Source organism: Cinclus cinclus, chromosome 22 (assembly GCF_963662255.1).
Source record: "Cinclus cinclus chromosome 22, bCinCin1.1, whole genome shotgun sequence".
Lineage (NCBI taxonomy): Eukaryota > Metazoa > Chordata > Aves > Passeriformes > Cinclidae > Cinclus > Cinclus cinclus.
Window position 1 is genome coordinate 1245478 of NC_085067.1, and position 138103 is coordinate 1383580.

General features: G+C 50.0%; 6 protein-coding genes across 15 annotated transcripts in view; 4 read left to right on the forward strand and 2 right to left on the reverse strand.

The window, feature by feature from the left end:
- Positions 1-5952: 5952 nt before the first annotated feature.
- On the forward strand, positions 5953-21068 carry HEATR6 (HEAT repeat containing 6). Its single transcript, XM_062507110.1, has 20 exons — positions 5953-6066; positions 6617-6724; positions 7094-7234; positions 8329-8444; positions 8837-8951; positions 9165-9266; positions 9669-9806; positions 10664-10947; positions 11240-11417; positions 11696-11902; positions 12518-12617; positions 12809-13170; positions 14008-14130; positions 14641-14727; positions 15485-15619; positions 16662-16784; positions 17754-17878; positions 18935-19031; positions 19409-19613; positions 20053-21068. Exons 1-20 carry the CDS (start codon positions 5968-5970, stop codon positions 20601-20603), a joined length of 3396 nt encoding a protein of 1131 aa, XP_062363094.1. The 5' UTR covers positions 5953-5967; the 3' UTR covers positions 20604-21068.
- Positions 21069-30728: 9660 nt separating this feature from the next.
- HNF1B (HNF1 homeobox B) lies at positions 30729-50312 on the forward strand. 2 transcript variants are annotated; one of them, XM_062506991.1, is made up of 9 exons: positions 30729-31066; positions 35351-35550; positions 36805-37069; positions 37465-37706; positions 44242-44402; positions 47030-47162; positions 47261-47452; positions 47812-47930; positions 50292-50312. In XM_062506991.1, the coding sequence occupies exons 1-9, from the start codon at positions 30729-30731 to the stop codon at positions 50310-50312; spliced, it is 1671 nt and encodes a 556-aa protein (XP_062362975.1). The 2 variants fall into 2 exon arrangements, with proteins under 2 accessions (XP_062362975.1, XP_062362976.1); XM_062506992.1 differs by having other exon boundaries at positions 36883-37069.
- An 8343-nt stretch (positions 50313-58655) lies between these two features.
- DDX52 (DExD-box helicase 52) lies at positions 58656-64081 on the forward strand. Its single transcript, XM_062507157.1, has 15 exons — positions 58656-58742; positions 58885-59101; positions 59408-59538; positions 59741-59926; positions 60170-60313; positions 61087-61198; positions 61446-61518; positions 61594-61797; positions 62175-62265; positions 62452-62574; positions 62800-62950; positions 63209-63284; positions 63440-63511; positions 63630-63722; positions 63994-64081. Exons 1-15 carry the CDS (start codon positions 58656-58658, stop codon positions 64079-64081), a joined length of 1848 nt encoding a protein of 615 aa, XP_062363141.1.
- Positions 64082-66132: 2051 nt separating this feature from the next.
- SYNRG (synergin gamma) lies at positions 66133-100004 on the forward strand. 8 transcript variants are annotated; one of them, XM_062507027.1, is made up of 24 exons: positions 66133-66203; positions 69649-69689; positions 69804-69806; positions 71023-71141; positions 72204-72334; positions 72631-72736; positions 72999-73110; positions 74251-74541; positions 75245-75472; positions 76905-76982; positions 77694-77890; positions 78576-78842; positions 79596-79723; positions 81675-81793; positions 81988-82050; positions 83473-84417; positions 91620-92222; positions 92579-92742; positions 93432-93485; positions 94249-94345; positions 94660-94877; positions 97421-97531; positions 98071-98106; positions 99034-100004. In XM_062507027.1, exons 1-24 carry the CDS (start codon positions 66133-66135, stop codon positions 99163-99165), a joined length of 4314 nt encoding a protein of 1437 aa, XP_062363011.1. In that variant the 3' UTR covers positions 99166-100004. The 8 variants fall into 8 exon arrangements, with proteins under 8 accessions (XP_062363011.1, XP_062363012.1, XP_062363015.1 ...); XM_062507028.1 differs by lacking the exon at positions 74251-74541 and having other exon boundaries at positions 94660-94808; XM_062507031.1 differs by lacking the exons at positions 74251-74541; positions 75245-75472.
- A 3293-nt stretch (positions 100005-103297) lies between these two features.
- Positions 103298-115217, reverse strand: DUSP14 (dual specificity phosphatase 14). 2 transcript variants are annotated; one of them, XM_062507152.1, is made up of 3 exons: positions 115137-115217; positions 106978-107283; positions 103298-105597 (listed from the first exon to the last, which is right to left on the reverse strand). In XM_062507152.1, the coding sequence occupies exon 3, from the start codon at positions 105477-105479 to the stop codon at positions 104883-104885; it is 597 nt and encodes a 198-aa protein (XP_062363136.1). In that variant the 5' UTR covers positions 105480-105597; positions 106978-107283; positions 115137-115217; the 3' UTR covers positions 103298-104882. The 2 variants fall into 2 exon arrangements, with proteins under 2 accessions (XP_062363136.1, XP_062363137.1); XM_062507153.1 differs by having other exon boundaries at positions 106978-107074; positions 115137-115200.
- A 4147-nt stretch (positions 115218-119364) lies between these two features.
- TADA2A (transcriptional adaptor 2A) overlaps positions 119365-138103 on the reverse strand; it is a 20540-nt gene continuing 1801 nt past the window's right edge. The window contains exons 4-15 of the mRNA XM_062506838.1: positions 138080-138103; positions 137276-137433; positions 135853-135941; positions 134844-134916; positions 129608-129671; positions 128206-128249; positions 127589-127699; positions 126212-126283; positions 125484-125616; positions 124634-124677; positions 122405-122478; positions 119365-121101 (exon numbers count right to left, since the gene is read on the reverse strand). The exon at positions 138080-138103 is cut by the window's right edge and continues 68 nt beyond it. Coding sequence (XP_062362822.1) covers positions 120916-121101; positions 122405-122478; positions 124634-124677; positions 125484-125616; positions 126212-126283; positions 127589-127699; positions 128206-128249; positions 129608-129671; positions 134844-134916; positions 135853-135941; positions 137276-137433; positions 138080-138103 — 1072 coding nt within the window. The 3' untranslated portion in view covers positions 119365-120915. The remainder of the gene's footprint in view (positions 121102-122404; positions 122479-124633; positions 124678-125483; positions 125617-126211; positions 126284-127588; positions 127700-128205; positions 128250-129607; positions 129672-134843; positions 134917-135852; positions 135942-137275; positions 137434-138079) is intronic.

The window sequence follows — 138103 nt, forward strand, 5'->3', positions numbered from 1 at the left end:
CGCCATCCTCTGGTGCAGCCGCCGCTGTCCTTCCCTGCCAGATGCCGTGGCATCTTTCCATGTCCTTTGTTCCCTCCCTTGCTCACGCCTCTCCCATGATTTATGGCGGTTGCAGAGCAGCCTGGCTGCAGCTCAGCTGCTTGTCCAGACCCCTGGGCTCTCTTGCCCTTGCTCCCTGCCTGGGGCAGGGAGCTCTTGGGGAGTGCTCTGACCCCCCTGCATTCGGGCCCCCTTGCATTTAACCATGTTCGTGGCCTTTTCTTTCACCTCCTTCCAGCCTGGGTGTGAATGAAGTGCTTTCAGGGGGAGGAGGTTGTTGGGAGCCCAGCTCTGGCTGTGCATTGGTAGCAGCCCATTAAAGCATCCCAGGAATTCGCCTCGGCGGCCCTGTGCAGGGTGAGCCAGTGAAAGAAGCCCTTTGTTCCTGCAGCCCAGTCCCACACACTCTCCGAGGGCTGGAATCTGCAGAGCTGGATGTGTGCTCCCACTGCCTGCCACGCTGCTCTCAGGTCCTTGGGAAGAAGTTTTCCCACGTCTTTCCCTGGCCAGGGTGAGCAGGGCACTGGAGAAAGATTTCCCCGGGGTTCACTGGCAGGTGGAGCCAGCCGTGAATGACTCCATCCTTAGCCCCATGCTGCCTGAGCTGAGTCAGAGGGATGGAAATCCCTTCTCACAGGACTCCCTCTCCCCGCGGGGTTTGATTACAGGTTTGGGGTGTGATTTCTGCTGCCTGCCCAGCTGCTGGGGCCACTCTGGTGGGGAAGGCCGGGGGCTGACACGGAGCCAGGCTGGGCCTCGCCGCAGCCTGCACACAGCCAGGCTGGCACCTGGCCCAGAACACGGCTCTGGAAAAAAATAAATGCCTTTGTTGTTGTTGAGGAAAGCCCAGAATGCTCTGACAAGGACACAACCTTTTCCTCAAGCTGGGTTTCAAAGCCCTGCTTTCTCAGAGGGTTCAATGTGACCTGGCCAAAAGCATCTGCTCCTCTGTGGGTCAGCCTGGCTAGAGGAAATCCTGACCCACGTTGCAAGGGCTCCCTCTGAAACCACAGCTTGCAGGGGGACTGAGGGATGGCACCCATGCAGCCCCTTCCAAAAGGGTGGTGGGGAGCCCCTGGAGCTTTCCTGTGCTCTTCTGTAGCAGAAGAAAAGCTTTGGGTGACTCAGCAAGGGGGTGCCAGACCAGGGCTTGGACATTGCCTCTGTCCTCAGCAAGACTGACACATGCAGTTCAGGCAGAGCCTGGACCGTGGTACTTAAATATTTTATAGAAAATCATTAAGCAATTAAATCTGGTGGATCTCACATAGTAGAAAAAGCAGCTTGAAGCCTGTGCAGTAAACAGGGCAATGCTTCCTGCTTGTTTGGGATGTCTTCTTGGAGTCTTAACTGCAATCCTTGCTTCAAAATAACTATAATTATCTCTTAATTGCCATTATTGTTTAACATTTTTAACATTTGCAAGTGCAAACTGTTACAGTTTTCCGTGCAGATACAATCAGTAGCCAGGGCTCACAATGAAAGCAATTAAAATCCTGTGATTATCACAAGGCTGCGTGTCTCTACACCAGCTTCAATCTGCATCACTTGCCAAGATGTAGGCTAGAAACTCAGACAATTTTAGCATTTATTTAGTAACCCAGCAAAGCTACTACCTCTTTGCTGCCTCCAATGATTTGCATCTACGGCACTTTTTGGAAGGACAGGAGCAGGGAGGGGAGGGGAAAGAAAGCAGTTTCTAGAATACATCCCAGGAGAATATACAGCAAGAAAAATTATGCACATGAATTATGCATCTGAATTATGATTTCACTCCTATTTTTGTCCAGATTAGCTCATGTTTGGTGTGCATCCCTGGCAGGGTGCTAGCAGAGTGTGATCCAACTCCCAGCAGGTCACTCCAGCTCTGGGTCCTGTGGTAGCTGCTCCACTGGTAGCTGCTTCCCAAGGGCTCATGGAGCTTCCTGGGGATCCAGCCCCCCAGTAACGCTGGCAGCCCCTTCTCCTGCACCCCTCACAGGCTGGGCAAGTGCTTCTTCTGTGTTATTGGAATGCCTCTCTTCTGTAAACACACAATAGATGAAAACAGATTTGGGTGTGAACTAAAAAAGCAGGTCTGTGCTATTTTGCTCAGAGGGGGAGGTGTTTGGAGGCTGTGCTGCCACTAGCCAGGCTTCAGTGGTGTCCCCCAGGTCCCCAGCATCTCCTGGGGAAGGCACACATGGAAACATCTTGGCTTCTACTAGCTCTGGGGAGATAAGCCCAGGAGAGAAGAGCATGGGGAAGGCAGTAGCAGGGCTTCCAGAATCTGCAATCCCAGCACACAGTCAAGTAAAGCCAGCAATCCTTCCAGGAAAAACTGCTTTGCAATCCTCAGCCCCCTTCCCAGGAGGGCTGGTGACCCCAGGCCATGGATATTTCCATCTGTAAGGAATTTCAGTGGCTATCATTGCAGGAGGGAATTATCCTCACTGGCCAAGTCAGCAGGGCACCTGCACCCAGGTGTGGGGGCCAGGTTGGGGTGGGTGTGAGCACAGGATACCTTCCTCTGCTGGGGCCATGTGGGGAGGCTTGAGGGGCTGTGAATGCTCCCTGGCTGGGTTCTTCCCTTACCAAACTGCATGTCTCATCTCTGCTGCTGCCTTGGATTAACATCCCTGACATCCTAGCAGTTGTTTGCTTGAAAAAATGAGATTAGGAAAGTATTTCAAGTATTTGTGTCTGTTATTCAGTGGCAAACAAGGCTGGAGCCAGTGCTGTTTGTCCCATCAGCTGGCCCAAAGCTTAGGAAAGCTGCCAGGAAGGCAGTGGGGGACACCCAGCTAAGCACCAGAGGCTGAATTTGCACATACCTTTGGAGAGTGGGAAATGTGGAGCTGGTGCAGGCAGACATTGGCTGAATCCCCTTGGCACGGATGGGGTACCTGCATGTGCACCTTTGTGGGTACCCCTGGGATATCTCAGAGGATTGAGGTTTTTCTGCATTCAGGTGTTTCCCATCTGCTTTGAAACACTGCTGGTAGGAAGTGAAAAGTCAGTAAATTTGGGCAGTCACAGAAAAGAGGAGCAAAGGCAGAATTAATGGAAACAGGCATCTTAGAAAGCCTGGGCTTGAAACCCCTGAAATCATCTGCTGAGTTTTGGGCCAGTTGTGCTCCCGGAGTGATCAAGCTAAGATGACCTCTCCAGTTTGCCTTTTGGAGAAAGGACACAGCTGGTGAGGGAGAGAGGCAAGGAGGAGGCCAGGAGAGCTGCAGCAGCTCCAGGTCACCGTGTTTTCAGGCTCAGCAGGTCTCTGCCACATCCTGGAGCTCTCCTGTGGCTCCTGTTCAGTTTGACTTCCCCATGGCAGCTGTCACTATCCCTGCATTTTCAAACCACCTGCCTGAATTTCAAGGAAGTCATTCATATATTTAACAGGAATATCAATTTCCAGGAGCTCCAGGGGACCCAGAGATCAGAGCAGCTGATGCAGGGATTCTGCTGAGCTGTGCTCACCCTGCCAGAGCTGGAATTCCTCTTGGATGGGGTGTTTGCCGGGGGATTGTTTAAGCTTCCCCTGGTCCTTCTGGGGCTCAGGTGTCCTGGGGTGGGACCCCATCCCAGCTACTGGGATCAAGCCCAAGCACTCAGCCCAGGGAGGACACTTTATCCACATTATTTAAGCCAGGAGTGGCTCCTGAAATAAATAGAAAAGGAGATTCCTCTGCAGCCTAGGGAACCACCCTGTCCACATTCTTCCCTGAGGCCTTCAAAGGAGCTGAGGAATCAAATTCCCACTATTTTTCTTCGAAAACACCAATTTCAAATTGTAATTACGGCCTGCTGTCTTACTGCAGAGGGAAGACCCCAGCAGACTGCAGCTTCCTTGCTTCCCTAAGACATCAGTTTTGATGATTTATTAAGACTTACATTTTTAACAATATGATGTTGGTTAATGTTGGAAGATGTTCCTACAATTAATGAAAATTTCATAGACTGACTGGAGAAGAAAGAGACCATTTTATGTCCCCTACCAGATGGCCTAGACCAGCTGCTCACTTTTTTCTTTGAACTGTGATTCTAATGACTTCTCTGTCCTTTGAAGTCTGCTTAGAGCTGCTGAACCAGATGGATTTGCATGATAGTAGCAGTGCACGTTTAACAGTGGAGGACTTGTGCTATTTTCCCTCCTGGCCACTGCTGAATGCTTCAGTTGGGGGATTTGGAGGGGTGAGTAAACCCGGAATATTGCCAAGCACTGGCAAAATGTGTCTTGGTGTAACATCACTGGCTTCAGTGGAGTTACTCCCCAAATTCACAATGTCCTTACCCAGTTCTCAGCTGGTTTTGTTGCTTTACAACCTATGGGACACTGTCAGTCATGGATTTACTGGGGCCTCACAAAGCAGGGGCTGCTGTCAGAATGCACATTTCAGCACCATTAAAAAAAAAAAAAAGATGAAGAAAGAAAGAGTGAGCTTTAAGTATGTATCAAGAAGTTTTAAAAATAGTAAAGCCACAAAATAAAATGGTGGCAAAAGAAAAGAAAACTGAAAAAGGCCCCTGAGTGTGGGTTTGGTATGAATTTATGCAGAGTAGAGAAGTTGGGGAGGCAACACTGACATTCCTGGGTTTGAAATCTCAAATCAATAATGAAGGTGGCCACATCACTTTTTCACATTGCCTCCCAGAGCACTCACAGGATCTCAAGCAGCTGCTCTCCCTGGAGCAATGTCTGGGCTGGGCTGGCACAGAGCTCTCTAAAATCTCTCAGGACTCTGATGATCCTTGTGAGTCCCTTCCAACTCAGGATATTCTGTCATTCTATGAAGATCATCCCTGCTCAATAACAACATGCCCAGGGCTGTCTCTGCACTGTGTCTCCCTGTGCCTGCCTCAGAAGCCTTTAGGGACTTTTGAGGAACAAACAGCACAGGATAAATGGAACGATAAAGGGAAGGAGTAGAGCAATTACCCAGAACCAGCCAGCCCGGGGCACAGAAGGACACCAAGGCCATGGGCACTGGTGGCACAGAACATGCTTTTCTTCCTCAAGGTTGTCAGTGTGATAAGGAGGGTAAGCCAGAGGTAAGGCTTTGCCTGGATGTGACATGGAAGGAAAAGGCACCGTGTCCTGGCCCTGGAGCCCTGCTGTTCCTTCCCAGGTGATGTGGATCCGCTGTTGGCAGCAGTCCACGCGCAGCAAGGCAGGAACGCTTGGCTGAGCCCTGCTCCTGTGAATGTCCCCATCAACCCGGGCTCTCCAGGCTGCTCCCCCTGGATCCCATTCACAGGGAATGCCGGGAGCCCAACTGTTAATTTGATGTTCCCCATCAAGCGAGATGTTAACGCTGGTGAGATGCAGATCCCATCTGGATTAATGACCTTAAGGGGAGCAGGTTCCTGTTCACAACCGCTGGTCCCAGTGTCCCCAGTGCTGTGTGATGGCAGAATGTCCCGTGTCTGCCCTGAATTGGGACAGGGGTATGGCACAGGAGCAGCCTGTTACTGCACAGCAGCCCTGATTTTGTGTTACAGCCATCTCATCCTCCACACCACGACAGCTTCAGACTGGACACCGGGAAAATTTCTTCATGGAACACCTTGTCCACCCCGCCACAGGCGAAATCCCCATCCTTGGGGGGATTTAAAAGCCACATGAATGTGACACTTGGAGACACGGGCCAGTGATGCCTTGACAGCGCCGGGTGGTTCTCGAGGAACTTTCCCTGCTGTTCCCTGCGGCTGGACACTGGTGGCTGCTGCTGTCCCAACCTGCCACAGGCCCGGCCCGGCCCGGCCCGGCCCAGCCCAGCCCTCAGCCGGACCCACCGGGCCGCCGTAGCCGCCCCGGAAGCGCTGCGGTTGCCATGGCGGCGGGGCGGGGCACGGCCCATGGCGGCGGCGGGGCCTGTGGAGCCGGCGGAGCCGGGCCCGGCCGGGTCCGTGCGGCGCTGCCTGGCTCGGTTCGGCTCTCTGCGGGCCATGCCCGACGGCGGCCGCCGCACGGAGCTGCACCTGCTCTTCGACCAGCTCATCTCGGAGAGCTGCGGGCCCGAGCCCGCGGCCGCGCCCGGCCCGCAGGTACCGCGGGGATGGGGCTTCGCCACGGGGGTGAGGGGGCCCGGCGGCTCCGGCGATGTGTCCCTGTGGGGATGAGAAGGAGGCGGCCCGGGCCGCGGGTGTGCCCGTGTGGAGGGGTTTGTCCCGCCGATTCCACCCCACGTTCCCCCCGCACACCTTCCACGCTCCTCTGCCCACCCCCGGGCCCTGCTCCGGCTCCTTGGTGACTCTGAGCTCTGCTGCCCGGTGCGGATACGAGGGGTGACACCGACAGATGGGACTGTGCGTCTTGGCAGTTTTCGTAGTCTGATGCTGGAAAAACAGGAATTTTTAAAGCCTTAAAGCAAGCCCTTCAAAGCTGAGCACTATGGATGCTGCTCCATTAGCAACAAACAGTATTTCGTTATTACACCGGTTTGTTTTATTTCCAAAGCAGGCTTACTTTGCGCTTTGGAATTAATTGATTTTTGGATGTTGCTCTTCTGTTCCTTGATGTAACTTGGTATTTTTCTTGGGCCATTAGTATTACCTTTGTAGTCCCTAAATAATAAACTGAGGCTTTCTCTTCCAGGATGTTTGTGCTGTACTTGTCCAAGCCTGTCAGTTGGTTCCCCTTGATCAGGAACATCTTGTCAGCAAAGTCTGTCAGCTTATCCATCACTTACTCAACAGATATCAGGTAGGAAGACTTTGGCCATGTCCCTCCTGTCTCTCAATAAGCTGGTGGAACTCTGCCTTTTTCCAGGGCTGTGGAGCTAACCTTCAGGCAGACTTTCTAGGATTTTCACTGTATTACTTATTTTTGGGTAGCTGAAGCTCTGATCTGGTTCTCTCATGGTTCCTCATAAAACCACTTCTCAGTCAGAAGTGATTCACCCTAGGAAATAGTCTTGGTTTCAGGACACTTGTACAGATTTATCCATTTCTTGCCAGGTGTGTTCTCTGCTGATGTGTGATTTCAACATCCAGATCTGTGACCAGTTTCTCTGAGTTTACTGACTGCAGCAGTACAAGGTGATGTTTATCTTGACCTGTTCTGTTCCAACAGGTGATGGTTGATGAGCAGAACTTGAATTTCCTTCTCTCCTACTGCATCTCTGCTCTGAGGCAGTGCAGCTCCTGGACACATGTTGAAATTCTGCAAGCCTTAGCAGCTCTTGTTTACAATAATGGGCCTAAATGTCAGAAGGTGAGTTTATAATCAGAGAGAAGGTATCTACAAAAATATTTGCACCACTGCTGTTTCTACTTTTTTTTCCTAAGAGAAAGAATAATAAAGTTCTCAAATTGTGTTACCTTTCATGCTAAGATTAGATCCCATTTAAATAGTTGCTGTGATTTATGGGAAAGTTGACTTGCACTTGTATTTATTAATAATTATTATTCCCATGTGGAATACTCTGTACCTGCAGGCTGCAGCTGTATAGATCACCATTAAATAAGGGCACAGGCTTGGACCCTGTGCCTCATGCAGGAAGACCACGGGGAGCTTCAAATTGCACATAACTCCCCAGGCTGCACTGAGGATGTTGAAATGCATCCTGTAACCAGATCAGGGTTTCAGCTTGGTGCCATTTCAAAGCAGAGGCTCTCGGGTTTCAATCCTGTGTGAAGCTCCTCGTTGCTGCAGCTGACAAGTGTTTGAAATGCTGAATTCTTCTGCTGTCACCAGCTCCTGGCAGCTTGCAATGCAGTCTCTGCTGTTGGGCTCAGCCCAGGGTGGTGATGCTCACAGTTTGGGAGCTGCCAGCTTGTGTGGGCTTGTAGCTCGTGTAGTGGCAGCAGTTTGGTGCAGCAGTTGTTCCTAGCTTGGCTTCATGTCTGGGAAGAGAGCATAAACTGGGGACTCAGCTGAGCTGTGCTCACCTCTCTTCTTTCTTAATACAAAATAAGAGGACTTAAGGAATTTAGATTTTCATGCTGTTTATTATAAATCTATCTCTGGAATAATCTGAAATTGCAGCTGAGAATTTTTAGGGTTTGTTTTACTTGTCATTATCATGCTTTAAATTTTCGTTGGTAATAAATTCAGCTAATTTCACTAAGTCAGGTTTGCTCTTCCCATGATGGTTGTCAGTGAGTGACCTCTCCTTGTCCTTGTCTCAACTCCTGAACCTTTCCTTATATTTTCTTTCCCCTGCCCATCTGAGGAGCAGTTTTGGTGGCACCTGATGTCCAGCCAGGCTCCAGCCACCTCCCCTGATGTTTAGCTCCCAAACACAAGACCCAGGAGGCTGAGGGAGGAGCACTGACCCCTAATGACTTTTGGTGGTTTGATTTCAGTATCTCCCAGACCTTCTGGGCAAGGCTGGGCTCCTGCTGCACTTCAGTGACCCTGGCCAGCCAGATGTGGAGCTCAGGAGGGCAGCTGTGCGCAGCATGGCAAACCTGTGTCTCAGGTGTGTACAAACCTTTGGGGCAGGGGGTTTAGAAAGTGTACATCTGCCAGCACAGGTCCAGCAAGGTGTAGGTGCATGAATTTGAAATGCAGAGCTTTAGTGTTCCAAGATATCTGTGCATAAAACCATAAATTCTCAGTCTTGCAGAAATAATGTTACAGGGAATAGTTTAGGGAAGAAAATAAAAGCTGTTGTGCTGTCTGTTTTTTCTTGCAGGAGGTTTCTTTTTGTCCTCTATATGATAGAGCTGGCCCCTTTCAATCAACCACCCATCCAGCTGGGGCTCTGCTAACAGAGGGCTAACAGAAGAATTGAGTGGGACTTTGTGTAACTTTATGAACCTGTGGACAGACTGCAAAGTAACCTCGTGTCTCCTCTTGCTGTAATTTTAGTGTTCCTGGACAGCCATACCTGGATGAGTCCTACAGAAGTGTTTGTTTTCAAACTTTCCTAAGTGTTCTGCAGTCTTCAAAAACCACTGATGTGGATGACATCACTTTTTGCATGGTAAGTGTGAGTCTCATTGTCTAAAATACTCTAATTAGGAGGTTGTGCTGCAGGAATATGTGGAATTTGGAATGTTGTCAATTAAGATTTTATTTTAATAGTCTATAATTTATCATATTACTGTCCCAGTTGAGCAGAACTGTCATTGCCTAGAAAGTTACTTGAAAGATGTGAACCTGCAGTGTTTTGGGAAGGAAAATTCTTTGTTTTCAGTTACTGCAAAGTGCACTGAAAGGTATCCAGTCACTTCTCAACGGTGGAAAGATGAAACTGATGCAAACTGACCAAATTGGAGCTCTTCTGGCAGTGTTAAAGGTAAATGCTTAAATCCATCTGGAGAAAGAGGCAGACACTGGGAGGTTCCAGGTGCTGTTAAGTGGGAAACTGTAGAAAATGAACAAGAGGGAGCAGAAAAGCATGAGAGTGGGGGGAAATGGAGTGTGAGATATTAAAGAAAAATATATTGAGTTTCTCTCACAGCATCTTCACTGCACTCCCTACAGCAGAATGTGAGAGGAAGATGGGAGGCTTGGGGTTTTTTGGACCTTGAAATCCTTCTAGACATAGATGGATTTCAGTTCCATAGCCTTATACATGGGAAGGGCAAGACCTGGGGAAAGGAGCACAGCTGAAAACTGGTGAATTCACCTGAGTGAAAAACAGTAAATCTGTGCATGAGGAAGGGACAGAATGCTAACATTTGTGTTCCTGTTGCAGAAGTGCATGTTCCATGGGCTGCCAGGACTGAGCATTGAGGTGCCCACAGCCCTGTACCCTGCTCCTTTACCTCAGTATGATAAAAGGTCACCTGTCAAGCAGGAGCAGTCAGAACCAGCCACCTCTAAGCAGACAGGGGTAAGATGGGCTGCTCCTGACTCTCCAGCCTGTTTGCTGTGGTTGTGTCTTACCTGTTGTGATACTGGTGGCTCTTCATGTCCTGAGCATGTGGTACATATAATTCTTTGCTTCAGAGGTGATGATTATAAATTCTGCACTAAGTAAAATTGCTTTGGGAGCTCAGGTGACATGAACAAATTGCTCTGCAGGGCTTGGCTTTCCTCAGCTAAGCTCTGTGCAACAATTATTCATCCATAGCCAGGAATTCCTGGCCTCTAGGCACGGGATTGGTGTGTGCAAACTTGCCAAAGATAAGTCACGTTTTCTTTCCTAACACTTGCACAATTATTTGACTCTTTCTTAGGGAAGTCAAGTTCATTTAAGACTGATTTCTTGCCCCATCTGTTCTGCTTAATCCTTCTACAGGTTATTTTTTAAACTTTCAAATACTTCGGTTTACTGATTATCTGAAAGACATTAGAGAAAATAAAGTTATCTAGTCATGTTGACTTGTTTCTTTTTAGGTGCTGAAAAGAAAGGTTAGTGTTCCCTACTGTAAATCTAAAAGAACTACAGAAGTATTTTGTGTTGTTCTTTAATCACTGCTGTGTGAAATAAGATTTTTAGCTGAAAGTTTCCTTGGATATATTTTGCTTTACTAATGAAGAAGCTAAAGCTTAGTTTTTGAGGCTACTCAGTTATAAACTGTTTACTTAGGCATTACTGAAATTTTGTGACTGTTTCTGCTAATAAGCAGAACTTAAAAACCCAGATACTAAAGAGTGACTTTCTGTGTGTAGAGTATTGCAGGGACATGTAACTTCATTTATGTATTCCTTAAGTATTGACTAAGGAAAATAATTTTTTTGTCTTAGAGCCGAAGAAAGAAGTGCAAAGGGAAACAAAAGAAAGGAGAATTTGGAGAAGAAGGAAGAGAAGATTCAGGGGATGCAGGAAATGAGTCAGTGCTGGGAGCAGACATGCTGAAATTGCACTTGGGGGATGTGCAGAGCAGCCCTTGCCCTGATCCTCAGCCTCGTGTGTCGGGTGTGTGTGCTGGGAAGGATCCCCTGTCCTCACTTCCCACGGGCTGGAAACGCATCAGCAGCAGCGAGTCGGAATATTCCGACACCGAAGGTGGAATACAGAGCAAAGTGAGGTGATTGCTGTGCACATCAGCATAAAAACACAGGCTTCATAAAACACTTCCACACCATCCTTTGTTCTTAATCAAAACTGCTGAGGAAATTACTTTCCCTTTTGATTTATGAGATGATACAAGAAAATGGGAAGGCAGTAATTTGTATTGGTTTGGAAGTGAATTTGTTCTTCCTCTTCCTGTTCTTGGTCTAAAAGATTTCCCCTCACAGCCAGTCACTAATACACATGAAAGAGGTGGGGTTCATCCCTTGTCCCTGCTGTTTTCATTAATCTTTTTGTTTGTGTTTAAGGTCTTACCAAGCCAATGTTCGCCAAGGGGCTCTGGCCTGTTTCCTCTCCACTATAAAGTCAATAGAAAAGAGAGTTCTTTATGGCTACTGGTCAGCATTTGTTCCTGATGCCCCTGGTATTGGCAGCCCTCAGTCTGTGTCTCTGATGACTATTGCTCTAAAGGACCCTTCTCCAAAGGTGAGGCACTTCTGTGTACAAAAATTGTTCTGTTTTCCCCTCTTAATCTTGGGAATTGTCTTCTATGGCCTTCAGCAAGTGTTTGGCTACTGCCCAAGAAATAAATAGGAAGCACTGGCTAAGGAAACAAGGGATTGGTTCTGTATTGCTTAAAGTCACGAAAAGAAAGATAGTTGGAGTTGAATTTTCACTTTCTAGAGAGGATTTTACGTATTTTAAAATTCTCCACCGGCTCAAAGGAGATGTTAAAAGGTATCGCAAATGTTTTATCATTTCAGACACGTGCCTGTGCTCTTCAAGTCCTTTCAGCCTTCCTGGAAGGTTCTAAGCAGTTCCTCTCCGTGGCTGAAGATGCCAGTGACCACAAGAGAGCTTTTACTCCCTTCTCTGTCACCATTGCTTCCAGCATCCGGGAGCTGCACCGCTGCCTGCTGCTGGCCCTGGTGGCAGAGTCCTCCTCCCAGACTCTGACACAGATAGTCAAGGTACCTGCACTGCAAATGTGCCACATGCTCCCAGAGGGGTGACACTGCTCTCTAGATTGAGTCCTGAAGAAAGATTGCACAGAATTGCTCTTGAGGAGTGAGGTGGTGGTGGTGAGAAACAGACCTTTGTCATCTCACAAGATTTCATTGACTGAGTCATCCCCTACAGAATCATGGAATCACAGAATGGTTTGGGTTGGAAGGGACCTTAAAGATCACCTTCCACTAGACCAGGTTCCTCAGAGTTCCATCCAGAGCCTCGAGGTTTCTTTTGAACATGATTCTCTTTCTGCATTTTTTTTAGTCTTTTTGGAGCCCAATGAACCTATAAAATGATTCTGAAGATTCACAGTGACTTTAAAACTGGAATCCAAATTGACAAGTCCTTCCATAGCCTATCAAAATTCCTTGGTCTTTATGCCACCTCACAGTAGCTAAATCCTTGTTCTTAGGAACCAAGTTTGTATCCAGTGTTCCCACAGCAGATAATTGGGGTGGTCTTTTTCAGGTGCCCTCGGATAATGAGCTGCCTGAGTGACCTAAATTACAAGTGTAAAAACAAACCTGTTGGAGGCCAGGCTGACATTGTAACCAGCACCTTTCTCTGTGTTTCAGTGCCTGGCAAACTTGGTTTCCAATGCACCCTACAGCCGACTGAAGCCTGGGCTGCTTACCAGGGTGTGGAACCAGATCAAGCCCTACATCTCTCACAAAGGTTTGCATTTTCTCTCTGTTATATTGCTCCCCTACTCTGTGTTCCATAAATTCATAATTCAATAACAGTGGGTGTTATAATATGTTATAATCTGCCTTGTCTGAAAACTGCTGAGGGAGGATGCCCGACCATCAGTGAAGTTCTAATGAAGCATTTTTTGCTTTTCCTTCTCCCTCCGTTGTCTCTTGCAGATGTTAACGTTCGAGTTTCCAGCCTCACACTGTTGGGTGCAGTAGTTTCTGTCCAAGCACCTTTACCAGAGGTACAGCTGCTTCTGCAGCAGCCCAGCTCCTCAGGGCTGAGCAGCAGCGGCAGCACAACCCCTCGTCGCTCTATGTCCTGCGAGCAGTGGAGGAAAGCCCTGCCCTGGGCAGGGGAAAGCCCTCTGGACAATGCAGCAGGGTGTGGCCCTGCAGAGCCCTGCTGGCTGCTGCGCCTGTGTGTCTCCATCGTGGTCCTGCCCAGGGAGGATTCCTGCTCCGACAGCGACGCCACCTTCCCGTCCTTGTCCAGCATCTACGAGCCGTGTCCCCTGCGCCTGGAGGCCCTGCAGGTGGGAGGGGTGCACAGGGAGATTGGCCCACATCCCTCAGCTGCTTCCCTCAGTTGTTCATTCCCTTTACTCTCTGCTTTCTCAGGGAGGTTTAGGCTGAGGCTTTTGCTGCTGCAGTGGGGCTGAGCTGCTGTGACTCAAAGAGAAACGTTTTGGCCACAGCATGATTGCCCCACTGCAAACCTGCTGCAGCAAGTTCATCTGCCTGTGATTTTTTTAATCTTCAGTATTGTTTTCAGTATTACTTGGGGGTGTGTGCTGGCAGACTGTGAGTCTTCCACTCCTCCATACAAAAATGCAAATTCAAGTTTTGGTGGAAAACAGTGGGAAAAAACCCTGCAGTCAGGGAACAGGCTGCAAGGAGCTATGGAAGCACTCAAGGAGTACTGTGGATGCTGAGGCTTGGCTTTGTTTTAACTCATGTAGCCACAGCAAAGGGTAAGATTTTTCCCAAGAAGTCTCTCTCTTTTTTTGGAACAGTGAATATTTGTTAAATCCAACTTCATAGAAGGCAGCAGCAGTGTTACAGGAGGTACAGAATCTCTTGCTCTTAGTTTTTTTGGCTACAGGAGCCCTCACTTACAGTAAATAATTCATGGTCTTGGTACCTGATAGTGCTTTTGTGGCTCTTCTTTAAACAAGATAATGGAACAGCAAGGCTTTTAATCAGCTCTAGTATTGCAAAAGTTGTGCTGCAAGGTGTATCTGTTACATCAGAGTTCAGTGTATGGTGCCAGGGTTGATTTGCCTGTTAACATCATTTCAGGGTGTAGTTGGGGTATTTTGAGTAAACAGGAGGAAGAAATGCTGAATGGAATTTCTTTTGTCTGTGTTTAGGTGTTGGCTCTTCTTGTGAAAGGTTATTTCCCCATGGCTCAGGGCTATTTCCTAGAACTTGGAGAAGTAGCTTGCAGATGCATGGAAGAAATGGATCCATCCATTCAGCTTCATGGAGCCAAAGTAAGAGCAAGAGGACACATCAACATCATTTTACCAAGTCAGTTTTATCTGTCTGTGTGCTTTGCAAGTGCAGATGAGTGGTGATGAATATTCAGAACATCTGTGTGTGTGATGCAGAAGTGCAGTACCCTGACACTCAGAGAAATGCACCTTTAGCTTCCAGTCTTGAAGAATTTTGTTGCTCTGCTGAGTCACCAGGAAGCTTGGGAAGTGCAAGGACTACACTGGTCCTTCCCTGGCTGAGCATCAGCTGGTGCAGGGACTGGACTCTGTGACCCAAGATTTCCTCTTTGTGAAGTAGTTTGTTATGCTGTGCTAGCTGGAGACTTTATGTAAGAAAGGCTTTTCCTCTAATTTCAGTACTAGCAGGGACAGAACAGTCCAAACCAATACTGAATCTTTTATTTTTGTTCCCTAGGTGAGTAGATGCAGTCCTAGGTGAAGGTTCTGTAGTTCCATGGTCTTTGAGTCATGCCTGATGAAAACCTCCTTGCTTTTTGTTCTTTGTAGCTTCTGGAGGAGCTGGGCACAGGTGTCCTGCAGCAGCACAAACCTGATTCCCCCACTGCCCCTGAGCAGAGGGTGCCTGTCAGCGTGGTAGGTGTGAGATTCCACCTCACTGAGCTCTTCCCTGGATCTGCAAAGTCACTGGCACAGACACGGATTATTGCAGGGAAGCAGGAAGGAACTCAGACTGCAGCTTTATGGATGCCAGCATGGACAGTTTCTGGAGACTTCCTGCAGTAATTTGGCAGCTGTTCTTGTCTTGTTGGGTTTTATTTCTTTTACATGATGTTAACCCTGTGTCTTTGCCTCTCCTCTTCCCAACTCTTGCAGCCTGCTGTAGTTCAGAGAGCTGGAAGAACAACACTAATTTTGTGTGTGTCACTACTGCTGCATAAAACTTGTAGAATTTTGGTGAATTTGCATTTTTAAAGACCCAACCTACATTTTCTGTCTGGTCACAAGTGCAGAGAGAATGGCCAGAACCATAATGTATGTGAATTTAGAAAAATTCATTAGCTGTGTGTTGGCTCAGTTTGCAGAAGCTGAGTAATATAGGCCTGTTTAAGTTTTCCTTCTGTGAACAGAAGACAAGCTTAAAAATTCTTTGGCTCATGCTAAGTTTTAAGCCTACAAGACAGGAAATGTGTTCAGTAGCATCAGGTTCCTGTTGTTTGCTATGCATGTAAATTGTCAGGCAAATGAAAACACTCGGCTGTGTGGATTCAGGAGTGGGATTACAACTGTGTTTAATGCAGTTTAAATTTCGGGGTATGATGATCATCTTTAAGACAAGAACTTAGGCTTAATTGCTGATTTTAACAGATGAACCTGCCTGCTTCTCCTGCAGGTTGTGACCTTCTGGACAATGATGTTAAATGGCCCTTTACCTGGCACTCTGCAGAACTCCCCCCACGCCACTCTCCAGACAAGTGCCTGTGATGCCCTGTCCTCTATCTTACCAGAGGCTTTCAGCCTCCTGCAGGTAGGAGAACGCACCTCTAAATGTGCTCTTTTTACCTTTGAGGCTTTGTCCTTGTCCACCAGATTACTGTAGTGTAAAGCCTTTTAAAACTTACCAGGAGAAAGTAAAGAAACTTTCCCAATTTATTTTTTCTCATTCTGACCATTGTGACTGTTGAAGTCTGGAAAGGGCCATGTTGGGAGTAATTAGCCTGTCAGAACAATTAAAGTGTGGGTCACAGCAGCTGTTTGGCCCTGCCATGAATACCCAGCCTTGGCAATGATGCACAGGAGATGGAGAATAAGAATTTCATGGCACAAGGGAGGGCTGAGGGATTGTTATTCTGCTGATTAATTCTTTGAAGAGCCAGCTGAGCCAACAGCCAGGGCCTGATGTTGTGCACCCATTTGCATGTGTGTTTTTTTCCCCTTGCAATATGAAATATGCTTTTAAACATGAAAGCCTTGGCAGTGGATCCCCCCTGCATTGTGCAGCTCCTTCTGTGTCACTGTGCCCTTGCTGGGGAGTGCTCTGCCAGATCTCATTTGCCCAGGAATTGCTGGTCCAGCAGTATCTCTGGAATTCTCCAAGTACAGAGTGTACTTCATCCCCCTGTACTTTGATCCCATCCCCTCTCCTGTCCCTGTGGCCAAGTGGGGTCAAGTCAGTGCCCACTCTGACCTTTTGTCATGGGCTGGTGAACGGACAACCTGCCCAGGCTGAGCTCACCCTGCCTGCCTGGCCTGGTTAATGAAGGGCAGAGAGGGAAGGAAGGCAGGAGCAGCCCATCCTCTCTGTGTTAGCTCTGATGGGCCATTCCTTCTGCTTTGGATGAGAATTAATACTTTGATTTCCTTCATGGCCTTACCTGACAGCAGTGAGATCCTGTGTGCTGGAAGCATTCTGTTTCCTGGGTGGGCTCCTGAAACACTTCTCACTTGATCTAGAGCATGCTCTTGAGTGGGAGCTCCTTCAGACACAGGGTCTTTCAGAGAATTTATGTGTCTCTGTGGGACAGAGCTCTCCTCAGCCCCCCTGTTGCCACTGCTGTTCCTCTTTGCAGGGTGACCAGCAGATCCTGTGTGTCACGTTGCTGCTTGGCCTGAACCACAGCGAGAACCCCCTGGTGAAAGCTGCTGCTGCCCGTGCCCTGGGAGTCTACATCCTCTTCCCATGCCTCAGGCAGGTCAGAGCCAGCCCATTCCCTTCTTCTGAGCCATTTTATAATGAACCATAAGATGTGGAACGTGGATTTGTTTGAAGTTAATTCACTTTTATACTTTTATTTACTTAAATCCACTGATACTGTAGTGCATTTGTAGTTTTCCTTACTGGCTCCAGACCTGCTCTTGCCTTTTGTGTGAGAGCAGAATCAGTGCAGCTTTAAGGGAGGTGAAGAAGAAGTGAGAGGAAAAGGAGAGAGGTCAGGATCTTCCAGGCTCTCGGGGATGGAAGCTGGAGTGGTTAGGTTGGCACAGAGGAGGTGCAAGAGGTGAGGGGGAAGCTCCAGGATTCTATGACTGTAACAAATTTTTAATGTGAAGCCTTCAGTTTTGCTTAAAACTAAGAAATAAAGCTTATTAAAAAAAAACCAAACATTTTTTTTCTACAAATATCAGCTTGGCTGAGCTGGAAGATTAGTTTTTGCAATGTAACCTTTAAGTGAATGATTTTAATAAAAAAATATGCAGTAGCTGACTTTGGAGTTTAATTCCAAAATATTTTGAAAGAAAATCCTTTACCACAGGCACATGTAATGTGCCATAGAAGAGAAGATTAGACAGGCAGCTCAACAGGGAGTTTGGAGAAGCAATTACTTTAAGAGTGGGATTTGATGAGTATAAGGTTGGCAGTCCATGTACTTATGTTAAAATCCAAAGTAACTAAATCAGTGATGGAATTAAATAATCTATTGAAGTTTTTCAGCAACAGCTACCCAAGAGTGGTAGTGGACTTGGTCAGCATTGGATTGTTAATTAAAGGTCAGGCAGAGCTGCAGAGAGCACCATGAGCTCATTAAAAGGTGTCACCTAGAAAAGTAAATGAACAGAGCTGGTCTCTCTTTCATTTTCCCTGGAAAAAAACAGTGTGTTGCTAAGGAAATCACCTGTGTTTTGAGAACTTTGTAACTTTGCAGCAGTTTTTGCTTTGGCAGGATGTGATGTTTGTGGCAGACACAGCAAATGCCATGCTGAATTCCCTCCATGACAAGTCTCCCAACGTCCGTGCCAAAGCAGCCTGGTCCTTGGGCAACCTCACAGACACCCTGATCATCAACATGTATGTGACACACCCTTCCCTGGGTGACACCTCTGCCCTGTCCCTGTCCCCAGGTGTCACACAGACCACACTCATGGTCTGCAAGAGGACACGGCCTCAGGCTGTGCCAGGAGAGCTCCAGGTTGGACATGAGGAGGAATTTCACCATGGAGAGGGTGGTCAGACATTGGAAGGGGCTGGCAAGGGAGGTTTGGAGTCCCCATCCCTGCAGGTGTCCAAGGAATGACTGGATGTGGCACTCAGTGCTCTGGGCTGGGGACAAGGAGGGGATCAGGCACAGCTTGGACTCGATGCTCTGGATGGGCTTTTCTGACCAAAATGATTCTGTGATACTTAACACTAAAAAAAAAAAAGCTGAATTTTGGCTTGGATCCTTCTTTTTAAGCAGCCTCTGCCTGTGTGTTACACTGTTCAAGCATCCTGTATCCATCTGGGAACACTTTCCACTATCCCAGCTTGCTCCAAGCCCTATCCAGCCTGGCCTTGGACAGTTCCAGGGATGGCGCAGCCACAGCTTCTCTGGGCACTCTCACAGGGATCAGGTTTATTCTAATATCTGCTCTGAACCTACTCACTTTGAAGCCATTCCCCTTGTCCTGTCACTCTAAGGAGAGACTCTTTGAAACTTTTCAGTTTTCCATTTCTTGTGTGTTGCTTGGTGTAATTACGTGGTTCCTTTACTTTCAACACAGCGCAGAAGTAAAATTAATAAATATTTAACCCTTCCTCAAGCCAGAGACTGAGGGAAGCCCAACCTACTGTTACATTTTTAACAGGAAAATAGTTATCATATATTCCTGCTACAGAATTACCTCTGAGCAATTCCTTGCCCTCTGTTTTTTATTACAGACTTAACCATCGCTAACCAGCTTTCTTGCATTGATAGTTTGGTTTTAAATTAATAAACATAGTGGTCACATGCAGAAAGGTCTGCCTTATATATTAGCCTTCTAAAGAGTGAAGGTTATTTGTTCATGGGCTTTTATAAAGGGTGGTATCACATCTTTGGGGATGGAGCAGCTGAGCTGGGTGTTTACAGGGTGCCTCTCCTGCCAGGGAAACCATGGGACAAAGCTTCCAGGAGGAACTTTCTGATCTCCTGCTGCTGAAATTGCTGCGGTCTGCAACTGAAGCATCCAAGGACAGAGACAAGGTAAGGCTGAGGGGAAGGAGGGTGGAGTTGGTAGTTAACTCCTGCATTAAAAAAAGGAAAGGAAAAAGTTACCAGTTACTTTAAGTCTGTTTGCCCCTTTGAGGGGAGCTGCAGCTCAGATCCTCCCCTGAGGGCTGGTGTTCAGAGGTTTCCTGTGGTGTTTGAATTGCAGGGAATTTGCCTGAGCTTTTCCACAGTGTAGAGGGTTAGGGTTTGGTTTGTGGCCATTTGCAGAGAACGATCCTTCTGGTGGCATTTAGGAATACACAGTGTGATTCCAGCTGTGCTCCTTGCTGGCTCTGAGATGATTTCACAGCAGGCTTGAAATCAAACCTGCCAACAACCCAAAAACTGGAGAGGTTTTTGTGCGTTTCCAGGTCAAAAGCAACGCTGTCCGTGCCCTTGGGAACGTGCTCCATTTCCTGCAGCCCTGCCACGTGGCCAAGCCCAGGTTCAGGGAGGCCATCGAGGAGTCCCTGCAGGCCCTGATTGCCACGGTGGGCAGCGAGGCCACCATGAAGGTGCGCTGGAACGCGTGCTACGCGCTGGGGAACGTCTTCAGGAACCCTGCCCTGCCTCTGGGTGAGAGCCTGCTCCCCTGCCTGGGGCTGCCTCAGCACCTGGGGGCTGATCACATCATCTCTGGTGCCAGTGGGGTGGAGAAGAAGGGGGGAAGCCAGGAAAGCTGAGTCTTGCTGTCACAGCTTCCCAGAGCTCTTCCCAGTGGAACAGACTCAGCTCTTTGCAGTGCAGGTGTAACTGCTGTGTTCAGCTGGATCTGTCATGTAAAGAAAGAGTGTGAGGGTGGGCTTATAGCTGTGAAAAAATGCCAAAGGTCCTCTTGTAAAACTTCAGGATATTAGCTCTTCTAACTAATATTTAATTTCATAACTCCTGATTCTCTCATTTAAACAACAATAAATTCAATAAATGTCAGTCCATTAAATATTCAGGAGAAATTTATAGTTTTGCATATTTTGGCTGATTAAAAAAGGATGGGTTTTTTTGGTTTTATTTTCAGGAGAGGCTCCTTGGGCCAGGCAAGCTTTCAGTGCCCTTTCTTCTGTAGTCAAGTCCTGCAAGAACTTCAAAGTACGAATCAAGTCAGCCATGGCCCTGTCCATCCCCAGCAAGAGGGAATGCTACGGCTCCACGGAGCAGTTCTGCCAAATCTGGAGTGCCCTGGTGGTGGCTCTGCAGAGGAGCGAGGACACCGAGGACTTCCTGGAGTTCAAGTACAGCTCCAGCCTCAGGACCCAGATCTGCCGGGCTCTGCTGCACTTGCTGCAGCTGGCCAGGAGCACGGACCTGCCCCTCATCGGGGGGACCCTCAGGGAGCACGGGGGGGCCATCAAACCCTACGTCCTGCAGTACCTGAGGTCCTCGGGGGAGGAGAACGAAGCGGGAACGCACACGGACTTGGGGGAGAGGGAGAGAGGATTGCAGGGAGCCATCGACCATCTCAGTGGGATAGAGAGAGAGCTGCAGGGCAAGGCCAGGGTGAGAGTGTCCCTGTACCTGGAGGATGTCCTGACAAGCCACACCAATGCCACGGAGCTGACAGAATCTTAAAGGGAAGCCCCATTTCAGTGACCAAAACTTCCACAGGGAGCACTGGCCTGTGTTCCCTTGCACAGGACATTTGGAGGAGAAGTTTCCTCCTGCTGATATTAAATGTTTTGTTTCAGACTGTATTGATAATGCCTCTAAGACTTCATATTTATATTATTATTTTTTACTGTTGTGTTTGGTGAACTCTGCCGTTGCCCTCCCTGGGGCTGGTTTGTGCTCTTTGCTGTCACAGCGTTGCCACTTGGAAAACAACCTCCTTTCCCTCCTCTATGTGTTTTATAAAGCTGCCTGTTCCCTCAGGTTATCTCAAAGCATTTTATTCCTATTGCTGCAGGATCCAGAATCATGTTTGTAGAGTGGGGGGCTGGAAGAATTTTGTTTTTCAGAGCACTGCAAATGTTGTCACTCTTGTGTTCCTGCAATAAACCCAAATAGGCCAATATTTGAAGAATAGCTTAGAGCAAACACCCTTTGCCTGTCTGTGTCCCCAGTGTTGTACACCTGGCCTGTGCCTTCCTGCTGCCTCCACTCATCCTGTCTTCCAAAAAAATCAAAATTCCTTGTTTCCAGGTGGATGGTACTGTGCTGCCTACGCCAGAAAATTCAGAGTAGGTTCTCCAAGGCTGGAATTTTGCCTCTCCAAGCACCTCTGTGGGAGATGGAGCGATGTTCTAACAGCACACAGATTTGTTTCTGGTTCTGGAGTTGTGTCTCCTTCCATTCCTTCCTGCTGGTGTAACTTGCTCTGTGTTTGCTCTGTGCTTACTCTGCTGCTAGCCAGGGGAGCACTGAGCTCTCTGATGTTGCTGGGGACAAATCAGCACCTCCAGGAATGAGCAGGGCTCTGGGGCTCTCAAGAGTTAAGTGCCTGCTGTCCTAACCCCGGGCTGGATGTTTGAACAGAGCTCAGGGCAAGCCCTACCTGTCGTAAAACCTCAAGAGGATACAAAATTCATCTGCTTTGTTCTTCCACCCTCGCCGCTGGTTTCAGCAGGCCTCAAGGGCTGAGAGTATCCAAAACTTCCTGGAGTAAGGGAGCCTTTTTCAGGGGATGGCTGGGGCCAGGGATGACTTCTGCTGTACCAGCCCCTTGTGTGTGGTCAAGCTGGGAAACCCTGGGATGGAGAGAGAGCTGAGCCTGCTGGGCCCTGGCCTGGCTCTGCTTCAAGTGACACATTTGTACTTCAGCTTCACTTGCTCCTTTCCTTTCTGGCTGCTGCAGCTGTACCTGATCCCATCTTTGAGCTCCCACACCTGAACCAAACCTGTGTTTCTGCACTGCCTTGGGGAGAAATCTGTCCCAGAGCCACTGAAAGCACAACTTGGCCTGGATTTCTTTTCCCAAAGTTGCTGACATCTCTAGAGCTGCCTCCATCCTGTACCAGCTGGAATGCTGGTGCTGAGGCAGCTGTGGGACTTGGGAGCAGAGTGTACCTGAGCTGAGTGTGCTCTAGCAGCCCCATCCAGTGTCAGGCTGTTCTCTGAACAGAGGCATCTCTGGTTTTATGCACCCCAGGAATCAGATGGGAGCTGCTGTTATTCCCAATAGGGCATCACCCTTTGCCAACCCTCTGGGGAAAATGAGGGCACAGGGCTGGATGCAGCCTGTGTCCTCCCTGGTGGGACACGAGGTGCTGGGGGCCGGGGAGAGGCAGCACCTTCCCCACCCTGGCCAAGGTTTTATTGTACTGCCTCTTTATTGTTGTGTTTACAAGCCAGGCCCTTTATAGGTTTTCCTATGAATAGTTCCAAGGAGAAGGTAATTACCTTATCACATGCAGGATGATTTATAGCCAAGGTGGCGAGGGACATTCAAGCTCCACATCGGCTCCGTTTGAAAGACAATCCGCCCGTTCTTCCGCGGGGTCACTGGGTGGGGAAAACAAAAGGGCTTTAGTGCCCGGCCTGATCCCAGCCCGGGGATGTCTCCTGCCTGAGCGTTTCCCTGGGCTTGTCACCCACCTGCAGCCCCTGGGGACACCTGCAGTGCTGGGCTCTGCCCTGGGACACGCAGCAAGGAGCAGCCACAGCGAGTCACGCACAGCGTCCCTGGGGCTGTTAAACACCCGCTTCGCCTCGCACCGAGCTATTTTGATTGCTACTTTTATTTTTTAATTAATTTTTTTCCTTGCCTCCAGCAACTGTCTCTATGACCGGGGAGCAGAGGCAGTGATTTACGGGTCACGCACCCTGCGGCTGAGCATCTCAAGGCACCCGGGAGAGGCCCCGGTCCCCGGACCACGAGGTGGCACCACGTCCCCGCGGCGACAGCGGCGGTGCCGCTTGCTCGTGTCCCCTCGGTGGGATCCTGGTTGTCCCCTCACGGGCACGGGGGTCCCCCGACAGGACACGGGTGCCATCAGCCCGTGCACCCACCGGGGTGCCCCGCAGCCCCGATCCCCGTGGGAACAATGGAATTTTTTTCCCTCCCAGCCACGGCTTTGTCCCCAGGGATGCGGGATCCCCCGGGGTTGTGACTCCGGTGTCAGTGACACCGGCCCGTGAGCAACGGGGTGGCGAAGGCAGAGGTGACTTCCAGTGGCGGGGTCAAAGGGAAGAGACTGATCCTCAGTTCATGCCTGCTGTCTCTCCCATAAAAAATGGCCCCGTGCTATCTCTCAGGCCGTCCCTCCCCGGGACCCGCTAATTCGGTGATTTTTATCCTGTCTGTTTTCCTTTTCTCCCCTCTGCAACCTCCCGGCGCTCCCCCTCGGGCGGCTCCGGGGTCGCTGCTGATGGATGGAGCCGGCACGGAGGAGGCGAGGGAATTTGGGCACAGCCCGACCCTCGGTGGCCTGACCTGGCTGCCACATCACCCAGCTCTTCCCGGGGGCTGAAGCCTGTTACAGGAGGGATCCCAGCAGCAAGGGTGTGAGCAAGGAGGGAAGGAGTGTGGAAGAAAACCGTGGGCACCCCAGAGCTCTGGGTGCCGCAGCGCCAAGTGGGGGTGGGGACAGAGATTCTAAAGGGGCTTGGAGAGCCCCGGGGAGCAGGATTGTCCCTGGGGTCATGCTTTTCTGTGCCACTCCCGGGAAAAGGGAGCCCACGCTGCTCCGGGGGGGTCCTCTGGCTCCCTGGGAGCCCAGACTGGTATTTCAGTCTAGACGTGCTGGTATTTTTTCAGTCCGGCAGTTTTCCTTGATGGCCCAGCAGTGGAGCAGGGGCACGCTGGCACGGTGGCAGCTGCAGGGTGGGGGGCACAGCCTGGGCAGGCAACATCCCCAATCCCTGCTCCTGGAGCAGCAGGAAAAACGTTTGCACTGGAACGTGAGGGAAAACTATGTGGAACTTGAAATCTGCTCATAAACCTGGGCTTGGCGGGCTGGGGGCTTGCCACATCTTGCTCGAGCGCTGGCCCACGTGCAAAGGGCTGTGATGGGCTGGGTGATTCAACAACCACCCTGTCCCTGCTGTCCCTGCAGCACTGCTAGGGCTGGGCTGGGTAAATACTTTGGGGGACGACCAGCTCGGTGCTGCCAGAAACATCAGTCAGTCCCCTCAACGCTGCTGCTGCTGCTGCTGGGCTGATGCTTTCATCAGCTGCTTGCCCAGGCAATGCCCCTCTGCGTGCCACCCATCCCATCCCATCCCATCCCATCCCATCCCATCCCATCCCGGGGGGACAAAGGTGGCTTTCAGGGCCCTGGCTGTGCTTGGGCAGCCTCGGAGATGTGTGAAATTCGGCTTTGGCCCAGCTCCTTCCTGGAGCGGAACTGTTCTCAGCGAAACCGTCCCCACCACCCGCCCTAATGGCTTTTCTCTGTGTGCCCGCATTAATGAACACGAGGCCCAGCCTAATCGGGGGGAAGCCATGCAAGTAATTGCTTGAATTTTTAATTCGGGGTTATGATAGGGGAATCAAAGTCACACGGCAGCCGCTGAGGCCGCCCGCGGCTCCGCACCATTGACTCCCGCAATTTGCTTTTGATTTTTGCCCTCCTGGCTCCCCCCACGGCCCGGTGGGGACCCCGCTGGGGGCCGGGGCTGGACCCTGCCAGGGAGGGCACCCGGTGAAGAGAAATGTGCTTGGAATGGGGGTCTCACCTGCAACAGGGGTTGGGGTGAGCTGGGCTGGCCCCATGGGCTTCCCAGCCCATGTTGCCCAGCCTCCAACAGCATTTCCTTGTGGAGAGTTGGATTTGACATTTTTTGGAACCTTTTGAATTTCTCTGGTTCCATTGTGGCCGCTCTTGCCCTCAACCTGGGGAGCCACCAGTGGGGACCCCCTGCTCAGAGCACGCCTGGTGCCACCACCATTGTCTCATGAAGGGGCAAGTGACACAGACACCCATGCCCATGGGGTGACACATGGCATGGTGGGGCTGGCCAGGTTTTGGGTTGGGGCCTCCCTGTAGTGCAACTGGGACTCACACTGAAGCTACCCCAAATTTGGGACCCCTGTCCTCAGGGAGCTCCTCCTGCCCCAAGCATCCCCTAGGCCCTGGCACTGGCCACACTGCTTTTGTTTTCACAGAAAACAGCCCCACGTCCCTGCTGGTTCCAGCTTGCTTCCTCCACTTTGTCTTGAAAATAATAAAGAGTCAGAAGACGCACAGCAAAGCAGAATGGCATCTGTGAAATGTCCCTGTGGGGACACAGTGGCCAGCAGGGCCACCCTGCCCGGCCCCGGGATCAGGGTACAACGGGAGGAGCCACAGGGCCAGTGCCACACTGGCTATGGGGCACAGCCAGGTGTGGGACAGTCCCCGTGGGCACGGGGCAGCCTGGCTCTGCTCAGGGACCCGGCTGTGCCCCGTGACCCCGTGTTTGGGGTTTGGGCCGCTGTTGTGGTGTTCCTTGTGCCCCGATCCCATGGCCAGATAGCATTGTTTGCCCTGACACGTAAGTGACAACCTGCAAGAGCTCTGGCATGGATTCCGACTGCTCTCCTGGCCTGCCCCAGTGCCTTTTTATTGCCCAGCAGAACTTGTTTTGCTGTGGCAGCGAAGCAGAACCTGAGTGTGAGCTGGAGCTGCGGGGGGACGTGTGTGTGGCTCACGGTGGGTGCTGGGTCACGTCCGCACCCCTGCAGCCCCAAACCCCCCCTGCAGCGGGTCCCCAGCCCTTCCCTCCAGCTCAAGACCTGGGGAGCTTGAGGGAAGCCCCCAGGCTCTGAAAATGAGGGGTCTGGGGTTTTGGGAGGACCCAGAGTGGGGGGCATACTGCTGGGGAGGGAATGTGGTGGGAAGGTCACCAGTGCAGGACGCATTGTCATGGCCATGGGCAGGGGACAAGCTGAGGTGGTCCTGACCCCCAATGCCTGTCCCCCTGGCAGAATAAAGGGACACCAAGCATCCCCAGAAGGGTCCCACCTGCAGGTGAGGGGCCAGCAGGCCCCCTGTGCTCCCCCAGAAGAGCAGAGCCTCAGCACAGGACGAGAGGTGAAGACGGATTATGAAAGTGTTTCTTTGCTTTGCTTTTGAGAAAGGAGAACTTCAAAGGGGCCATTTATCACCAGACAAAGAGAGTCGCGAGTTATTTGCAAAGTGTAGGGGAGAAACATTAATTATCAGCGTGACAGACAAATGCTGCTGCTGGGTGTCCTCCTGCCCACCCTGCACCCTGTCCCAGCAGGTCCTGGCTGGCTCCTGTCCCCCACCATGTGCCAGTCCCAGCTCCAGGCTCGTCTCCTCCATCTGTGCCAGGTGCTCTCACCTGCAGAGCTCTGGGTGAAGGCACCAAGGTGATGGATGTCCCCAGGGTGATGCATGTGGTACACCCACATGGCTGGAGGGGCAGCAGGGAGGTTCCCCATTGTCCCCCCGGGGGTGACACTGCTGCCAGCCCTGCCCGAGTGCTCCTGTGGGGTGAGACCAGACGTGGTGGACACCAGATGGGGATAAATCCATGCCCTTCAACCCATTCCTGAGCCCCAGAACATCTCTTCCTGGATGATGCTCAGGTTCATGTTCGCTGTGCTTGGAGCAGGGGGCACAGAGCTGGAAGAGGAGTCATTTCCACACCAGAGCCTCTCCCTGTAGCTCAGTGACAGCTCAGACATGTCCCTTCCTGGGGACCCGAGTGGGTTGTGCAGCACAGCCCACGATGGGGGGGTCTCCAGGGTGTCAGTGGGGTCTCTGTGCTGGGGGCTGCAGGGGACAGAGACAGCAGGGCTCAGCCCAGAGATGGGACACCCTACAACAGAGCCTCTGTCCCAGAAGCTTTGCAGAGGGAGAGCCAAGGCTGTCCATGATCTGTGAGGGACAAGCAAAAAGGTAATTTGCATCCTAAACAAAAGTGCCAACAGACCTGACTTCCCTGGAGAGTGAAAGTGGCACCTCTGTGGGGTTGGAGGCTGTGAAATCTCGGGGTGGTGGGGTATGAGGGGTCCCCGTGGCCCTGCTGAGCGGGGCGGGCAGCTCTTCCTTTCATGTCTGATCCCTCCCGAAACCACAGCTTCCCTTCGCCCCGCGCGGGGATCAACCACGGGTCATATTTAATAAAGGTGGGGATGGGAGAAGGCTCCCATTACATCAAAACATTACATCACTTCGGTGTGGGAGAGGCGGAGGCAGGCAGGGAATGCAAAAATCTCAGCCCAAGTGGGGGCTGAGGAGAAAAAAAAAAAAAAAAAGCACTCTGTGAGGGGTTTTAGTGTTTTGGTGGGAACTCTTGCCCACTGCCCGCGAGGTCAGAGGCGGTGTCTGCACGCGCTCAGGCGTTAAATGAAACTCAAGGAAAAAATGAGAGGCAGATACGAAACGCTTAAAGCACGTCCGTGGCAGAAATCCCCCGGCGCTGCGCCCGCCCCGGTGGCTCGCAGGAAAAGTCCCAGCAGTGCCCTGTGGCTGCTGTGTCCCCACTCTGCCCTGGTGCCAGGGTGGGCACGAGGCCGGCCCAGGACAGGGGGGTGCCCTGGCTGCCGTGGCAGCCGTGCGGTGCCAGGAGCAAAGTCCCCCAAAGCGCCGTGAGCCGTGCCCGTGGCTGACCCCGCGCTGGCCCTGCAGGGATGGCTGCCACCGATGGCTTCGCTGCCAGGTGGGAGCTGCAGCCTGGCTCGGGGCAGAACGCTGCTGGCCCCTCTGCGGGGATGGAGGAGGATGTGGGTAAGGGGTTGCCTGGATGAGGCAGCGGCAGCGGGATTGTTATTCCCTCCTTGTGAAGGGATGCGCTGCTGGTTTGGTCCTCGGAGTCTCTGGGAGGATGGGCAGCAGGAGCTGAGGCCATTCCAGCCCTGGGAGCTGCCGGTCAGTGCGGGCTGGCTGCGAACCAGGTGGCTTCGAAGGGTTGAGGGACAGAGCAGAGCATGCTCAGATTAAACAAAACCCTCCCGGTGCAGCCGCCCTGCATTCCCAGCCGCAGTCACCTCCCTGAGAGCTCGGGCTGATGCTCCCGCCAGGCTGGGGCTGGGAAACTATGTGCTCCCAGCCCCGCGGGGCACCCACCGGCCCCCCGAGCCGTAATGACCATGCTCTTCTGCTGAGAGGAGTTAATGAGCTGTGCCGGAACGATGGGAAAAGGCCGCTTGCAGTGACATCGCTCAGAGGAGCGGGGCGTGGAAGAAGGGGGAAGAGCAATGGGGTGAGAGAGATGGACCAGAAAACGATATCCACTTCATTAGCCAGGTGGTTCCAAATGTGTGGAAACAGGACAAGGTCCAGGTCACCCACTGTGACAGAACATTATTATCATGCGATGCCATGAAGGCTGTGCAAAGACCAAGTCAAAGCTCACCAGCCCACTTGAAAGGGAAAGGGGATCTTCTCGGAACAGGAGCCAGGCTGTTCCCAGGGTGGGGGTGTCACAGCCCGTGCCGGGGGGTCTGGGCGCTCAGCCCAGCTCCTGCTGTCCCCTGGCACCTGCAGAGCCTCCCACAAACTGCCCTGGGCAGGAGGCTGTGAAGGGGCAGCCCGGGGGGCACAGTGGCTGTGAGACACGTCCCGGTGGCACCGAGTGGCTGCTCGGGGCTGGCAGAGGCCCCTCAGCTCCACGGATGGGTGGTTTGGTGTCTCTTCCATCACATGGGATCTGGAGGATTTTGGGGTGATCAGGGAGCTGCTGTGGTGTGAAGGATAAGGGCACCTGGTGGGCATGTGCCACTCACCAGCAGAGGTGGGAACACTCACCAGTCAGGCCTTTGGGTGCAGGGTCAGCAGAGATGGGGAACCCTCACCCTCACTCAGAGGATTCACACGGTGCCAGACAGGTGTGAGGGAGCTGCTGTCACCTCCCTTTGCAGCCTCAGCACCTCAGCTGGGCTGAGGGCTCCAAGCTTGGAGCCAGGATGGTTTTTTTGGGGGGATTTTTCAGTCCTCTGTTCTCCAGGTTGTGCTCAGGCTGCAGTGTGCCCATGAGAAACCCTGTGTGCCCATCGTGTGCTCACATACAGCCTCCCTCCCAGTACATGGAGAGGCTTCCTGCTCCCTTTAGGTGGCTGATCCCTAGCATCCCACTGCTGCCTGTGGCTCTGCCCTGTCCCTCAAAAGGGCAGGGGGGCTCTGAGCATGTTGTGCTGCCATCCTAACCCTGAGCTGCTCCTGTTCCAGAAGCAGGAATGGTTTTATGGACAGTTCAGTCTGTTCTGCCCGTGCAGCTCCTGACACTGCTCCTGCCAGTGGGCACAGGCTGGTCCCTTCCCTTCCCTTCCCTTCCCTTCCCTTCCCTTCCCTTCCCTTCCCTTCCCTTCCCTTCCCTTCCCTTCCCTTCCCTTCCCTTCCCTTCCCTTCCCTTCCCTTCCCTTCCCTTCCCTTCCCTTCCCTTCCCTTCCCTTCCCTTCCCTTCCCTTCCCTTCCCTTCCCTTCCCTTCCCTTCCCTTCCCTTCCCTTCCCTTCCCTTCCCTTCCCTTCCCTTCCCTTCCCTTCCCTTCCCTTCCCTTCCCTTCCCTTCCCTTCCCTCTGGAGGAACCCAAACTGCCCCAGGGTGTTTAACTGAGAGGAGATCCATGGCCAGAAGTGTCAGGGACCAGCAGCCGAGATCCTGAGGGGCTCTGGGGCTGCATTTGGGGTCTTCCATAGATGCTGGTGGCTGGCAGGATTTTCTGTGTGTTTTGAGATGGGCAGGTAAGTCTGGGTGCCCTGGAAAAGTCTGAATCTGGGCTGGGAGCACTGGGTTTAAAGCTGTTGGCCTTTGCCAGGGCTGTCATTCAGGTGCCAGCCAAGAGCAGCGGGAACTGGAAGTGCTTTGGGCAACTGGTCAGTCATGAGTGGAGATTCCAGGCCTGCCTTGCCCTGAAGGGTCCCAGGCTCGTCTGAGCCATGCTCTGGGTGTGGTGCTGCCTCTTGTCTTGCGCCTGCTTTGATTTAAGTGAATCTATTGATCTTTGGGACTTGGTACATTCACAGCAGTAGGAAAATCAGGTTTTGTTCAGATCCCAGAGCACAGCTTGGGTCTCTTCCTCTGCCCATTCCCAAACCTGTTCCCTGTTCCCTGCTCCCAGCCCGGACTGCTGCCAAGGGTCAGGGGGGGCTTCGTGTCCCCTGTGACCCCGTCCCCACAGAGTCCCCTTTGCTAACTGGGTGTCCTTCCACGTGAGCCTGTCCCCGGAGCTGCCCCACAGTGGGGGCCGCGACCCCCTGTGTTAACCCCCGTCTTGGGGGTGCTCCCCTGGACCCTCACAGCCTGTTCCCGTTCTGTGCCGGGGCTTGGGTAGCAGGACCCCACACAGGAGGACACAGCGGGGAGAAATCTCCCCTGCGAGACACGAAGGGGTTCTCAGCTTGGCCCCCTTTCAGCCCGGGCACATCACCCGGGGAACCCGAACCCACCGGGGGTCTTCGCTTGGCCCCGGGGAGGGTCTGGGGGGCACGGGCAGAGAAAGGCGTTCCCTTCCCGGGATACCACCGGCAGCGGGACCCCCGATAGGTGCCGGCTCTGGGGCGCTCGCAGCCACCGTCCCGTGCGCTCCGTCCCTCCCGGCTCTGCCCCCGCCGCTCCCCCGGGGCCTCCCGCCGGCTGCGAGGCAAAGTCCGCCCCGGCGGGCGCTAAGGGCCGGGCCGAGCCGTGCCGGGCCGGGGCGGGGGCCGGAGGAGAGGCCTTGGCGCTGATTTGCATAAGGTATAATGCCTTATGGTGGCGGTCATGGCTTGGTAGAGCGCGGCCCGCGGCCCGCAGCAGCCGCGGCCGGGGCGGAGCGGGGAGGACGGAGGTGAGCGGCGGGCGCGCCGCGGCCCCGGGAGGAGGAGGAGGATGGTGTCCCAGCTGAGCGCCCTGCAACGGGAGCTGCTGGGCGCCCTGCTCAGCTCCGGGGCCACCAAGGAAGGGTTGATCCGTGCCCTGGAGGACATGGTGCCCGCCGCCGGCTTCGGCGTCAAGCTGGAGAGCCTTCCCCTGTCTCCCGGCGGGACCCCCGACGGCAGAGCCGCCCTCCCGCCGCTGGCCAACGGGCACGGCAAGGGCAAGCTCTCGGGCGACGAGGGCTCCGAGGACGGCGACGACTTTGACACGCCGCAGATCCTCCGGGAGCTGCAGTCGCTTAACACGGAGGAGGCCGTGGAGCAGCGGGCAGAGGTGGAGAGGATGATCAGGTACCGGCACCGGGCGCACCCCGCGCCGCGCCGGGATCCGCCCGCAGGCGCGCTCGGCCCCAAGAAACCTGCCCGGGGCTCGTTCCCGGTGTGTCCCACCCGCTGAGGGGTCCCGGTGCTCCCTGCCCGGTGTGTCCCACCCGCTGAGGGGTCCCGGTGTTCCTTGCCCGGTGCTGGCGGAGCGGGCAGGGCAAAGCCGGAGCCCGTCGGGGCTGCCCGGTCTCCGGTGGCGGCGGGGCCGTGGGGGCTCGGACCGGCTGCCGGTGCCGTCCCTCCGCGCCGGCGGCTCAAACATAAACCGCACCACGTGGAGCCCGGGGCGTTATTAATTTATTTCTATAAATCATCAACAGAAAGATACACAAAGGGCCGCGATCAGGGCGATCGGGCCGGCGGGTTATTCATTGCCGGGGTTGTAAAGCGGGCCGGGAGCGGGGAAGGCGGAGGAAACCCCCGACGGCGGCGGCTCCGCTCCGGCCCATCCCGAGACGCGGCCCCGTTCCGAACCGAGCCGAGCCGAGCCGGGCCGAACGGGGCAGCCCCGGGCACGGCGGGCAGCGCTGCCCGACCCCGCTCCGGAGCTCCGGGGAAGCGGCGGCCGCGGCTCCGGTGTGAGCAGGTGGGAGCCCCGCGGGGACGGCCCGAGTGCGGTGGGGTCCGTCCGTGTGTCCCCGCCGGGCGCTGCCGTCCCGGTGCGTGTGGCGGTACCCGGAGCGCGGCCCCGGTGCTGCCGCCCGTGTGTGCCCGTGACCCTGTGCCAGCCTGCGGAGCCCGGGGACAGCCCCGACTCTGTCCCCCCGATACCCCGGGATCTCGGCAGCGACTCGCTCCAGCGCTGTCCCGGCACCAGCAGGACAGACGGTGCCTTTTGGGGACCGGGCAGTGTCACCCGTGCCTGCCCGGGCTGGGACCCTTCGGGTGCCAAAGGGGCGAGGGAGGATCCATGCGATGGGTTCCCACCCTCCTGCTTGGCACGGAGCCCTGCACCCCTGGGTGCTCCCACCCGTCCTCAGTGCCCGTGCTGGCCACATCCATCCCCGGGGGTGCTGAGCAGGCTGAGCCCCGGGATCGCTGTGCTCCCACAGGTGTTTCTGTGCAAAGTTTGCCTTGGGTGCAAACAAGAGCGGGCACATGTCCCTGAGGAGCCTTTGCAAAGAGTTGGTGTTTGCTCTAAGAGAGGCCTTTGTACTTGGAGAGGGAGCGGGTAGGGGAGCCCGGAGACACCGACTGCAGCCGTGCTTGGGGCTGAGCCCTCTCTTCTTCTGCTCCCCTGGTGTCCTGAGCCGGGGCAGGCTCGCTCTGGGGTTATTCCCACATCCCTGCTCACCCCTGCAGCTCTCCAGGCGTGCTCTGGGCTTTGCTGCCCACCCATGGCGTGGTGGGTGCCGTGGTGCCCATGAGGTGACACGGAGAGCCCAGCTCTGGGACAGACCCCATGGCTCCCTCCCTGCCCCATCCCACCTGCCAGGGCTCACCCAGACCTCCCTCGGGCAAATAATAAATCCCAGGAGCACCCAAATCCCATCCATGTGCTGGGGACTTGGGGAAAGCCACCAGCTCTGGGGACCCAGCAAAGCCACCCCAAAATGTGTGGGGAGTGCAGGCACAGCCGATTCCCTGGTGTGCAGGGAGATGCTGACCAGGACATCATTTCTGCAGGGAGCTGGGTTTATAATCCATCTGTATAAATTCTTGGCATATTTCTCAGAGGATGTGGAGTGTATTTACCTGGTTTTGAGGCTGACAAAATGGGTGAGTGAGTTGGTCTGGGAATCCCTGGGAAGAGGAACAGGCTTTGCCCCCGCCTGTGTGTGAGGCTGAATGGGAAAATGGCTTTCTTGGGCAGCATTGGCAAGCAGGCTTTGTGGGGATAATTTTGTGCAAGAAAAACACCTTTCCATGATTTTGGTGGAGAAGGATCGTGGAGCCAGGGCTATCAACTGGTTTCCCAGTATTAGAAAGCACTCCCGGGTTGGTCAGGGTTTTGTTTTTGTTTGTAAGTAAAGTCCTGCTGAAGATTGGACAGTTAATGTTTGTTTTATTTCATTTTGGTGACAGAATCAAAGAAAAAGGGCTGGTGTTGACTCAAAAAGGTTTTCCTCTCTGGCTTTTTAGGTTACCAAAAAAGAAAGGAAAAAAAAGAGGCCAAACAAACACTCAAACGTTTCATATTGGGTCAAGTCCAAACATTTTGTTTAACATGAAACAAAATGTTTGGGTTTGGTTTCAGGTTGTTTAACCCTTTTGAATACGGTCAAGTTGATTTGTAAAGGAAAAATCACTGCTCAGAAATTAAGAGCTGAATAATTGTTTTGAAAGTATAAGTATGAAACACCTTGGAAATGTCAAGGTAAAGCCTTTTTCGATATAATTAAATGGAGAGAAATTATGTTTGTTTGTTTTTGTTTTTTTTATTTTCTTTTTTTTTTGCTAATTCTCATATATTTTTCCAGCCAAAACGTTGCCAAATTTTATTTAGATTCCAAAATCTCATCTGTAGCCCCTGAGTCACTCACTTGACGTTTTCCAAGCGTGCTTTTTGATTCACTGGCTCACGGTTTCACTCTGAGAAAACACTGCCCTGGGCTCGTTTGTGAACCCAACCACTCTTAGAAATGATAATGAGCTCTTGTTTCATTAACTTGTTATTAATCAGTAATTAGTGGGATCAGTTAGGTGACAAGAACCACTTGTGACAAAGGTCTGCCCGAGCCCCTCAGCTCGGGCACGGCGGCGGCTTTGCCTGGTGCCGCTGGGAAGGACAGGACATTTTCTCCACATCCTTCTCCTTCCTTCCCACCTTCTCCTGGGAACCATCCCATGGAAAAGACCCCCCCCAAAACCAGCAGGGTTCCCGTGCCTGGAGGATGCAGGGTTGGGCACAGGCTCAGTGACTCCAGGAAGGCTCTGTGGCTCCTTCCCGGGGTGTGACAAATTCCCCTTGGCTCTGCTCCGGTACTTTTGCTGTGGATCCAACCAGCTTTGTTTTCAAGCTGCATTCAGGAAAAAAAGTAAGAAATCTACTTGTTGGACGTTTTTTTTTTTTTTCCCCCCTCCACTTGACAAGTTGAAGGATCCAAAATAAGTAATGAATTGGGAAAGCAGTCGGATGGTTGTTCCAAGAGCGGCGTTGGGGTATCGCATTATTTGAGTGCAGGACTGTGACCAGGTCTGGGCTCACACCAATTTTTCAGTGCTGAAGGTGCTCCCTTTTAGCCCAGAATAAACCCTGGGGTCCTGGGTACAGCACAGGTGTGTTGGCCTGTTCTTCTGCTGTCACACTGGGGTTCAATAGAACTAAAGGCCACGCAGAGCATTTGGATTTTCAGCTGTAATTTTATTTGTTCTAAAATAAAACTAAAAAAACCCTAATCAGCAGACCCTAAATCAGTGTCAGCTACCCCAAGGACAGTAAAGCAGTGTGATTTAGAGAAGAGTCATTTACACCTGGATCCTACAGGGGCCTTATTTAAGTGTTTAATAATAATCAGGAATGATTCAAAATTTTGGGGGGGGTTTGGTTTCGGTTTTTCATTCGTGGACTCATTGGGGTTTGTGTGCCTGGTTTGACCTTGGCTTCTCAGCCTTTTGCATATGGTCTGTGCGTGCACAGCTGTGGTAGCTGAGGGAATAGGGTCCCTTTTAAGGGGATATTGGGATTTTTAGATCATTATTCCTGTGGGAATGGAAGGAAGAAGGTAGACAGCAAGCGCGGCGGGTGGGGTTTGGTGGATGTGCAGGGGTCCCTGCCCCGGGGGACACGGGGCACAGTGCAGGTGCTGCACCCGTGAGCAGGGGCAGGAAAAGCATCCCCAGCACTTCTCTTTCTTCGTTAAGAGAGCAGGATGGGCTTCCCATGGCCATCCATGTGTGTGTCCCGCTGCGTGTGCCCATCTCCCACGGGAGAAATCGCACTGAACGGAACAGAGCAGTTCATGGATGGGCTGTGCTGCTCCATGGAGGAGCTTTGCTGGCACCAGTGAGACCTTGGTGTGTCCCATCAGGACACTGGGATCCTCTCTGCTTCTCCCTCCCTGAGGGAACAAGCCCTCTGGTTGGTGTGAGCCCCCATCCCACCAGCCCTGGGGTGGGGCAGGGCTGGTTTGGGATCCTGGGGAAAAATATATGCTTAATGATCTTGTGTTCTTCTGCAACAGTTTAATAATAATAGTAATAATAATAATAATAATAATAATAATAATAATAATAATTGAAGATTTTCATTATGGGAAGAAGCAAATGCTGGGGGCAGCAGATATTAACCCTTGCTTTCCCTGCCCACAGTGAGGACCCGTGGCGGGCAGCGAAGATGATCAAGGGGTACATGCAGCAGCACAACATCCCACAGAGGGAGGTGGTGGACGTCACCGGCCTCAACCAGTCCCACCTCTCCCAGCACCTCAACAAGGGCACCCCCATGAAGACCCAGAAGAGAGCTGCCCTGTACACGTGGTACGTCCGCAAGCAGCGGGAGATCCTCCGGCGTAAGTACCTGTGGGAATGCTGGGAATGGTGGGAATGGGAGAGGGGGTCCCTGTGTCCCTGTCCTGCCCCTGGCTGCCAGCACAGCCCCCAGACTCCAGCTGTGTAGCATCTTCCCGAAACAGTTTTCCAAGTAAAATGAATTTAAGGGGCAGGAAGACTGGGTGAGAGCCCCTCTTGGTGGCAGGGTTCCCCCTCGCTTATCCACGCTGCTGAATTTCTGGGTGTTTGTATTTGTTAGAGCTGGGAAAGCAATTAATGATGGCTCACCATTAGGTTGCCTTTCCCACCTTTGCCCCTTTTCCTTGTTATTTTTCAGGCAGCTAATTTTTTTCAACTAAGTGCAAAAAATCTAGAGAGAGAAACTTAAAACCCCCTGAATTGCTGCTGTCTGTATTAGGGTTCGGGGCAGTCTGTGCTGGTTAAAATGCAGATGATTTTGACCAAGCACACAGACTATTCCTTTGTGCCCCTCTTCCACTCTTCCCTGCCCTGGGATCTGTCCCATAGCTCTCAAAGCAGCCCTGAGTGGCACTGACACCCCTCAGGAAAGGGCTCTGCCTCCCTCTTCCAGAAGGATGCAGTATCCAGCAGACGGGAAGTGCAGAAAAGGGTTTAGCACCAAATACCATTGCTCTGAAAACACACCTTGAGACGTTAGAGCAAACAGAGTCTGCTCCAGCCTTGCCCTGCATTTCCCCCCCCCCCGTCACGGGGGGAAAAGCCATTATAAAAAGAGGGAGAATTCCCCTGCAAAAGTAGGAATAATAAAACCCTCCCATTAATCTCCCTTTACTGCCGTGGTGACAAGTGCCGGGGCTGGGGCGGCCGTCGAAGGTCACCTCTGGTGCTGCCCGCCCCGGGCACGGGCTGGCGTCCCACCACACTGGGAGGGGACTGGGAGGGGAGCTGTGGGTGAGCAGAGAGGGGCACCCTCTCAGGGGGGCTTTGCAGTCATGTCCTGCCCAGCTCCTTGCTTAGAAAAATCCTCCCAAAACAAGTGCAAGCTGGCAGGCGCCCTGCCCATGAATATGCATGGCCATCCACATGCCCTGCACATGCCTCCCCATTAAACAGGGATGGCAGCGGGCTGGCCCCTTCCCGGGATGGGTGGCAGGGAGCACTTGGCTTGCTCCAAAGCCTGCTGTGGGCTCGGGGGGCTGCGGGAGGGGACATGGGGGAGCCACCTGGGCGCGGGACAGTGACTCCGAGCGGCGGCTACAAGCCAGCTCACGTCTGCTCCTTTCTCTTTTCAGAGTTCAACCAGACAGTCCAGGGTTGTGGAAATATGACAGACAAAGGCAGTCAGGATCAGCTGCTGTTTCTCTTTCCAGAGTTCAATCAGCAGAACCAGGGGGCTGCCCAGCTCGACGACGCCTGCTCTGAAACGCCCAGCAAGAAGATGCGGCGCAATCGGTTCAAGTGGGGGCCGGCCTCCCAGCAAATCTTGTACCAAGCCTATGAGCGCCAGAAGAACCCCAGCAAGGAGGAGCGTGAGACTCTGGTGGAGGAGTGCAACAGGTAATGACTGCCCCACACAGCCTGTCTGCCTCCCCTGCCCCACAGCCTCAGCCTTCCTTCCAAAAGCCGCTGGAGACGCCGGGCTCCTGGCTCACCATCCCGGTTCCCTGCTCGTGGCACAGCTTTGCTGAGCTGCCAGGCCTCTCCTCGCCGTGTTTTCCCCCTCTGGGTGATGTTTGGGGCAGAGCGAGCTCCATGCTTGGGCAGGGATGTGATGGGAATGCCGCAAGGATGATACAGGGATGCTGCAGCGCTCCAGCAGCATCAGAGGGAGCAGGGATGGACTTTATGGCTGTAGTTGAAGAGAGCAGGTGGGCTCGCAGGAAGGGCTGATTTGTTGTGTCCCGAGGCCCCTGCTTGCCCCTTTGCTCCAACGTGTCCCCTTGCACTGGCAGGGCTGAGTGTTTGCAGCGAGGAGTGTCCCCCTCCAAGGCACACGGGCTGGGCTCCAACCTGGTGACCGAGGTCCGTGTGTACAACTGGTTCGCCAACCGGCGCAAGGAGGAAGCTTTCCGCCAGAAACTGGCCATGGATGCCTACAGCTCGGGCCAGCCCCCACACAGCATGAACCTGCTGCTGTCCCACGGCTCCCCACACCACAACCAGCCCAGCGCTTCCCCGCCCAGCAAAATGCCAGGTAAGCCCCTGCCGAGGGTGCTTAGGGGGTGGTGGCAGAGCTGGGGGTGCTGAGCTCGCTGGGTGCTCACCCTGGTCCCTGCTCAGCCTCAGGGAGGGATGGATGGTGATGGAGAGGAGCACGTGCTGTCACTGCAGTGTTACGGCCAGGCGAGCCACATGGTGAGGGCTGGATTTCTGTCGTGCTGAGGACAAATCGGTGTTTGCTTGCTTGGTTGAACTCTTGGGAGTTCCTTGCGGGCAGGGAGAGGCTGCGCCCAGCAGGGCAGGAGGAGCTGCCCCGTGCCTGCCATGTTGTGGCAATGCCAGCCCATGGGGTGTAGCCCACTGGGGAGCACTGGGGGTGTACTGGCAATGCCCGAGGGAAGGTGTGGCAGCAGGTCCTGGCCTCGCTGCAGGGCTGGGGATACCCCGGGCTGGGTGCATGACTCTGCACCATCCCCATGCCAGAGTGGAGCGAGGTGGATGAAGGAAGGTGCTGGGGGAGGGGTGCAGGCTCACCCCAACCTCCTCCTCTCCACACCACCAAAGTCCAGCCCTGCTGTGCCCTGTGAGGACTGGGCATAGCAGAGTCACTGAAAGCTGCTGGGGGACTGCAGTGGGAGATAACGCCGTGGGGATTGGGGCATTGTTGGGAGAACAATCCCCATTGTCCCTTCCCAGCCCTCTGCAGCCCCCGGCGGGTGGGACAGCAGGCTCGGTGGTGGGGGGTCAGTGCTGGGGCTGTGTCCCCACTGCCCCACATCCCCTCGGACGCTGTCCCGGCCCTGGCACAGCCCGGCTGGGGAGGCTGGAACCAGCCACCTCCTGGAAATGACCCTGCCTGGCTCGTAACACACAGCCAGCTGGTCCCAAAGGCAAATCAAAAGAAGCCCGTGTACAGAGTCCCCGCGGGAAGGACAAAGTGCCTGGGGACGCTGCCAGAGACTGGCTGGGCACCAATGCTCACCTGTCCTCCGTGGGCTACCTGGGGATGTGCGTGGGCAGCTCCCAGCCCTGGGAGGCACCGGCAGCATCTCAGGGACCGGCCAGCGGTGACCAAAATGTGACCCTGCCCCAGGAATTCCCCGCACAATGGCGGGGACAGGGAGGACGTTTGCCCTCCTGTCAGCGGCTGATTGCTTACAAGGTGCCCTACAAGCGCATTGTCAGCAGAATCAGCTGTTTTCGGTGTCTCGGCGGGTTTTACAATGCCCCACCAGCATGCAGCCCCGCATTGTCACGGCGTTGTCCCCCGTGCATGCTTAATTGACAATTAAGCCGGGGCTTTGAACGAACCCCGCTGCCTTTGATGTGCCCCCGGCCTGGCAGCGCACATGGGGCACCCCCCCGAGAGCCTTTGTTTTCTTCTATTAGGGGACAGCAATTACTGTAACCGCGGGCATTTATCTTGGGGCTGGAGGGCCGTTAAACCCCAACCTCTATTTTCCCGTCGGAGCGGTGCCAGCAGGGGCCAGCCGTGGCTATAGGGTCGGTGTCAGCCCATCCCTGGGGCTTTTGAGCAGGGCAGGAGTGATGGCTGTGGAGGAGAGTCCCTCCGGAGGGGTCAGGAGGGCTTGGCTGCGGGAATTTCTTGGCGGTCTGTGCTTGTATCCATCCTAAAGAGGAGGAGATGGGCATGGCAGGGGACGCTGTGGGGTTTTAGGGGCAGCAGGCAGGGATGGATGCTTCAGGGTGCTTGGACCAAGCTGGGTCCAAGAGGCTTCCAGCTCCCAAAAAAACACCACCGGGTCCATCGCTGCTGGAACCTCCTCCAAGAGATGTTTGGGGATGCACTCCTGGTGGGGCACGTTGAGTGCTGGCCCTGCTGCCTGGCTGACCCCATCCTGGCTGTCCATGCTGGGATTTGAACTGTCCTTGCCCCGATGTGGCGACGTCTGGGCCGCTCAATGCCTTAACAGCTTAATGACAGCACCAGGGACACTGGCCCTGCCCTACCCGGCCCCCGTGACATTCCCCCATAGGAAATGATGGGGCTGGAGCTGTGGGGCAGCTGCAAAACCTCTCCCGTGCCCGTGGACAAAGAGGGGTCGCCTCTCCTTGGGACATCAATGGGGTTTTGCAAAAGGGCAGAGTGACAGCGGGGCAGGGATGAGAGCTGTAAAAGTCAAACATCCTCCGGCCTCTTCTTGGGGACACATCTGTCAAGCCTCGAGCTGTAGTTTTTAACTATTTGGAGGTAAATACTTAAAGCCTTTCTATCTCAGAGGCTCCTCTCTGAGGCTGGACTTTTCCCTGACTCTGGGTTTTATCAGTGATCTTGGTTCCCTGTTTGATTTGAAGGTCACTCGGGGTTTTATCTCGGTGCCATGCTGTAGACTCTGGCTTATGCCATTTTTATCTTCAAGGGTCCCGAAGACAATCGGGGCATTGATGAGATTAGGGGAAGCACTGCCTGCCCCCCACGCCCACCCTGCATACAAAGGGCTGCCCGCCCTGCAGAGCCCCAGCCCCACAGCCCCAACCCCATAGCATCACCTCCAGCCTGTCCTGGGGGGCTCCACACCCATGGTGGGGTCAGGGTGTCATCCATCCATCCATCCATCCATCCATCCATCCATCCATCCATCCATCCATCCATCCATCCTTCCATCTCTTCTCTGCAAACATCAGAATAGCAGAGCAATATCAGAGCAATCACATTTATATGCATGTATGTGTGTATATACATGTATATTAAAGTGCATTACATATGCACTTATGCATTACACATTTAGATATCTCTGTAGATGGAGACAAACATAGAAATAACCCAGTGGCACCCCTGAGATTCTTCCTAAAACCCAAAGGACAATTGAAGGGCTTTAACTTTCCTTTAAAAGAAGATCCCATCAGCAAACCCTGGCTCCAGGGGTACCGTGCTTTCTACCTGGATCCTTCCTGGTGTTCCTTGGGGTGCTGGTTCTGACTGGGACCCAGTGCCAGCAGTTGTAATATTTTACTGTCGGGCACACTGTGGGGCTCGGAGGGTACAGTGCACTGTTAGGAGCTTTTCCCTGTTTTATGGGGGTAATTAGAACTTTATGACAGCAGCAAAATGGGAGGGTCTAGTCCCCATAAACGGGTTTATAATGGATATAAACTATGCACCTCTGTAACTGAGCAAGATTAACACTTTAGGGACAATTTGAGTGGCAGCCCAAAAATCAGAGCTGCCCTCAATGCTGCCTGGACCTGAATTCTGGGAGGGTGAAATTGTCCCATCAGTGACCTGGCTGTCTGTAGTGTCAGTGGGTGAAGCATCACTGAGTCCAGAATGACCCCAAAAATTGCACTTTGCTTTTCTCACCCCACTTTCACACCCTGGTCCGCACTGGTGGCTGCATCCTGAGGGGGTCAGGCAGAGCTCAGAGATGGATCCCCACCACCACCAGATCACCAGTGAATTTTTGGGGTCTCTTTTGGGGTTTGGCATTGCTGGTGATGTGCAGGACATTGGTGAAGGTCTGGGCAGAAATGCAGCCTAAGAGCTGGGGGAAAGGGCAGACACTGGAGGTTGGGATGTGCTGTGGCACGGTGGCAGCAGGGCTCCTGCTGCATGGGAAAGACAGTTAAAAGTACAATGAGAGGTTTTTTAAAAACACAGTTTAATAACATCAAACATGACTTAAAGCCAAGCAGAACCAAACTGCTTTGCTGCTGGTGCCTACCAAAGGCTGATGTGAAAATGGCACAAGGCTGTGATTAAAAAAGTGATAGACACCAATCCTTGCCCTAAACTCCCTCCACTACCCCCGTACCTCCAAAAGGCGAGTCAGGAGGATGAGTGTGGCACCCCAGAGAAGTCAGGAGGTGCTGGGGCTGTCTGTGGGTGCACAGGACCCCCTTGCCCCGGGGGCTGTCACACTGCTGTCCCCATCCATCGGCTGGAGCGGGGTTAAGGCTACAGGAGCTGGACCCTGCAGGGTCTGGGGCAGGGGAGAGCAGTAAAACATTTCACAGGCTGTGCAGCTCAGGGGCCACACAATGGCCCATCCTATAAACAGACTTATATTATGGCTGTAGCTCCAGTTTTAAAAAAAAAAGCCTTGAGGAGGGAAGGCTCCATGGCCAGAGCCATTCCCGGTGATCCCCATCCAGGCTCCTCTCCTGAGCAGCTGGGGGAAGAGACTGAGGGGGAATAAATCCCTTTGCACAAGGGCTGCTTCCAGCTGTGGAGGCACAGGAGAGCAGCAGGAGAACCCTTGTGTTGGGCTCTGATGGCTGTCTGAGCCCAGCCCATAAACTCTGGATGCTAAAGCCTCCAGCTCGCTCCAGGAGGAATCCTTCATGCCCCTGGCTGTGGGGGCTCTGTGGGGACATCCCAGAGGTTGTGCTGCCAGGAAAGGGCTGGATCCCAGGGTTCAGTGCTTGAGGGAGCTCAGAGGAAAGGCGCCCCCATCATCAGAGAGCTCTGTGTGTTCCAGCAGTGACAACAGCAGCAATGCCTTGTAGTGGTGTCCTGATATTAATGATCTGATGTGCCCAAATACAATCCAGCCCTGGGGACACATAAATAATAACACCCTTCCCATTGTGGGAATGGGGAAAACCCAATGAAGGATAGGTGCTTCCTAAAGGAAAAAAATTTCTCCCTGCCCAGCAAGAGGCTTCTGAGCAGGGTCCTTGGTGGGGCTGGAGAGTGGCACTGCTGTCACAGCCCAACCTGGCTCTCCTGGGGAGAGTTAATCTTCATCAAGACTCTTCATCAAGACACAGAGACTTCAGTGGTTTTATCTAGAGACCCAAAATCTCAGTCCCCAGCCTATCTGGGAATCTCAGCGCTGGTTATTGTTCCTCAAACAATCAAAGTCTTGTCCTTGGGGTTGCGAGGAAGAGCTTGAAAATCAGCATTTAACCTCTTGTGTGTTTTAAAGCCAACTTCACAGCTTTGGGTGGCTTGGCTCATGAGTTACCACCCTCTCAGCTAGGTAGGGCATGATTTTTGCATTTAAAACAGACTTTTTTTTGTTGTTCTTACTGAGCCCAGAAGAGCTTGAAGACGGCAGAAACTCTTGATTTCCTTTGCGAGAGGAGCCGTCTGCGCTCTCGTCTATCTCTCAGATCACACCCAGAAGAAAGGGCTTTGTTTTATCTCCCCTCCCATTGTTTCAGCAGCGCCGGGATCCCAGCCCGGAGTGAAGCACCCTCTGGCCGCAGGAGGAATGTGTGTGACAGTGCCCGGGTTGAGTAATGTTTACCCTGTTCACGGCAGGGACATCCACTCGGGCCGGCAAATATCCACCTGCCAGAGGACATTCTTTTATTATCAGGGATAAAGGGGTTTGCTGGGAAATCATCAGGAACCAGACATGGTGAGGAGATTCCTATCTGCGGGTCGTGTTTAACCAGCTGATGGGGAAAATTCGGAGGCGTTTACGGAGTGGCTGTGTTGTGGTTTTGGTGGAGGGGTGTAAGTGGGTCTGTGCTTGGGTGGATGATTTTGGAGCTGGTGGAAAGCTCCTGGACTCCAGTTGTTGTTTCTTTGCTTCTCCTTGGTTCAGGGATTAATTTTAGAGTAGTCCTTAGAGCATCCTTCACCGATCCAGCCACAGGCTGAGCCTCCCCTGTGTCAGTGGTCAGGGGTCACGGGTGGGTGATGCTCATGGTGGCTGGCAAGGTGGGCTTTGCCACCCATGGGTTTTTCCCCCAGGACAGCCATGGTTTGTCTGTCCATGTCCATCCCTTCGATCCCAGAGCAGTTCAGTAAATCTGGCTGGGAGCACAGGGCTGGACTCCTCCTAATAAATGGCTTTTCACCGTAGTTGTCACAGCAGCCCCGTAAAAGACACTTTTGTTTCCCATGGGTTTTCCTCAGTTAATAATTTGTGATCTGTAGATGCCTTTCCATGACACATGGCTGATCATATGGTTATCAGTGTGGGGTGCTTTAGCCAAATTAAATATGTTTATATAGAAGACCTGTGCTGGGGCCAGATTTCCCTGCAGAGCAGTGGAGGGCTGAGGTCTGCTCTGGGGTTTGGTGTGTGTCTGGTCCCTCTGCCTTGCTGCAGTGCCCTGCTAATCATACACTTGTGGAGAGCGTGTTGAGAGGGAATGGGATGCAGAAGGGCCTGAGAAAACAGTGGGAGCCATGGATCTGGGAGCTGGGATGGCTGCAGGGAGCAGGGAGAGGGATGAGATGGAGGCTGCACTCCACATGGTGCAGGGTCCCCAAGCCAGCGTCCAGGAATTTGCAGGATGGATGTGAACTGTGCAAATGGAAGCACGAGGGGTGCAGGTGGGTGTGGGGCTGCTGGCCCAGGTGTGCCTCCCTTTCCCCGTGGCACTGGGCAGTGTGGGATTGCAGCTCCAGCCATAAACTCCTCACTGTAATTCCAGGAGATGGGGCCAGGGACAGGCTGGGAAGCGGCGCTGGAGGAAGTGCCACACTTTTCAATGTTTGTCATTCGCAGGTGTCATTTAGGAGCTTGCACACATCTGCATCATAGTACCACACACTGTGGAAGGGCTGGGGGGTCCGAGGGGGTGGGCACAGCCCTGGCACCACCTCTGTGGTACCCGTGGGTGATGCCAACGCTGGCGGTGTTCTGCAGGGGTCCGGTACAGCCAGGCGAGCGGCGAGGCGACGTCCTCGGGGGCCATCAGCCACCACGGCAGCGGTGCCATGGTCACCACCAGCCAGGCTGTCCTGCAGCAGGTCTCCCCGGCCAGCCTGGACCCGGGCCACGGTTTGCTCTCTCCCGAAGGTAAAATGGTGAGTACACCTGGCCCATTGTGGCGGCGGCGCTGATAAGATAAGAGGGCCCAGCGGGCAGAGCAAACACGCTTTCCCCGGGGTTCACACGCGGCCCGGGCTGAACAATGGCACATTGTGGGGGACCAGGGTGCCACTGTCCCCAGCGCTCGCCTCCGAGGCGGCGCTCCCGGTGGGACACGGAGCGTTTCCCGAGATGGATCTGGCAGAGCCCGGGGGTTCATTGATCGCAGGCTGAAGGCACTGGGTGGATCACTGTTTGCTTTCCCCTGCCTGTGACACGCCATCGATAAAATACTCATTCATTACTTTTGGGAAGAGCTTTCCCTGTGAGCAGGGACCTCCTTTGTCCCAGGCATCATCCAGGGGATTGAAGCTGCTCATGCTGGCTCTGGCTCCACAGCATCTGCCTCTCCCCTTCCCCTTTGCCATGTCCTTGGGGCTCTCTGCAGGGGCTTTGCTGGGCAGAGCTGCAGCATGGCAGGAGTGAGATGGGACATCAGCGTCCCTGTGGTTCTGGACATGTCCCCGTGCTGGTGCTGCAGGGCCCGAGCACTCGGGGTGCCCCTTCCTGGTGCAAAGCCCCTGGAGGAGTGGGTGAAGGAGCAGAGCAAGGAGGGGGTACAGAGGTTCAGGCCAGGATGGGATAGGATGTGACAGCAGAGCACAGCCCGTCCCTGGAGCAGGCTGGCAGAGCTTTGCCTGCAGCTGCTGCTTTTCCGGGAGTTTTTTCCTGCTGAAATCGAAAGTCAAACATGGCACTGGGTGACGGGGCCAAGCCGGTTCCTCCTGGGTTTTCACTTCCATTTTCAGAGGGTTGTCCCTCCTGGGCCATCCCAGCAGTCTCCTGGTGAAGCTGGGTGGCCATGGAGGGGGTCTCTGTCCCCCCACTCAGCTATGGCACCGTTTCATTGTGCCTTTCCCTCTGGCAGGAGAGGGTCTCTGCGCAGCCCCTCGGGCTCTGGCACTCACCCTGCAAAGCCAAGCCAGGGGGACATTGCAGGGCGACAACCCAGCCCTTCCAGCCCACTCCGTCTGCCCCAGCACGCCCAGATTGCCTCAGGGGTGTGTTGAGCCTCATAACCCTCAGCCTGGAAGCCATAAAATGAGTCAGGGCTAAAGGCGGCAGCAGCAGCACCGCATGCCCAGGGAGGGGGATCCCCAAGGACCAGGCAATGCCAGCACCCCCTGCCAGCTCCTGAGACCAGGGCAGAGACCCCTGGAAGGGGCTGGGCATCACGGGAGGAGGAAAGGGAGCAGATTAAAGGCCCGTGGTGAAGTGCAGCAGAAGAGCACTGCTGAGTTCTCCCCAGGGCACAGACACTGCCCAGCGCCGTGGGGACCGTGCGGGACCGCGGCTCTGCCAGCTTATCTCTGATCTCCAGGCAGGGCTAGCTGGTGCTTGCAAGTGATTTAATAGAAATATGCTGTAGGCTGTGGTTTCTAGTAAGTAAACATGTGCCTTTAATGCCCCACAAGTTGCTGCCAAGGAAGTTGCTGCATCTTTCAGGAAGGAGCGTTACTGAGGCTCCAGAAATCTCTTGTGGCTCACTCTTTCATGCTCCAGTGTTTGCCTTCAGCTGTGTTAGTGCCAGAGGGTCTACCCTGAGAGTCCAGTGCCTGGAGGGTCTTTTCCAGTCATGCACAATCCAGGTGCAATGCTCTGGGGCTAAACACCCTGTGAGAGGAGCTGGGGCTGCGGGCGAGTGGCGTGTGCTTGCCGGGAGCTGTTTGACTTGTGCAGCCAAGTGTGGTGTAACCCGGCCTTGAAGGGACTTTGAAAGTGGAAAATACCGGATCAGGAAATGTGAGTCACTCCCGGGCTTTGGAATTTATTGATGGATTTGTTTCAATTGCTATCTCCAGCTCACATGTGCAAAATAAACAACGTGCTCGGAACTGGTGTCCAGAAATGTCACCTGAAGGGCTGCAGGGATGGCTCTGGGTTGGAATTGAGGTCACTCAGTGCAGAGGGCTAACGACAGGGATTAGGAGAAGGTGCATCAAATAAAGAAATCAGGCACCTACATGTCCTGGGAACCAGCTCCAGTCCTTGCAGCACATGCCAAGTGCCTTTGTCTGATCCCTAAACTTTGGCCCGAAACCCCAGGCGCTGTCTCGGGCTGTGCACACCCACCCTGTCTCACCAGTATCCTGCCAGATTGGTGACTAAGATCATCACCACGAGGCCCTTTTGATCTGCTTTCTTGTCATTTTTTCTCCCTTTCCTGAGTTGATAGGTCCCACTTTCCCCTACAAGCATGACAGTTAGAAGTTAGTGAGTGTCAAGAGCCCTGAGCTGTCCCTGTGGGCTGGAGCTTGGACTTGGGGTACAAAGCAGCAAAGGTTTGGGATGTGCCGTGTTCTGGTGCCATGCTCCAGTGGAGCTGGAAGCCAGTGCCAGCAAAGTCTTTCCCAGTGCTGTTTTGCTGTGTATTAACAGGACTCAGGGTCTGCACCCTGGGGCTGTGGGGGCTGTATGGGGTGAACCCCCCAGCGGGACTGCAGCCTGCTCCCCTCTGAGGAGGGGGCTCTGCTGATGTCCCCAGTGTCCCCATGAAGTGGAAGAGGTGCTGGGGGCACCCCGATGGTGCTCTGATGGTGCCTGCCCTCTTTGCTCCCTGCAGATCTCCGTGTCAGGGGGTGGGCTTCCCCCGGTGAGCACCCTGACCAACATCCACAGCCTGTCCCACCACAACCCACAGCAGTCCCAGAACCTCATCATGACGCCGCTCTCGGGAGTCATGGCCATCGCCCAGAGTAAGTGCACCCCGAGTTCACCTCTGTCCCCTGCCCCGCGGCGGGGAGGTGACGCTGCTCCCGCTGACATCCCTGCTCTGCTCTCTCCCTGCTGCCAGGTCTGAACACCTCGCAGGCCCAGAGTGTCCCTGTCATCAACAGCGTGGCTGGCAGCCTGGCAGCCTTGCAGCCGGTGCAGTTCTCCCAGCAGCTCCACAGCCCACACCAGCAGCCGCTGATGCAGCAGTCCCCTGGGCACATGACACAGCAGCCCTTCATGGCCACCGTGACCCAGCTGCAGAACTCACACAGTAAGGGCTGGGGAGAGCTGCAAAGGGCCCCAGAAGTTAATTCAGATGGGAAATCAGCTCGTGCTCTCCTCCTGCTCTCCCCTGCCCAAGCTGGCACCCTTGGCTGCTGTCCCTCTCTGATGGTTCCAGCCCATGGTGTGCTCAGGTGCAGGGTGGTTTGGTCCAGGTCTGGTCCAGCCACAGCCCCTCAGTCCCCATGGGTTTCTGCAGAGCTGCTGCCTGAGAATGCAGTGGCCCAGAGGGAAGCACTGGGTTCCTCCCTTGGCTTGTGTTACCTCATCCTCGTCTCCCTGCTGCCCGTTCCCATCCCTGGAGGGTTGGGGTGGCTTTTCCCTGACCTGTCCCCCTCCTTTCTGCAGTGTATGCACACAAACAGGAGCCTCCCCAGTATTCCCACACCTCCCGCTTCCCCTCGGCCATGGTGGTGACGGACACCAGCAGCATCAGCACACTCACCAACATGTCTTCCAGCAAGCAGGTAATGGTCCCACAGAGGTGGCTGAGGGGCGCACGCTGGGGGTGTGAAGGTGGAGTGGAGCTTTTCCCCTTCTGGGTATGGGGCTGGAAGTAGCAGAGACCCTGCACTGTGCTGTGTTCATATGGGAAGCTGAGGATAAGAGCCCCATTCCAGTCCCTTTCAAAACACCTGCTTGCAGGTGGTGTGATGGGGGTTTGGGTGATTTTTGTCCTGGTACCAGCCAGGCCCTGCTCATCTCTGGGGCAACTCCATGAGATTGGGAGCATCCTACTGGGGCTGAGAAGATAGAACCAAGCAGGGTCTGCTGCCTGTGCCCATGGGGATCAACCCTGGTTGGAGTCAAGTGGAGTCCAAGGCTCCCCCAGCCCATAAACCTTTATCATCTGCCCACTGCAGGTGTAAGGCTGGACTTATCCTGGTTCAAATCAGGTGTGTGAGGCTTTCCTTAGACAATAGTCCCTTTCTGAGAGCCAGCTCTGGGGACTGTGGGAAATATGTGGCCCTTATTGATCGCTAGATAAATAAGAGAGAGCCTTGAACTTGCATTCAGATAAACTTTCTTCCCGAGGTTTGACAGGGGACACGAAAAAAATGTCTGCAATGACCACAGAGTAAATACAGTGTGGGATTGCTCTGAGACCCCCCCCCAGCACTGCTGTGAGATCCTTGGCAAGAGTGAAGAAAGGGGCTGGGGCTGCCAAGGGGACACATATTTGGGGTTTGGGATGCTTGGGAAGGGGTCATGAATGCCACCCCCAGGATCCTACTGTGTGCAGGTCTCAGGGTGAGCATTCAGGCACGGCCACCCCTGTGAGCTCCATTTCCTCCGTGCAGCTTTATCGGCCCATCTGCTGCGCGCTCAGCCCGAACTGCCCCTGATTAATCGAGCTCTCCTGCCTTTGATGCTGGGCTGGCCGTGGCAGCCCCGGGACACAGGAAATGTCCCTGGCAGGGAGATAGAGCCTGGCCATCCCCTCTGCTGCCTCCGGGCCCTGCGCTCACCCTACCCTGACCAGCGCTGCCCACGGGGCTGCGGCTCCCGGGGGTTTCTGTCTCCATCACTTTAATTAAAGCAGGAGAATTAAAAGGAGAAGGTGTCACGGCTCAGGAGGGGAAAAATGGGGCCAGGACCCTTCATCTGATGTGGTTACATTACCCCCAGTACATGATAAACACCCTGCAAGCACCAGGCTCTCCAACAGCAAACCCTCCTAGCTCTCTTTTCCTACCAACCATTTGATGCCCAAGCTACAGCTGGAAAAATTTTTCCTTGAATGTGGATTTCTTTCTTGGTGGTCAGCAGTTTCATTAGCCAGACGTGAATGAAGTGTGACAAGTGCAGCACGGGGGTCCCATAAATGCTGCTCACCACCCAAATTGCTCAAATACCTGAACATTTTTGGTGATTTGGGTTTCTATCATTGCCCAGGGCTACCAGGGGCTGTGCCCTGGCTCCTCCACACTTCGTCTTGGCATAAAGCAGGCAGCCCCCACCAGACCCCAAAACCTGTTCCGTGGTGAAGGTGGCTTCTCTGGGTCCTGCTGGGGGGATGGAGCTGGAGTGAGGTCCCTGATCACCCCCAGCTCTCCCCTGGCTTGCTGTGGGTCTCTTATCAGATGTTGTTATTAGACCTGGAAGGGGCAAATACCTCCAGGTTCCTTTGACAACGCTTGAGGCCGAGCCACCATGTTTATTACGTTGGCAAACACCTGATAGCCACAGCCAGTCCCTAATGACATGTCACGGGAGGCTCCTGGCGTCTCCTTATCTCCTCCTGACCATGTTTGCTGTGTGCTCCAGCCCACAAGGTCACCCCCACCCCTGGCCCCCCGCCCACCCGGGACTGGGGGGACCCCTGGGATGGAGAGGGATGGAGAGGGATGGAGAAGGAGCTTCTGCAGTGGGGTGGATGTGGCAATGGGGCTGCTTGGCTCTGTGCCTGGAGGTGAGAGCGATGCTGGGGGACAGCGATGAGCCCCCGGCACTGCTCCCACCCCAGCTGAGCTCAGCCTCACGCCTGGCTGCTCCTGGGGTGCGTGGCACAGCCTGGACACCAACAGGACCTTTTTCAGTATTATTATTATCATTTTTGGGAGGGGGTGGTAATAGCTGGCTAAGAAAGTATTTTCCCACTGCCTCCCCCACAGGGGTGCCAGGGAGGGCTCGGGGCTGAGCAGGGCAGCACCAAGGTCATGGAGCAGTGCAGGAGGTGATGCCTCCAGATGTTTTGTGGTGCTGCCTCCTCCTCCTCCTCCCCCTCCTCCTCCTCCTCCCCCTCCTCCTCCTCCTCCTCCTCCTCCTCCTCCTCCTCCTCCTCCTCCTCCTCTTGCCTCACTGTGCTGCTCTCTCTCCCTCCCCAGTGTCCCCTGCAAGCCTGGTGATGCTCCACACCTCGCTGCTTTTGCACATAGCAACGGGATCTTATTTTCCACAACATCCCGCCGGCGAGCTGCGCTCACAGCCCGGGATTCGCCTGCCAGAGCACAGCCCAGCAGCGAGGAGCCCGACACGGAGCCGGGGCTCGAGGCTCCCGGTGCCCTCCCGAGCCTGCCAGGGACCAGCCCGGAGCCGCCGTGCCCACCTGGGACCTGCCTCTCCTTCCCTCCACGCAGTATTTCCAAGATGTGTCTTGGGGATTGTTTTCCTGAAGTGTTCGCCTTCCAAGAGGCTCTGCCCAGAGGAACGAGGCACGAGCTGTGCTGGGAGCTGGCAGAAGGGGAAGATGGATCATGTTGAAGTTATGCTCCTCCGCTCGGCGGACTGAGAGGGACCGGGGTCTGTTACTTGGTGTTGGAGGGAGGAATTGCATGTGTTGTTGAACTGAGCCAATGAAACTGTAAATATAGGTACAGTCTGCTCCATCCTCCCCCTTCCCCACTCCTATACACAGAGATTTATATAAAAAAGAAGTAAACTTTGCCCAATGGATGTAAACTACTGTAATTAAGTGCAATTCCCCCATCTGTATATATTGGTCCTGAATATCTTCTCTTTCTCCTTTTTTTTTTTTTTTTTATGGTAAAGGTCAGAGCTGAGGATGGTTTTGGTTTTGGTTTTGTATTTTTCTTTTTCTTTTAAATGAGTTAATTCCAATCCTGGGGCTGGCAAGGACCCTGGTCAGGCAGCACGGGGCTCTGCTGTGCAGGACAGGCAGACACTGTCCCCTGCACAGTGACATCCCACGTGAAGGAAGGGCACAGGGCGAGCTGAGCAGGACCTGTGTGATCCTTGTAGGGGCAACTGCGACTATGAATTAATCTCAGTGGACTTCCCTGCTTTTGGGGGCTCTGAGATGGGCTCTGGTGGGGTGGGGAAGGACTCAGCAGCCTGGTGAACACATCCAGCTGCTGGGAAGTGTCAGCAGCTTCCAGGTAAGCCTGGAGCATTTGCTGCTATGGAGTGAATGAGGCCACATGGAATTCTGAAGGGATCTTCCCCAGATGGGTTCAGAGACTGTGTCCCTTTCCCCCTCCCTCAGGGCACAGAAGGGGTTGGGTGCCCAGTTACTGCTTCAGCTCCTGCCCAGTAAGTGGCCAGTACAGATGGCTTCTTTCCACCTTCAGCAGTTGATGATGAGCCTTGTTTGCTCCACCCTGACCAGTGCTCAGAGTGTTCTCATCCTCGTGGTGCCATGGATGGATGGATGGATGGATGGAATGTGGGCTGTGGTGTGAACGCTCCAGCTGCTGTCCTGTCTCTGCATGGACAGCTCTGCAGGAAGATCTCCAGCTTGTGAATGATCCCAGCTCTGTGGTGAGGGCACATCCAGCCCCTCAGGGACCCACTGAGGACATGCACCAGAACCCTGGAGGAGTTTGGGTGCCCAAGTCCAATCTCACAAAGCCATGGATGCTGCTAAAGGCATTGTCTGCCCTCTGAGACACGAGCTCCTCTGTACCTGCTCCCCTGTGTTCCCCAGTTGTGCTGAATTTTCATTAACTCTGTGGCATGTGCCAACTGCTGAGAGGGATTTAGAGAGGTGGACAGCAGCAGAGGTGCCCATGGACAGATAACCATGCTGAGGAGAACACTGGATGCTCTCTTTGGGCAGAGAAAGGCTCTTTGACTCAGTTGTCTGGCACAGTGGGACCCTCACCCTCGCTGGAACTGACAGGAGCTGCCCTGGGGGTAATTAAGTCATCACGAATTTGGAGACCAATTTTCAGAATTACATTTAATTTAATGTATACCATAATTAAACACCGTTTTTTTCTGAGTCCTTGCTGTCGTGTGGTCTGTGAATTCCACAGTGATCATCTGTGGTGGTTTGGCAGAGGTCAGGCTGCCAGGGACACAGGCTGGTGGTACATCCCTCCTTCTGTCCCCTGCAATGATAATTTCCATTTATAGCTGCCTGGATTGCGGGCTTTCTTGTGAATCCCCAGGTATCAACCAGGAAGCTTTTGGAGGTGGGGAAAGCCCCATCCTCACTCTCCTAATGATGCCCTAATTATGCTGCCCTTAGCCCAGCACGGTTTCTCCCTCATTCCCTGCTAACTTTAGCATCTGAGTGCTAAGCAAACCAATTAGGAGGGGAGTGCCAAAGCCAAGCCCCATCCGCTCTGGATGCTGAGCCCGTGGGTCAGTGCAGCCCGAAGGGGAGGTGGCAGGGTGTGCTCTAGGGGCTGGAAAGCTTTTGAAGATCCTTGATTGTGAAGAGCTAACAGAGCTGAGTGACTCTGGGCACAGCAGTGGAAAAAGGTGGAACCTTTGTGAGGTTAATGGTAATGTGAAGTAATGTGAAGTTTCCCTGGCTGATGCAAATCCGGGTTGAATTGGCCCTGCAGAGGGAGGAATGGACAATCCAGTGGGAAGCAGGTGGGAGAAAGAGGCACTAGACCTGCTGCAGATGAGCTGCTGCTGTACCTTTTGGGCTTTGATTTTCTGCACCAGCTGTAAGAAAGGATGGAGCTTGGGTTGTGAAGAACCCTTTGGTAAATGATTCAGGGTCAGTGCTGCTCTCCAGACAGCTCTGCAGAGAAGGTAAGTGAAAACCTTGGGAAAGGAGGCTTTGAGAATTGAGCCCACCAGAGAGGGATGAAGAGCGGTGAAGGAAAAGAGGACAGAGCCAAAAAAGGGGGAAAAGGGCAGAGGATACATCCAAATGAAGACACAGATGGAACAGGTGATTTCCACAGAGCAGAGTGTGATGAAGCAGGCAGGATAAAGTCAATAATGCGAGTAGAACAAGTGATTAGTAACAGATATTTTCCCCGGAGGTGGGGTTTATGAAGCTGCTGAACAATGTGTTGTGTGCTGTCACTTCCCATCCCTGGGCAGCAGGATCTGGGAAGGGGGGTAGCAGGACAGGTTGCTAAGGGTGCTGTGGGTGCTACGCATACCTGCGTGGGGAGCAAGCTTCCTCTGATTTTGAGTTAACCTCTGGCTGAGGAATGGCACATACCACACAAAAATCTTCAGAGCAGCCTCTGCAGCAGCTGGGCTGGGGCTGGCTCTGTCCCTGGCCAGACCTCACCTTACTTGGAGAAGCCCTGGGTGGGGTGTTTGCTCCCACAGATGCCCTGGCTGCCTCATTAAATTGCTGGAAAATGCAATGTCATGTCAAATGAAGCTGCTGGAAGATACTTTTTTCCTCCTCTTGCTGTTGGGCATGTGGTGTTTGTGTGTGATGCAGTTGTTATGGGGCAAAGAAACCAGCAGAACCATGACAAAGTTCATTTATGACCAATGCAGTTTTACAGGGCCAAGTGATTATTTTACAGTTCAAAGCTGCTTGTAAGGGAATTCCTTGCACGTGAGGATCCACAGGCTGCCACGAGGCTTTAGCAGTGTCTGTTCATGTGAGCTGCAGCCTCCTTCATGGACACAGGGATGAGGCTGCATTTAATTTAAAGTGCAGGTTCGGCTACAAAGGAACAATCCCCCAAATCCCAGCACTGCCAAGGTAACAGCTGTGGTCAGGGATGCTGTGGGACACAAGGACCTTCTCTGTCCACAGAAGTATCACCCAAAGCTCTGTGTTTTCATGCTCCTTCCCCAGTCCGTGGGCTGAGGATCAGGGGAAGAGCACACTGAGATGTGCAGAGGTGGGGTGTGAAGGGCTGGGCAGGAGCATGGCCTCTCCTTCACCTCCAAGGACAGCACAGCTGTGCCTGCTGCCCTGATGGGTGAGTCCCCTGCCCTGACAGCCCCCTGCTTGTGCTGCCAGCAAAGTCACTGGGTCAAAACTAGCTGAGCTGCCTTCACTGCCCGCCCCAGATCCAGGGCTCATCAAACCCTGAGCACCAGCCCTGGGCACTGGGCTCCATCTTTCAGAGCAGGGATTTGTCACCTCCATCACTGCGGGAGGAACAGATACAGAAAAAACCCTGTCCAGGGCTGAGGTCTGGGAGGCTGGTGCCTGGGTCCCTGTGCCCAGGTGTGTGACAGCAGCCTGGTGCTGGTGCTCACCTTGCCGCCAGTGCAGTGCTGGGGCTCAGCTCCCATCCCAGTCTCTGGTGTTGGCCAGGCTGCAGCCAGCCGGGCTCCCACGGGCCAGCAGCAAACAGCTGGACTGCTGAGGAAGTCCCAGCTCACCCCTCTGATGTTCTGCTGGCCATGAAGGCATGGGATCGGCCTCTCCAGGGACACCAGAATGCCGCTGAGGGATTTGAGTGACTATAAATCGTCTCTTGGAGTGCGTGCACACGTAAGGGAGGCGCAGTTGCACAAGGGCTCAGCTCACACACTCGGGCTCTCCAGACCCGTTCTGCCAGTCCGGCCGGGTGGCCGAATCTGCCGGGAATGTCAGCAGGACAGGCAGCAGCAGCGGGGCTGGGCTGTGCCGGCGCTGGGCTGTGCCCGGGCTGGGCTCTGCAGCCCGCACAGGGGACAGGGGACAGCATTGCCATTCCCTGCGGACTGCCAGCGGGCTCAGCCGCTGCAGAATTTGAGCGGGTTGGGTCGGGCTGGCGGCGGAGGTTGAGGAGCACGCAGAGAGGAATGAGGAGTGCTCGCCTTGCGAGGCCGGGCTGTTTGCGGGCGGTGCCAGCTCCCGCTGCGGTCTGGCCGCGGGGCAGGAGCCGCAGCCGGAGCCGTCCCTGCGCCCGGCGCTGGGCGCGGATCCCATCGCCCGCTGACCTGCGGTGTCCCTGATGTCCCCGCCGCAGATTTTCACTAGTCCGTGAACGCGTTTGATGGGGGCACAGATGTGAGCCAGAAAGACCAGCAGAACAGCTCCGGAACAGTTTGCTGTCCTGAACCAACGCGCTGCACCCGAGCACTCCAAAACGCACTGAGCATCCAGAGAAAAGCTCTCTGCCCGCTCCAGTGCGTCCCCGATTGTTCCTGCAGCTCCGGGGGCTGCCCTGCCCTGCCTGGGCTCCCCGCAGCAGCCAAGGCACCACTGAATCCTGGAGGATTCTTTTCCCCCGCTGCAGCCCCAGGCAAAGGAGAGCGGAGTGTGCGGCGCAGTCCGAGCAGCCCAGGCAGAACGGGAGCGCTGGGGGAGCCACTAGCACGGGCAGGGAGAGATCTCTGAACCCCCGGACTTTATTTCTCTGACACAGAGAGAAAATATAAAAAAATTCAAATGTGCCCTAGAATTGTCCTAGTGTAGGAGTAATGCAGAACTATGGAAAACCAAAGCCTCAGGCATTTTATGCTGGCTTTTAATTCAAGGAACTTTGATTTTATTTTTCTACTCAGCAAAACGAATCCTCCTCTCTGTAATTAATATGCTTTCAAATGGATTCTTAATTACAGATAAATCACAAATCTACACACTCAACTGTTATACTTTTCAAGTAATAAAACAGATCATTTGTCTTCCTCAGATGAACAGAGCCCAACCAGCACACCATTTCCCCCTTTATGAAGAATTCATTTGCCTTAGAAAGAAAGTCTTTAAAAAAACATTGCAAGGATTTCTTGAATAGGGGATCAAAGCTCCCACACTGCTGGAAACCATTTTTCGCTAAATAAGATGTGAGTAAAGGGGAAAAAAGTAAAAGTTTTTTGGTAGTGGTTGGGATTACAACACCCTTGGGAGGAACGAGGATGTGGGGTCAAGAAGTGGTGACCAGGTTAGCAACACAGGGAACAGAAGGGGAGCACAAAGGAACAGAAAGTGGAAATGGACAGCTGAATGAGGACGCATGTTTCTTCGCTGCAAGAGAATGGATGCTACATCAATTCATACTGAGAGCTAAGGGCTGAGGGGCTGTTAATGGATCGGGGGACACAGCAGGGGTCAGAGGTCACCAGTGTGCTCAGCCGGGCTAATTGACTGTGATGTGCATATTAGTGATGATGATGAAGCAGGAGGGCAGGGTGTGGGGGGCACACCACACGTGCAGGAGTCCCACTGTCCTGTAATTCCTGCCTTACACCTGTGCAACAGATGGACACACACACACAGAAGATGTTGGCTTAGCTGGATTTGTCCAGGAGCCCACAGCCACAGCAACTCAGACCTGGCTGTGCATGTGATGGAATACGTGCACTCACCTGATTTTCTTTGCCATCTTGTGGGATTTTATTTCAACTCCATGCCCAGGGCACAGTCCAATGACCTGTCCAGTGGCATGTCTTACCTGAGCTGCTCTGCACCACCCCAGAGATCCCTGAGCCCTGGAGGGATGGGACTGGGTCAGGGTCAGAAGGGAACCTGGCTGTTCATCACTAACCTGTACCTGCTGCTGCAGGGGACTCCCTGCAAGGATGAACAGTGGAACCAGGAGCCAGTGCTCTCCCCACATCCCTGTGCATCCCGTGGGCATCCTGCCAGTGGCTTCAGGCAGAAGGGACAGTGCTTTACTCCTCTGCTAAGGCTGTATCCAGCCCCAGGTTCCTCAACTCGTGCAGCCAGGGCAGGGGGTCCAAGGAAAGACACAAGCTGGGCCATAAAGGCTTTTGCCCCCTCAAGGTAGCTGTGGCTGGGGGGTTGATACCCCCTTAGCCTGGCACAGGTGGATGTTTTCTCTTTGCTGTGGGAATGGGAGCTCCCTGTGAGAAGGCTCTGTGCTTTCCCTTGTAGGTTTGGGTCAGTGACAGGGAACAAAGCGAGGCATCCTTTGCCTTGTGGGGTTTCTCTGCTGGCACCTGAGGGAGGTCCTGCTCTGCAAGGCTTTGCTCAGAGCAGCAATAGAGTGATGAGATCCCTGGGAGCTCCAGAGGGTGGTCAGTGTTGGAACTGGCTCCGCAGGGAATGGGCACAGCCCCGAGGCTGCCAAAGCTCCAGGAGCTTTTGGACAATGCTCTCAGGCACAGGATAGGATTGTTGGGGTGTCTGTGCAGGGCCAGGGGTTGGACTGGATGATCCTTGTGGACCCCACCTCAGGATATTCCTGGTCCCTCACTCCTGGCACAGGGATTTCTGCCCTCAGAAGCAGAGCTCCTCACCCTTGACACAAAGGGATTTCTCAGCTGACCAATGGAGAGAATATTCCCTGTTTCCTCGCTCTTGAATCTGCCAGCAGCATCCCTTGGTGAGTGATGGATATTGGAGATGATTTATAGTTCTTTGTTACACAAATGCCTCCACATTCTTCCCCATCCTCTCGCAGCAACCATTAGTCACTGCTCCCAGCAGAAAGCAGGAGTCTCAGCCTGGGAATGGCACGGAGGATGCAGAGCTAAGTCTTTATTCATTGGAAATACACCACTGGGGACATAAGGGGAATTGTCACTGCTGTGGTGCTCTGCACCCAGGTCCCTGGGTCTGCTTCCACCCATTTGCTGGGGAGTTAAAAGTCTGGCAAAGAAAAAGCACTATAAATCAGGCAGAGAAGGGCAGAGGGGAGGATCAGGTTTACCCAATTTTTCATCTCAAAGTTTGTTATTAAAGTAGTGAATGTTAGCCATGGCCTATATGTCTTAGAGCTCTTGGATTTCAGCAACCTGTAGCCTTTGAGACTTTTATTACATTAAATAATTTTTGTTGTTGCTAATTGAATTTCTGTTTGTTTTCCTTCATGAACAGCCAGGAAAAATCTATTGTTTGATCTGATAGAGAGTACTAGATTTACCTGCACTATTGGATCTCACAGCTTATCATAATGAATAAATACATTAATTAAATAAATTCTGATCTTAATCTGGGCAAACTTTCTCAAATGCCCTGAGTAGCTCATCTAGTTTCCAGGTTGCTCCTGCCACGGCCTCAAGCATTTCTCATTTCTTTCTTCAGGCACACTTGTGAGGCTGGATTGTATTAGTATAAATTGAGGATTAAGCACAGTGGTTGTGCACAGGGCAGCAACAACATAGAATCACAGAACCACAGGGTTGGAAGAGATCTTCAAGGTCCTCGAGTCCAACCTATGCCCTAAAGCCTCAACTAAACCATGGCACCCAGTGCCACATCCAGTCTTTCTGTAAACACATCCAGGGATGGTGACTCCACCACCTCCCCGGGCAGACCATTTCAGTACTTGATCACTCTTCCCGCAAAAAACTTTTTCCTAATATCCAACCCATATTTCCCTTGGCGCAGCTTAAGAATATCCTCCTGTCTGCTCCCTCCCAGACTCCAGGAGTGCAGCAGAGCTGGAAGGGGCCACATGGAGCCATCCACAGCCCCACAGGGAGAGGGAATCCTCGCTCGCCAGCCTCGTGCTGTCGCGACAGCCGCTCGCACCTCGCTGCGGCCTAGGGAAGCGTGGCCGCGCCGTTGCCATGGCAGCGAGCCGCCATGGCGGTTGCCATGGTTCCCGCGCGCTCCGCCGGAAGTGATCCCCGTTTCCGGCGGCGGCGTGGGGGCTGCTGGGAGCGCTCGGAGCAGCATGGAGACCCACGAGCTGTTCCGGCGTTTGGGGGCCGGTGCCCGCTTTGACGTGCGGCGGTTCGGGCTGGATGCGCGGCGGTTCGGGGTACGGGGACACCGAGGGGATGGCTCGGGGATCGGCCCGCTCGCGGTTCAGGCTTCGGAGCGCCGTCCCCCCCACCCCGCCCGCGGCGCTGAGGAGCGGGGCCTGGCCGTAGCGTCTCAGCCTTTTCCCTGTTCTCCCACAGGTGGTTAAAGGGAACCGTGGTAGCGTCTCGCTGGAGAGCCTCGACTTCTTCGGGAATAAAGAGGGAGCCCCTCAGGGTTCTGCCGAAGAGGGCTGGGGGCTCGCAGGGGCTGAAGAGGAGGTGAAGCAGCAGGAAGATGGAGCAGGGAAGAATGATGGAAAGAGGAAAAGAACGCCAGAAAGCAGTGAAGGGAAAAGGAAAAAGAAAAAGACACGAGGTATTTGTACGCACACGTGTGTATCCCTGGCAGAATCATCAAAGAATCCCACAATGGCTTGGGTTGGAAGAGACCTTAAATTAAGCCCCTCCAGTTCTGGGTTCCTTGTTTGGCCTGCTTCAGAGCTGATCTAATAACCAGGCCAAGATTCAGTGCTGAGAGCTGGGGATGTGGTTGTCGTCCTTCTGGAGTCTTCATTAGTTTTATTGAGAATGAGAGAAAAAAGGTTCTGAGATTTTTTTTGTCTCCCAGTAATGCTTGTCTGTATTTTAATAAAGGAAATTTCAATTTTTTTGCAACTTCCAGGAGCAGTATCAATGGCAGAGCTATCCGAAAACAATGGAATTAAGTGGATGTCCTCTCTGGAAGCAAAATTTGAAGATGCAAAAGACAAAAAACCTACTGCAGAGAAGCTTGAACGCTTGAGGAGAGAAAAGGTGGGACCAGGGAATTCTGGTGCAACAACAGGTTCCTGGTGTTCTGTGGGTGTTTGATCTAAAATTGAGGTTTGTTTATGGTGGTTCCTCACCATAGGAGGAGGGTGACAGAGTGTGGAGGAACGAACCAGGAGATGAATCCACAAGTGGTGAATTTTATGGTGTAAGATTAAGAAGAAGGAGTTTGCCTTTTGCCTTGTAGATAAATCGCTTCAGGAACCAGCACAGGATCAACATTCAGGGAACAGATCTCCCTGACCCCATTGCCACCTTTGATCAGCTTCAGAAGGAGTACAAAGTCCACCCTAAAATCATGGAGAATATCCAGGCTGCAGGCTTCCATGTCCCAACACCGATCCAGATGCAGGCAATTCCTGTCATGCTGCATGTGAGTTCAGTCTTTGGGATTCCAGGGATTCTGGCAAAGTTTGAGGCCATGGCTGCATTTGTGGCAGTTTTAAAGCTGGATCTACTTCATCAAAATTGAAAGCTTGGGTTTTATAGTTTTCCTCATTTATGCTTTTCCTAAGGTATTTTGGGCCAGTCTGAAGCATTGATATTTATGGGAATGGAATTTTTACTAGGTTTTTCTTTTCCCTACTGAAATGTAAGCTCTTGTTTTTTCTTACAGGGTCGGGAACTTCTGGCTTCAGCTCCTACAGGGTCTGGAAAAACACTGGCATTTTCTATCCCTCTCTTAACACATCTGAAGCAGCCCAGGAACAAAGGATTCAGGGCTCTGATCATATCACCCACCCGAGAACTTGCCAGCCAGGTGTGTGTTGAGGGAATCTCACATTGATGGACTTCAGTGTTTTCACTCTGCATCAGTAAAATAGCAGATTAGTAATTTTTTTTTTCCTTAATTGCCCTCAGATATCAGAGAAAGCTAATTTAAATGTTTCTTTCAAGTGTTTTGACTTCTGTGAAGTAGGTACATATCTATTATCTGAGTCTAATCGAAATGATTAGATTAGAGGTTCAAGATTCTTTGATCATATTTTAAACTGCCCAGTGCTCAGGTGCTCTTAAAACCTCCTTTCCTATTTGAGTTTGTTACGAGAGGTTTATCTGTTTGTCCCAAACTTGGAATTTCAAGGAATGACTTCATAACAAAGCTGTGTTATTAAAATGAAATAAAGATGACACATTTGGGCAGTTTTTAATTCCCGTGAGAGAGGGAGCCACTTATGGTAGTGACGTGAATAATGCCTGTTAGAGAGATGCATTTTTTATGCTAAAGAAACCAGAGAGCTTTCTATGAACACTGAAATCAGGATGAGATTTGCAGCTCTAGCTTCAGGATTGGGTTGCTCAGAGAATCTGTGGCTGCCCCTGGATCCCTGGAAATGCCCAAGGCCAGGCTGGACAGGGCTTGGAGCAGCCTGGAATAGTGGAAGGTGTCCCTGCACATGGCAGGGGGAACTGGATAAGCTTCAACATCCCTTCCAAGCCAAACCATTTCATGACTCCATGATTGCCAGCAGTTTTTAGGTTAGAAATCTCGTCAGCTCAGTTTGAAAATCCAATCTCTGCTGCATTTTTCAGACCCACCGGGAGCTGGGGAAGCTGGCAGAGGGCACAGGCTTCAGAATCCACATGATCCACAAGGCAGCTGAGGCAGCCAAGAAGTTTGGGCCCAAGTCCTCCAAGAAATTTGGTAACTGTTCTAACAACTGACTGAAGTGCTGCTAAAAAATTAAAGTGTCACTGACCTTTCTCTTTGGCCTGTGTGGTTTAAAAGAGATGGTTAAAAAGTGGCAGGGAAGAAATGGGAAGTGAGCCTGACATGGACTCTGCTAAACTGTACCTCTGGCAGATTGGGTTGGAATTGATGTTTCTCGGGGCTCTGTTTGTTTGGTTTATTTTGTGGGTTTTTTGACACTTTGCTTCTTTTCTTTTAATAGATATACTGGTTACTACTCCCAACAGACTCATTTATTTGCTGAAAGAAGATCCTCCAGCAATAGACTTGAGCAGGTATGAGAGTCTGTTTTGAATGTGCTTTGCCACTAAGAAGTGGCACTCCTGAAAATCAAACCTCCCTGTTCCTAGTGTGGAATGGCTGGTGGTGGACGAGTCAGACAAGCTGTTTGAGGATGGGAAGTCAGGATTCCGGGACCAACTGGGTTCCATTTTCCTGGCATGCACCTCTCACCTGGTCAGGAGAGCCCTGTTCAGTGCTACCTTTGCCCACGACGTGGAGGAGTGGTGTAAACTCAACCTGGACAATGTTGTGCTGGTGTCTGTTGGAGCAAGGCAGGTGTTTTCTGTTTTTTTTTTTATTTCCTGGGAAATTGTTTTCTTTGCATCGTCAGCCTCCTTGGTTTTGTGGCTGTTGTTAGTCAGCACTGCAAGTTGTTTGTCTCCAGAAAAAATTGTGTAGGCACGTAGATCTTTCTTGTGTGTTTTGAATAAAGCGTTCTTTACCTTTGCCAATTACTTTATCATCAAATAAACATCAGTCTTAGGAGCATGCACTGGTGAAATAGGTTTTGTTGTGCAGTATTTCTCATCCACTAGGTATCCACTATTTTTATGGGGGTTATATATACTACATGTATTTGTTAATATATAAGTTTTTGTTAATATATGTGAAAAACACTGAAGGGTTTCTGTTGGATTTCTGGTTTCAGAAACTCTGCAGCAGAGACAGTAGAACAAGAGCTGCTGTTTGTTGGATCTGAGACAGGAAAACTAACAGCAATGAGAGAGCTTGTTAAAAAGGTATTTTGGAGGGACTGAGCACGTTCTTCTTCCTGTTCAACTGAGCTGTGTTCTGTCAGAGACTCCCAACTTTCCAGGTCAAACACTTCTCTCTGACACATGTTAAACCATTGCCCAAATCTGCTGTGTCTTAGTTTCTGTAAGGAAAAGGACTTTGGAACCTGAGATGAACTTCCTCTTTTGCAGGGTTTTGCTCCTCCAGTCCTTGTTTTTGTACAGTCTATTGAGAGAGCTAAAGAGCTTTTCCATGAGCTTGTTTATGAAGGCATCAATGTGGATGTCATCCATGCAGACAAGACTCAGCAACAGGTAGGAGGATTTTATTTCTTTTCAAGAAATGCTTTAGAAAGAAAGGTTAAAGAAAAGTGTTGGAATGTAACTCCAGGTAACAGTGGCAGAAAATTCCTGCAGGTTTTTGTCCTGAGGTTTAGTTTTATTCCTTGACATCATGACAACTTTAAGGAAATGAGTTCACCTCTTTTCTCAGATTGCTATTTGGACTGTTTCCAAATATCTTTTCTGTTCTTTCCCTAGAGAGACAAAGTAGTGCAGAGTTTCAGAGCTGGGAAGATCTGGGTGCTCATCTGCTCAGCGTTATTGGCTCGAGGGATGGATTTCAAAGGTGTGAATATGGTCATCAATTATGATTTGCCAACGAGTGCAGTGGAATACATCCACAGGATAGGTGAGGCATGGCTCACAAATCACCTCCTTTTTCCATTTCTGAGGTCTTTAATGTAGATGCTCTCATTTTTGTCAGCTCTCTGTGAACCTTATTTAGATGTTTCAGACATAGCTGTGCTTTCATTCACTGGGAAGGATGTTTGGGGATTTGCTGCTTGGTATATCCTTAGTCTGTGAACATGCATCAGGAGGCTGTGAGAAGGAATAAAGGGAGATGTCTGAAGTAAAATCTCTACTCTGCAAAATGTGTGCTTGGCAGGTCGTACTGGAAGAGCAGGACACAGAGGAAAGGCAGTCACCTTCTTTACAGAAGATGATAAACCTTTATTACGGAGGTAAAATATCTTTATTAATAATGTCTTTATTACTTGCTTTAAAAAAAAATCACCACAAAATAAAAGAGCAACAACAAACCAGCCAGTTTGTTTGGTTTGCTGTTTTCCTCTTGTCCAAGCACTGGAGTTGATCTCTTCCCTCCTGTCCTTTCCAGTATTGCCAATGTTATTCAGCGAGCAGGCTGTCCTGTGCCAGAATACATAAAACATTTGCCCAAACTGCAGAGGTATGTTCATTTGAGCAGTTAACCAGTCTTTTCATCAGTGCTTTTTAATAACTTACGGTAGTTTCTAGAACTAGAAACCCTAGTGATTTCATCTTTCTTCACTAAATGTTGTTCTCAGCAAACAAAAGAAGAAATTCATTAAGAAACCTTTGACAAGAGAATCCATTTGTACCACACCAAAATGCTTCTTGAAAAAAGGCAAAAGAAAAATGTAAGTGGGTTTTGCTGAAGAAGAGGTAAGAGATGCTGTTTATCCAGAAACAGCCCAGAAAATTTAAGTAAAGTAACAGATAACCTGTTTGGATGAACTAGCCAGTCTTAATTATTTTAGTGATGAAGTTTTAGTGTCAATATCTGTCTACTGGAGCTTGGATTAATGACAACTTATTGCCCTGTGTGGTGCCATGTGTCAGGTGACAGCAGCCTGAGTTTAAGCCATTGGTTATGTTCAGGTGTGCTGATCTCCAATGTGTTTCTTGTAGGAAAACTACAAAGGAAAATACTAAGGGGAAGAAGAAAGATAAAGAAGACAAAAAAGGCAGTAAATTACAGACTGTTTCAGAAAGCTGAATTCAGACTGGTGAGCTGGGGCTGACACCTCTGTCTGTGCTGGAACAGAAGAATGAAGATGGCAGTGATGGTGAAGGGAGAAAAACATTTCTCATGTTTCCTTAGGGGTGAGGGTGGAGGTTTACATGCTAGAAAGTCTCTACTGCAATGCCAGGAGAGAATTCCTGGGTGCTTCTTAGAGAAGCTGGAGCATGTGCTTGTGCAGTGAATGCCCTGTATTTCTGAGAACAGTTCAAAGCCACCATCAGTTTGTGTTACTTTCACAGTTTTGTATTGCTCCTTGAAAATATGGTCTGTGTTCAGATCGCCCCTAAGGCATTTTTTAGACACTTTCAGGAGATTCAGAGACAAAAAAAACCACACAATGTTTACCATCAGGTTTGATAAACATAGCTGTCAGAAACTTCCCTGGACACTTAAAAAAAGCCAAAACAAATCCTCTTGTCTGTAAAAGTAAAGCCTTGCTCTTCCTACTGTTTTTCTTCCAGAAAATTATTTTGAAATAACTAATAACTCTACATGTCCCATAATTTTGTACTGTTTTGTAATTGAGCCTGAAATCAGAATAGAAGAAGTTGTAAGATTGTAATTCAGAGACCTGTGTGTCTGTGCAGTCTTGGTGGAACAATTCTGCAGGCAAAAGAAGCCCAGCTCTGTATGTGTTCCCTGTCTTCACCTGCCCAGTGTGTTCTCAACCCTCCCTGGTTTTGTCATCAGAATTCCAGTCAGGTGGGAATGGCTTCTTTGCAACTCCAGTCTTTTAAGGAGGATTTTCTGGACAGGATTGTCTTGGTTTTTAATCTAGTTTGGATGGGGCAGCCACACCAACTTGCGTCAAGGCCTCAGCACTCTCACAGGGAAAAATTTCTTCCCAATATCTCATCTAACCCTCCCTCTGTTGGTGTGAATCCATTGCCCCTTGTCACTTCAGGCTCTTGTCCCATACCCCAGGTGAGCCTGGAGGAGGTTGGGCAGAAAGGCAGCACTTTTTATGGAAAAGCAGTGGGTGGGATGCAGGAAACTGGGGTCACTCATCTCCATGCAAGCTGTTGCTAATAACTGTGGGGTTGTGGGGCTGGGGAACCGAGGGGCTATGGGAGTGTGGTACCAAAGAATCGGGGAGTTGTGGGGCTGAGGAACCGAGGACCTGCGGGGCTTTGGGTCGGTGGAACAGAGAAATTGAGGGGCTTGTGGGTGTGTGGAATGAAGGAACTGAGGGGTTGTAGGGCTGTGCAACGGAGGAGCTGTAGGGCTTGTGCATCTGTGGGATGGAGGAACCGAGGGCTGTAGAAAGGAGGAACCGAGGGGCTTGGCTCCGTGGGCTTTGGAACGGAGGAACTGAGGGCTGTAGAATGGAGTAGCGGCATGGTCGTGGCTCTGTGGGGCTTTGGAATGGAGGAACTGAGGGGCAGTGGGTCTGTGGGGCCGTGGAATGGAGGAACCGAGGGGCAGTGGGTCTGTGGGGCCGTGGAATGGAGGAACCCAGGGGATATGGCTCTGTAGAACAGAGGAACTGAGGGGCTGTGGGGCTTTGGGACGGAGGAACCGAGGGGCAGTGGGTCTGTGGGGCCGTGGAACGGAGGAACCGAAGGCTGTGGCTCTGTGAGGCTGTAGAGCAGAGGAGCCGAGGGACAGTGGCTCTGTGGGGCTTTGGACTGGAGGAACCGAGGGACGGTTGGTCTGTGGGGCTGTGGAATGGAGGAACCGAGGGGATATGGCTCTGTGGAACGGAGGAACCGAGGGACAGTGGCTCTGTGGGGCAGTGGCTCTGTGGGACCGTGGAACGGAGAAACCGAGGAGCTGTGGGGCTTTGGGACGGAGGAACCGAGGGACAGTGGCTCTGTGGGACCGTGGAACGGAGAAACCGAGGAGCTGTGGGGCTTTGGGACGGAGGAACCGAGGGCCGCGGCTATGCGGACCTGGGGGGCCGTGGAACAGAAGAACCGAGCGCTGTAGAACGGGGGAGCGGCGGGGCCGAGGGCGGTGCCTGCCCGGGCCGGCCCCGGAAGCCGCCGCCGCTCCGCTGACAGTCTGCGGGGCCGAGCGCGAAGATGGCGCTGCGGCCCGGGCCCGGCGCGGGGGGCGCCGGCGGAACGGGCGGCGGAACGACCGGGGCCGCCAGGTCGGTGGTGACGGGGGACGGCGGGCCAGGGGCTGTGGAGAGGGAGGGGACAAGTGGGGGAGCCGTGATGGGGAATTAAAGGGACGCGGGGAGGGGCAGAGCCGGCGGGAGATGGGGGGCGATGAGGGGGCCGGGGTGGAGGCTCGGAGTGCAGGTGGGATGTGAGGGCAGAGGGGTCAGGGATCGGGTGGGGTGTGCGGGGGTTCTGACTGGGAACGGGAGTCCCAGGTTGGGTGTGTAGGGTCTCGGGTATGGTACGTGGTGTCCTGGGTGGGATGTGGGGGTCGCAGGTGAGGTACGTGGGGTCTCGGGTGGGGTTCGTGGGTTGTCAGGTGAGCTTTGTGGGGTCTTGGGTAGGGTGTGTGGGTCTCAGGTTTGGTAGCTGTGATCCTGGATGGAACATCAAGGTCCCAGGCAGGATGCGGTGGCGTCCTGGGTGGGGTGCAGGGGTCCTGGGTGGGGTGGGAGGTCCCAGGTGTGTTGTTGGGAAAGCAGCCACGGTAGCTCTACGTTTTGCTGGGATTCATTCACATTTTTGGGGGTCCAGCTGATCTCCCCCGGTGTGTCCAGGCTTCAGCAGTTGTGCCCCACTCGCCATCAGGCTGTGCAGGTGCAATCTCGGATTTTGGGGGTTCTGCCAGCCCCGCTCGGATGCCGCCGGTGTCAGCAGCAGTAAATGTTCCTGTCATTGCCGGGCAGGTCTGTCTGTGGCCTCCTGGGACCGAGCCTCCCTGGGGACTTCCCTTTTCCCCTCCTCACAAAGGGCACCTTGGCCAGAGGGAGGGCTGAGGAATCATGTCAGGAGAAAGAACCAGTATTAAAGGAGAGGTTGTGTTTCTGGAAAGGTTGGAAAACTGGATTTCACCACCTTTGAAGACTCTAGTAATGGTGTTTTTTTTTTTTTAATGTTGGCTCTTGTCTGCTATTTATCTCTTGCCCTACTTCTAGGGAGGCTGAGGAAATTTTGCATTTGACAATTAAGTTCATTGAGTTGTATTGGATATCGAAAGCCCACAGTTTTGTCAGTGTTACTGGGATGTTGTCAGTGAAATAAAGGCTCTGAAAAATAAAAGGATTTGCTAATCACCATTTCCCATTGATAGTATTTTGGTTTCTTTGAGGACAAAGTCTGGAGGTAGAGGAAAAGTTCTGTGTCTGTGTGGGTTCTTTGCCTGATTTCACTTCAATTTTTGTGCATTTCTGCCATTCAGAAATACTCTTGACAGTCTGTTGCATCGATGGAGTTGTACTGCTTGGGAATTAAGGGGTTTAAAAACCCGCTCGTAGATGGGAAAATGTTCTGTGTGGTTTGGAGCTGTTACAGTGAAGTTTTAATTCAGAAAAGGAGTTGCTTCTCCCCACGCTCCTGTGTTTTGGCTGAAGCTGTTGCTTGGCTGTTTTGGGGCTTCTTGGTGTTTTTTTTTTTAAGCTCCATATTTAAAATACTCGTTTAGTAGGAATTTACAGATTTATAGTACTGCTTTAAGAGGTCTGCTGTAGGGTGATCACTTTGCTCCCTTCTCTTTATTGCATTTGTGCAGCGTGCCCCAAGTCGTTCTCACACAGCCACCAGAACCAGCTGCTCTTACTGATTGCTCGGGGCATTTTTGCATCTCCAAAAAAGCAGCTCAGTAATAAATCCCCACTGGTGGGATGGTTTGAGGCCGTGCCAGTGTGGCTGGTGCTGGCAGTTGCACACTGAATCCTGGAGTGAATCCGTGGTGGATCTGAGCAGCACGTTCGGGGCTGTGCTGCCAGAGCTTGCTTTGCTACTTTGAGCTAGCTCCTCTTCCTGCGCCCTCTAATTAGCTGAGGCTTTTTTTTTGTTGTTGATTGTTTCTTTTTTTTTTTTTTTTTTTTTTTTTTGTCAGCAGAGACTTATAAATAAACCAGGAGCTCTGTAGAAAGGGATGAATATTTAATAGTTTGGCCTTTACTTGTTTCCTCCCAACGCTTGTTCAGTTTACATTGCGTTTGCTGGTTTGGAGAATTCTTGTTGACCAGGTTCCCTAACAAGAAGGGAAGCATGAAGCTTAGAACACTTGCTTAGGAGATCTTCAGAAATGACATTTAATATTTCATCATTCTGACTGAAGCAAGTCTGTTTGCTTTCGTGTTGACACTGTATGTCAAGGAGTGGATTCAAATGACTGAATGGACTTAAGCAGACCTTGGCTGTGGTGAAAACCAGGCCCTGCACGTGTTTGGGGCTGGGGTGTGTGAGTCTGCAGAGTTCTTTGGAGGGAGAACCCCAAATGGTGGGGATGGAGGGTGGCAAGACTAGACCTTTGGAAAGCACAGGTGTGTGATAGCTGTGGGAGGAGAAATCACACAGTGGTCAGGGCTGAAGAAGAAGCTTCAGGATGATGAAGATCCTGGTTAGAGGATGAAGTGAAGAGCAAATGGGTTGTCTTGGTGACCGTGTGACCTGCTCCCTGTACAGTGGAGAGGTGCAATTTGCTCCTGGATAAATGCATAATTTAAATTCCTTATTTTATCTTGGTGCTCATATTACACAGCTCTTTTGTATTTATAAACCAGGTTGGCTTTCAGGACTTCCTGCAGCCATTTCTGATGTCATTTTCTCCTGTACTCTGAGGCAGTTTCTTTTACATCCAGCCTTGGAATTGAACATTGAATATCTATAAGTGTGTTTCTCTTCCACAGCATTTTGATGTAATAACTGCCTGGGACACTGAGTGAGGTTCTTGTTTGGGAAATTGCTGCCTACGTGGGTTTCTGCAAGTTGCTTGCAAATGAGAATTTTAAACTAGGTCCTTTTTTGCTCTTTGGCAGCTGTTTGAGAGTGAGGGCTAGCAATTTCCATTAGGATTTTAGTTGAAATTTTAATGGTTCTTCCTCCAGGTGCACTTGACCCTTGATACGTGAATGAATGTTTTCTCCGAGGTGCCTTTTTTGTTGTTGTTGTAATTAGATAACTGAGAAAAATAGAAACTCCATTATTTTGTGATACTTAATGTTTCTAAAAGGGGCAGAAAGTGGTGGTGTTTTGTGGATAGTTTCTTTTTCTTCAGAGGTGCTGTTCCTAAGCAGCTGAGAAGTGTTCTCTGGTGCAGTTAATGGTCCTGCTGAGTCAGATACTTTCAAGAGGAGATGTTTATTCATTCTGTGCTTAGCCTACACAACAAACTGACCTGTTCCCAAGCTGTGTGGGTGCCGAAAGTCTCTTGTGGGTGATGTGGATGAGTCAAAGCTGTGTCAGGGCTGCTGGGAGGATCAGATCTGCGTTTCCAGATCTGGTGGGGGATCCTGTTGAGGGATAACATTTGGGTTCTGTGGGACCTGCAGGAGCAGGTGAAAGTGCTGCCCAGAAGGTGGGAGCCTCCTGGTGATGGTGCTGATGTGGAGGTCAAGGTGGATTTTCAGTTACGGATATTTGCACTGAAGTGACAGAATTTCACACACTCTTGTTTTCCTCCTGCAGTTTCATGTTTCCTGTCGCAGGAGGTTTGGGCCCCCCTCAAGGTACGTATCACCTTCACATTCTGAGCACAAAATTCTTTACTTTGTTGAGATAAATTAGACCTAAACAGGTCTGCAGTGATGTTCAGAGGTGTGATTATTAATTGAACTCCGTAGCTGGTGTTTTCCCTTGAATTCAGCTCTGCTCTAATGACCCTCACCTCTGTCTCAGGAAAACCTCCTGTGTGTGTTGTTGAAGCAGTGTCACCAGAATCTGGATTAAAAGTCCAGGAAGACTACATCTCCCTTTTTAACCTGAATTTGCCTTTTTGATTCTGGTGTTGAGTGTGGTATTTCACCTCTGTCTGCTTCATCTCCCAGCTGTGTATACCCATATTGTGTGGGTGTTGCAAGACCTGGTAAATATTTACAAAGCACATCAAGACCCTGGGACAAGAGTCACTACCTGTGTGGAAAGTATTAATACAATAGGAGAGCCTCAGCCTTAAATTGCTTTTGTCCTCATTCCTGATGCACTGCTGCTTTTTTAATTAGGGGAAAATATGCAGAGAACTTAACTGGGAAAATGGAGAGTTTTTTTATTAAAATCTCAGGCACTGATTCATGGATTATTCCTGCCTGTGTCATGCCCTCCTGGAGTGTTTTTGCATAATTATTTCATGGTGTGCTGGTAACAAGTGCATGTTAGTGTTTGTCTCCCAAGACAGCAAAATGTGAGACAGGAAGTTACTGAAACATAACACGCTTGCTTTATTCAGTGAATTAATACATTCCAGCTTGATTTGTCCAATTTTGTGCAAGTTTAGCTTTTACTGACAAGTATTGTTACCATTCTAACACCGTTCTACTGGGCTAATTAACCTAAAGTGTGCTAATTAACCTACAGACAAGTTATTCAGCCAGGTCAGAGTGTGAAGTTGCTTTGTGAAAGGTTGACTTTATTTCCCAAGATTTATTTTCAGAAGCTGCTGGTTTCAAGAGAAATGGGAATTACCAGCATCAGTCACCCTGATTAATTAAATCTTTTTAATTGGAAATGACCCTTCCAAAAAAATCATGTGGGAAGAAACCCACAGAGAATCTTTAGTATGGTGGGAGAATTCATCAGCTTAGTTACTGAAAAACCCTGTAACATTTTTCCCTGTAGACTGGCCAGTGTCTAAACTAAGGAAATCCTGTGGCTGCCTGCAGTGTAGCAAATTTTATTATTTTTATTTTTAAACAGTTCAGCACAACTCAGAGTTTTTTACTTTCCTTTGCTGGTTTAGTAAACAAAAAAAGAACAATTAAATGGGGGAGGCAGGGGGTTAGGGAAAGGAGAAAAAAAACAAAAAGCTTTTAACATTAACTGGGCTTGTTTAATGTTTCGTTGCAGGGATGATTCCTATGCAACAGCAAGGATTTCCAATGGTTCCTGTCATGCAAGCCAATATGCCAGGAATGATGGGAATGAATTATGGCTCTCAGATGCCTCCTGGACCCATGACCATGCAGGTGTGTGGCAGTGAAATGTGGACTGAAACTGCAGAGCCTCAGCCTGATTTGGGTTGAAAGGGACATTAAAGATCATCCAGTTCCTGCCATGGGCAAGGCCACCTTCCACTGTCCCAAGCTGCTCCAAGCTATCGCTATCATTTTTCTTTTTCCTTAAAGTAACTTTGTCTTTAGTGCTCCTGTTGCTAATTGAGGAATAAGAATTAAACATGAGCAGCTAATGTTATGTTTTCTGTCTTTAAACCTATTGTTTTCTATTTAGCACTGTATGTGCTTATGTACAGATTTGCACTTTGCTGAAATTTAATGTATTTGCGTGACTTTATAACCAAATTGCTGTGTCACAAGTTGAATTTATTGTGTTTTGCCATCTCCTTACACTCCCTTCCCTTTCCCACCTGGAATTTATTATGTTATTTTGGCAAAATTTATAGTAGGAAGATGTTTTTATGAGAGCTGGTCTAAAAATAATAAACTGCTTTTGTTCTCTTCCTACGTGTTCTGAGACCAAATGCAAAATGAATGGTAAGAAAAGTAAATTATTTTCTGGCTCCTTCCATATTAGGCAGCTTTGCATTTCTCAGCAAATGCTTCTGATCCAGTTTATTCAGGCAAGGTTCTTCTTGCCTGTTGTCATACATTGTTGATTCCCTGGATATGTCTGGGAAATACCTAGACCACATTTTCCAGCGTCTGTGGTTGGTAGGAGGGAATACAAAAGTATTATGGAATCACTTAGATTAGGAACCAGAAATCCCAAGAAAACCCACAATGAGCAGTGTAGGATGGCCGTAACCTTCCTGCTCTTGGGGCAGGATGGATTTGAAGGGCTGATTTTTGACAGTTTTCCCAAATGCTGTGAAGACTGTGATTCTTTGAGGAGAGGAAGACTGCCATCTACTGAGGGCTGCTCCTCCAACACTCCCTAACACCCAGGTTTCATAGGCTCGATTCTATAGGCACTGACGGTTGTTTGGCTTTTTCTACGGGGAGAAAAGATACAATATTTTAATTTTTATTGGGAAAGAAGTCCCCCTGGAGCTGTGTGTGTGTTTGTTGTAGGGTGGCATGGCCCTGGGGCCGATGCCAGCAGCTGGAATGCCATACATGGGACAGGCCTCGTTCCTGGGAATGCGCCCGGCCGCCCCCCAGTACAGCCCGGACATGCAGAAGCAGTTTGCAGAGGAGCAGCAGTAAGTGACACTTCACTGACTCTTGGGAAAGCCTTCTGGAAGGGGGAGATGTGCTTTCTCTGGAGCAGCATTGTTTAGGGCTGTAGAATATTGCTGCATACTCCAGTGATACTCCAATGCCTCTGAAGTTTGTAGTGTTTGTCCAGGTCTGAGAAAAAGCAGCGATGTGTGCACCAAACCATCTGAATTGGGGGCAGCAGAAATGGAGAAATCAAGCACAAACCTGCTGTGAAAAGTCTCATTAAAATTTATTTATAGATAAATAGATATATTTTTTTTAAACAATTTCCCTTCAGGAAGAGGTTTGAGCACCAGCAGAAGTTCTTAGAGGAGGAAAGAAAACGGCGTCAGTTTGAAGAGCAGAAACAAAAGCTGAGACTCCTGAGCAGTGTGAAACCCAAGGTATGGCCTGATAATGAGTGGGGTGTTCCTTTCTTCGGGCTTTTTTTAATAGCTTGTAATGGGAGAGTCTCTTTCAAAAAGCAAATCAGTGGGGAGTTTAATGAGATGCCGGATTATGGCTTGAAAAACCTCTGGAAGAGTCAGTCTTTTACACACTCTGCAGCAGCAGGCATTGTTAGTTCTTGTACTGAAGAAATGTGGGCATTGGAAGAAAACTGAGCTGTTCTGTGAATGTTTCAAAATGTTTTCTGTGCTGTTTCAGACAGGAGAAAAAAGCAGAGATGATGCTTTGGAAGCCATTAAAGGAAACTTAGATGGCTTTTCTAGAGATGCTAAAATGCACCCAACACCAGCAACACACCCAAAAAAGCCAGGTTTGTAATTTTTCTCATTTTTCAACTGAAAATAAAACTCCAGTGTTTGAAATCCTCAGCAGGGGGAACTAATTCCAGCCAGTATTTTCATGTGGTGGTACAAAATGAGTGGATTAACAGTTTTGTAAAACCAAATGTCATTCTGGCAGCTGTTTGCTTGGTCAGGGTATGGGAGTGAAATATTAGATACCAGCCTTTATTAAAAAGACTTGAATTCTATAACAGAAAGCCTCATGTGCTGTGCTAAATGTGAAACATCAAGGAAATTGAAGCATTTTCTCTTTTCTAGTCAAAGCATTAATTAATGTTTTGCAGAGTGCTTTTGAAGATGAGAAGTGCTATTTAAGTGCTGAGAATGATCAAAACCATATATAAAGACTTGAGTGGAGTGTCACAGCTGGCTGATGTGTTGTAGGGCATGGTCAAACCAAACCTCTGTGTTCTCAGTAATTACAGTGGCAACAATTGCCACTTAAGACTTCTTAAGGTCTGCAGTGCAGGTTTTTTTAGTGTCTAGACTGAAACAAAGCTTATCTAGGCGAGCTTTTTCCTACATAAAATGTGTGTCACTGCTGTGGATTCACTCCTAGGTAAGTTTGCAGTTACAGGTGGGCTCTGCCAACTTCCCTTTCTCTGCAGCTCTGCCTGTCCTTCATCAGTTCTCTTAAAATGGGTAACACTGGAAGGGATCAAACAGAAAATTGTCTGCATGAGCAGGCATTCCTTTTGTATTTTATGATATCTTGCTGAGTTTCTGTGGATAAAACATCCCTTGGAGGGAACATGTCCCCCTGACAGACCCCATTATGTCCAGTTTGAAATATTACCTCTGGATTTGTTTTGACCCTGTCTGTTTAAAACAGACAGAAATATTTTCACAGCCAGTGTTAAGAGCCATCTTTCAGTGTTTACACCCTAAAAACCTGGGAGAGGAGGTGCATGGTTGGAAGTGGCTGCTCAGTTTTACCTTGTGTTTGCTGTGCTGACAATGACACCCTTCACATCTGCCACCACACACACTCCACGCTGCTCCTTCTTGCCCATTTGCTGTGTATTCCCAGTGTTTGCCACTTTTCCCACATTCCCACCCGTGACCCTTATTCCTCACCACTTTGCCTTGTGTGTTCATTCCATTTGCAGATCATCCCACACCATCCCATTGTGCTGTATCTGTTTCCCATTCTGCTTTTCTCGATGATGAAGAATTTAGTGACTTTATGCAAGGGCCTGTTGAAACCCCCAAACTGGTGCCTCAATCCACCTCTCAGCCTTTCCATCCTGCCACTGAGGCTGGGCAGCTGCTTTCAGAGAGGGCTGTGCTCCAACCTGTCCCTCCAGCCCAGGCTCCAGTGTTATCCACCCTGCATGGTACAACTGGGCAGGTTCCTTATTTTCCTACCTCTGCATCTCCATCCAATACCCATAAAACAGGTAACTCTAAAGTATCTTCTTTTACATGTCACCCTCTGAGCTACACAGTCTTTACTTAATTTGTTGGGGTTTTTTTCAGTCTGGCTGGAAAAAATAATTTATGCAATTAAGCAGAAACCTGCTGATCCATGGGAAAAGATGATTTAAGTCCCCTTCTCCTTTCTCTTAGAACTGCCTGTAAAAGCAAGTCATGCGTGGATCCAAATACTGCTAAATATACAAATGCCTGATCTTAGGTGAATTAAATCCTGTGTTTTAGCATCATCCTAAATCTGTGTGGTAGAAAAAGACACAGTTGAGATGGTAGTGTATGAAATAATGATTATGCTGCTGTGGAGCACTTCTGTGCTCTCTCACTTGGAGGCTGAAGGAATGTTGGTGAGATGAAGAATTTTGGAGATGTAAGTAGATAACTGGGCACCTCTGCTCCTGATGCCTGGATGATTATGCAACAATAATCCTAATACAGGAAATACTTTTATGTTTTCCTCCTCTTGTTTTTTGCTTGTTGAATTTGTTGTGTTTGTGGTAAGTAAAGGGCAGAACCAGGCTCTGAAAATGTCCAGAGAGGGTTGGTCTGAGCTGGGGCTGATCATCTCTAACTCATCAGTGGTACCAAAAGTACTTTTCCTTTGAAAAGTGTGGAAATGCAGTCGGACAGTTCATAACAAAGTATAAATAATTCCTCCTGCTGTTTATTCAGGCTCTTCCTTGGAGGAGAAAGCTTTAGCTAATGGCTCAGATGAATCTGAACAAGAGCAAACCAAACTTAAAACTTCCGAAGTTGGGCACAAAGCTTCGGCTGCAAGCCAAGCCCATCCCAGTCTCACCAGCAGTGACTGGGATGTTGTAGGTGGACATGAAAGTGGTCCCAGTGCTGCTGCAGAGGTGCACAAGGCTTCAGAACAAAACAGAGCAGTTGAAGAGTGTGGTGAGCAACTGAAATGTTTGACAGAATTTCAATCTAATGAGATGCTGCTTGGTGCTTATGCTCTGTTCACTAATTCCAAGGCCAACCCTGCGTAATTTTGCTCTGAACGCCTGCTTGAATAATATGTCAGTGCCTCCTGCTCCTTGCTCAAAGTGTAACTGCCATGATTTTGCTCTGAACTTTCTCCATGTGAATTTATTGTTGCAATCACCTTTAACGTGTTTGTTTAATCAGGTTCGCTGTTTTAAAACATTCTGTCCTGTCTTGGGGAAAAAGAAGTTGTGCTGTCCAAAGATATTTTTTAAAAACTATTTATGGAAACTTACCAATAAAGATGGCCATTGGTACGGTGGGTTTTAATCTTCTAGCATTGAGGGGATAAAATCTTGCCAGGTTAAAACTCTTAGCTAGTTAATACTTGTTTCTCAAGTATTTGCTGCTCATACAGATTGTATCTAAAACTACCTGTGCTTTAGGGGTGAATATTCAAAAGATGGTGTAGAGGAAAACTTAAAATAAGGTTTTGTTCCATTTTGGATTTTGTTAAAACTGTTGACTAAGTATGGAAGGGAGGTTAAAACTGAAGAATAACGAGATCTGAGGATGTGGCAAATTTATTTTACTTGGTTGGTGAAATGGAAGGTATTGCTTGTATTAGAATGTGTTTGGAGTTGTGGGATGATTAGAAATTAGATTGTAGTCAGGAGGGAATCCATGTGGAAGATGAGGAGATGCAAGAGTGCTGGGAAAGACAATGAAGCCTGAAATGATACTGCTTTTGGTCAGAGCTCCATCCAAGATGAGAATAAAATCTGCTGAGGGAGACTGAGGGGAAGAGTCCACATAGTGGAGAAGGAAATAACCGATTTTCAGGGAGTGAAGTGTGGCAGATGATGTTGTGAAAGCCCATAGTAGTGAAGGTGGCTGTGGTGTCCCTGGAGCTGAGGGCTGGGAGCAGTGGGTACAGGTTTGTGGATGTGGGTATGATCTTGCTAAGGCTCTTTGTGGATTTCCCAGGGGAGGAGGTTCTGGGGGAACACTGTGGGGTTTATGGTTGGTATGGATTTCTTTATTCCACACGTAGCCCTAATAACAGGGAGCTGATGGGAAGATTAATTTGTTATGACAGAACTGCTGTGAAACTTGAAGACGGTGAGACTTTAGGTTCTGTACATCTGGACATTCTGAGCGGAGACACGAGAGGAGCTCCTTATTTCATTACACATGTAACTATAATCTATTACTGCCAAATCATTCTAGTTATTGTTTCATATTCCTGCAGTATCTGTTTTTCCTCTGAGCACAGTAATTCCTTTCTGAAATCTTTGCCTGAAATGCTGAATGATGCTGACCAGATGTGGTGTAGTCTCTTAAGATCATTGTACTCTGTATGCTAACACAACTGTTTTTTTACTGAATGGAATACCTTTAGGAGTTGGAGTGTTCCCTCCCCAGGACCCCATCCAGCAAATTATGCCTCCCTGGATTTACAATGACAGCTTGGTCCCAGGTAAACCAACCAGTGGGCATTTGGCCAGGTGGGCAGTGCAAGGTGTGAATGTACCTGTGCTTTGTGTGGCCACTTACTGGTCAAAGCCTTGTTCCTTCATCAGAGGAGTCCTGGATCTTTGCTTTGTTACATATTTATGGTGTCTTATCTGCATTTGAAGAAATAGGGGTTTTATTTGAGCATGTTAACAAATTCTAGATTAAATATTTATGGCAGCAGCTTATCCCAGCAGAGGATGCATTGCTGATAATGCTGCTTTCATGGGTGTTCTGGTTTTTGTCATGTTTTGCAATTAGGCAGGCTCATTTCTGAAGGCTATTTGTCTTCTATGTGTAAATAACACAGTGAATAGAAAATGAATTGCTGTAGTAAATATTGATTACACCGAGGTTTAAGTACATGAGGCTCTTAGAAAACTATCTTTTTAAATGGGTTATTGTGCAATTTCATAAAGAAACATAGTTTGAAATGCAGCACTAAGTGTATTTTATATAAAATATTTCTCTGCTTGAGTTAAACTTGTCTGTAAAGACCATCCAATAACGCATTTAGATGAAACATGATGATACAATAAAGTGCCAGAATGCTCTTGCCTTACCTTACACTGAGTGCTCCTGATTTGATATCATGTTGAGTTTGAGACAAGATAAAAAAGCAATAATATCTGAAAAGAGCAGTTGTCACTGTCTAACACTACCTCCCTCACAACAGAGCTGTATAAGAAAATCTTAGAAACCACTTTGACTCCTGCTGGAATTGACACAGCCAAGCTCTACCCCATCCTGATGTCCTCGGGACTGCCCAGAGAGACCCTGGGGCAGATCTGGGCCTTGGCCAACCGCACCACGCCCGGGAAGCTCACCAAGGAGGAGCTCTACTCTGTGCTGGCCATGATAGCAGTGACTCAGGTATGGCTCTCACCTGGCAGCCCCTGAGCAGCCTTGCCCTGGGCTGTGTCAGCAGCAGTGCCTGGGAGTGCACACCTCTGGTAAAACACTGCTCCTCTTAAGTGCAGAGGAGAAACTGCCCTTGGAACTTCAGTGGGATTATAATTTTATCAATTGCATCACTTGCATTTCAGTTATTCTTTTCTTTAGTGTCCGTTGAAGTTCTTAGATATAGTTACAAAGCACATATGTATAAATTTTTAATATCAAATGCAGCAAGTGACAGGACAAGAACATTTGGTCTCAAGCTGTGCCAGGGGAGTTTCAGCTGGAACATGAGGAAGAATTTATCCATGGAAAGGGTTATCAAGCACTGGGAGGGGCTGCCCAGGGAGGTGGTGGAGTCCTCATCCCTGGAGATGACCAAGGAATGACTGGATGTGGCACTCAGTGCTCTGGGCTGGGTGACAGGGTGGGTCAGAGGTTGGACTTGGTGGCCTTGGAGCCTTCTCCTACCTCAGTAATTCTGTATTGAATATAATTCACTTACATGGACCTTGGTGGCACGTTTGGCTGCGGGAGGTTTACTGGGAGCTGGACCAGTTGTTGGCTTCAGTACCACAAGGTGTAAACTGGAACTGAGAGCCCACCACCCCTTTGATGAACGCTGCACGTGTAACTGTGTGTTTGCTTGTTGCCTCTGCAGAGAGGGATCCCTGCCGTGAGCCCTGACGTGCTGAACCAGTTCCCAGCCGCGCCCGTCCCCACCCTGTCCGGGTTCCCGGTGCCTCTGCCCGGAGGGGTGAGCCAGCCCCCGCTGCTGCCCGCGGCTCCCCCGCCCTCCGTGGGGCTGGGCATGGGAGCATCCGTGATGGGCATGAGCATCCCCGGCCCTGCTCCTGCCCCTGCTCCAGCTGCTCCAGCTGCAGCACAACCTTCTGGAGCCTTCCTGCCTTCCTACCCACCTGGCCAGGTGAGCTCACTCCCTGCCTGCAAAATCCCTTCCCTGCACGGGAGATTCGCCTGGCACTTCCAAACTGACATGGTGACAACAGGTTTTAAGTAAACGGCAACAAACCAGAACTGAAATCCAGCCTGTGACGTCTGAAAATGTGAAGTGACACTAAGGGCATTCTTTTATTTTTTTCAGTTCTTTTCTGATAGTTTTAGAAGAGGTACAAAAATGTTTTGTATTACAAAGAAGATTTGAATTGTAGTTAGGATTTTATAACGCACATAAATTGGAATTTTAGGTTAAACTGCCCAACAGACTCTAATAGCTGGTAAAATAGGAGTTCCAGGAGCAGCTGAGAACACTGAAAAACTTCAGTTTAGAAAGGTAAATCTTGTGGGGGATAAATTTTGCTGTTTGCAGACATGGTTCATCCTTCAGAAAATATTTTTTGCCGTGCTATTAATTTTTAATTATTCCTTGATTTAAATTATTAATATTTGTCCAGTATTAAAAGATGACATGGCTATGATCAATAACATTTATTGTGAAAGGAGTAGAGTTCCTCTGTTGTTCATTCTTGCTCCCTGTAATCCTGTGTGTCTTTGAGCAGGGTGAGGTGCAGACAAAGTGGAAATGCTGATGATGCTGGTGTTGAAAGATTCTTTTCCTTCCTCTTTTCCCCTCTTAATCACACTGCTCCAAGCCTCCTTCGTGCTGTACCACGGTTTGAAGAGCCAACAGCATAGCAATTCATGTGTTGTTTTAACTCAGGTAGTAAAACCAGAAGATGATGACTTCCAGGAGTTTCAGGATGCCTCCAAGTCTGGCTCCCTGGATGACTCCTTCACTGATTTCCAGGGGGAGGCAGCCAAAGCAGCCAGTTCACAGCACCGGAGCAGGTACCAGGTCCTTGGTGTTTCTGTCATTTCTATGGCCACTGCCTAAACTGTTGATACCTGACTATAAATCTCAAATGAAACGTCATTCAGACTCCAGCAATCCTGACTTTTCCTTTGGGAGACATGATGTCATTCCTGATCAGGCAGGTTTTGTATAACAGAATAAATAAACATGTTTCCTCCCTTTGATAGGTTACAATCAACCTTTCAAGGTCTACAAAAACTACAAAATTTCAGCCTTCCTCTTTATGCACCTTGCAGGTGTCTGATAGTAGACAGACACATTTTCTGGGTAGGAGCTGGCTGTTCTTAGTGGCAAACAGAGCTCTTGAGTTCCATGTGAGCCCTGATTACCAGGTGCTTCCTCAGCAGTGACATCAAATGGGGATGCTCAACCCAATTGTTCTCTTACATTACAGCAAATGGCTTCTGTGTAAGAAATATAATTTTGCTGATGGCATAGAAGCCCAGAATGTTTTGGTTTTGAACAGACATTGAAGATCATCAGTTCCATCCCCTACCATGGGCAGAGACACCTTCCATGGGACCAAACTGCTCCAAGCCCTGTCCAGCCTGGCCTTTGGACACTCCCAGGGATGTCAGTCAATGCCACGTGGATCTAGAGATGCTGATTTTACGTATATCTCATGTTAAATGTCATTTTGCAGCTGAAGCTGATCTGTTACTGAAAGTTTTGACAGAAAACTGTTTGTAGATTGCGCAATGAGAAGTAGAGGATCATAAAAAAATATTTCAAAAAATGGTGTTTCTTTTTCACTGCAGCAGTTCTCTTTATTCAGTTGTGAAAGCATTCAGTTTTGAACAAAATGTTACAATGAGCTATAATCTAATTGCTTATGGAGCTTTATTTTAAAAAAAGCCATCTGTGGAGTACAGCTGATTAACCATTCCATTTGCCAAGATTGCATATCTAATAGCCTGCTTTGCAGGGATGGGAAATTTAATTATATTACCATAAGCTCTATTTTTTTGTTGCACTGCCTGCCTGCAAGCATCACAGCCCAGCATCAGCACATGTGTGCAAGTGCTTCGATTGTGTGTTGCTTGTAGGCTGCTGATATGGAGATTTAAATGGCTCTGGAAGGATTCTTGCTCCAGGCTGAAGAATGCAATAGAAATTCATTGAGGTTTTCAATGTGAATGACACAAACTGGAGGTAGAATGCATCATTCATATGTAAAGGATGTTGTTGTGTGGAGCTGCCAAGGTCTGATAACGGGGCTTGTGTGGAGGGCTAGCAAAGCTCTCTCCTAAATCTTCCCAGCATTTGCTAACAAGGTGTTAGGTTGTTGTGGCAGTTTTACTGGGTAAAATAGAGTATGTTTATGCAAAAAGACTTGCTTGTGTAACTGTGCACTAATCCTTATTTTGCTGACAAGATACCTGCCTGAACTCACTGATTGGCGCTGACAGAATTCTTTTCCTTCCTCTGAACAGTGATCCCACTTTATTATCTTAATTTTACATTATGTAATGAGATATCATCAGAATTAGATAAGCTGAAAGTATGGAGCTGTCAAAGTCTCTTGCAGTTTCAACTCTTTATTGTGTCTGGGGTATGTGGGGTAATTTTCAAAGGGATAAATTAGGCAGGAGTGATTCCTGAGGTGAGTCTGTGTGCTTGTTCTCTCCTGGGCTGCAAATTCCTTGGTGTAAAGTTCTGGAGTGTTTTGTTCATAGAAATTAAAATCAAGAATGGTGCAAATTGACTTTGAACTGAAGAAATTTGATTAGGTGAGATAAAGAGAGAATTTACCCAGCTGAGGTCAGTTACATCAGGGGCTGGATTAAACACTCATTAAGACATAAGTTTAGGTTTAGGAATCAAATTGTGTAGGCATAATAAGAGGCTACTTTAAATAAAACCTGGAAATGCAGATTTCTTATGGATAAATTAAGGAACTTTGCTTTTATCTCTTTTGTTTTTTAGTGTTCCTTCTTTACTAATGCCACTCCCAGGTACTAAGCCACTGTCACCAGCTGATAAATATGCTGTGTTTAAAGGAATGGCAGCTGAGAAGCCTTCTGAGAGTGCAGCTGCTTTTGGAGGTAAAAGGACAAATACATAACCACTGTGAGCAATTGATTGTACAATTTCATGTATCTTGTTTTTGGCATTGATAAGATGTTAATATCTAAAAATCAGAGCTATTAATATAATGTTTTCTGTATGAATTTGTAATTTTGCTGTATGAATTAGTAATTTCTCTGTGTACAAGTATTTCTTTTCTCCTCTTCTCTAGATGGTGGGGACAAGTACAGTGCTTTCCGGGAATTAGAGCAACCAGCAGAAAGCAAATACTTGGGTGAGCACTGGGACTTTGTTGTATTCTCATTATCATTTTTAGCATTTCTCTTGGAGCTGCAGAATTTCCATCTCTGCATTTCTAAAATAATGGTGGTGCTGCTGCTTCTCTAAAAAACTTGGTAGGAAGTATCTTGAAAAAACAGGGCAGTATCCTATTGGAACAATGTGCTGATGGTATTTCTAGAAAGTTGGTATCTCTTCTGGGTGCTCCTGAGTTTTATTTTAAAGTAATAATGTGGTTGGAATTTGTTTTAAGTAAGGAGTCATTCATTTATGAAACCCCTGTGGTGTTTTGTGAGCGTCTTGTGCTTGGAACCTCTTCAGGATTAAATGCTCTCAGTAAAATGAAATAACATTTGATCTCTTTCTGTACATGTCCTAAAATATAGAAAGTTGCTGTATTTGCCTGCTGTCAAGGTCTGACCACTCTTAACCCTTTCACCAGCTTACATTTCTAATGGAAAAGTTTGCAATTCTTCAGTAAGTTTAGTTTGCTGTGCTGTTGCAGTTTTGACCAATGAGTAGCAATTTCAGGAATATTTATATTGTTGCTGAGTCAAATGAATTGGTTTGGAGGGGAGGGAGAATGGAATAAAAGGTCAGGTGTAGTTGTGGTCCTTTACTGCCATTATTAAGAGGATTCTTTTAAATCTTGGTTAAACTAATTTGAAGTGTGACACTGTGGTAGTTTAAGAATTAAATGCTGGTGGTGTATTTCTAAAACAGAAAAAAAAAATCTGTTTATTAGACACTTGTATTAAAATAAGCATGACTATTTTAAAATTACAAATAGTCCAATGCTGGTGAATGGGTTAAACAATGTTTTCATGTTCAGAAGAAGAAAGTTATAAAATTAGGCACACCAAAATATTTAATGTAAATTCAATGAAAACATTGTTACCTCATGTTGGTTTTGTCTCAGCCATCTGGTGATCCCCCTGAAAAAGCTGCAATATTTCAGAGGGAGGAAGGGAGGAATTGCTTCCATAAAAAGCAAATACTGTATTGGTATAAGTGAAATTCAAAATTACATTCATTGTTTGGCAAACATGAAGAGGATGATGTGGGGAGAGGAACTTGCATGGAAGCCAAATAAGGCAGTATTGATCTCCTTTTGAATCTCTCTGTCATGGTGTGTTTTGATATTAACTCAGTGTAAAGGGAGTTTAATGTGACTTGGAGGCTATTTGAGAGAATTAAGTGTTTGCTGGAGTGAAAAGTAGAATCACTGACCTTGACACTTGTGTGGCTCGTGAGCTTGAGTTTGCAGTTCCGTGTGCATCCCGAGGTCTTTCATTTAAACAGTTTGTGTAAAACCTTTTGACACTGTGTGAAATAACTTGCTTGTTTGCATGGTGTGGATGTGCTGTGTTTATTGTGCAGGGTTTAACTTTTGTTTTCTCCCTGTTTTCATTCCCAGGAGAGAACCTTGCAGAGTTCAAACCCGCAGGAGCCGACGATGGTTTCACAGATTTCAAAACCGCTGACAGCATCTCCCCGTTAGAGCCACCCTCAAAAGACAAAATCTTCCCTGCACCCTTCCCTCCTCTGCCTGCTCAGCCAAAACAGCCAACACAAGCCAAGACCCCTTTGAATCTGGCAGACTTGGAGCTCTTTACCTCTCCTGCAGAAACCAAGCAGCCATCCTTCCCACCTGCGTTTAACACCTCGAAACCTGGCTCCTTTCCCCCCCCACCCCTTCCATCTGCCTCTTCCCAGCCAGCACCCAGCAAAACTTCAAGCTTAGCTGATGACTTTGGAGAGTTCAACCTTTTTGGGGAATTTTCTAACGGCGCATCAGCCAGTGGACAAGATGACTTTGCAGATTTTATGGCTTTCAACAGCAGCAGCGGGTTTTCCGAACAAAAACCTGATGACAAATACAATGCACTCAAGCTGGAGGCCAGCCCTGCTGCTCAGGCTGGCTCCTCAGCTAGCACAGTGAAGGGTGGGCAGAGCTCTGCCACCACTGCTACTCCCACCAAATATGACATTTTCAAGCAGCTGTCCCTGGAAGGCTCGGGAGCGGGCTTCGAGGAGGCCAAGGACAGCGCGCTCTCCTCGGTGAAGAGCGATGATGACTTTGCTGACTTCCACTCCAACAAGTTTTCTTCCAGCGGCGCCGAGAAGTCGCTGGTGGACAAAGTGGCAGCTTTCAAGCAGGCCAAAGAAGACTCTGCTTCAGTGAAATCCCTGGATCTGCCCTCCATCGGTGGCAGCAGCGTGGGCAAGGAGGACTCCGAAGACGCTCTGTCTGTTCAGTTTGACATGAAACTGGCTGATGTGGGAGGAGATCTTAAGCATGTCATGTCTGATAGCTCTTTGGATTTGCCAACAGTTAGTGGCCAGCATCCACCAGCAGCAGGTGAGGAACTGGTTAGATTGCTCTGGTAACGTAGGTGGTGCAGATTCTGTGTTCTCTGTGCTCAATTACAGTATTATGCACTCGTCTTTCAGTAGTGGAAGACTCCTCAGTGTGTGTCCCCGCCAGCCACGGCCTCTCAGCAGGGCACTCTTTAGTTTTTGTCTTAGAAGACTATAAATAGAAATAGCTGGAACAGTTTGAATTCCAGGCCAGTTTATTTTTGAGATTTAACATCATCCTACTGGTACCTGTTCGCTATTGGCGCTTAAGGGACTCGAGTGGAAAATATTCCAGTGCAAACAATGTCATTCCATTTATATCTGCAAGATGATGGCAGAGTCTCACTTTATTCTCTTGTTTTCCACAAAGCATTTGGCATGGGGACTTCCCCTGCTCTGAGCTTCCCCAGGCTCACTAACTGGGGCTGTTAATGAGAAGCTGACTAATCACCAATACCAGTGTACTCCCCTTGCAGTGGGGCTCAGTCTGGGTAGCCAGGACTTTGCAGGACTGCAGCTGTAGAGTATTTCACACTCCTTCCAGTGTTAAATCCCTCGTGGGAATCATTGTGCCAAGGGGCTGCAAGTGCTGCTCTCATGACTGGGAGCTCTTGGACCTAAATTTAAACCATGGGATTTCCACTTTACCCTTATCAGGTTTCCACCTTCTTTAATTTCCCTTTATGACAACATTCCTGAGGGAGTGAACTGACCATCTCTGACCTGATCACATATCATAAAACAAATTTCCCAAGTGTCCTGCTTTTTCTTTTCATATATACATAGGAGATAAGCTGTAGTTAAATGTTCTGTGGCCTTCAACAACACGGGAACCATTACTGTGTTCTAGACAAGTTTTATGCAGTCAAAGGCTTTTCTGAACAGGGGGAACATGCAAACTGTAAATGTAAAAGCTCTTACTGCAAGAATTGGTTATTTCCACATGAAATATTTCTTCCATTTTTGCAGATATGAGTAAAGAAAAAATATACAGTACTGTAATTTTGCATTATATGATATTTTTAAGTAGGGGAGAGAATTAAGTCGGCAACTTCGATGTGGAAGATACTCTCTAACAGGGTACAAAATATCAGGAATAATTTATTAGCAAAGACATTTAATTTTCATATTACTGCTTGGGAAAACTCCAAGTTGAGTGAGCTGTCAAAACGTAGCACCAACAGTGTATTCTTGAATGTTTACTTTGGGTTTGAAAGCACTTTTTCCTAATATTTTTCTAGCCTCTTTTGGTGGTAGTTTTACTTCTGTAGCTCTTTCCAGGACATGTGCTTTTGCCACAGCAATCTGTGATGAATAATTGCTGTTTGTGGCAGGAAAGCCTTTTTTTTTGTTGTTGTTGGTTTGTTTGTTTGAAGGGGTTAGCCCTTCATGTGCTTGTTGCTAAACTTTTTGAACTCTGAAGTATTAATTAGAAGCTATTTTTATTAAACTTAAGTCTGTATTCTCCTATGGTGCCAAGTTAGATGTTACTCCAAGAGGGAGAGTTTTGCTCCATTTAATGTTTGGATTTGATAGCAGGATGTGCTCTGGACAGTGCTACAAACACTCCTGTGCTCATATGTTCCTTTCTGTGTGTTTGATGCATTCCAAGCTTTGAACTGCTGATGGTCAAATCTTTTTTCTTCCCTTTTTTTTTTTTTTCAGTTTACATGAAGTTAAAAAGCAGATTTTTTGTTTTGTTTTGTTTTGTTTTGTTTTTTCTCCTCATCCTTCGATCTGTAAATCTAATATCAAAAAGGGACAGTATCCCTTTGTCACCTCACTGCTGGGAAATGGGAGATGGTCCCCAGGTGTGCAAGCCCTGTGTCACATCTCCAGGGGAACAGCAGCAGGACAGAGGTGCTGAGAGATGATTTAGCTTTGTGACGTGCCCACACAGAGGTGTTTGTCCCTTGGCTCTGAGCTTTGACATTTGTAGCTTCCAGGTATGGGCAGGTAGGTGCTTACCTTGGGAATTAGGGAGAAATCCTTGCCTTGCTTCCCATGCCAGGGCCCTGTGGTCTCTTGAGGGGTGAAAGGTTTCTAGTTTTTCTGTCTCCCAAGGGGATACAGTGTCCTTAACTCAGCTCTGCACTCTCTGTGTGGAAGGTGGATGATACTAATGTTCCCTGATTTCTCTTGCATTTACTCCATATAACCCTTTGAGCACTGGCTGCATGCTGTTAGTTTGAACCAGGCTGCTTCTTTTACACCAAATTTACTTTTCACTCTGAGTTGAGAGCATCTGAATGAGCACTTGCTCCTGTTGGGTGAACCTGATTTGTCCTTCCTGCCAAAGGTTGCAGCGAGAGGAGCCCTGCCCTGGGCACCCTCAAAGGGTTATCTGCTGCACTGACACACCTGTAAAGTACCTTTTTCTTTGGCATTAATGGAGATTCTCTGTATATTTTAATCTAACTTCAGGTTTTTTTTGCTGCTTTTTCTAATGTCTGATTTCAACTAAACATTTCCTGTGTGACTGTGCCTTTTCAGATCTGCTTTGATATCTCTCTTCTGCAAGTATTGACCTGCATGCTTTACTCTGATACCACCCTTCTGAGCTCCTCTGTATCACTATCTTTTGTGATCTGTAAGTCCTGCTGTGTTAATAAATATTATCTTGGCATATTTTGAAAACGTGGGGATGTGTGTGATTTGTTGCAAACCAGCAATGTATCTCTTTTTCCTCAAAAACACAGAGTTTAAGGTTCTGATATCCCCTTAAGTGCCTTTCTCTGACAGAGCAGGGTGTGGGTGAGCTTCTTTTTCCTCTTCCAACGCTTTGACCTCGCTCCCTGTGACCTTCTGAATCTTTACATATTAACCTGAATAACATTTTTTGAACTATCTGTGTTTGAGAGGGATGGAGTGGAGGAAATGTGTGATGATGGGGTTGTTTCTGTGAGTTGGCACTGAAAAACTGTGTTATTGTCTGGACTTTTATGAATAGAAGCCCATTCTGTAATATTCTGATATTTATTTAGCTAATCCAGTGTGAGTTCACCAGAACCCCAAATTAAATTTTCCACTTGGGAAGTTCTGCCTTCTAAATATTGAAACTTTCAAACATGAATGACAGCTGCAAATTTATGGCATGCAATTATTTCACTTCAGATTCCTCCAGCTCCTGAGCCACTGCCATCTTGGGATTAGCATCAAATTAGCAGACAAGGTAGAAAGCTAAAAATAATTGAGATATGGAATAGTTAAAATGTTGTGAGGTTTTAGAGTTGCCACAAGAGGAGAAACCAGCCCAGGAAGCAGAATTTGGCTTTTCTTCTTTATGCTGAGCTGGAGAGACTTTAAAAGGGAAACAAAAAGAAAGGGAGAAAAGCACAGCACCCCTCCTTGGTTCTGGAGATCAGTAGGTCATGCCCAGCCCTAAAGGATTTTAAACCAAACCTTTGAACATAAAGCTGAGACCTAATTCTACAGGACTCGTGCAGTCTGTGTTTGTTCAGCCAATCATTCCTGGAGGAGGGAGAGGAACGTTCATGACTACATTTATTATGTTTTTGTCCAAACTTGACAGTCAGATTGACTCCCTTGCCCTCATTTGGATTAATTCTGCACACAGAAGATCTTATCCACCCTGGTTTATCCCAGGAAGGCTCTGACAGGGAGGGTGTGGATGTGTTTGCCATGGCCTTCCCAAGGGCCTCTGTTGGACTGAGCTCCCAGTGTCAGCTCAGAGGTTTTATTTTGCTGTGAAACGTTGTTTACCATGGTCATTTCAGAATAATTACCAAATCATGTAATTCCACAAGGTTTGGAGCCTTTTCTCTCCTATTCCCTTCCTTGTCATTTATCTTACAGTCAGCATTCTTGATGGTTTCCACCTTAGCTACAGCCATTCTTTTGAGAAAGCAAATGGGAATAATTCCCTTGTTGTTAACTGTTCCAGGCTTCGCCAGCTGAGGAATGGGCTTTGGATTTTTCTGTTTACTGACAGCAGCAATGCACGAAACTCTGTGTTCCTGCAGCCTCATCTCCTTTTAGCAGGTGCTGGAAGCCGTGAGCAGGTGGTTCCTGTCCCCAGGCAGGCTCTGAGTTCCAGTGGTTCCTGTCCCCAGGCAGGCTCTGGGTTCCAGTGGTTCCTGTCCCCAGGCAGGCTCTGGGTTCCAGTGGTTCCTGTCCCCGGGCAGGCTCTGGGTTCCAGTGGTTCCTGTCCCCGGGCAGGCTCTGGGTTCCAGTGGTTCCTGTCCCCAGGCAGGCTCTGGGTTCCAGTGGTTCCTGTCCCCGGGCAGGCTCTGGGTTCCAGTGGTTCCTGTCCCCGGGCAGGCTCTGGGTTCCAGTGGTTCCTGTCCCCAGGCAGGCTCTGGGTTCCAGTGGTTCCTGTCCCCGGGCAGGCTCTGGGTTCCTGCTCAGCCTGCAGGGGATGTTCCCAGGGTAACAGCACTGATGCTGCTGTGCTGGGAGCAGAGCTCCGCAGCTGCCACCTGTGTCACCCTAACAACCAAAACGTGACACCAGAGCTAGATCTGTTCAGCAGACTTTAATATCCACTGAAATATAAAATCCTGAAAGTCTCCTCTGCTGGCTGCAATCCCTAAATTTATTCCATAGTCCCTGAATTGTCTTTCTCAGTTTTCTTCAGACAGTCACTAATGCTGTCAAGGGTTTTCCTTAAATGATTAAACTGTTGACATTGAAGGCTCCAGCTTGTAATTTGCCTCCAGCCATAACTTAATCCTTGGTAGTTGAAATAAATTATTGGACTTGGCTCAAATCAGAGGTGGCAAGTTTTTCTGTAGATGAGATAGGACTGGGAAACAGTATTTTAACTGTATTTCATCCTGCTGTACGTTCCTTGCAGCCAGAGCTCTGCCTTAGCTGGCTCTTGCAGGTGCACCTGGTCCCAGGTGATGATCAGGCAGCTTGGAATTTGGGTTCCACATTCTTATTTTTCATACTTCTCACTAAATTGTTTTAAGACTGCTTGAGCTGTTTACACTGACTCTGAACACAGTTGTTTTTTCCTGGGATATAATATTCCTAGGAAAAAGTTAATTCACTGGAGTGATCTGGAACTATAAAAAAAAAAATCAGATGTGCAAAATGGAACCATTACATTTCACCTGAGCCCTTGCACCTCTTCAGAGGTTTAGTGCCTGCCTGAATTCACACACAGAGAGTGTTGACTCTTAGTTTGTGAATAATTAAACTATTGTTCTGCCTCCCCTGCCCTGCCCTATTGATTGCAGGTCAGTTCAGGATTCCCCCTGGAGCCTGCTGCTGCTCCTGCCCGTGCCTGAGCCAGGACTGGATCAGCAGTGCCCTGACCTGGGCCTTCTGGATGTGTTTGCAGCTCAAAATCTTAGCAATAACCAAAGGAGTCATTCCCAACAGGATGGGAGCGTGCAGATCCTCGGGGTGGGATCATCACCGCTCCCTTTCTGTCCCAGGGAGCACCTGAACAATCGAGGCTCAGATCTTTGCTGGGTTTTGGAGTCGACACAAAGTGAAGGGAAAACAGAGGTTGCCTGGTAGCTGGTGGTGTTTGCAAGATTCCAGCATTAATTACAGCTGCCTCGAGTGTGCGAGGTGGTTCTGGCTCGCTCTTTCATGCAAAGCTTTCCTTTAAACAAAAAGTTGAGAGCACAGGGTGTGGTCTGTGTTGATAAATCGCCCACCCCTCTGGCTCCTTTCACCTCAGAGCCTTCTTTCTGTGCGGGGAGCAGGTGATTTCATCTCTGTTTACCCTCTACAAACTGCTGCTCTGCACATTCACAACTCGAGTGGCAATTGGAGATCTTGGCTGTGTGCATGGGGCTCAGGTCTGGGTTTGGGATGCTGGCATGGACAAAGTAGCAGCTGCAGGAAAGCCCTGGGGAGGAGCTGATGGATGCTGTGCCTTGCTGACCCGTGGCTGTGGCCATTAAACTGCACCACTGAGCTGGGTGTTTGTTAGGGTTTTCATTAGCCATTTATGTGGGTCATGCCTGGGAAGCAGCCTGGATCCTGGCCTGCTCTCCCCTTCCAGTGAGATGGATAAACCAAGGCAGAAATGGTTTGTTAAAACGGTTTAATCCTCGGGCTGGTGTGGCTGCAGTGAATAAAGAGGACAGCTGGGAAGTCAGCTTGTTCCCACCGTGGCTCTGTCACAGCCCAGTGTGCCAGCCCAGCACCAGCATCTCAGCCCCAGTGAGGCTCAGGGAAAAGAAAATTTTGTGGTTTGGGTTTGCTGTCCCTGCACCTGTCGGACCCTGCGTGCTGTGCAGCAAATCTAATCCAAACTGACAATTGTTCCTGCTGGGAAACAAGCCCCAATGTAGGATGGAGGGCTGGTTTCCTGGGGAGGGGGGGGTTCATGCTCTCAGGAAAACTGCCCAGCCCCTGGCTCCGTGTGCTTTTGCTGGGACTCAGTCTCAGTCTGGAGGTGAAAGATCAGTGGGGTGGGAGCACCCCCAGGCACTGCGGGCTCTGATCTCACACCTGCCCCTGGCAGGGAGAAGAACCTATTAGGCCATGTAATCACCAGGTGGGTATAAATGTATGGAGCTTTCTGCAAAATAATTGGATTTTCTCTAGACTTAGCTGTTACAAACTATTTATTCAGTTAAAACATGATCTCTGCAATATCCCTGTCAGTGCTGGCACCTGGAAGTTTGACGAGTCGGCAGTGCGGCGCTGCAGGAGCCCTGATAAGCTCAAACAGGATTTCTAGGCTTTTTTAGATCCTCACAGCACATTTTTACATGTTATTTTGTATCAAAGCATGAATATAAAATTAAAGTGTATTAATACTTTATCAGAGGAATGGAACAGTCAGCCCAGTCTTCTGTGTGGTTGGATTAGATAAGATGAAATAACTCACTGAAGGTGTTTGAGTTGTAACATTTATATTTTGATTGTAGATTCTGAAGCCAGAAGACTCAACTGGTGGTCTGTGCATCCTGGACTGGCCAGAAACTCTTTTTTCTTAGTGTTTCTTCACTACCATAGTGGTATGGTGACTTTCAGTTTAAAGTGTAAAATGGCATTCAAAAGTAAAGGCTTACATTCACTGAACAGAAAAATTTTTACATGAAATGCTGAGGTATTTCTCAGATTATTTTTGTGCAAACTCCAGTTCAAGCCTCATTGAGACAACAATTCACTGTGTTTGTTCTTGCAGCTCCTCCAGGCTCTCAGCGAGTTCTTAGGCGGCGTAGAGAGTTTAAGGTTTGAACTTCAGCTCCTAACTGTGGGGGTTTGTTTCAGATGTGGATGACTTAAAGGGTGGCCCGTTTGGAAGCTGTCACAGTGGCTCTGCAGTCAGCAGCCTGGCGAGCTACGACTGGTCTGGCTCCGACAGGGACGACATCCAGCAGGGCAAGAAACCCTCCTGCTTCTCCCAGCCCTCGGGGAGTGGCTCCTCCACGGCCACCTCTGTCCTCCAGAAGAAGGAGACCTTGTTTGGCAGCTCAGAAAACATCACCATGACAACAGTTTCCAAAGTGACGACTTTCTCCAGCGAGGATGCTTTGCAGGATGTTTCCTTTGCAGCCTTTGCAAACTTTAAGGACTCCGGGCCGGTGTCCAGCGCTTTGAGCGACGACGACGTCGGGGATTTTGGGGATTTTGCCAGACTTCCCCCAGAAGCTCAGGATGCAGCAGCAGCTGACACAGCCCTGGGTGATGATTTCCTCCATGGAGACTCCTCTGAGCTGCGGAGAGAGGCCACGGATGACTTCGGGGAGTTCCAAAGTGAAAAAGCGAAAATCAGCAAGTTTGACTTCTTGGTGGCAACTTCCCAAGGCAAGGTGAAATCCAGTGAGGAGATGATCAAGAGTGAGCTGGCCACCTTTGACCTGTCTGTGCAAGGTAAGCCTGCCCACAGTGGAGACACCTCATGATGCATGTGCTCATCAAAGGCTGATTTTCCTAATTGAATTATAAATTAACTAATGGGGGGATATGCCACAGGCTGCTGGAAATGACCTGAATCTTCTCATTGATTTCTGTGGCATTAGGAGCGGGTCTTTTTCTACAAGGAAAATACCTGTTGTGCCAAAAACCTGTGAGAATTGAGAGACTGGGGAAATCTGCAGCAGTCACTGAGTAAAGAGCAATATTTGTTCTTCTGGTGGAACGGGACAACCCTTGCTGCCACTTCATTCATCTTAAATAGCCTGGGTCTTTAGAGTAAAGGAATAACTTTTTGCAACCTGACTTTCTAGGGTCTCATAAGAGGAGCCTGAGCCTGGGGGACAGAGAAATCAGTCGCTCCTCACCTCTGCCAGCTCTGGAGCAGCCCTTCAGGGACCGCTCGAACACCCTGAGTGAGAAGCCAGCCCTGCCCGTGATCAGGGACAAGTACAAGGACCTGACTGGGGAGGTGGAGGTAAGAAACTGTCTGCAACACGCCTGAGCTGGCACTGGCATCAAGGGGCTTCTGTACCCAACTTTTTGGGGCTTTACCTGTTTGGGTATGGGTGTGACTGTGAGGTGGTGTCCGGGTGCAGTTGGATGTTGTGAATGGAACCTGGAGGTTTCTTCTCTCATGTCTTTAAAGGGAAGTGGGAAAACACAAAATGCTGTCTGAAACACGGAATCACTTGACCTTGCAGCCTAAATTTATGACTGGAAATTAGTTACAGTTTAAATCTAATCCCAGCTTTGGCAGAGTCTGCTTGCTTTGGGAAATGGCATCACTTTTTTAGGCTGCATGGTAGTTATTTATTTCTCTTGCTCATCCTGAGAAGAGATGGGAGGAGGACTCAGATTAAATTCTGCTAATCCCCATTGCTAGAATAGCAGGCTGTAACAAATGTGTCAGGAGGAGGTGTGTGCAGTGCAACCTTTTACCCCCTCCTATATGCTCTCCTTTTGAAACTCATTCTCACTCCCAGAAATCAGATTTTAGAGTTCAGGTGCATAGAGAGTCTTGAAAAAAATGAGGAGAAATTAGGAACAGATCTGATCTGCAAATAGTCTTATAAAATACCTGCCTGCTGTGTGTCTGTTGTGTAGGAGAGAGGGAGGGAAATGTGTTTTGGAGCAAGACTGAGCCTGTCCTTTCCTTTGCTCTAGGAGAGCGAGAGGTACGCCTACGAGTGGCAGAGGTGCCTGGAGAGTGCCCTGCAGGTGAGTGTGACACCTCCTCCTCCAGATCCTTCCCTTCTCCCTGCAGGACCTGCCTCACTCAGTGTTTGAGACCAACAGGCAGAGAAAGTGTGGGAATCAGTCCTGGGAATTACAGTTTTTAAACCAAAAGCTGCCACTCCTCAGTTAAACACCGTACACTAATCTTCCTGTCTCTGGGGATTATTTTGGCTTTTCCCTAAATATTCCAGCTCTCTGGTTAGTGGGGTGGTCCTGTGTTTGGGTGCCCAGTATTGTTTGTTCAGGGCACTGGAACCAGTGCCTGGCTCCTCAGGGCTTCCTGAGGGACAGAATTACTGATGTGCTGTGCCCAGGGACCATTCACATGCTGCTGTCAGATATTTCACAGTCAGATCAGTGCTCCTTAACATTTCTTCTTTGCATTTGAGTATTAGAGAGCCCAAACTGAGTGCTTTTATTAAATTGGACAGCAAGGCATGTCTGCTCTTAAAACTCTTATTTTGGTAATGAAAATACTGGGGGGAATACATTAAGGTTTTAATTGTTCCTGCTTTCCCCCAGTCTACTTAAGCAGGAGTATATAAAAACATCTGATGGAGTGTGGCAATCATTTCTTGTAATGATCAATAATTTTAATAATTTAAAAAATCCATAATAAATCAATTTAATACTTTTAATAATTTGCCTTCTTTGCTGAATAACAGTTTCTGCTGGGGGCAATCTTGTTTGTAATGATTATTTAAAAATAGAAACCCCATCATTTTATGAAATTCATTTCCACCAGGTCATAAAGAAAGCAAATGACACCTTAAATGGAATCAGCAGTTCATCTGTTTGCACTGAAGTTATCCAGTCTGCTCAAGGCATGGAATATTTACAGGGTATGTTTTAATTTTCCACATGTTTTACACTGGAAGTTCTTCCCTGAAAAACAGGAGTTTTGAATATAGAAATATATAGGAATATATATATATTCCAGGAATATAGAATCACTCTTCCCCAAATGGCATTATTTTTAATCTTAATCTTTGCCTGCATCTGAATAATGAAGAACTCTTCTGCCACAGAAATGTAACTCCAGCTTTGAAGTAACCCTCCATGGCCACCCCTCCTGTGCCACTCTGGTTTTGCCTTTTCTGAGTTCAAGGCTGGGGGTTCAGTGCATTCTCAATCCTCCCCTGTTTTCCATCCACAGGGGTTGTTGAAGTCTACAGAGTAACAAAGAGGGTGGAGCTGGGCATCAAAGCAACGGCAGTTTGCAGTGAGAAGCTGCAGCAGCTGCTGAAGGATATTGATAAAGTGTGGAACAACCTGATCAGCTTCATGTCCCTGGCTGCTCTGACGGTAAGACCCAAAAAAACTGCCTGGTTACTAAAACAAATGTCATCGTTTGATTTAAAGAGGCTTTGCAGGGTGTGCTGCCTTGACAGTTTGTGCTTCTTCTCTTGGAAAATGGAAATGAACTTATTTGTGAAAGCCAGTTTAAAACCCTCTAAGAAATCTGTTATTTATGCACAAATATGATGTTGTCTTACTTAATACCTTGATGATCTAGGTGATAACCTGGGTTTCTGTGGACATCTCCATTAAGGCAAATTTAATAAAATCCAAATAAGCTGTTTTGCAAAGCCAGAGTGACATGGACATTGTTTTTTAATAACCCTGCAATTGGCTTTAATGCTCACAATTCCATAACACACAGTGGAGCAGCACAGGAACAACTAATCTGTTTTCCCTTCTCTCTGCAATTGGAAATGCCCAAGTTTGTTTTGGTTCCTGCCACAGATTAAACAGCTTTTCCTGGTCTGCACTGCCAGGAAAAGATACCAGACAGTCTGGTAGGAACTGGAGAGCTTTGGACATAGCTGGGTGAAGGGGACAGGCAGGGATGGTCTGAGGGGTGGCCCTTTAGAGCAGGAGAATCCCATGGGAAAGGTCTGCAGAGGAGCTGGGGTAGAGAGGGGCACACAGAGGTGCAGAACAGACACAAACAGAAGGCAGGAAAAGCACCCTGCCTTTAAATACCTTGTGGGGTTTGTGTTGCAGGAGATCTAATGTGCAAAATTACTTCCTTTAACCATGGAAAAACTCCTGATTTTAGGGGATCACCCATCTGTGTGTGCTTTCTATTGACTGACACAGTAGATCCCTTTGGCTCAGTGCATATCCAAGGAGCCTTCAGGATCACCACATCCCACCAAGCATCACTGAGCTGATCATTACCTTGGGGAGGTTTCCACTGAGCATTTTAATTTGTGGCTTCCTCCTTGCACTGCAGCTGTGCCCACAAAAGGCTCTTCCTTCCCAACAAACACTCATGTTTAAGTAAGGCTTGGAATTCTTGGTTTCTGCTTGAAACCCCCATCTCCAGCTCACTGTCATTCCCTGCAAGGCAGGTATTAGAGATGATCAGTCCCTTTTGACACACCTTTTTGCACATTTTAAACCTCCCCAGGTATTTTGGTGATGTCCTGTGATGCACAGAGCCTGCCATCCTAGGAAATTTATATCCTCAGCATTTTACTGCCTGGCAGAGGAAGTTGATAGACCTGGAATCACCTGTTTGAACTCTGGCATTGTTGATAGGAACAATCCCAAGAGCTATCAGGATCTTTTCCTATTTTAAACAGGTGGATTAAAATGCAGTTGCTAAAGTGCTTTTCCTTGGAAGATTACAGGGATTACCTGAAAGTCCAAAGCCACAGCAGCTCCTGCCTTGTAGCTCCAGCTAAAGTTTCAGCACAGCAGGAGTTACAAACAGTGACTTTTCACATGCACACACAGTCCAACTGAAATTCTTAAAAACCAGGGACTCATGACCTCTATAATTCTCCAGATCACCCCTTTTCTTGCTTCTCTTCCCCACGGGATTCACTGGAAGGGGTGGAGCTCACACCTCTGGTGTTACAGTCACGGATCCTAAATGATGCAGAAATGCCAATTAACTGGAGAGAAGGATTCCAGCTCCCAGGCATGTGCTTGGAAAGGTTAATTTTATCTTTTAAAGGATTTTGTTACAAGGTAATTTTATGCACAGCCTTGTGGTTTTTCACAGCAAATTGCAGGATGACCTTCTCATTTGCTTCACTCATGCATTTGGTAAACAAATATTAGAGTGCCTTTATTAATTTGATTGATCTATCTAGAGATTAAAGGGTGGATTTTTTTTTTCAGGATTCCAATTATTCTCCAGCCATTCAGCAGGGCAGTGTGAGCAGCATACCCAGAGTGTGGATTAAGACACACATGGCCTGGGATCACACCGTTTTTTAAGCTTCTTGCATTTCCAGTCATTGCTTTTATTTGCATTACTATTTTCATGCAAAATTTAAACAGTTTTGTATCACCCTTATGCAGTGTTTTAATTGATGATTTATCCTGTGGCTGAAATGTGTGGTTAAGTACTGGAAAAGTGATCACGTTAATTTATTATTTACAGGTTTATTCTCCCACCCTTTGCCTCCCTTTAACCTGAACTTGTGTGTGGCTGGTGGCCTGGATCCCATGGTTTGTTTAACCTTAATATCCCATTTTGCAGTGCTCTGCCATACTGTGGGTTCACAAAAAAAACCCAAAAAAGGAGAAAACCAGCTGCTTTTTTTTTTGCTGAGGCAATAGCAGGGAGTCCAGGACAAGGAACCCTGCTGCAGCCACCTCCCCACAGCTGCACAAACACCTGCAGATCCCCTGTTTGCCTTCCCCCAGTGCTCCTTCCCCTTTGGAAGTGGGAATGTGCAACTCAAGAATTCCTTCCTTTGTAGTTGAGGCCTTTTTTTAAGACTTGGAGTGTTATAAATTAGTGCTGATGGAGGTGGCAAGTCCATCCTGACAGCTTTGATGATTGTCACCCCTGCTATGCCATGTGACACGCTGGCTCTTGGTGCTCAGTAATTTTTATCATGAAGTCTGAAATTTTGTCAGGCACTGAAAAATGCCTAAATGTCTCCTTTCTTTAGCCAGATGAAAACTCCCTGGATTTCTCTTCTTGTATGCTGCGCCCAGGGATTAAAAATGCCCAGGACCTTGCCTGTGGAGTGTGTCTCCTAAATGTGGATTCCAGAAGCAAAGTAAGTGTGGTGCTTCAACTCCTTTGGAATTTACAGTCTGGGCTTCCATTTATAGAGCCCCAGACTGGTTTGGGTTGGAAGGGACTTTAAAGCTCATCCTGTGCCACCCCTGCCATGGGCAGGGACACCTCCCACTGTCCCAGGTTGTCCAGTCTGGCCTTGGACACTTCCAGGGATGGGTGTATTGAAAAAAACTTTCATGGTTATAGTGTGTAAACTCTGACCTATAGATGGGTCTCAGTAAAATCTTGGAATGTCCAGTGTTCCTTGGGCTTTGGTGTGACACAGCTGTGGAGAAAGGGCGGAGTTTAATTGTTTGTAATGAGCAAGAAACTGGGATGCTAAGATTTTCAAAAGTATACCTATTTTTTTTAACAAATAAAAATCTTTTAATGACTTTTCTTCACGAAATGGCTCACCAGAGGGGACTGCTGCCATTAGCAGAGCTGGGAGGGACTCGCAGGACATGTGCAGAGTTGTGCCAGACAGTTAAAAATACAGGCACTTTTCCTGACTTTCTGGTTTCAACGTTATTTCAGAAAGAAGAGAAACCTCTGGAAGAACTTCCCAAGAAAGTATGAACCTGTAAAAAACATTCTTTCTAGACTCATTCTTCTTGAGTGTGGAAGGCTGAGTTGCTAATGGGCTCTCAGCTGTCATTCTTAATTGTGCCAATCATTAATCCTCTTCTCCAGTCATGTTTTGTGGCCGTTAACTCTTGATCTGATCAACTAACATGCTCCAGAGCCTCCCCTGTCTGTCTGCATGCCTGTACCTTGTGCCCAGCTCTCTGGTTTTGTGCTCTTTCTGTTGTGTGGTAGAAAATCCTTGAGTTCCTGAATTTGTGCTGCCCGTGTGTCTGTAGCAGGAGAGGGGGGATTTCAGGGGCTTTGTGCTAGAAATATTGACTTTTGGCTTTGTGTAGCTGGCAGTGGCATTTTTAGAAATCTCTGCAGGAAATCCAGGGTGTGGAGAGCAGGGCTGGGATATTTTTTTAAACAGGGAGCTGTGAGGCATTGGAAAGAATCTCCTAGCAACAAACAGCGAGGTGGTTTCAGCCTGTTCATGGCTTCACACGCTCACAGGCTCCTATTGTCAAGCAGCTTCAATTAACAGGAGGAAGTAGATCAAATTCAACTTGAAATAACACTAATAGCAAGAATTGCACCTGCCTAACCCACAGCCAGGCTGGAGCCAGGGAATTAAATGCAGGAGCTGGCTGCTGCCAAGCAGGACAAGCTCTTCCTTCAGTAGGGAGGTGGAACAGAAGCAGAAGATGCAGGAAACAAGGTGAGTTAGCTGCCAGGGCTCAGGCCAGGGCTCCCTCCCTGCAGGTGTAGCTTGGCTCAGGTGTGTTGGCTGAAGGTTTTGTCCACTGCAGCTGCAATCAAACAGAGTTGGTGGAGTGGAGTGCTCAGGGGAGAGTCCTGTGCTGTTTTCCTCTCTAGGTTTGGCCCCTGGAGGGGATCAGAGTGTCACATTTGTTTCAATTCTTCTTGCAGGCCTTTAACTCTGAGACAGATAACTTCAAGCTGGCATATGGGGGGCACCAGTACCACGCCAGCTGTGCCAACTTCTGGATCAACTGCGTGGAGCCCAAACCTCCAGGGCTCATCCTGCCAGACCTGCTCTGAAAGAAGCTGCACTGCAGGTGGAGCTTTGGGTCTGATGGTGCAGGACTTGGGGTAACTGCTGTGCTGGAGAGGCTGGAGCTGGGCTCAGGGTTGGAAACGTCTGGGGTTGATTTTTGGTTCAAAAATCAATGGATTAAAGCCACTGTTTTAGATGGTGGAGAATTCACTTCTAATGGCCAAGGTTTCAGAAATAACTGGGGAAATATGTTGTATGGCAAAAAAGAAAAGTGGCATTTCAGTCTTTCTGAAGATGAAAATGTTATCCTGTGGAAAAGCAGCCTGGTAACCATGTGCATAAACTTGGGAGAGGCCAGCATGGAGCTTCCCAGAGAACCTGGAATGCTGGGCTGATTTGCATAGAAAAAACCACTTAAATACTTGAAGTCTGTATTTGCAAGCAAATCTTTTCCTTAACGTTTCTGGGACATGGACCTTGATGTTCTTTAAGTGTTTGCTGCTGTGAGATCACAGCACATGGGTCACAGCAGCATCCAGGCAGAATGAATTATTGACTCAGAAGGAGAAGCTGCTGGGTGTTTGTACTTCCACTGCTCTGTGCTGGAAGTTCTGCTGCATGCAGAACTGGTTAGTGCTGGAAGGTGAGGACTGGAAAACTGTTGTAATTTTCCCTGTTCTATGTGGATTCTGTAGTGCAGGCAGCTGGAGTTCAAAACTCAGTCTGTTGTAAATAGAGATAAATTTCCCTGGATTTGTCCTGAGCTCCAGGTAGGATTTTGTCTCTCCTGACCTTTTGGGAGTTGTGTGGCTGCAGCACTGCTGGAAGCTGGACTCTGCTGATGCAGCACATCTGCTCTCTGTAGATTCTTTCCCTTTTTTGGCTGTGGAGATGCTGTTTGGGATGGGATGGGATATGGGATGGGATGGCTGTGTGTGACTCGTGTACTCTGCTGCTACCTGTAGCAACGTGTTCCTGTGACTCAGAGCTGGCAGCACAAGGTGGCCCCTGGCTCCTGCAGCAGGGACTGGGATTTAACACCCAAAGGGATTTAACCCCTGGCAGTTGGTCTCAACAAGCTGTGTCTGAAGCAGGCATTGTGTCCCTGCTGGTTTGTGGCTTTTGTAGGTTGTCCTTTCTGGACAGGTTTGTGTCACAGGCTCTCACTAAATGTTACCTGTACATCTGGTTCCCCCTTCAGATCCAATATCCAGAGGTCGGTGCAGTCAGTGGAGTTCTGGTTGGAGGATTTTAAACCTGTGGGAGCTTCATGGTGTTAAAAGAGATTTAGACCCTGTCTAGGTCAGCAGGAAATGAAGTGGGGTATAAATCCATAGGGTACAACTTTCTCCTTAATTCTGTGGTTTAGTCTCTCAGATCTGTCCCTTTCCCCCCGAGATCTCAACAGCTTCTCCAAGTTAATCCTGTCCCTATTACAAGTACCTGACACTGACCTGTGGTTATTTGCTGAAACAGAAATTACAATGAGGAAAACGATGCTTTGTGTTTAAAAAACAAACAGGCTTAGTTATACGAAACTATTAATTAGCCCAAATGAAAGAATCTTGGCTCTGAGGTGTCTGGCTCCTTCCTTACACCAATTACAATAAATCTCCTTGCTGCCTCAAATTAGCTCATTCATGAAATAAAGCACTGTGTGCCTCCAGCTGATCCAGAGGCAGATTTCCCGTGCTGTGCTTCCCACATCCCGCCCAGGAATTACAAAAAAAAAAACCAGGGAAGCAACTCCTTGCTTCTCTCCCTTTCATATATTAGGTGGGAAAGAGCTCCAGCAGTACAGCTTGTGCCCACAGCCCTTGTTTTCCAGCACAGTCAGGGGCTGCTGTGCCCCTCACCAGAGTTCCCACAGGAGTTTGGGGACAGGAAACACTGCAGGTTTCTCCAGTGGCTGGGAGAGGCTGGTGCTGAGGGAATGCTGTACTGGGAAAAGGGACTTTACTGTCAGCCTGGCTTCCCACCACAGCTCCCCAACACTTTGCTAGAGAGGAAGTTTTTCCCCCTAATTTAAAGAAAATGCCACAAATAAGAGGTCATGGTGTGAAATTTAAAACACCATCTTCCAGTGCTGGTTTTTCTGTACCTGTTACCAGCTCAGCCCCTCTCTGAGCTGCAGCCAACGTGGCTTTTGGCCCATGAAAAAAGGAATGGACGTTTACAATTCCAAGTGCAGCAGAGCTCACTGAAGGGTGCCACTGCTGCTCTCCTGCTCCCACAGCAGGCACCATCCCTGTCTTTGTGGGGAGCAGGAAGGGCTCTGCTCCATCAGCCATGGGAGCACAGGGAAGGTTTGCATGGAGATCCCCTCGATAAAGGCATTGCACAAGGAGGATCAGCTGCAGATCCCAGTCATTCCAATGACTCACTGGAGCATTCAGCATCTCTCAGTTGTTGCCAGCCAAAGCTCAGTGTCCTTCCAAGCTGTATCCAAGGTGACAGGATTGTCACAGCCCACCTTCCCCTGCTGCCTCTGCTGCAGGCCCCTGGACATGCTGCCTTCCCTTTGCCTGTGTCCAGTGTCAGACCTTCAACTCCTTTTCCTGCATGGATTCTCTCACTGGAAAAGAGAAACTAGATTTTCTTTGTTTCTTGGTTTGTTTCTTTTTAATCTATGTGTAGATAGATTAAAGGGGTTGCCTTGTTGTGACCTGTGGAAAGTGGGGTTCTGTCTCTTTGTGTATATTTGGAGTTCTGAGGAATTATTTGCTCGGTTATTTAATGTATTTATGGCTTAACCCTCTTGTGTTCCTGGTGCTTCCATGCCGTGGCAGCTTCTCCCTGGTGCATGGGGGCTGCTCCAGCCTCTTCCCTGCTCCTCCCTCCTCGTGTTTGGCTGGGAGTCCCTGCAGCCCCTCCGAGCTCCCCTGTGCCCTGGGAATTGTCACCTCCTGGCCTCCCCATTCTTTCCAAGGACTTTTCCTCCCTGGCAGCAGCTTCTCCTGGCTGGCTTTGGTGGGAGCAGCTCCTGAAATCCCTGCAGGGTGTGGGAGTGAGGGTGAAGTTGAGCCCCAGGCTGAGCAGGAGCTCATGGAAGGCCATGGAATGCTCAGAGTCCTGTCAGCTACACTGGGAATCACAAACTTGAAACAAAACCTGCTTTTCCAATAAAAATTGCTGTTGTACAAAATGCTACTTTGGATTTACTTTTAATTTTGCACCTGTCTGTAATTCCAGTTCTCTATGTTAAAATAGGAATGTCATCATTTTATGAAGAGCGATCAGAAAACTTCTCTTTCTATTGTGATTCTTCTGCCCTCTGGGCAAATGTTATTTTTCTTCCAGAAGTGGTTTTGTGATTATTATTTGGAGCTGTTTGGGTTTATGCTGTGCTAGAGTTGCTGCTGATATTTTAAATCCAATGAGAGTAAGTGTTATTAATTGACTTTAGTACCTTGTTTACTCCCTTAATTCCTGCAATGATTTATAAATCCTGTGTTGAGATTCAAACCTGGTGTTCAATAAAAAGCTCGTTTCATATCTGACCAGCCTGGGAAGCTGAAATATTTATATCATAATATAAGATTTATATCATAATGTAAGTGTAACCTGCTCTGTGGCTGGGATGGGAAAGGTGTCTCACCAAATACTAGAAGATACAAAATATTTTTCAGACAATTCAGACACCATTTGGATGGGAGCAGGAGAAGGGGTGTTCCCTTCAAAGCCAGGGGTGTGCTCAGAGCAATCCAAGCTAAACCAGGGCTCTCTCTTCTTTGGTTCCTGTAGCTCTGAGAATGGAATAAAAGCTGGATTTTTACACTTGTATAAAATCTTTTACTCTAGTGAATACAAGAGGAGCTTTTGCAGTAAAATCCCCACAAGCACTAACACTATCCTATAACCTTGAATGGGGATTTCATGTGAATTCTTTGTTTCCTCATGTGCTTTATTAGGCAATTTAATTTTTTATAGGTCTAACCTTTCCTTGTGTTTAAAGTCAGCTTTTGGTGCCTTCTTGGCTGAACATCAACACCTCCCTCTCCCCTCAGTCCTCGGGCAGTGTGTGTATAAAGTCTATAGAATAACTCAAAGTCGAGAATTTTCAACCTTCCTTTTTTTATGCAAAAAAAAAAATGCTGTTAAACCCTGCTTTGCCCATTTTTAGGTAAAGTTTAATTTTATGAGCAGATTTCAGTTTTTAGCATTTTTTTTCCCCTTTAAAATGTCATGTGTTGGAACATGTCCAGACCAATGATTAATCTTGATTTTCACTCTATAGTTCCTCACTTACCATCTCCCTGGCTGAAGTTTAACTCCTGATAAATTAGGGAGATGAGTCTCCTGTGTCTGCCTGCCACTGGAACTGGGATCCAGCCGTGGAAGCTGAGCTGGGAGCAGCTGATGGCAAACCTCACCTTTATTTCAGTGGGGCAAAACTCATCTGGAGAAGCAGGAGACAACATCCTTCAGCCAGAATTGTTTAAAGGCACTGCTGGAGCTCCATTAGCACCGTTTGGAACAGGAAACCAACACATGTTCTGGTTTAGTCTTTATTGATTTTTTTTTTTTTTTACAAGTATAGAATCTCATTGAAATCAGACAGCGATCGCAGCAATGCTCCTCCTCCAGAGGCAACAGAAACTTCTCAGGAGCAGGGCTCCAAGCTCCATTCCCACTCCAAGGAGCTCCCCTGCCCCTGGAGCCAGGGGAAGGCTTCTCCCAGGGAAGGGCTGGGGCTGGAGTCGCTCCTGGCACACTCTGAGCGAGGCCAGGCTCTGTCATCCACCCTGGGGACAGAGAGGAGCAACCCTGGAATGCAGCATAACCTTGAGGACGGGATGGAGAGAGGCAGGAATGGGCTAAGGCAGGTCCGGAGCTGAGGAAGGGATTGAGCCTCTCCCCAGGGGCTGGGCTGGCTGCTGGAATGCCGGCACACACAGCCCAGCCCGGCAGGGGCCACAGCTCCCATTCCTGAGCGTCGCTTTGGCTGCCCAGAGGCTTCAGCCCTCTCGCTTCTGTCTTGAACCCCATCTGGACAAGATCTGTCAACTTTCCACCCCCAAAACACACCAGCATTTTCCAGCAGTTGAAGTGTATTCCAGGATTATTGCCCTGGCATGGAATGAGTGAAAAAGGATCTTGCATTTATTTGATTTTAATTGCTCCATTTTTATTTTACTTGTGGCTGACATGGACTGATTTTTTTGGTTTTTTTCCCTTTTTTTTTTTTTTCCCTAACTTTGAATATGATTAAGAGCTGACTAAAGATCTCAAACACTATATACTGAGAGTCACTACAGATGTTAAAGAAAATACCAGCACTAGCAGCACAGCCCCTGTGTTCCTGCCTCCCTGGTGCTTGGAAAACCTGCTGCTGTAGAGCAGGGCCCGGCTAGTGCTGCTCCTGAGCCACTACAGGATTTTGCAAGGAAGCAAACAAGCTCTAACAAAATATCCAGGCTACTACTGCAGCATGAAGCGCACCTGGGTCATCAACTCTGCCCAATGCCTCTTAAGCCTTTCCTCAGAGGATCCTAATAAACTGACTAAAAAAGAAAAAAAGACAGAGGCTTTATGGAAGGAATAAACTTATAATGAGACCTGGTTTTGCTAAATCAGAGATGCAGATGGGAAATCCCCATAGAGAAAACTGCTTTGAAGGGAATCGTTGGCCTTGCAGGTTAGTGAGGTGAGAACTGAGGTTCTGCTGTGTGGTAAAGAACCAAAGTTGGCTGTAGAAGGAGAAGGGAATGTCTCCAGTCTGCTCACGTCCCTTCTGTTGTGCTTCCCGTCTGCAGTCCCATTAAATTCCCCAGTAAGGCATCAGGGGTCTCCTCTCTCTCTCGTAAACGTCTGGGATGATGCCATAGGGTGTCTGTACCATTTTAACCGTGGTCTTCCCAAAGAGCTTCCTCTCGTAGTCTATCAGCTGCCTCCAGAAGCCCACGTTGGGCCGGATCACGGGGCGCCGTGACTTGACCCAGTTGTAGGCCTCGAACAGGGAGACCTTGTGGTACTTCATGAGGAAGGCGATGCAGAGCGTGGCCGACCTGCTGACGCCGGCGGCGCAGTGCACCAGCGTGGCCCCGTGCTTCCGAGCCACGCTCTGGATCTTGTCGGCCACGCTGTCGAAGTACAGGGAGATGGGAGCGTTGGGCATGTCAGCCAAAGGCACTTTGACGTACTCAAACTGGGGCCAGTTGAAGTTGGGGATCTCGATGGTGGCGTTGATGATGCAGGTGATGCCCCGGGACAGCAGCAGGTGCCGGTTGGAGGCGACGCTGCCCCGGCTCAGGTACAGCGAGGGGGTGATCTGGGCAATGCCCCCCAGGGCACCTTCAGAGAGCATTCGTGGAGCCATCAGAGTTCTCGGCAGGGAGTTGTGGCTTCTGGAGGTCATGGAGGATTTTGGCACTCAGGCTTCCATTATGGGAAGAGAGCCAACGGGATCTTCGGCCAAAGGAAGGATTGTCTGGCCTGGTGGTGGCAGGACAGCGACAGCTCCCACTGCTTAGTCACTGCAAGACATAAGTGAGGCCACATGAGCGGGGAGCTGTCCCCGACCTGTGTCTGTGCCAGGGAACAGGAAAGCCCAGCTCGCCCTGCTGTGGCCTGGCAAAGCTCCGTGGGGAATGTGGGGCTGGTTTCACAGTGCTCATTACCACTGTCCCCCAGGCACTGCCTGGACAGATAGTAACAAAAAAAAAAAAAAACCAACCAAAAAACCTTCCAGCCTAATTAGCTCCAATTACTCGCCAAGGGTTTACTTGTGGGCCTGGATAGCATCTCGCCCAGACCAGCACGTGGAAGATTAGCTACACCTTTTCCATGCTGAAACACAGCAGCTTCACAGCTGGCCACAGATCAAAAGGGATGGTGAGGAACAGCAGATGCCAGCAATTTCCAGCACTCTGCCCTCTCCCCAGTGCCACCCTTCTCCTTTTTTAGGTGTGGGAAAGGCCCCGCCAAAGCACATAAACAGAGGAAAGTCGCTCATTAGGAAAGGCGGTGAGTCACGTCCATCCCCATCAGTCATCGGCTCTCATGGAGGCAGGGGAAGTGTGGAAAGAGTGACCTGGTTATGTCAGAAGCTGAGAGTAAAACCCAAGAGCAGAGGCTGGGACTGGGATGGCTCTTGTCCTGCTTTAATGCCTGACTAATGCTTGGCAGAGAGAGGCCTGGGATCACCCAAGGGAGCCACATGGGCTGAGAGGGTCCCTGCTCTGACTCCCCCTGCTCCTTTGGGACACTTTCAAAGCCAGGGCAGAAGCTGCAGGCAAGGGGATGAGCTCTGGAGTACCAGTAATTTGCCAGTCTGTGTGTTCTCTGTTTGGAGAGGGGCCACAGGAAAGGCTCCATTCTGTGCAGGCTGGGGAGTCCCTGCCCAGATAACTCTGAGCCCACCCTGGCACTGGCAGAGCTGAGGGGACTTGGAGGATGCTCAGGGCCTTGGGGAGAGGGATCTGTCCCTCCAGCAATTCTTAATTAAGTTAAGAGGGTCCTTAAAAGGCTGTGTCTTCCCCAGCCCTCAGCTGTGTATCCCATCCCATGCTCTGGGAAGCACCGGCAGGTCCCAGCAGTGGCTGATGGTGCTGCCAGTGGATTTTTGGCTCTGTGGTACAGAAACTTAATGAGCATAATGTGATCTCCTCCATGGCTCTTCCTCGCTGGCAGCTATTTGAGCAGCTCCTGGAGCTGTGGACCCAAAGCTGCAAAAGTTCCTGCCCCAACAAGGTTTTTGCTACAGCCATGAATGCTCAGCTTCCCCCCTACTGCAGTCACCCAGCTGGAGCAGCAAGGAAAGGTGTGCTTTTTCAAAGGAATAAAGTTCTTTAAGCAGGGGAAATCCCTGCTCTCGAACAGCTTTTACTGACAATGCAAAGGATTTGGGCACTTACGCTTGGTAACAAAGTCCTGCTCTAAATCATGGAGCGGCACGCCGGTGCTCTGGGCTGCTGAGGCTGGGAGGGCTCATGGAGTGTGTCCAACACTGTGCTGGGGAGAGAAAAGAGCATGGATTTTACTGGGATCTGGCTGGGTGGGTGTCCAAGAAGTGGGAGGAAGGAGCACGGCTCCCCCACACAGAGACTGAGGACTCAGGGTGGCACTTGCTGCCAACACCGTAACGTCACCAATTCCTGCCAACGCGGCACTCAAAACCACGGTGAGCCCAGAGGAATCTGAGGCTGGCACTGAAGTCATGGCTAAAAAAAAAAAAAATAACTCATTTAAGTAATTAATTTGCTGTAATGTCTCCTTTAGCATCCACCCAGGCCCAGGACAGTAGGCAGGTCTGTGTCCTTCTGATGCTGCCCAAAGCCACCCACGGGGGACCCCCTGTCCCCATTCCTGCGAATGGGAAGGGGCAGAGCTGATGCCAGAGCCACAGCACCCTGCTCCAGAAAAGCTGAGGGTGGGGCCAACGTCCCCTTCTCTTCAGAGCCAGAGCAGCTCCAAAGCAGCTCTGAGCAAGGCAGAGCCTGCAGCTTCCCCCGGGGGAGCTGGAGTGCTCCTGAGGCAGTTTGGGAAGGGCTCTGCTGCTTTCCATAAAGTGTTCCTGTTTGCAGGCAGGAACTTATCCAGGGATTTGCATGCGACAGGCTGGGCTCGCTCTGCAAACTCCAGGGCTGCCACACTGGTGTCAAACACATTGCTCATCCCATCCCATCCCATCCCATCCCAAACCCTGTCCAGTCTGGCCTTGGACACCTCCAGGGATCCAGAGGCAGCCACAGCTGCTCTGCCCAACCTGTTCCATCCCAGGTACACACGACATCCCCGGGGCTCGGAATGGCCTGCACAGCTCCCACCCCATCCAGAGCGCTCTCAGGGAATAGTTTGGAGAGAAGCTCATTACTGAAGCCAGAGATAAGGCTGCTGTGCCTGCAGACCAGTGCCTGGGGGCTGCTGATGCCCAGGAGCTGGGGGACAGCCACCATGGCAGCGGGGCAGGTACCACATCCCCTCGGGTGTCCCCTCCCGTGTCGCAGCAGGAGCTGGCTGGGATGCCACCCGTGCTGTCTCAGGCATGTGACAGAGCCACGCTGCTGCCCACACACAGCAGGCTGAGCAGCTGCTGCCGTGCAGGGAGCTGGGAATGGAAGGGGCCTCGTCTGCCTGGGCTGGCAGCAGCTCTGGCACCTCGGGAGCTCCCCCAGGCTCGCAGGTGTGAGCCTTCATCTGTCCCCAGATCTGCAACCCTGCACCCAGCCCAAAGTGCCCTGTTTTGCTCCTGTGAAAGTCCCTTTGCCCTTCCCAGCACATCCCGCTGTAATCCAACACTGTTGCTCTTCACGCAGCCATTCCCGTCATTGTGCTGGGGCAAAGAAAGAGAACAGGAATGAAAAGCCTCTTCCCAGTCGTTGCTGAGTGCCCGAAAAAAAAAAGAAAAAGAAAAGAAAATCGCTGAAGATGGAACAAAGCACACACACAGCCCGGCGTGGCTGTGCCTGGGAAGGCACAAGAGGCTCCTGGCAGGGCACAGGGAGGGACCCCTTCAGTGCCAGGGTACAGCCAGGTTGACCACCTCTCGTGAAATAAAACCCCCACCTCTTCTCCCACTGCTCCTTGGTTGGGGTTTCTAAGTGATGGAGAGGCTGGGGAGTCGCAGCAGCCCTGGATCAGTCCCTGGGGTGCTGGAGCCTGTCCTGACTGTCCTGCCGAGGGGCTGGATCCAGAACTGACCCTAAAGCAGCACTGGAAGGGCCCTCCAAAGGAGCCGGGATGTCACTGGGGTTTCCTGCAAAGGGCTGACCTTCCCAGAGGGTGGAGATGGTCCTTCAGGAGAAGGCTGGCTGGCAGTGGGCTGGTAGCAACCAGGTGTTCCCGCCACCACATCCTCCTTTCTCTGACTGCTTAATGAATTAATTAATCTTGTAGCAGCCCTGACCCACAGTAAATCCCTTTCCAGACTGTGCCTTGGTCTTGCCCATGTGCAGAGCCCAGACAGTTCCCTGTGGGGATGCTGGGGTGGCAGTGGGAAGCTGGGGTGCCAAGGGGTCCCTGGTGCAGCAGGGGCAGGACTGGAGCAGCCTCCTCCCTCCCTGACAGACTGGTGGGTTCTGCCATTTCCCTCCTCTGCATAATCAGGGGTGGGGGAAGCCAGTGGCTAATTACAGCCTGGAGAACACTCTGCTCTTCAAAGCCTCCAGGTCCTTTCCCAGTGCTCCTGGCTAGCACCATCCTCAGGTTTATGGTGAGGGGACACTTCTCCAGCATCCATCCAGCCTGCATCTCTTCCTGCACCCAGCAGCTCTCCACAGCTCTCAGGTGGGTCCTTCTGCTCTACCTCCAGCTCCTGCTGAGCTTCATGGTTCCACTGTCTCAGGAGGATGAGCAGGTGCCTGGCCCGGGGTAGCTGCTGGCTCTATCCCACCTGGGCTGGATCACCTGGCCTCAGAGCAGCTCCTGTCCAGGTAAGAGGACTTCCAAAGCAATGCAGCACTCCCGATGCCGTGGTTGGTGTTCTGGTGGTGCAGCCCCTTGGAAAGGTTGCTGCCGGCAACGCTCGTGGCTCTGCTCTTCCAAATCTTGCAGCAGCTGGAGTTTGTTTTCTCTTGCTTTCATTCCTGGGAACGCAGTCTTGTTAACAAAGGCTGAAATTCCCACGGGAAAGCATTGCTGGCTCCTGGACCTCCTGAGAAAGACTTGAAAACACTTCTGGAAGCTCAAATGACAAACAGGGTGAGTTTGTGAGTTAAATACTGTGATCTCCGGGACAGGAGGGAGAACTGGTCGGGCTCTAGACAATGAGTTGGCAAGTCTGAGCTTCTGCCTTCTTATTCTGGTGCTGCTGGGTGGTTTGCTCTGATTTGTGAGAGGGTTTTTTGTTTGTTTGTTTTTTAACACAGATCTTCTGTCTTGAGAGCAGAGGCTGCAGCTTGTCCCTGAGGGACTTGAGTTTCTGTTGGGTTGTGTGGCAGGTACCTGGACAGGTGAGAGCTCCCCCAGGCCTCTCTCCCTCTGGTCCATGGATTTAGTGCAGGGTGGGCCCTGCTCTGCAGAAACACTGAAGCCCCTGGTTTAATTCCCAGATCATCATCTGGGATTTGAAGCAGGTTTGTGGGCTGGGTGTGCAAAATGTCAGTACTGAGGCAAGGCTTCTCCCCACTCCCAGGAGAGGAAAAGTTATTCATTTTGGAGATGACAAATGCTCTCTAATCCTGCAGTAAAGAGAAGAGTCAATATCGCAGGCACTGAATGAACAAGCCTGCTCAGGGCTCTTCCCAGCCAGGCTGAACAGCAAATTGCTTCAGAAATGGTCCTGGAGAGTGGCATTTCAAATAAATTTCAGTAGAGAGCACAAACTGCAGCCATTCTCGGGTCAGGGCTTGCTTGTGCTGAGTCCAAGGGAGCCCAAAGCAGAGCAGGGAGGGGAGAGGAGAAGACGTGTGGGAGCTGCTGGCTCCTCTTCCCAGCCCTCCTGCAGCCCTTTGCTCTGCCAGGGCTCTGCTCTCCTGCCTTTGGTTGTGCTCCTGGAGCCATTACAGGTTCCCCTGGCATGGGTCAGAGCCACCAGCACATCCTCACGATGGAAAGGTCGAATGGTTCGGGTTTGGAATGGGAAAGAAGGAAGGGCAGCAGGCAGGGTGATCTGGGCTGAGACAGAGGATGCTGTGACCAGCCCCTGATTGATTCTGCTGGCAGCCTGTGCTGGCCTCTCCGAGCAGGATAGGAGCTGTCAGATGTTAAATCAAGATAATAATCTGTCTGCCCGGAGCTCTGAGCAGGCCTGGCTGCTTGTGCAGCTCCCAGCACAGCCGGGTCCCCACGCTTGCCAGAACACACCAGTAACTTCCCAGAGGAGCCACAAAAAGGGAAATCATGCCCAAAATGCACAAGACACCCTGCAAATTGTCCTGGGCTCTCCTGCGAAGTTCAACGACCCCAAAACAAGCAGTTTAGTCCACAAGCACAGAGTCCTGCCTCCCCAGCGTGCCTACAATCCAGGCTGCTCCCAGAACCAAGGCAGGTCCCCGGGCTGGTGATCCCCTAGGAGCCTGTCCCAGCCTGCTGCCTTCAGAGGGATGACAGCTGGCACTCCTGTGTCACAGCCTGTCCCTCCTGCTGGCACCAGTGGGGTGCCCTGGGTGAGGCCAGGGCTTGGCAAGGTTCACCCTCTGCCTCCTGCCTCTGCTGAGGATGAGCCACCCTTGCTCCACAGCCAGGCTCTGCTCCCACAAGCAGCACTGAGCCTTGGGCTGGCACCAGGCTTAGGGGAGGTGACTCTAAGCCAGCCCCAGGTGCCCAGCTGAGCAGCGTCTGAGTGCTCTGCCAGCCCCTCATCCCCGCCTCGCTCTGCTAGCCAAAGCTTCACTCCTTGATTGCCATTCTCCCAGCAGGAAAAACGGGCGGTGAGGTTTTTGCAAGGATCCATCTGAGGATGGCACTTGGCCCCGGGGGCAGGGTCCCAAGCTAGCAGGCAGGGCAGCAGCTCTGCTACCTCTTGATTCCCACTGTCACCAAGTCCTGTGACAGCAGAGCTGCTCACGGCCACCCTGTGATCCCTCCACAGGCACTGCTCCCTCTCCAGCCAAACCTCTGGGCAGAGGGAGAGCTCCCAGCCACAGGGATGGAGGGAGATGGGCAGCAGGCACAACCTGGAGCACGCTGGTATTTATAAATCCTTGCTCTGCTCTGAGGACAAGCCTCCCTCGGCAAGCAGCAAGAGGATTTGATGCAGGAAAAACAAACCCTCTTTCTTTCAAATGCCACGTCTGTGCCTTCAGAGCCACAGGCTCTGTGTGCTGCTCACTGGGAGAGTGCAACAGGGGCGAACACGGGGCCCCAGCACGAAGCACCTGCTAAAAAACTCCTGGGAGGTGCACAAAATGCTTTAAAACCTGAATTAAGGCCTGAAGAGGCATGAACAGGGTCTGACAGCTGTGTGCAGCATCAGCTCCCCACTTGGCTGAGCACTGAGGGCTGTTTTCCAGCCCCGAGTGGAGATACCGCCTCTTCTGGAGCACTACAGATTGTTCCAGCGCCAGCTGATGGCATCTGGATTGCAGGTGGAGTTCAGCAAAGCTCAAACCCCTGCTCCCTGGGTCCAAGTGTGACCCTGGGGGACACGGATGGAGAGCAGGAGGGGCACATTCAGGGAACAGACCCACGCCTGACTCTGGCTCCCAGGGTGCTGCAAGATGGAGCCTTGTTTTTTCCAGAGCTGTGCCCTGCGTAGTCACAGCTGACAGGAGGGACACAATCTCTTTTCTGTTAACAGAACAAAACACAGGGACCTGGTGTGTTTGCTCGTGTGTGACCCTGCCAGGCCCAGGGTTGTGCCTGCTGCTCATGGGGCTCTGCCGCAGCCCACCCCAGATCCCATAAAATCAAAGGCAGCTGCAAATTCACTGCAACGTGTCCTGGAAATGATCGCTGCCTCCATGCTGGCCTCACCCAGGTCTTTTCCAGGGGCAGTGCCAACTGGTGCATGCTCTCAGCTGCCTGGCTTCTCAGGGGGGTCTCAAAGCCGGCACCCTGATGAACTTGATGGCGACACATTCCCCTCCAGAGGAATTCCCAGCAGGCAGGGGCTGCCCACGCTTTCCCCACGCTCCCCAAGGCCGGGCAGGGGCTGGCTGGACAAGGGTGGGAGCAGTGGGATGTGCCTGCAGCAGCTGTGAGGAATGAGGTCACCTCTGAGCACATCCATGGGGTTGTGTCGGGTAACAGGAAGAGAGGCCAATTTTAATCAATTAGGGGGAAAAGGAGTTTACACGTGGGGCCAGCACCCCTCAGCTCCCCGGAGGTCGCTCTGGCTGCTCCAGGCTAGGGGGAATTCTCTTTTTCAGGGATGCTGTGCAAATTCACATTTCCTCCACAAAGGACTCCTGCCCCCAAAGGGAGGGATCTGCAGACCCCCCCCCCCACTGCAGGGTGGGATGGTGAAAATAAATGAGAATTCATTCTCATTAGCCTTGGAACCCTGACCCACCTGGCCTCAGGGTGACTGTGGCAGCACCTGTTGATCCTTTCTGCTGGGAACCCCAAACCTGCCTGATTATTATTGTTTTATACTATTTTTAAAGCAGGGCAGTAGCTGTGTGAGGCGAGCCCACACACTGCCTGCACTACAGGTGCCCCAGGAAGGGTGGGCAGTGCCTTTGCCTCCCAGTTCCTGGCTTTATTCCCAAGCATCCAGGGAGCTGGGGCTCCTGCTCAGAGACTCCTCAGCTATTTCCAAATGCCAGAGCCCTCTCTGCTAGATGGTTCCCCTCACATTATGGTTGTTCAGAGGGTCCTTTTGGAAATGATAAATGTGTATGTGTGTGTGCTGAGGGCTGTGTACCTGGACAGGAGAGGCTAGAAGAAGCTCCCGTGCCTGGTTTGAGGTGTTGCCCCTCTCTTCCAGGAAAAACCACCCTGGAAGGAAAGTCCTGCACAGTGGTGTCAGGAAGCCTGGAAGGCTTCTCTGATGAAGAGCCTTTAGTAGATGGCTCTGGTGGGGTCAGTGTGCTGCTCCCAGGCCCCACTGCCCTGCCCAGCTGCCTTTTCCCCACTCCTCATTCCCAGCCCAGGTGTGCAGGTGGCTGGTTCCCTGGGACAAAGCTGGTTCTGGCTCCCAGAACAGAGACCTGAGACTTTTTTTTTGTGGTGGCTCTGCATCCCTTTGCTCCCTCCCATGGAGCCTGACTCAGGCAGAAGACTTCCCCCCACTCCCTGTACGTTTCTAGCACTAGAGCAGCATGAGCTCTCTGGCTTTCCAGCTCCGAGATTCCAGCTGGGATCAAGTATTAAATTAAGCCATGCAAATTTCCATCTTGCCCTGACCAACAAGGAAGCAGTGCCAGAGCCCAGAACAGACCCTGCAGCACAGCAAAGGCTCGGATGAAATCCCTGGGATTTCACCTTTGTTCCTGCAGGGAACCGGGATGTCTTGTGTCCCTGTCCAGGACCCAGGTGAGCCCTCAGGGGCAGGAAGGACAGGCAGAGCTGCACGTTCACACCTTCCAGGCATAAATCGTTTAAAACCTGCTGCATTACTGCTCCCCTGACTGTTCACCAGGGTCACGTCAGCCAAGTCGTGGCAGCAGATCTCTCTGCCAGCGGGGAACAGCACGTGTCCCCCAAATTAGGGATCCTTCCTTCTCATTCCTTGGGAACCAGAGTGGCACAGAACCTATCCCAACCACCGGGAACACAGCAAACACCAAGGTTTACAGCAAGGCCTGGGAGAGGAATCCACTCCTTGCCAGAGCAGGGGGCAGCTGATCCGGTGTATCATAAGGGAAAACGCTGTTTTGTCAGTGCTAATCCTCCACCATTCCTGAGGCAGGGGCATTAGGGATAAACTGAACTTGCAACATGATATTAGGGCATCTGCTAACACTCAAGCCTCCAGAATAAAAGGCTCATTTGATGCCCAGGCGAACAGGTTATAATCCTGCCCCATCTCCCTACAGCAAAATACCACTCATTGATTACTGGTGTTGCTCAAAGCAGCTGCTCCAGAGCTGAGTCAAGGGCCGTACACCCGCCGGGCTGGATGTGAGCATCCAGCAGGCACCTGCCGGGGTTTGGGGACACCGGGGAGCCCTGGGAGCTGGGGGTGGAGGGCAGGAGCCAGGGATGGGTGCCAGGGCAGGAGTCAGGAAGGGATGCAAAGGCAGGATCCAGGGATGGGTGCTGAGCTGGGGGTGTGGAGGGCAGAATCCAGGGTGCTGAGCCAGGAATGGGATCCGACAACGGGATTCAGGCACGGAGCCGCGTTACAGCACAGCCCCCGTGGCGGGGCTGGTTCCGCGTCGAGGAACCCCCGGAGCTGCGCCCGTGGCTGCTCCGGTGCAGCTCGGAGGTGCCCCCCGCTCTCCCACCGGGCTTTGAGCAGCGGCCACCGCGTCCCGCTCCTCCGGGCACCCCGGCAGCGCCGCCGCTGCCCCGTCCCACGGCACAGCCCCGTCACCCTGAGCCAGGTAGGTATCGGAACCTCCCCGCGTCCCGTCCCGTCCGCCCCTCCGGAGAGCACCGTACGCGATCGGAGCCAGCGGGGAACGGCGGGGCCCCCCACCCGAGCGCCCCGGCTCCTCCCGCCCCGCCCGGCCCGTCCCATCCCTACCATGGCTCCCGGGCGGCGGCTCCGCGCTCCCTCGCAGCCGTGGCGGCGGCGGGCCGGGACTTTTATCGTGCTCGGCCGGCTCCGTCTCGGCGGTGCCACCTGACCGCGGCTGCCGGGGCCGCCCCCGCCCGCAGAGCCGCCGTTACCAGGCTACGGGGGGCGGCCCCGGCCCGGCCCCCGGGCGGGGGCTCCGGGAGACCGGCCCCGCTTAAAGGAGCCGCCGGGGCCGCCGTGCCTGTGGGGATGGGACCTGCTGTGGGGACAACGGGAGGGGCCCCGTGGGGATCGGAAAAAGTAGAGTCCCGGTGGGGCCATGGAGGGGTCGCTGAGGGGGTAAAACTGTGCGTGGGGATATTGGTAGGATCACTGAGGGGATAGAACTGTGTGTGGGGACATGGTAGGATCACTGAGGGGATAGAACTGTGTGTGGGGATATTGGGGTCGGTGAGGGGATGGGGACAACTGAGTGTTCCTGTGGGGAAAACACGGGGAGAAGGAAAAGTGGGAAGTCCTGTGGGGCACATCAGGGCCCTGGAAGGTGTGACTCCGTGTGGGGTTCCCTGTGGGGATGGAAACAAGTGAGGGTTTTGGTGGGGGCATGATGGGGGCCCTGTGGTGTGGAGACAATGGGATCTCACTGGGGACATGACAGGGGCCCTGTGGGGATGGGATGTTTTTATTCTTTACGTGTGGAAGTCAATGGCAGGGAGAGGCAGTTCCTGTGGGCACAGGGATGTGGCAGGGTCCCAGTGAGGATGGGACAGCGTGCGGGGATGTGGCAGGGCCCAGGACATCCTTTGTGAGGGATGGGACATGCCGTGACCCCGTGGGGACCCTGCCAGTGTGTGTGGGGCAAGATGGGTCCCTTTGGGGATGGGGATGTGCCAGAGTCCCTTGGTTCAGCGGGTGCTCACTGGGGAGGGAGCCAGCCCTGAGAGAGAGACAGGAACCTGGTTTTTGTGACTCAGGACATCCCAAGCCACAGCTCCTCCCTGGTCCTGAGGCTCCCAAGGCTTCTTGTGGCACCATCCTGGGGACCGGGCTGGACCCTCACCCAGAGCAGAGTGGGCTCAGGTCCTTGTGGAGGGATGCCATGGGTTACGGGATCCACACAGCAAAGGGAAGAGAGAGTTTGTGCAAACTGTGGGATTAAGGTGAAGTCTCTGCTCCCACCACCTCACCAGCATGGCAGGGATGGGACAAGGCTGGCACTGGCAGAGGAGGAGGAGGAGGAGGAGGAGGAGGAGGAGGAGGGCAGCCTCTGCTTTAACCCCGCGGCTGCTGGAGTGAAGCGTGGCCACTCCAACCCGCTTTTGTTCGCTTTCTGGTTTTGTTGTCGCACGCTCCGACTGAAATAGCCCAGATCCCTCATAGGAAGCTTCCCCCAGCCCGAGCCCTTGGCTGGTATCTCACTCGGGCAGGTTTCATGACTCAGCAGCCCAGATGGAGCCGTCCCTCACAGCCCTCAGCTCCAAATCTGTTTATTGCTCCAGAGGCTGTTTTTCCAAGAACCTCGCTGCTTTATAACAGCCAGAGCTCTCCCTTAAAACCCTGCCTCTCCAGCGAGGGCTCGCGTCACACTCAGCACGGAGGTGGGCGAGGAACAAAAATAGACAAATTAAGAAAACCTCAAAAGGCCATAAAACCGAAAATGTGAGGGTTTTGGCTCTCCGAGCTCAAGGTTTGCTTTGCCTCCGCGTTGCATCAGTTCTGCTGCCTCCCTTTGGAGCTGCACCATCTCAGGGGCAGACATAAATCCCCGGGTGATCACAAATCTGTGAGAAGCTGAGAGACAGCTGAGCCCTCGGAGTGTCCCCCTGGGGCTGGGGTCCCTGGGCTGGGGGCTCGGAGCCCTGGCAGTGCAAGCCTGGGGTGGTGTTTATTGGCCACGGGCGGCGTAGGGAGAGACGGGGATGGGTTTTGAGTGGCAGCCTGTGGGATTCCCTCAGCAAGCATCTAAACCCCTCATTCCCCCTCACCTCCACTGAGTGAGAAAAGGGCTCTTGCACAGCTCCGGTTGCTCATCCCGGGCAGTTTTTAACTACTCACACAACTGCAAAGGTGTTTTTAATGCTGGTGTAACTTGTGCTTTTAACCTTTGCCCTGCCGGGAGCTTTATGCGTGTTTGGTGTGGGACAGAGGATGCAAAGGGGACAGCAGCAGCTCTCCTCTAAGAGAGCTAAGACAGACGTCGTGTTGTGAACAGGTTCTCTCCCTCCCCATAGGAACAGTGCATCTCTTGGGAAAGTTCTGAAGACTATGTAAGAACAAGATGCTCGAAGTGGTGACCCTGCGGTGCCTTTGGGGGTGATGGCTTCAGTAAGGTCAGGACTTGCACTTGATCCTTGTGGGTCAGGATATTCTGTGATTCTGTGAACCCAGCTTAGCCAGTCCAGCCTGGCAGATGCCCGCTGGCTGTGCCGGGGTGAGCACAGTGCGGTGGGTCCGGGGCACATTCCCGAAGGGTGCACCTGACCACGGGCCATTAGCTGGTCATTAGGGTTATTAGCTTAATCACGGGTGTTCCCCTGCTCTGGCTCGGGGTGTGCCCAGGGTCACGAAGGCCTGCTGAAAGGGGAGCAGGTGGTTACCTTCTGCAGCGTCCATCCCTCCATCCCTCCATCCCTCCATCCCTCCATCCCTCCATCCCTCCAGTTTCCATGGCTATGCCAGAGTTTACCCTTCCCTGCAGGACCACCTGCACTTCTGTGATGCAGAAAGAGGTCCCTGTGTGAAGCAAAAAGCTCAGGGACTAGGTCCTCCTGTTTTGGGGAGCAAAAACTGCATCCAGGATGGTTGGACTGTGGAATGACGGGTGCTGAGCGCCCCAGCAGCACCCACAGCCCAGCCAGAGGGAGCCGTGGAGGGGCTGTTTTGGGGTGCTGCCCTCCCTCCTCGCCTCCCTGCTGGCAGCAGGGACCAGGGGAGGCAGAGAACGATGTCCTGGGGATAAATCCCGGCACAGAGCCATCGGCTGCCTGGAGCTCGATGCGAGGTGACAGTGCGGAGCAGAAATCCCCGAGCAGGCGCTCGGGCTGCGGCTCCTTAATGGGCGAGAACAAAACCCGGGCTTGAGTCACCACGCGGGGCTTCGGTGGCTGAATGTGGGTCAGCGGAGGAGGCAGGAATGTCACAGCTCCACGGGGATGTCCTTGTTGGGTTCCCACATGGTCCTGATCCTGTGCTGCGTGTGACCCACACGGCTGGGATGTGTGATCTGGCCCTGGTTCCTCTGTGGAAGTGTTCACCTCCCTGGGCAGCAGCCAGGAGGGAAGAGGCCCAGTGAGCTGGGGGCTGCGGGAATTTGTGTGCCTGGTGCTGCTGATGGGTTCACTCCCAGCCCTGTCCATCAGCTCCAGTCACAGGGAGAGCTGTGGGAATGTGCTTTGCCTGTGCCACTGCGTGTGCTTTCTTCACAGTCTCTAATAAATCCATGCTGTCTTTTCCTGGAAGGTCATGGAGCCAGTTTGCTGGAAGGCCAGAGATCACTATGGGGCATCACCACGTGGTTTGGATTTTTCCCTTTTCTCTCTCATCGGGATGGCAGCTTGGGGTTTCTCTAACCACAGCTCAAAAGCTGCTGCTCCAGTGAGGTTTCTCCCAAGGAGGTGGTTTAGGTTTCACAGGTCCCTCCTGATGGGAATTTGAGCAGGCACTAAAACTAGGGCTCCTTATCAGTGTTATCTGCTCCTTGGGGAGCAGGAGCCGGTGCTGGGGTGGCAGGAACCCCCGGGATCTGCTCCAGGCAGCCCCCACCTCCTGGGCTGAGTCACCAGTGGGCCCAGTGCGTTTGCTGCTGGGGTGACGGCAGCTGTGAGTCCCCCAAAAAAACCCCAGCACTGATGCTTTAATGACAGGCGGATAACAGCCCCACGAAGACTCATTCCACACATACCTCAGTGCTGTGACTAAGCCCATGCTGGGCTGGAGCAGTCACAGCATCACCCCGGCCCTGGTGTCACTAATTCTGCAGGTCCCAGGATCCCAAAGTGCCCATCTCCCACCTGTCTCCAGCCTTGTTCCCTATTTAATGTTACATGTCCACCTGAGTCTGTAATCCAGGACCTGCATCATCCAGACGTGAGCCCGGAGTGCAGTGAGGGCTGGTGTTCCCCAAACACAGGCAGCAGCCCCCCAAAACCAATCCCAGCTGATCCAGGCATGGTTCCAGTGCACTCGGCTCCTTCACTGCCTTTGGGTGAAGGGTAGGGCAAAAGAAACAACTTTGGGTGTTTAATGTTAAAAGACAACAGGGGAGAACATTCCCAAGGTTTTACAGCTTACTGTGCCCTTTCCCTTGGCATTCCCAGTCTCAGTTTCTAGACTTTAAACTTGAACATGTATTTTATTACTGCTGCTTTTCTTTAAATAGTAATATTTGCTAGGAAATGCAGTGGCTGCATCCCTCTGGCCGCTGCTGGGCGTTTATCTCCTCTCTCCTGGTGAGGAGCTGATGGATATAGATCCAGGCAGCTGTGTGACCTTTACAGTCTCACTCCGAGTCCAGGGACGTGGGTGTAAGATTGTTTCAAGTCATTCTGATTTTATTACAAACCAAAATACTTCACATTCAATGGCACCTCAGGTTCACAGGATGATTACTCTTGGGGAACAAACAACAACCTGAACCTCAAAGCCTTAGATAGGTAATGGTGTAGCTGTAGCTCAGTCAGGCTCTTCCATGAGATCCCAAACTTGGGAGCATCCAACACCTCACCTGCTTTGGCTCCCAGGTTTCCTGTGGGACATTATTCCAGCATTACACCTTAGCAGGAAGCTGTCTGACAAACAATTTACTATTCAATAAATACACAAGCTGCATCTGCAGAGAGCCATCTTCATAATCCAATTGCCAAATCCAAATGTTTGGTGCTGGAGCTCAGGGATCAGCTGATGTGCTGGGGGCTGTGTTTGAGCAGTTACTTGTGGCACCTCCTCAGGCTGAGGGAATAAAACCCCACAAACAGGAGCTTCGCGCTCTTCACTCCTTTTTTGTGGGAGAACATCAGGGTCCCAACAACCTTTTTATTCCAAAAGCTGCAGTGGCTGTAGCTTCCAGCCTTCCCAACGAGAATTAGGCTGAAACTGAGGGATTATATATAACCTGACACCCCCAAGTCAAGGGGGGAGCAGCTGAAGCTCCTTGGTTTGTACAGAGCCCTCCTGCTGGCATATGTGCTAATACCACATAAAAGTAACAACTGTTGAGGAGCTTCCCTGCCATGTCCTTTCCCATCCTTTATCACAATTAAGTTAAAAAGACTGGACCACTGCAAGCTCTATTTTTACACCCTCAGGCACGTGCTGTCGCCTCTGAAAGCTGCTGCTGATTTAGGAAGCAACACAAGGAGGGAGGAACTGCATTTCTATACCCTGTACTGCACAAAGTGTGACTCTGTCCTCATTCTGTGTCACCATCAGCATAAAAGTACCGTGATGCTCTCTGCACTCACAGGAGGTGTGAGGAATGAATGCCCATTCACGTTTCATATCAGCTTATATGGCACATGATCCTTCCCAGGAATCCTGACAACACCAGAGTCAAAAGGAACCCAGACAAATGTCAGCATTCATACAATTTAACAAACTCCCTACTTGTTTTTACAAAAAAAAAATAATAAAAAAACCCAAAAGAAAACACAAAAAAAAAAAGCCCCAAAAGGTTTTAAACAAAAGGAAATGTCCTTCATTCAACACTGGTAAAATCTTTCAGAGCTGTCAAAGCGACTTCAAAGCTTCTCCACATCTGCCTGCTCCAGCCAAGCACTGCTGCCTGTCCTCAGGCCTTTGTGATGTACCCTTCTCTGATCAGGAAGTCATAGATTTTCCTGGTTTTGTTCACATCAATCTTGATGAGGGCTCGAGCCTGCGCCAGTCTCAGGCCTCCCTGTTTGTTGCACTCATTCACTAAAGCAGCTTTATATTCCAAATAGGCTCCAGGGACCAGCCTCACCATCTGACAGAGCTGCAAGACAAAAGGTGAAGTTAATAAACACCAACACTTGTCATGTTCTTCCATTCCCAGAGCCCTGCTGGGGGAGGAACACGGGGAATATTTTCCCAAGAACACTTCCAGTGCTTCTTGCACAGGGGAATGCCATGAGCCGTTTGGATCCACAGGTAGGGAGGGGAGGAGTCTGCTGCATTCAGAAACATTCCTGGCGGAAAAATAAGGGAGGAGGATGAAAGCAAGCCCTGGGCTGGCAGGAGCACAGCCGAGTGTGTCCTGTGTGGGCGTTGCTCCTTCCAAAGGCCGGGAAGCACACATGCCAGACTTGGAAGCAGTAACTGGGCTGGCTGGCTGGGAGCCAGGGAGGGCATCTGGCTGCTAATCCCCTGCAGACTCAGGCTCTAATGCCTTCTACAAAAGCAGCTCTGCCAGCCCCCTCCAGGAGTCTGGCATGGAAGCTGTGCAGGGAAGGCATTCTGTGGTTGGAAGTTTGGTAAGGAATGGCTCTGCACAGCCCCTGAGCTGTTTGGCTGCACAGCTCCTGCTCAGCTCCCAAATTCTTGCTGCCTTCCAGGAGCACGGCGTTGCTCCTGCTGCAGAAATTGTCTGTCTCCTCCCTTTAATAAGGAAATGCTTCATGCTCATTCCTCACGGATAGGAAATTGCAGAATTCCTCAGACCTCAGACTTTCTGTCTCAGCTGACCAGGAAATCAGATTCCACACACACACACACTGATGCCCTGCCACCATTATTCCCCTGCTGAATGGAGCCAGAAATGCCAGTTCCACACGGAGCCGTGAGCTGATTCCCAATGCTGCCAGCTCCAGCCAAGGGAAACACACACTGAGGAGAGGCTGAGATACAGCTGTGCTTCATGGGCACTGCATCCTGCCTGGGGCAGTCTAAGGACACCTCAGGACTTCTATTAAGAAATAATAATCTCTGATTTCAATAGTTTTTCACTGATTTACAGGATAGGCCTGCACTGAGCTGAAAAACAACCAGTGTTCATTAAGGAAAATTAACCCCTCTGCTCAGCCCAGCCTCACAGTGCAGGCAGGGAGGTGGACGTTGTAACAGCATCAAATAACACCCTGGTGCTCTGCTCCTTTCTTTGCTAAATAAGCCACTTTGGGCTGTATGTGTAGCACAGGGAATTAAGAAGCCAACTGGAAACCTGAATGATTTCTGTGAGAAAGGAAGAGTAGTCAGGGCCTGTAAGTGAGGTGATATTCACAGCTCCCCAGACATGGTGTGGGCAGCCCTGTGCTGTGGAGACACAGCTGATAGAGACGATCCTTCCATCCTTTCCTCACCTCCTTCTCCTTCTCGTTGAGTTTCTCTGTGCCTGGCAGGCCTGTGAGGTTCAGTGGTGGGGCACTCCGTCTGCCTGTGGAATGAGAAAGGAAATGCTGCAGAACTGGAGCAGTTTGGAGGTGGCTGCTCCTGGGGTGTGTTAGGGAAGCAGTTCAACCCAGTTTGAGCCAAGTGTTTACAAGGCAGGGTTATTTAGGGCTTAGCATAAAGCTCTGCTGATGCGACAAAAGGTTTGGTTTTGCAATTTTAAGCTCTGCGACCATAGCATGAGACTTGTGAGCTGTTGATTTTTGGGAGGAACTGAAAGACAAAAGCTTTGTCTTTGTCAGACTGGCATCAGGCATGGCTCAGCTGGGCTGAGCCTCCTGACTATGCCAGCTCCAGGAAGGGTGTGCCAGGTGTGCTGAAACCAGCACCTTGTAAGGATGCTGAGACTATTTATTGGTGTGATTAAGCAGCCAATTTCTCTCTGGCATTACTGACAACCTCATGAGGCAGAGTTTTCTTCAAATGCCTTTAAGTATGATGCAGGTACTGCAAGGCAAATACAGTTTGGGGATTTGTTTTTTGTCTGATACAATAAACAGTTCTGAAGGAATATTTACCACGAGGTCATCTGGTATTTCCCACTTTCACTATTGTTTGTAACTTTGCTGGACATTACCAGGAACAGCCTAAACTTTCACAAGGGATGTCTGCTTGCAGGTTTGGCTTTCTTTTTCTAATAGCATTGGTTTTTTTTGGTAACTTGCAGAGCTCAGGACAAAGTTTGGGCTATTTATTCACATTGGAAGAAGTCTCTCACTCCTGCACCGTGGACTGCATATTTAGCACTCTTAGAGATAGGTCTCTATCCCAAATTGGGCAAAGTGATGAGACCTTGGGCATTGTGCCATTGTTTGTCTCAAGGACCCTGCCCTGCCCAGGCCCTGCCCCTGGCACTGGGAAGTCTCTCTGTCCCCTGGGCATCTGCAGGAACAGACAGGATCTGCCTGGGTGTGAGGAGCCCGAGCAGAGAGAGCTGAGGCACTGGGGAGAAGCTGGAGTGTCAGTCTGTGGGAGGTGTAAAGGAAGTTATTTCCAAGCACTGCTCCCTCTTCCCATGGCATGGGGCGACTGTGCTAGGAGGAAACATGACAGAATTCAGTTTTACTCTTTTATAGACCCAGAAAATACCACACACACACCAACTACACTAAAGGAAACATATCAAGGCTGCAAAGTCAAGAGCTTAGAATCTAGAAGTGAAGCATTAATTTGCCCTCTTGTATATTCAGAGTGATGCAGCCTTTAATTAGAGCCACGTGGCAGCTCTTCCCCAGCATCCCTAGGCAGGATGTTTGCTTAATTAGCAACTCTGTGGTATTTTGTTTGGGTTTTGTTCCACATGTGATGCTGCTTGTAAACACTGTGAGCTATCACAGCTCCACAGGCAACACAGTCCCCTTCATGGGACACTGGATCCTTGACAAAAAAGGAAGTTCATCCCTCATTCCAGACCTTCAGTGGAAGACACTGTCCTCCCTTCATGGACTCTGACGCCCTGAGATACACAAAGCTGCTTTTTCTCCAAAATATCAGATCTTAGCAATCACCAGATAGGTTTAGAACAGCCTGTAGTGTCCTGACTCACTGCCTGGGATGCTGACCCAAATTTCTGAGGCTCCTGGAAGAAATGAGGAAGAACATACAGACCCAGTGTCCACCTCTGAGAGGTTTGATTCAAGTGGTTTAACAGCATCCACATAAAAATGGGTGTAGGGACAGAGCCGAAGCCATTTTCCCTGGCAACATTTAACAACCCTGTAGTAAAACTTTATGCCAGTCTCAGTCACCCCATGACCTCAACAAATGCGATGGGAATTTATTGAAGTCTTGATCATGAGGACCTTGACTGACCCCTGAATCTGTCCTTACTGGGAACTGAAAGAACACGGGGTCCTGTTGGTCCTAATTTGTGCTTACGGACTAAAAATTCTTTTGTTTCCTGCCTAGCCAGTGTAGCTTTAGGATGGGTTTTGACCTCTAGACAGAAAAATCTAGAAATTCAGCAAAAAATCCTGCAGGATATGTGAGTGGAATGACTTGCAGATTGATGTAATGTTGACTTAAGCAGTGCTTAACTGTGAGGGCTGAGGACTGACACTTTGGCACTCAAGAAAAAGAGTCAGAAAAAGCCTGTCAGAGAGATATTACTGGGTTTTTGGCAGACACCATCTAACACTTACCTGTAGTTGAAGGAACTGGTACTGTGGGAGTTAGGCCAGAATCACTGAAAAGAAAGGAAATTTTCAAATTGTCTTAGTGTTTTTTAAGAATAACTGCATGTGCTGGCCCTGAAAGTGCTTCTTCTACAACTTGTAATAATTATACAATTCAACTTGCATAACCCAAGCCCTGACTAGGAGTCAACAGAATTTATAACTATTTAGTGTTCCCACATAGAAAAATATGTCTGAAACCTGTTAAAAAACCCAACAAATAAATGTGGAGAGGCACAATTAAAAATCCAGTGGAGACTGAGTGGGGAAATTCCAAACCATCCCCTGTACACAGGATGCACTTCCTTTACATTACAGCTTGCTCCTTAAATCCAAGTGCTCGTGCAGAGTGATGACACATTAATAATGCTGCTACATCTAAACTCATCTGAAATATTTCAGGCATCAGCTGTGCCCTTATTAATATCCATAAAGAGCTCATTTCCCTCTGTGATTTTGTGAACAGCAGTTCAGTTCCTGAAATATAAATTTGAGAAAACTGAGGGGTTTGAGTCCCTCCTTTGCCTGCACTATTGCTGTCACCCACATTCCTGCCCTTCTGAATTTTGCAGGCTGTTCCCTACTCTGATAAATTGGGAATGGATTTGTTACTGCCAGGCAGGAGAATGTTTTAGTTTGATGCAAACCAAACCACAGAATCCCAGCAAGGTTTGGGTTGGAAGGGACCTCAAAGCTCATTGCATCCCATGGGCAGGACCACCTTCCACTGGAGCAGGCTGCTCCAAAGCCCATCCCAGCTGGCTGTGGGCATTGCCAGGGTGGGGCAGGTTCTCTGGACACCTGGGGCAGTGCTTACAGGTCTGCCTGGCGGCTGAGCCACTGCTGGCAGGCGCTGCTGTCCTGGATGTACTGCAGCACCTCCGAGAGCATCGTGCGCTTCAGCCGCTCCTCGTCCCGGCTCTTCTTCAGGTGGTCGTAGGTCCGGGCACCTGTGGCACACACACACCCTGCCCTCACCACCTGCATCACCCACAAAGTCCACGCCGGCTTTTCCCTGCTTCAGGAAATATTGGGAAGTTCTCTACCTCTGGCCCAACGTCTGCTGTTCTCCCTCTTGGCACCAGAAGGGATTAGATCCCACCCTGCACCCTTCCCCCTGTTAAATTCAGGCCAAAAACAAATAAAAAAGGCTTCTGTGATATAATTCCAGCACAAAAGAGGCCATTTCACTGATGCGGAGGTTTTAGGCCTCTCTCCAGATATCACATGTGTTGACAGGCAGTGAAAGTGTCCCAAGATAAAGCCCTGAGACCATTGTGCCATGACATAAATCTTTTCTTAATGAAGCTTTTGCAAAGTGGTGCCCAGAGCAGAGCTGTGTTAGACACTGTGATCTCCAAGCTGATGGCTCAAATCAGCTCTAAACCAGCCCAGCTGGACTGTGCATCATTGCTGAAGCCTTGCTCACTTCCAGAGCCTCTCTGAACTAAGTGTCTTTTTATTCAACACATCCTGAATGTTGTAAAATCATCCTTCCCTTCCTTGATGGATGGGAATGGGCTGAATAATGCATCAGGTACTTACTGCAGAAATTGGTGATTCCTGCTGCTCTGTATTCCTGGAGTCTCTTTATTTCCCTGCGCAGCTCAAATTCCACTGTTGCACCCCACGAGGTGGCAGGAGGGCAAACCAAAAAAGCAAAAGTGGGTCAGTGGGGTGGACTGGGAATGTGGCTCTTTGTTATTTGTCTGCACAGGTCAGCTCTGAACACACAAACCACAGCCAGGGTTAATCTCCCTCCACAAGATCTCAATCTCCCTGTGTCCCCACGCTCCTTGGTCACAGATTTCAGCTGGTTTCTAGCATTTGTGTACTCAGAAAAGGTACTTTCTCTTCATGCTTTGATATCCCATAACAAGGCAAATAACAGTAATGTGGGATTTCTGGAAGCCAATTCAATAGGTTTGAGGAACTATTCCAGCCAGGCTCCTTATACATCAAATATTCTCTTGGAACTATGATTTTCCTAGCTGGACCTCCCAAAAATTTTCCTTGCAGACAATTTTTTTTTTCCTGCAGTCAGTAAGATGAAATTATGAAATGTTTCTTTTACTCAGAGATATTTCCTGTCTGTTGCTTTCATCAGCTGCCTTCCAGCACTGCTCAGTTTTACAGGCAGCAAATTTCCTTGTGCATTTGTTTCCTGCTGCTGCCCAGGAGACCTGTGTAGTGCCTGTACCTGACTGTCAGGTTCACCTGAGGATCTGCAGCCACTACAACAACAAAACCAGGTTGCAGGAGCAGCACTCCCATGTGGGACTCATGATTTTGCAGGGTCATGCTTTTGGTATTTCACACAGGGTGTCCTGAAAACACGGGCACAACTGCGCAAATGCTTTGTTCTTTCTAATGAGCAACTACTCTCCCAGTTTAAGTCACAGAATGAAGCAGGATGTGGTGATTCTGACTGGAATCTGCCTAAATGTAGGCTATGGGATGATTCAGGGATGGAACAATGCCTCTCCCCTAAGGTAAGGACATAATGACCACTGCACTATGTAATTATGTGACATATAATAGTTTAACGTGTGCCTTTCAAAGAATTCAGCTTGCTGCCAGCTCCCAATCTCTCCACACAGCCATAACATAGGGATTTTATTCTTCCCTTGATACAGAGTTCCAGTAAATAAACAGTGGTCTTTAGATAAAAAAATATTACCTCTGACACGTGACCAGAATGTTCAGTCAGCTGTGAACTCAAACAAAGAGCTCGGACACAGTTTAGTGGAAAAAACCCACTCGCTGCTCATTCAACATATCAAACCACAAATGGATTTGTTTTCCTGAGGTAGTTAGATGGGGGAGGAGGAGGAAAACCACCTCCTGCCCTCCAGGAGAGGGATCTATTTAGGAAACAGATGATGCAACCCGTTCCTGTGTGTGCAGAAGGCTGCGACTCACGTGCGTGGCTCTCGATGAATTTGTCGTGCTCCACGGGCCCCAGGATCCGAGCAAACCTCCTCATGGTCTCGTAGAGCTCCTGCACCTCCTTGGGGTAGCGCCTTTCCAGAACTACAGGGGGGCAAAGGGCCACACGTTACCACTCCTGCTGCCAGGAGAAAATACCTCTGTGGGGGCTGATGTGAGCCCCAGCCTCGGGACTGCATAAAAATCCACATTTTGGCTGTTTCGGTGCCACGACTACAAACTGCTGAGTAAAAAGCAACAAAAGTTACAGCCCTTAAAATCCTTTAGGCATGAAGGGTGATATTTAAATGTTGTTCAGTGGTTTCTCACAAGAGTGAGGTGCACTTAAAAGGCCTGGGTTTCACCTTCCCTCTCTTCCCCACTCAGCAGAGCCCAAAATGCTTCTGAAGAGCAATTCTGAGGCAGTAACTAAAACACTGAGCTGGGAGTAGTTAGAACCAGACAGCTGGAAACAGCTGGGGCAGGAAATCTGCAGGAATTTAGAACATCTGAATATGTTCCAATATGAATAAACCACACTGGTGACCTGGAAATGGTGAATGTGTGAAGTTTTGCCACTTTGAAGTAAAGCAGTTACACCTGATACTTACTCTGAAATTTTCTGAGGTTTATCAGGCCATGATCTCTTATAATTCTGGAAATGAAAGAAAATTATATTAATAAAGGTCATTACTCCTGCATTGCCTCAAAAACACAAAGGCTTCAGAAGAAACTTTGATTTAGACCATCAGAGGAGTCTAAAACTAAACATGAATGAAATATCCATAAGCCCTGGGCTGGCTGGAATGGAAACATGATGCAGTGTGTCTTTAATCAGGGCAAATTTTGGACAGTGGTGTGCATTAGCCCTGAGCACAAAGGGAGCTGCAATCACTTTAAAGGTTGGAAATTGCTTCTTTAGGCACAGATTTCACATCTACAGCATCTTATAACTTGTCCTTCCAAAATCAGAGGTAATGAATGTCTCATGAACATGATTTCCAGCTTCAGAGAGAGACAAACATCCCTCTGCTAATGCACAGGGCAGAGCTGCACTGTAAATGCCACTGGGAACAGGAGAAAGGCATCTTTCCATGGCAGCTTGGGTTTTAAAGAGGTGATGGAGGTAACTCTGGGTTTGAACAGCTCCTGACAGGATCAGAGGAAGGAGCAGAGGGAAAAGCAGGTGCCTGAAAAATCCCTTTGTCATCAGTGTGAGCAGTGCAACATGCTCATTGCTCTGTGGTGACTCCACTTTGGCAAATAAGATACCACAGAGTTGGGTTGTCAAGGTCAGGTCAGAACTAGCTCTATAAAATCCATTACATTTCCTCTGCTGTGCACAAAAGCTTCCTGTCCCATGCAGTCACCTTTCTGAGAGTGACATCAGCACTTCTGTGTCATTTTCTAGATTTTTGTCCCATCCTGTTGTTGGAACTTCACAAAACCTGACACTGACGTAACCACATGAGTTATGAAGAGCCCTGTAGCACTTTCCTTTAGTATGACAAGATTGATCATCATGGAAATTACACCACATAAATGCTTTTTATTTATGAATTATAAAGAACCAGGTCAATCCTTCCTGTCACTCAGCAGAAGTGTGTAGTTTTATGAGAAGGACTGGAGCAGCCTCACTTCAAATCACTAGTTCTTCCAGCAGGGAGTAATCCAGCAAGATATAATTGTAAATATTGAACAAAGTATTTCAAAGTTATAATAAAACTTAATTTAATTAATTGATTGAGTCATTCTAGAACACTGTCAAATGAGCTGAATAAATTATTCAAGCTCACGTCAGCAATAGAGTTATCTTCAGTGTGGAAAACTAACTTAGGGACCACTAGGATTTAAAAATAATGATGCAAACATTTCTGGGGAAAAAGTGGGGGTCCAGCAATCAGTCACATTCTGGCAGGTTTTATTTTTTCCACAAAGTAGGAAATTAATGATGTGTAATCCATCAGCATTGCACAGGGAAGGAAAAAACAGAGTTACTGCTTCAAAACTCACTTTTTCCGTCTCTGTCTTTCTTTTAACCTGGAATGATAGATATCTACAACTGCAATCTTCAGAGCTGCAAAACACAAAGATCAAAGAATTCAAGAATTCGTTTTTTAGGCTGAATTTCAAGCTTTTATGTTCACATTAGGCTGAAATGGTCACTGCTTTGCTGGTTTAAAAATCCTGAGGCAATTTTACAGGGGCATCAAGTCATTAGAGACAAACCTGCAGTCCTTGCTACCTGGGGAAGGTTTCTTGTGCTTACTCATGTCAAATTCATCACTCTAAATACATTCATGTAAACATGAACCTGGGCAGATCCTGAGAACTCCTCTCCTCTTCTTCTTGGACTGTTTTGCTATCAGCACTTATTTGTTCCTTCATACATACAATTGCCAAGTATTCCTCCTCCTGAGAAAAGATTGAGGGGTCTGAGGTGTCATGTTTGGAACAAGGAACTCCAAAAAGCAGACACAGTTCTGAACTGTGAGGACTCAAAGCAGCCTTTGCTACAGTTGTTAAAAACATCTGGAAGATTCCAGCTTGTTAACTTCCAAACTTATCTGTCTGCCAGGAGAACAAAGAATAGTTCAGTGAAGAAGTCCAGGAAAAGAGCCATGCTCATTAGAAATCACATCCTTCCCAAAATCAAACCTGTCTGCAGCCTGGCTGAGCCACTCACAGAACCTGCAGCTCCTTTTTCCTGCAGCCATGAGCTTAATAAACTTTTTTTTTTTTTTTGGTAAATTCTTGAAAGACAAGATAAAGAGACACTTATCACCTTCCATTCCCTCTCTCTGTTAGATAACACACAAATTCTAGATCATTAAATGAGTGCAGAGGTGGCTGATTTTAAATGTTTTTTTTTTTTTTACATTTATGTTAATAATTTCCATGTGCTCTTAGAAGGAAGAGGCTCAAGGCTTGGCAGTGGTTTAGAGGCTGTGACACAACAACCAGTTTTTGGATAAAGGGGAACTGGGGAGGCCCAAGGGGTCTGAACCCAGGATCCATTTCTCTCTGTAGTTACACAAAAAGAGCAAAATTGATAGGGGCAGTTTATTGACTGTACTCTCAGATTAATAATTAATAATGCAATTAAGAAATGTGGTTATGTGTCTATTTTAAATATGTATGTAGGTGTAAACACCAGGAAGACCCCAGCCTCTGGGAAATTCATCCCTGCATCTCTCTGGATAATCAAATTTCATACAAACAGGGACAGCTAAAACCCAAAGAATGTGGGGATTCACTCAAGAGCTTAATCCCAAGGAAAAATCCCTTCAATTTGTCCCAAACTGATCTGACATTAATCTAAGAGTAAAAGGCTCTGTATGAGATAGGAGGGGTCCTGCAATATTCCTACTTATTTTTCCAAATTTCTTGCATTTTTCAGCATCATTGTGTATTTTCATAGCAAGGGATTTAAGTTTCCTAATTTAAGAACAAGCAGAGATAGCAAATTCTGCTTCATGCTAAAATGTGGGGATGAGAAATTGGGAATGCAGCAAGTTAAACATGAATGAAATCCATTAGGAAGGGCTGGAATTGGTGCCAATTTACGGAAAATATTTTTGTAGTTTTGAAACCCTCTGCAAGCTCAGCCAACTTGTTATTTTCTGGGGTTTGTGTGGGCAGAACTTAATAAGTACATGCACAAACTGCACTGCAGAACCTCTATAAATATCACAAGTAATTATGCACCTCTAACCATGGAGTTTTCATGCTTTCACCTGAGTGCACAATATTCTAAAGAAATGATGATCAGCTGGGGAGAGGAAGGAACAAATGAAGGGGAAAAAAAGGGAGCTTCTGCTTCCAGTGAAATTAGTATTTGCTTCCACATGCCCTTTTGCAGGGGCTTTTGTTTTTAACAACCATATTCACCCAGGACCAGGCGATTACCAAATCTGGAATGCATGAATAACTCTGACTACTACCCTGCTACACACTGCATGGAAATGAGAGAGGAGATGCTGGGGGAATGAGAATGATCTGCCTGTGCTTTTCCCCACGGATTCTGGTGGGGAGGCAGTTGTTTGTGCTGGTAATGGGAGATAATCCAAGCTCAGAGTGCTCACAGTGTCCACTCTGGGCTTTGATAAAGCTCTGCTCACTGCAGCTCTGAAGGCCCCACTGATAGGCAGCAATTCAAGGCTCCTTCCTCCATTCCAAAAACAAATAAAAAACCAAAACAAAAATAACAAACAAAAAAACCAACAAACCCCAAATATTTTGGTTTCTCCAGAGTGTGTCCAAAACAGTTTCTTTGCTTTTCATTCCTCTTCAGCCTCACTTGGTGTGCAGGAAATTTTGCTGAACGCTAATGAGTGAGAGCTTTGTTCCATGGGAGCAAACCTGCCTTGGCAAGCCAGGCCCAGATAATGGGAAGAATGCAAATTAATCCCAGTAAACAGCCTGTGGGACCAGTGTGTGCTGGGCTGGGGACAAACTGAAGGGCTGCAGTCCAAATTCACCCACCCTGGAAGAAAGCAGGACCCATGGCAAACAGTTACCTGCCTCTGGAGCATGGCAGGAGCTTCCACAGCAGAATAAACACCATGTTCTGTCAGGAAGGACACTGACTGCCTTGCAGCTTAAAATCAAATTTCCCTGCCAGTTGCAGCCTATTTCCACTCACTTCTAAATCTGTGGTTTCAGCAATTACTTTGCAGTGTTAGAAGTGAAAAATCATTTACATGAGAAGGGGGGGAAAAAAAGCTGGGAAAAAGATAAATTGCCAACGTTCTAATTCAGCCTGATGAAAACTTGTAGTTCATGAAATATTCAAGCACTGTGGGCTGAATTAGGGTTGTAACTGGTTGGTGCTTTTGATCTGTCCATTATGTTTTTGTGTAAGTGCAATATATATTTGCATGCTCTTACTGTACTGCCAGCACTGAACAAAAGAGAACAGTTCCAGAATTTAACTGAAATGTGAGAGATTTCATACAATTTTGTGCTATCTCACTAATACCAAGAAGTGACTGAGTGATGTCTGTGACCTCCTGGGAGGTGGGGAGAGCTGGGGAGGCAGCAGGTACAGGTTCTGTTTTCCTCATAAAAGCTGCCTGGGAGCCTTGCCACCTTGTATTAAATATCATTTTCTTGTGAGAATACCAAGAACTTGTTTAGAGTGACACAGGGGAATCTAACAGGTAAAATACAAGACATAAAGTTATAAACATATGTGTCATATAAAACATATAATAAATCAGAAAACAGAGGTCAAGCAGCTCAGAACTTCTTAAAAATAATTTTTACAAAATATTACAAAAAGCAATGAGGGAGAAAGGGAACAAGGGGGAATTCTACTCCAGTGGAAGCACAAATACTCCTGTGGGATGTGCAGCACTGAGCAGTGACTGGTGCACCAGGAGAAGGAAAGAGAGACCACAGAAATCGTACTGGCTGGGGTGTTCCCAGGGCCCAGCCTGAGTGACTTGTAGAAAATTCAATATGAAAGTAGTTTTCAACAATTAATCTTGAACCCAGTGAGGTTTAATGTGTGGCAGGAAAACAAATGGAAGATTCTCTTCCCAATGTAAGCCTTAATCTTGGCTGCAGGGCCCCGTTTGGGTTTCTCTGGGCTATAAAATGTGTTTATGTATCTGTGTCATATTTTCACCTTTACACCCAGGTTGCCTCACAGCCCCCTCTGCCCATCAGCTCCAAAGGACAAAGGCTCCTTAAACCACCCCTGCTCTCAACAGCCACGTGCTGAGCCATTTCCTGCCCCATGGGCTCCTACAATTGGGTTGCAAAATTCTCTCAAGCAAAGTGGGCAGCTTGAAAACTGCAGCACAGGGAGGATGTGGCTCCTTTTTTTATTTTTTATTTTTTTTTGTATTAAATCACAGAAGTGAAAGATCTCATTCCAAACTCTTTAGAAAAGAATTCCTTCTCCCCAAGATGCCTCATGTGAAAGGGAAAAAGCTGACTGGACCCTGGGACTTCATTTTTTGTGAGGTTTTCTCTCTCATGTGGACAGATCTGGGACAGCTGTGGGAAGGCAGATGCCAGAGTTCCTGGGCTAGGAGATCCAAAATGCAGCTGGTCACGCTCCCCAAGCTCTGCCAAGCAGTTTGCACACAGCAAATGCCTGACATCTCTGCCCAAACAGTGAACACAACTGAAGGATGGAGTAGAGAACATCCAATGAAATTATCAGGCAAAAATATCGGACAGACGGGGGGAAGTGTTTTCTCACACAACACATAATTAAATTGTGAACTCCTAATTTGATTGTGGAAGTCCCTGTTGCAGGATGTACAGGAGCACAAGCAGATCCAGCTCCAGCAGGAGTTAGCAGAGCTCCTGGAGGACAGGAGCTGGCAGGAGAGACCTCAAATGGCTGAACTGTGCCTGGGAGGAAGGCAGGTGTGAGGGGAGGGCTGCAAAACCCGCCTGCCTGAATATGAATCCATCCATTAATGTGCAGAAGTAGGAGATTATTTTGCTTTCTCAGTTCACCAGGACCCAGAACAGGATGAAACAGCAGAGAGCTGGCATGAGGAATCCCTGCCATGGCCTCAAGCCAGTGCCCCTCTCAATAAATGCTGGAAGGAGAGAGGCTGACATACAACCCTCATACCCTTCCCTGAGCCAGGGGAGTTTGCATTCCTAAAGCTCCTGCATACCCTGCTCAACTTCCAACTGGTTTTTTTAACTTTGCCAAGACCGTCTGTATGTAACAGGATTTGTCTGTCTCCAAGGGATGCAAAGGCTTTAGCTTAGAACTGCCTGACACAGATGGCAGAATTCTGAGGCATAAACACAGGACTTTTAAACCCTGTGTGTACTTAAAGCCATGGGAAAAAGCAGGATCTTTTCCTCTCTGTGGATTAAAATGTCACTTTAGTAATTCCTGCTATTTCATGTTATTAAGGCAGCCGTGTTCACAGAAACTCAGAGCAGGAACTGGGCTCACCTTCACAATAAAAAGGAAGTTGTCACACACAGCTGATGCTACTCTAACTCAGGGCATGTTCTACATATGAAAAATCACACAGCTTTGAGTCCAACACTTCTACTGTGTTTCCACATACTCTTAAACTACACACCTCCTTGCTGTCTGCATTAATACCTACCCTGACAGACTGAATGCATTAAAAACCCAAACATTAAACCCCATACATTAAAAGTGTATGTTCCCTTTTAAAAAGTGTGGAGAAAGAGACTCAATGAAAAGCTGCACAAGTATCTGAAACAGTTCTCAGACTGGGTACAAAAATATGGCACTTACCATGCAAAATGTCTGAATCATCTTCTACAAAATCAATATCTCTCAAATCCCACTCAGCATAGTTGTCAAACTCCTGTTCAGAGGGGATTAATACATTGTCACTAACCAGCACTAAAATATTGGCCTCAGGCTTCAGAACATGCAGAAGGACTGGGAACAGAGATATTTACTCAAACACAATGTACAAGGTTCCATCCCTGAGCAACCAAGAGCACAGGGGAGCTTTACCTGGGGAAAATGTGTGTAAATGCACCCCCATGGCTGCAGCAGGAGCAGGATGCTGTGACAGGACAGTGGGAATTCAGCAGGTCGTGATTCCCTGACCGTGATGGAAATCAGTCACAGAATGTCCTGAGCTGGAAGGGACTCACAAGGATCACCAATTCCAACTCCTGGCCTGGCTCAGGACACCCCCACGAGTCCCTCTGTGTGCCTGAGAGCCTTGGGTGTGATTTTTGGGTGCTGATTCTACTCAGAGGTACAAAAACAAGCCCCTGTATGGCTGCACTCATTCCTCCATGGACAGGAGCAGGAACTGGGGCATGGAGAGCAGTGCAGGTGTCCCCAGTAATGTCTGGAGCAGGGCTGTGTGTGCTCCCCTCAGGCAGGTGACAGCTTTGGCCAATTCCCAGCACCCAGCAGGGCCACCTCCGGCAGGACAGATGGACAGATGGACATCTGGTGGCAGCAGCACGTCCTGCAGCCTCTGTGCCTCCCCGGCTCTGCAGGCCACCAGCGCCACCTCTGGCACCAGACCCTCAACTAATCCAGAGCTTTAATCACGGAATATCTCGCCTTGGAAGGGATCTGGAAGCATCAGAGTCCCTGCTCCTCTTGGAATAACCTTAAATTAAACCACGGGACGGCAAGCATCCCTCAGTTCTGTGCCCTCCTGAGGTGTTTTTAAATGAAAAGCAAAGAAAGCCAGGGGCAAACAGGGGTGTGTGTGTGTGTGCTGAGCTTGCACCCAGCAGCAAATTTAAAAGAATGGGAGGAGAGTCATTCTTACCTCAACAAAGTCAGCTCTGGCTGGCATGTACCCTGCCATGTCCCTGGAGAGCAAGGAATCAAAGGTGGGCCGTGGGGGATCATCAGCAGCTGAAAAAAACAAAGGTTTTCACTTGTTGAGTAGGGCTTGGGATCTTTTTTTTAAGGATCCTTAAATAAGTGTTTATTTTTGCAGGAAAAGTGAGAATAATTAGTTGAAGAAAAATACCCTGATTGGGCTTTTATCCAGTGTTACAGTCAGAAAAGACAGAGTTCATCCAGAGAAAAATGCAGCAATCTGAGATCTTCGTAGTAATCTCAAGAGTCAAACACAAATTCAAGGTAATAAACAGGTAATAAAATGTAACTTTACATTTTGGAGCTCAGCATCCCCCTCTAAACCCCTGCAGATCCCTGGGGCTCAGTGTGCAGGTTCTTTTAGTTAATAGCAACAGGAGTGTTAAATCTGCCTTCTTCTGGGGGCCATTGACAGAGCTGCAATTAAAGGCAGAGAACTCCCAGTTTTTACAGCACTTCCCAACTGAGGAGCTCGGTGTTTCACAGACAGTAATAGTCTGAGACTCACAATGCACTTGTGCAGGAGCTGAGCATTGTGTGTCCCACTGCACAGATAAAGCAGGCTGAGGTACAGAGAGTTTGTCTTGGCCCAGGGCACATAAAAATATCAGTAACAGCCAGGGACAGAACCAAAATTGCCCAGTTCCTACTGTTTAGCTCTAACCACTCTACTGGGAAATGTGAACCTCCAGACAGACAGCAACTGCCTCACCCAGAGAGGTTGGGGAGCTCTGCAATGAACAGCTGCCAGACTGGGGGAATGCTAAAGATGTGAAATGCAAGGAAAACTGAGAATTTGTTAACTTGCTGCAGAATTTTTTAACAGGCAGTTTTCAAGAGAGAGGTGTGAAATCAGCATAGTGTAAAGGAGTGATTTTATGATGAATTAATTCAGCAGTTAGGCCTGGGACAAAGTGTGTACACAGTAATGTGCACATGATCAGAGGCAATGTTTGAAGGCAGAAATCCCCTCTCAGCTCCCTTTGCTGTGCAGGCTGGACAGGGTGAGAACCACACTGGTATCTATCCCAATGGACACACGTGAAGGAACTTTGGGGTGGATTGTAATCCAATGGATAAACCAGCCAGATTTCTATGTGCTCTGGCTGTGGAGAAACTTCTGCTTCTGAGACCCTGACGTTTATGTCAGACCATGCTGTTTTCTGCCTTTTCCCATGGAACTGGAAGCCTTGTCTATCTGACAAACCCAGGAATTAATCCAGTGTGAAGAGAACCCTACTCCTGACATTCTCCAAGCCAGTTTTCAGAACAGGTTATCCCTTTGGGGAATGAAAGCAAACAGGATCTGTGGTGCCTGTCCTTCCCAGAGCTGCCGATTCCAGCCCTGGCAGGGCAGGAATACTCACAGTGGAAGGGAATGGCTGTCTCGTGGTGCTGAGCCTCCTCTGCCTGCTTCAGGTTCAGCAGGGTGGAGGCAAACAGGGGGTTGTTGATGAAGTGTTTCATGTAGTGCTTCTCACACTCCTCCTTGGATTTGGTGCACATCTGGTTGGCCACGTCCTGCCTGGAGCAGGGAGAGGGGGAGGCTTCATGTGAGCAACACAGAAATGTTGTTTTTTAAAAAAATTTCTCCAGTAGGGAAAGATAATTTTGGGCAAGAGATTGGTTGTGTGCAGTGCAGATAATTGACCTGTGATGGTGTCTGAAGCCACATTCTCAGCACCAACACTCACATGTTTGTGCCAGGAACATTTTTGGGTGTCCACGAACAATGAAATTCACTCTTTTCATATGGGAAACTCTCTGGCTGATGGAAGCTACCACATCTTTAACAGGCTTGAAATTTACTGGTGTTATTTGAGAGCTTTTTGCACATGCTACTTACTCCAGCTAAGGGTAAACACTGTAACCAGTCACCAGTCTTACTTCTGACAGCAATGTGCATCTAAGAACTCTCAGTTCTGCTTCTGTGAATTCTGGGGTTCTGTACTTTTAACACAACTGCTTTTAATAAAGGAGAAGACAGATAACTCATGAAAACAGGATCTGATACTCCAGCCTTCCACTTCAGCTGCTGAATTAGTGTCTCACCCACAATAAGTCATTGAACAGCCAATGTGCACTGCTGGATTCAACAGTGAGATCCAGGGAAAATAAAAGGAAAAACTGCCCTTCATTCACTGAAATTGACTGAACCCCTGAATTCTCACCAATTCCCAAATCCACAGTCCATT

Bases quoted from the DNA above. Each gene is read 5' to 3' on its own strand.
- SYNRG (XM_062507027.1), top strand. From the start codon at position 66,133: ATGGCGCTGCGGCCCGGGCCCGGCGCGGGGGGCGCCGGCGGAACGGGC. The intron at 82,051-83,472 runs GTGAGCACTGGG...TTTCATTCCCAG, and splicing joins AGCAGAAAGCAAATACTTGG to GAGAGAACCTTGCAGAGTTC. The intron at 92,223-92,578 runs GTAAGCCTGCCC...CTGACTTTCTAG, and splicing joins CTTTGACCTGTCTGTGCAAG to GGTCTCATAAGAGGAGCCTG.
- DUSP14 (XM_062507152.1), bottom strand. From the start codon at position 105,479: ATGACCTCCAGAAGCCACAACTCCCTGCCGAGAACTCTGATGGCTCCA.
- DDX52 (XM_062507157.1), top strand. From the start codon at position 58,656: ATGGAGACCCACGAGCTGTTCCGGCGTTTGGGGGCCGGTGCCCGCTTT. The intron at 59,927-60,169 runs GTGAGTTCAGTC...TTTTTCTTACAG, and splicing joins CAATTCCTGTCATGCTGCAT to GGTCGGGAACTTCTGGCTTC. The intron at 63,723-63,993 runs GTAAGTGGGTTT...TGTTTCTTGTAG, and splicing joins AAAAAAGGCAAAAGAAAAAT to GAAAACTACAAAGGAAAATA.
- HNF1B (XM_062506991.1), top strand. From the start codon at position 30,729: ATGGTGTCCCAGCTGAGCGCCCTGCAACGGGAGCTGCTGGGCGCCCTG. The intron at 31,067-35,350 runs GTACCGGCACCG...CCCTGCCCACAG, and splicing joins GAGGTGGAGAGGATGATCAG to TGAGGACCCGTGGCGGGCAG. The intron at 47,453-47,811 runs GTAAGGGCTGGG...TCCTTTCTGCAG, and splicing joins CCAGCTGCAGAACTCACACA to TGTATGCACACAAACAGGAG.
- HEATR6 (XM_062507110.1), top strand. From the start codon at position 5,968: ATGCCCGACGGCGGCCGCCGCACGGAGCTGCACCTGCTCTTCGACCAG. The intron at 15,620-16,661 runs GTAGGAGAACGC...TCCTCTTTGCAG, and splicing joins AGGCTTTCAGCCTCCTGCAG to GGTGACCAGCAGATCCTGTG. The intron at 19,032-19,408 runs GTAAGGCTGAGG...GTGCGTTTCCAG, and splicing joins CATCCAAGGACAGAGACAAG to GTCAAAAGCAACGCTGTCCG.